Genomic DNA, 123,428 nt, shown 5'->3' with positions numbered 1-123,428 from the left:
TTCACCTCCTACCTCCTCACCTGTGTCTTATTTACTCATCAGCCACTCTGCGGATTTAGCAGACGTCACCTTCCCACCAGAACACTTCTGCCTGTGTTGGACTTAGTGGCAAAAGTTCAAAACAACACTCTGCATCATGAGTGCCATAAGAGAAAATGTGAGTAAAACAAATGAGTATGTGCTTAAATCAAAGGCAGTTGGACTGAACAGGGATCCTTACACCATACAAAATAACTAGTTGTCAGTGGATATTGACGTGTGGCCAGGAATGGGGTTTCCTGACATTTATATGTTCCTGATTACGACGCAGGGGAAATCCACAAAGCAAAGCCTGAAGTCTACAAAACCCTTGATGGCTCAACTACTCCAAGGCAGGATTTGTCTGTGATATTAAAGTGACAGGGCATAATTAATATTTTGGTTGTTTTATTACACCTTTTCATTTAAAGAATTGTACACTAGCTTAAATGTAGCCAAAGATTTAACATAGGCCTACCTGACGTAAAATTGCATCTGCAAATCCACATTTTGCTGACTGGATCACAGTTGTTTTTGCAGATTTTATTAATCCATTTAAATCAGTTGTCTTTAGCCTTCGACAGTCTATTTGTATAATCGAATGCAGAACAGATCTTTCCCTTTTTTTTTTTTTTTTTAGATGTATTTTTACAACATTCAAACTGAACTGCAATCACTTCCGCATACGGTGAAGTGACTTGCGTACGCTCGATGAATGAGGTGTTTTGTTACCTGTTTTTCTAGTCACTGTCCAACCTTCTTCCTGTTTGAACCTTGGCCACCTGTAAGCTTTACTTTGTATTATGCCTTCAGTAATCTTGCTCCAACATCGTGTTGTATTTTGAATGTGATTCGGTACAGTAGCAACCTTGGCCATGTCACTCTTTATTGATTTTACGTCTCAATGGGATTTCCTGGTAAAATAAATTGCACACATTCTCCTTTTTGAAGGGTAACTATTCATCTCTTCTGCTGTTAGTGTGGGTGTGGGAGGTGTGTGTATGGCTTCATACACACATAATCTTCATTTTGGGTACTGAAACATGCATCCATTTCTTCTCAGTATCACCTGTGCTGTACTATGTGCTGTATGTGGGTTATATCTGCTGCATTTAGCTGGCATACGAAGGCATCGAGTTTGTCGTTACGCAATCCTGTCCTTTCTTTAGTGGTGCTATAGTGATTGTTACCAAGGACGCGTCTGAAGCCTGCAGACTACTTTGGTAGTTTGTTACATAACAATGTTTTGTTTTTTTTCTTTGGTAGATTTCTCTTGTTGCCTGCTGAGCTTGAAGGTGTGTGACATCTTTTGATTTTGCATGACAATGGTGTTATACAAGGTATATATGCAACCAGGGTTAGCCTAGGGTTAACCCTAAAGTTAGGACGAATCTAATGGCCCGTGACTGACAGGGGCCCAAACATTTTAGAACGTTAAGAAAAAAATGTTTAAGTAACCAATGTGATTATCTTTTCATGGGGCCCATAATTCCTGGTGGCGCCCCTGTATGCAACAAACTATATTGCATAGACTAATGGTGATCATGCAGCAGTTTCTTTATTGCAACCTGCAATGTTCTCTGGGTAATATAGATATTACATAAGGGTTCATATTTAGCAGTCAGATGAGAGTGGCATCAATCTTCTCATCTTGCTCTCTGCCAGAAATCAGAAAGCATATTCCCCAACATTTCAAACTATAACTTTAGATTCACTTTTAAACTTCATGCTTCATGTTCATCACGCATAACTCTCACCCAGGCTGTCTTGATGTCGCTCTAAGTTCAGCGCAGTCGGAGAAGTTAAATTGAGCATTTGACAGTTCAGCAGTCTCAATATAGCTCATGTCTGTTTGCTGGTTGTCAGAGTAACACAAACAGAGAGAATAAGGTGCAGGGAAGCTCATTACTGCCAGGAAAAGTAAAAAAATAATATTAAAACATGGAAAAAATAAGTATCTCAAAGTAAGTTTGCCTTTATAGGCCAATTCCAAGTCATTACTTTGAGAAACTATATCATTATTTAAGAAGTTTCTTATTGTCTTGAAAATGTAGTTAATATTTTGAGTCATTTATTATTCTAAAAAGGTTCCAAGTGTTTGGGGATATTTAGTCATTATTTTGACAAAGCTTCCCTTTTTTATTTTCAAGACTTGAAATCATTATTTTGAAAAGATTTCTCAGTCATTTGCGACATTGCTCCAATATTTTGGGGTAGTTTATCATTACAATGACTTACAGGATATTTTTTTAAATCTTTAGATCTTTCATATGCATCAGAGTGAACAGAGGAGTCATATTTTCAGTTTCTCTGAGTCTTTTTAGCAGAGATGTCCTGTGGTCAGGATGTTGGCAGCGGGCGGAGGTCAGCTGCAGGACTGACAACATCTGGATTTGAATCCCTTTAATGCTGCGGCTGTGGATTCACACACAGCTGGAAGAAAGCATTAGAGTGAAAGATAAGAGGGTGGGAGCAGGTGCACACAGCGCTGCAGGAGGATGCTGGATGGCTGACAGCAGGATCAAAGTGTGGATGTTGTTGTAGAGATTATCATGACGAGGAGGAGGCAGGACGGTTGATGTGACTCAGCTCTCAGAGCCACTTCCTTTGGCATCTTCAGGATGGACAGATGAAAGGAGAAGAGAGAGCGACTCAATTTGTGGTCATCTGACTCACCATATAGGAACGGATACTGGGAAAGGAAGCTGGGTGATGGGTGGGGGCGTGGCCTATGTATACATGTATATGAGTGCTCTATGCCTTTGGTGTTTGACAGAGGCTCAATTATTCAATTTCCTGTCACACCGGAGGAATGCAGGGTGAGATTCCTGCTCTGTGAGTCGTGCCCTCTCACCTACCATCACCATACGGATACTATTTTATCCTTCCCTTTCCCCCCTCGGCCGGGAAATTCCCCAGTTTGTGTGCTTTTACTCATGGAGGAAGTTACAGGGCTTGTTTTAAACCTGTTAAACCCCGAGCCTGTTTTTTAGGTTTCAGGCTCGAAAATGACCATATCTTCCCTTCTAAAAGGGTTAAATTAATAATCTTTTTTCTCAAAGTAATGATAAACCTGTGAGTTGGATGTAGAAAAGTCAGATTCAATATAGATGTTTTTATTTTAAAGAATATTCAGATTGAACATGGTAAAAAACTGTGAATTATAGTGTCCGTCCAAAATATGTTGTACTTATAGTGAAAACTAACCTTGGATGATGGGTTAGTAGACTAAAAGCTTTAGGAATCCAAAGTACAACATATAATAAGTACCCTGTATCAAGATTGATGCAAAACAAGTGATATTTGACCTTTTTAGACAGATTTAGCACAAAAAAAACTCATCTCGGGCCATTTGGGTGGCTTTTCCATATCTCTGGCCCCCCTTGCTGGATTTTGACATGTGACATCTCTTTCTGACCGTCAGAGCCAATGGAATCGTGGGGAACTCCCACATAGTCCTTATTTGGTCGTGTGTGTGGCAGGCAGGCAGGCAGGCAGGCAGGCAGGCAGGCAGGCACTCTGGTGGCTACCATTAGCAGCTAACATTTGCTCTCCGATTTTTACATAAATATGGATTATAAATTAAATCATTTTTTTATACAGAGACGTTAAAAACCTATGGATTAACCGATTCAGCAGAGTTTTTTCTGGTTGTAATGCCATTGAACACGTCTTTTGATCAGATTGACAGCTACGGTGAGACGATCTCCCTAGAAGCTCCGTAAAGGTACGTGTTGTGATGTCTGTATTTGCTTCCCCTGTCGCGAGTCCGGATCACTCAGTGATGATACTATATACCTAAATAATCTGTGGAACCTCAGCTTTAATCGGATATCTTGTATGTGCAGCTACGATAAGTAATAAGGGTACTTTTATCTTGAGTTCTGTGCCAATGTCCGTTAGCATTTTTCGCTAAGGGGTCATTTAGATGTTTCTTATGAGACTTGTGTTTTGTTTTGGTAAAAATGGTTTATATCGTCAGTTAGCTGAGAATATTTCCGTTAATCTGGTATAACACATTAATAGGTTCTTAAATATTAAGATCCCCTGAGACACAGTGTCGTGAAAAAAACAAACAGGGTCCCCGCCGATGGGGACCTTGGGGTTTAACAGGTTTTAAGCTGTGTTGTTCTGGCAATCATTGGATGCAAGTTGCGGCTTGGTTTAACAATATGTTCCTGTTTTCTCTACACACTTGATTCAGCTCACTTGAAGGAGGTCAGGAGTTTAATCCAGTCATAGAATAACTGGAAACAAGGACAAATACAGAACATGTGGGGCTGATCGCTTACAAGCATGGAGAAAATAAAGCATGAGGATCATGTGGATTAAGTGGGTACATGGAGTAAATTGCATGTTTGCGTTGCTGAGAGAAGTGTGTGTGTGTGTGTGTGTGTGTGTGTGTGTGTGTGTGTGTGTGTGTGTGTGTGTGTGTGTGTGTGTGTGTGTGTGTGTGTGTGTGTGTGTGTGTGTGTGTGTGTGTGTGTGTGTGTGTGGGTGTGTGTGTGTGTGTGTGTGTGTGTGTGTGTGTGTGTGTGTGTGTGTGTGTGTGTGTGTGTGTGTGTGTGTGTGTGTGTGTGTGTGTGTGTGTGTGTGTGTGTGTGTGTGTGTGTGTGTGTGTGTGTGTGTGTGTGTGTGTGTGTGTGTGTGTGTGTGTGTGTGTGAAGAGAGGAGAGGGGGCTGTGCTCTCGCTGGCATCTCCATAACTCCTCTGACGCTCAGTGTGTTCAGACAGTCACACTCACACAGAAATACACACGCAGCCTGAAGTCAACCCACCCTGAGGACTACAGCACCTGTACAGTTCCGGATAAAATACTTCAGTCGGAGCAGTGTGTGTGAGAACGTCGCAAAGGAGAAAATAATGAATCGTGTGGTAAGTGAAGGATAATTTGCAACAGGTTAGTGTTTGTGTTTATTACTGTGATCATGTGTATGCTCATTTATTTTTCTTTGTTTTAATTACTCTTTTGTCGTTTCACTGTTTGTATATAATTGTATGAGGTGTGTTACTCAAAGTGACGTAGCATTTTCAGTCTATTTTTGAACCACTGTCAGTCACCTGTAGCTATGCAGACTGACTGCTTTGTCTTGAAAACTTGTTTGGCTTTAAATAAATTTTTCTTGAGGACCATTAGCTGGAAAACAACTGCCAAAATCGGTGGGAGGGAATTAATCAGCTGGCTTACCAGGAGAAGAAACACCAAGGAGGTTTCTTTCTGGGTAAACGTTTAAATTCAACAACAAAGTATAAGAGTCCTTCTCTCGGTCACACTGTCTGCATTGAAAATGTGATGCTAGTACGATGTATTTCCAACGATCAACATCTTTCTTTATACTGAAGTATCTTATATGCATTCGTACTCCTTTTTTATTTTGCTCTCATTTGGAAGTATTATATATGTGAGTGCCAGAGCATCTGGATCCTGTCTGACGATAGTTTGGGTGTATGTATATATAGTTACAGTACATATTCTCTGCAAACCTCATTCTGTCATTTAAATCCTGCTTGTGGTGAAGTGTTTCTTTGCCACTGCTCTCAGGCAAGGCGATAAAGGTCCAGACTAATTAACGGCAGACTGGCAGGCCTCTAAAATCCCCTTGTGGTTACTCATCCTCCAGCATCAAATAAGGTGACATGTTTTTCCATATTTTTTGACATAAGTGATTCAGTTTTAGCTTTAACACAAGTTTAGGAAGCGGAGCTGTTGTGTTGGCACATGAAGCACAAGTCAGTTTATCAAGTGTTGACATCATAGACTGACTTATCCACGCAGTGTCATAAAGTTAAAGAGATTTGTGTTGGGTTTCAAAAGCTTGTTGTTTGATCCTGTAGATTCTGTAATGAAGCAACAGAGATTTATGGATGTGTTCTCTGCTTTTTGAGGATTTTATGAGAAGATTTATAGGCCTACCACTGTCTGTTCAATATAAACCCAGTTAGCTTAGCATCAAACTGGAAACGGTTTGAAAAAACTAGCTTGGCCCTGTACAAAAAAACACAAGACGGCACGTCTAAAGTTTACTAAAACCTCAAGTTTGAGGTTTTAAAACCCCCCTTCCTTCGTAAGCATCAATCAAACTAGATATAAGATGTTCTTTTTTTAAATGGAGCAAGGCTAACCGTTTCCCACTGTTTTCTGTCTTTATAGAAAGCTAAGCCCACTAGATGCTAGCCATACTGTAGTTTCAGAAAGACATATTTTATAGATACAGTATCTCTTTGCAAGACAGAGAATGACTTTAATTGACTGAATGTTGAACTGCTTTTCTAATGGTAATGAACCGTGATGCTAATATGAGCACGCAGAAAGAAAAAAACATTTCATTGGGAGTAGATAATCATCAGAGCTATCCACCAGTAATCTTTTTGTTTTGTTGCTGTCTTCAATGGTAAATACTTTAAATATTTGAGGCACCCAAAGGTGTTGCTGTTTTTCGTTCCCCTTCTGGAACCTCAATGTCAATTCAGCTTTACTCGGGTCAACAAGCCTCCGTGTCATGATGAATAGGAAACCTTTCCTCTAGATTCAATACATCCTCCCCCTTCCTCATCTGTCTTCCTCACGAGCACATGATTGCACATATTCATCGGGTTATACCTTCTGCCATTAAGGATACTTGCTCTGCCTGCCCTGTCCTAAGCATGCTGGAGAGCAGCAGTGCAATATGAACATCGAGCTGCAACCAGAGACGCACCAAGCCTCCAAGAAGAGCGCCAGTAGAGGAGGCGCAAATGCATAATGGGAGAGCTGTATGTAATATTGTTAAAGTAAAGTAAGCCTATATCCATTAAATATGTAGTTCATTTAAATCAATGTAACCCTTCATAATATACAAAGCTGTGCATTCTTTTTAAGGAATGGGACAACTAGCCACATGTTTATAGCTAACGCATACAATATAAACAGGATTGTCAACTCTACTGATTTATTTAAATTAGATAATTGGTTACATTCACTGTGAAATAAGAAATCAAAGTATACTAGTGACTGATTCTATATAGCTGGAGTGAGGAGGGGCACTTTCATAGCTCATCTGATCTGAGCAATGCAGAAAGGCTGAGTCTTTGCAGCATTGGCTCCTGGTTCAAAACTGACTTCTGGCTCTATGCATGTCAACCCGTCCCTCTCCCTTTCTCTCTACGACTGTTTTATCAATTAAAGACACAAATCATGGCCAATATGCCGCAAGGACATTAAAAGGATTTCTGAAATTATGGATTTTAGTTTTAGTGTGCCAATGAAAAAATATAACTATAATATCACACATCAAGTCTGCCTCCATGAGACTCCACTAAGTTCAGCTCTTCATATCCAACTGACTCACTCCTGATCTGAATTATTGGATGCTTAATGACTGCAGACATAAATATAAATGTGATGATGAGAGATAGATTGATGACTAAAGTCTCAATGGATGCCTACTGGGCGCAGTAAGCTGCGGCTCAGTCATCATTCTGGTTTGGTGATGCATAGCATTTCCCATCAAACCCAGAGGAGGGTGACATTTTATTTCCTTTCACTTAACTCCTTCAGGACCGTTTTGTTTGTCTAATGTGGCAAAGATGGCACGAGAACAAACCTTCTCCTTGACTGGAAACATGATTTATCCTGCATCTTTTTGTCTCTGCCTGTCGTTTTAAATGTATTTAGGTGGCCCATGTGGTACAGTAGGAAGGGGAAGCGGAGGTGTGATGAACAGTGTGTCATATAAACCTTCACCCCCTCCAACTCCTGTTCAAATAAAGCCATCTGGGAACAAACATGAGTCATAGCATTATTTATTAGCCCTGCTGGACCTGATACCTTTATGCTGCACATTTAATGCCAACAATATCTCGATCATAATGCATGATATTTTTCCCACATGTCTCTTCTTTTCCTGCTGTTGGGTCTTTGTAATCATGTTTTGTTAAAAAAATATTAAGACAGTAAATGTTACACCTTTTATTTTAACAGTGTTTACCTAAATGGTGCGTGTGCCCTTGTACGGTTATGATTGAAACACTGCCCTGACATGACAGGTGCGTCATTGAGGTGTCAATCCTGCTTCTCCATTAACCGCATTTTACTTTTATTCAAGCACCTTCTAATAATTTGACCTTTCGGGAAACGCACTTGTTTCCTAAAATGTCTAGCAGTTTCCTTAAAAACGGTGTTCTCATCCTTATGTACATGTCTCAAACTTGATTGTTTTTACTGCATTGATTGTTTTTGTGTGTGATGAGTTTGGTCTCTTTAGGTGGAGTACTGGAAGACCTTGAATAAATATCCCTTTGAACTTTAATTTACTCTTCCACTGACTTCCTGGTTTGGCTCTGTCTTTCAATGTAACCACACCCTCTACTGTTCACTTTAGGCCATCGTGCAGCGAGAGGAGCAAACACAGGACAGCCTCCCTCTTCAAACAACAGATACTTTTGACCCACATCTGCACCCAGTTACCAGCACAGGTCCATGTTACAAAACATCATGATCTCTTTTCTGTATATCCAACACGTCTCAAGAACAAAGCACTGAGTGTCTATACAACCAGAAAACTGCACTCAGAAACTGATTTCATTTGGTGACGTAGATGTTTGTACCCAGTCTCTAGCACCATATGAAATCAGAGTTCTGGGAGGTGGATGATCAGCATGTGCGGGCGCTGTACATGAATAAACTGAAATGAGATGCCACAAAGTAGGTCATATTTGTATAATTTACTGCTCTGTCCCGCTTCATTCACAAACTGGTCCCAGCTGCTGCTCTGCTTTTTGTTGAATGTTGTGTTCTCTCCGATTGGCTCAAATATACTTTCATCATGAATCCAGTTTCATTGATACATTTTATATATATATATATATACTGTTATTTTGAAGATCAGGATTTGCTCCACACACTATGTATAAAATACTGAAATTAGCTTGTATTTTGTGCTAATAAATTGTACAATAAGCCTTAATTTGTTTGTTGTTTCTTTAATAAACCTCAAAGCAACTGTCACATACTACCTCAATCCCAATAAAGCTTTTCATTGCAGCTATGGTACATTTACACTCATCTGTACTCAACGGAAGGTAACTGCTTTGCTTCTTTATTAGTGCTCGAGGTTTTCTGGCTTCAGCTGAAATCAATTGAAATGACTGAATGGAATCCATTGGCCTCATTTAACGTCGAAAATATGTTACAAGACAAAGGTTGAAAGAGCCCTACCACCCCCCTTTGATGGATTGTATCAAAAAACATGCAAGTTGAAAGTATAGAAGTTCTTCTTGACATTGAAAAATCTATTTAGTAGCTGCTTTTGGTATGAGCTTGCCCATGTCAGAGAATTGTTGAAATCGCTGCACTTTTCTTCTGGTTACAAGGTTAGATTCATTGTGTTTGATTACAATGCTCCAGAACACCCACTGAATGGCCCTTGTAAGTCTAAACAGGCAAGGAGTGCTGGAAACAATATTTCAAAGCAAGAAGAATGTTGGATACACTTTAAACCTCAAGGTGAGATTGTTTTGTCAAATATATCCATCTGTTTGTGTTTGATCTCATCCAACTATAAATGCACACTTTTATATATGGTATGGATGCACCCCACCCCTGACTTTATGAAGACACTATGGCAGTGACATCAGGCGTAATATCTCATGTGACTGACGGGTATGTTGATTAAAGTGGAACGGATGGCTGTACTGAAGTGATGATGTTCTCCTGAAGGACAGAGCTGCAGTATCTCACCCTGTCCTGTTGACTGATGGTCAGGTCGTCTATAGGGGACGGTCTAATGGGCTTTCAGAGTGTATATAAAATCTGATCATATTTTAGTCAGTGATGTCTATTAAGTTCCTTCTTAAAACATACATATAGGAGAGCCTTTCCTGATTTTGTTTTAATTTATTTTTAATTCCATGGTTTTTAAAGCTGTTTTCTTTTTAAGGGAATATATATTATGCTTTGTTTAGGTTTATGTTTCTATTTTGTGTTATGCATTCCTAATCAAATGTAGATGAAGTTAAACTGAGGTAAACAAATGCAGAATATTAGCTGATACAAGCGAGTATGTAAATAAATAAATATATGTATTAAACCACACTTGGACAACCACATAGAGCAGCTATACACAGTTCAAATCGTTACTGCTTACATAAGGTTGTGGTCCGGTTGTTACTGTATTGCAGACGTCAAGTAATGAAAGCGTGCATGAGTGTATGACTACTGCAATACATATTATGAGAAGGCAATAAATTAACCTATATTCAGATGTGGTATGTGCATTAATTGATGTACAGAGTTTATATAGCAAAGGATGTGACCTACGAAGTGTCTTGTGCTCTTCCTTAAGAAGTTAATATGTAATATGACACTAAGAGTAGAATATATTCAAATATTAAATGTGAAACTTCCCTGTTGCATGGCCATTAGCACTTCTATTTGTGTGCTTGTTATCGAAAATAGATGGGGCAAGAAAACATGATCAATAAATGTAATTCATTTAAATTGCATGAATCTGATAGTATAGGTTGGAGAGAATGTTTTTATGCAACATGCTGCGGTGTGTTATGATTTAATTAGTATTCATAAATTATACCATGTTTCACGGTTGGTTTGTTTCCCATCATACGCCGCTGTTAAAAACAGGATTTTGCTACATTCAAGGTCCTATTCGTCTCACTGGCCCCTCCCACCATATAGTATCCTAGCAGCCGATCTCTGAGGCCTCTCCTGATTGGTCCGTTTCACCGAATCCGCCATATTCAAACTTCCGCCGTAGTGTGTGTTCTGTTGTCATCGACCCTCCGCTTCCTTTGTACACATCGGGCCAGTTTTCATACGTCTGGAATTTTCTTTTTTAGTTTGCTTGATCAATAACCACGTCTCGGTATAGGTGACTCCTACAAAATGGAAGAAAATGAAGAAGTTGGTGTGAGGGTGGTGGGAAACAAAAAACCGAAACTTCGCAGGATGTCATCGAGGACTTCAACGACATCAGTTATCAGCGCCGCTTCTCCACACACACTGCGGAGAAACAACTCAAAAAAGTGAGTCAAAAATACGTGATATTATATTAACGTTATGCATTTATTTTATATTTGAAAGCTCAGTTTGTTCTGTACAACGACTTTAGCACATTTCGATCTAACGTTATCTTGTTGGACTACGGTGACGTACAGGCTGTTATTGTAACTGGCAAATGCTGCATTCAAGTGCACCTCGTAAGACGTATTGTCGGATTGTGTCACCACGATTTGCCATGCTTTAAATCTTTTGTAATCTAGTTTGATAAAGGAAAAATGTCACACATTTCTTCTGATGGGTCTGTAGTCTTGAAATATTGTGTGGGCATGATCTGGTTAAGTATCTAACAGTATAGCTTTGATATTTTGAGATCACATGAAAAATGCACAACAGAAACTCATTAATGTCATAAACGTCTATTTTGTAGCTTTTATTTTTTTTAAAGATGAAATGATTTAATACAATTTTTTAAAAACTAGGAGTCAACAAAAAGGCAATTAATTCAGAATCTGATTTTAATTTGTATTATTGATTCATAATACCAATACTAATAAAGTATTTGAAGTTAAAATTATGAAAAGCCACAAACCATCCCAATGTAAAAGCTGGAACAAAAATGACTATTGCCTTATACATTTAAATAGCATATCAGTCACTTCTGTAGAGTGAAAAATGAATTGAATAATATTTTCAGCAGATGCAGATTAATGTTTGCCAATACTGGATTGTTTCTATAATTCTGATAATGGGCTGTATTTTCTGTATTTTCAATGTTTCTCTTCAATAGCAACACAGACTGTAAGAGACACTCAACGGCATGTCTGAAAAGTTAAACCTGTACTGCACCTGTGTTTGTTTTTTCAAGCTGCAGATAGGGTTGTGAAAGTACTGCAATATTTGTGTTGGCTTCATATCGCTGCATTCCTACAGTATACGTATCATTAGAAAGGGCCAAAAACTCAAATATTTTACCGTTATAACCTCACCTTTATTATCTTGTTATTAAGGTTCTATAACACTGACATATTGACATGCTCCTCCTTAAAACAACAGATAAAGCCAGAAATCTAGGTGTAGTCATGGACTCTGACCTAAGTTTCAACAGTCACATTAAAACAGTTACTAAATCAGCCTACTATCACCTAAAGAATATATCTAGGATTAAAAGACTAATGTCACAGCAGGATTTGGAAAAACTTGTCCATGCTTTTATCTTCAGTAGACTCGACTACTGCAATGGTGTCTTCACAGGTCTCACTAAAAAATCTATTAGAAAGCTGCAGCTGATTCAAAACGCCGCTGCTCGAGTCCTCACTAACACTAAGAAAGTGGATCACATCACTCCTGTTCTGAAGTCTGTACACTGGCTTCCTGTGTGTCAAAGAATAGATTTCAAAATACTGCTGCTGGTTTATAAAGCACTGAATGGTTTAGGCCCAAAATACATTTCTGACCTCCTGCTAAATTATGCACCATCCAGATCTCTCAGGTCTTCAGGGACTGATCAGCTTTCTGTCCCCAGAGTCAGAACTAAACATGGTAAAGCAGCGTTCAGTTATTATGCTCCAAATATCTGGAACAAACTCCCAGAAACCTGCAGGTCCGCTGCAACTCTTACTACTTTTAAATCCAGGCTGAAGACTTTTCTTTTTGTCGCTGCTTTTAATTGAACCATTCACATCTTAAACTGCACTGTAACTTTTATCCATGTATTTTTTCTTTTAATGTTTCTTTTATTAGCTTTTATTTTTAATGACTGATTTTAAATGCCATTTTCTTAATGTCTTTCGTTTTTTGTAAAGCACTTTGAATTGCCTTGTGTTGAAAAGTGCTATATAAATAAACTTGCCTTGCCTTACTATTAAAATTAAATGTTGTTATTCCTCATCACTTACTCTTATTTCACTTACCCTCCATTCATAATTTGGTTATTTCCAACGTAACTTGAAGGCAGGATAACAAGCAGTGTGTTCACCTGACATCAACCTCAGCGAGTGTTTGACACAGAAGGACATTGTTTCTCTCTGTAGCTGCAGGGTTTTGTCAGAACATAACTGACTTTTTTCAAGAAGCAAAAAGCGGTTCAGTTCCTTGTATGGTTCAAATATTAACGTCCCGCAGGCGTCATCCACAGTGTTGGACACATTTGAAACATAACAGCTAGTGTAGCAAAAGAGGCATACAAAACGCATCCATCATAAAAACAGAGCTGAAACTGATTCCCTATAAACAATGCTTCTCTTAAGCTGTGTTTGTGTGAGGACTGTGTATATATTATTTGTTATCGTCATTACAATGTAGACTTGTACCATATACACATGGTACAAGACGGCCATATTTCACTCGGGTATTTTTTAGGTTAATTTAAAGAATATCAGTGAGTATCGGTACAAAACTGCACTTTAAAATGAAACTGTCATCTCTCAACAAGCTATAAGCATTATGACTAAAAGCATCAGAACTCATTAATATCTATTTATTTATCGTTTTTGTTAGCATGATATTCAAAAACATGATCAAATATGTTCTTCATTGTGCAGCGCTAGTTCGTATACTTTGACTGCTATTAGTGGTGCTTTTTAGCTGCCAGCGTTTGCACATATCAGATTCTGTACATCTTTAATCAATAAAAAGAGACATCGTCAACGGAGAAGCAGGCAGTCACACTCTAATGTTGATGTGAACCTGTTGTCATTGTGCTTGATCGTTGCTTTTTGTCTCCTTTCCTGTAGACCTCCACTGCAGAGAGGAAGCTCCTTCACCTTTCTCACGCCTGGGACCCCGTGGGACTTCAGTCTCGTAAGTTAATTAATTCTTCAACATGTATCACAAATACGTGGAAGTATTTTCAAATGGGATGTGAAAGTAACATATTTGTATTCTTCCTCTCTGCTGCAGAAGAGAAAACGCAAAGAGAAGGAAGATGACACAGTCAGTCTGTCCAGCTTCGACCTGAAGGTGAGAGTCAGGGCAGCTTCCCGTCTGTCCGTTTGTTGTGAGATCTCTGACTATTTCATTCATGCTAAAGAACACAGAGCAGACATGATGTGTATTTGTGGCTGTGACGTTACCGTATGTCCCACTGTGTGCCATCATGGGTAAAACCGCCATGTGACACCCGTGAATAAATGTGTGCTTCAAAAACGGATATGAAACTGGCTTCTGTCATGGCCGGCCAGTTCAGAGGTTTCGTTGCATATTTACACCAAACAACAGCAATGCTTTATCATATACTAAACTGTTTTATAAGTAAAATTAGGACATGTCTTATTTTTCATCAGCATTTCTATCCGGTGTTAAACAATATAAGTTGGTAAAAGTTTTATTCTAAATATGAGCCTTTTATCAAACAGTACCGTTTTAATCAAGGTAGTGTTACACCACTACAGTTGGAAATAAATACGTTTCTCCCCCCCTTTATTCCCAGGAACCCAGTAACAAGCGAGTCCGACCTCTAGCCAAAGTTTCGTCCCTCGTAAACTTGATTTCTCCTTCAAAGAATGGCGCTGTGCGGCGCTTTGGACAGACCATCCAGGTGAATGCCATACTCTTGTCCCACCCACTCTAAAAACATACATTGTATATGTATAAATAGAAAACTGTGTTTGACTGTTATATACTCTTTCTTTCCCCCCCCAAAAGTCTATGTCAATGCGTGCTGATAGTAAGTCACCAGGGATGCTCCTCAGAGGCGGCAGCAAGCTGGCAGGTCCGACTCCAACAAAACGCAGGAACAGCACGCTGTGGTCCGAGACGCTCGACGTCCATCAGAAGAGCACGTTCTCCACCAAAGAGATCAAGAGACAGGAGGTTAGGCAGTTCAGGCTTTTTAAAGTTAAATAATAAATACAGAGAGCATAACAATAATATCTTCTCCTGCTGTGTGTGTTTTTTTTCTTCAGGCGATTCATGAGCTTTACAGGGGAGAACAGGATCTCATAGAAGATCTCCAACTCGCACGAAAGGTTCGAAAATCTTTATTTAAAACCATACAAAGTAATCAATACATTTATCCTGCAGTTTAAAGAAAAAGGTGTGCTGACTGCTGCTTTTTCTCACATCTAGGCATACCATGATCCGATGCTAAAACTCTCCATCATGACATGGGAGGAACTGGCTCAAATATTTGGGGACCTGGACTCATACATCCCCCTACACGAGGGTAGATTACCATTACCCATTCTTTGCTTTGAGTGCTTCAATTGATGCATGGAGTGATTCTTATGTTAGCCATCAAAGCTCAATGCTATGCACATTTAAGAAAATGCATACGAATAGACTAGATACTAGCAAATGAGAAAACACCAGTTTGACGGGAATGCACATCATTTAGACAAATCACTACTTTAAGCTCACAGCATGTTGGAAACTGGTTCCAAGGGACACTAAAAGTTGATAACAGGGCCGTCCTAGTGGTTGCCATGATTTCTGGTTAATGCATTTTTTGACACCGGTTATCCACTGATGTGATTGCATTAAGATTGCAGTAATATCGCTAAATGTTGTAATCACAAAGTGAAAATAACATAATAAATCTTAAATGTAAGTATTTAAAAAAACACTGACAGATAGCTAGCTGCCTTTAACAATTCATGATCCGCAAACGGCAACAGCAAGTACTGTGTTTCTCAGCCGTGTGCATCACTTTTACTTTGGATAATAGTTACAGGTGTGTTGTGAACTTCTTGCAGTAGTTGGTTTAGATGATGTGCCTTCTCGTCAAAATATGTTTTGTATATTAGCATGGGTTTTAATTTGCAGTGTGTCAAGCTCTAGGAGCCACCATAACTTTTGACTGTGTGTGATTTTTGTATTTTTTTGTATTTGCAGACTTATTGATGAAACTGACAGAGGGAACTGGCCCTGATGGAACAATATCTCAGATTGGACAGATGGTTATAGACTGGGTATGTGTATAGGTTTTGTACCCACATCTTCAAATGTGACACATTTCAGCGTGTAAAAAGGTTGTAACTGTCACTGTGTTTTCTCAGCTGCCTGGTCTGAATGGTTACAAAGAGTACTGCAGCAACCAGCTGGCAGCCAAAGCCCTGCTGGACCAGAAGAAGCAGGACAGGCGGGTCCAGGACTTCCTGCAGCGCTGCCTGGAGTCGCCTTTCAGCAGGAAGCTGGACCTCTGGAGCTTCCTAGACATCCCGCGCTCACGCCTGGTGAAATACCCACTGCTGCTGCGAGAGATCCTGAAACACACTGCTCCTGATCACCCGGACGTACCCAGTCTGGAGAGAGCTGTACGTTATCCTCATGACAGATAGTGCTGTTGCTTTTATTTAGCTGTTGAATCTAAAATTAAAAAATTGGCTTTTATTTCACAAATGATTTAGTTGTGTGTTTTTCCATACTAATGAGTCTTTCCTTGATTACCCAGATCACTATTATCCAGGGGATTCTGTCAGATATCAACGTGAGAAAAGGGGAGTCTGAGTGCCAGTACTATATAGACAAACTGGAGTATTTGGATGATAAGCAGCGAGACCCTCTCATAGATAACTGTAAGACCCTGCTCTGTCACGGCGAGCTGCGGAACAAGAGTGGCTCGGTGAGGATTACTTCCCTTATTATTACCCTCTGCATACATGTTATTGTCCTGTATTATAATAGGTTTAATGTTTTAATAATGTGTCTCTTCACAGAGGCTGCATGTGTTCCTCTTCTGTGAGCTCCTGATCATGACCCGGCCGGTGACCCGTAACGACCGGAGCTGCTTCCAGGTTTACCGACAGCCCATCCCGGTTCGGGACTTGGCTCTAGAGGACCTGCAGGACGGAGAGATCCGCATGGGGGGGTCCTTCAGAGGGGCTTTCACCAACGGAGAGAAAAGTGAGTTCAGTTGATTTTCACTCCATCTGCTGGCGAAGTGTGGCTGAGGCAATTTTTGTCACCCATTATTTTTACAAACATTGTGCTTGATTGTTTAATTTATCCAGAAATGATACTCTTTAATGTTGAAAATGTAATATATTTGAATACATCAACATAACAATTATTTACAAATTAATTTATGATAAAAACCCTATTTTGCTTCAAAGTCAAAGTAGGCCATCATCGTTTTCATAAACTCTGTGAATTTTCAGGGTTTTGAAGGGGTGCTTGATACATCCTTAGCCTCTGAACAAGGCACTGCTGGATGGGGCAGGTCTTAGTTTTTCACAGTCAAATAAAGCTTGACTTGGATCTTACATAAGCTGAAACGTTAGATTTGTTGTTGAACAATAGTTTGGTCTAGAGTTCCACAGTTTGACGCCAACCACAAAAATAATACTCTATACATAGTTATTAATGTCTGTTGTAAGTTATAATAGTCCTGACCTAATACAGAATTTGCTGACTTCTGTGTCCCTCTAGCTAAGAACGTTTTCCGTGTGCGCTCTCTGGATCCCTCCCATGGCCAGTCTCACACTCTGCATGTGAACGACGTCTACCACAAGCAGCAGTGGCTCAACTGTCTGCGCAACGCAATGTCTCAACAACAGGAAGTGGCACCTAGTGTTCAGCAGACAGAGGTTACCAGGGTCAAGCGTCGCTCCTCCACCGTCTCAGCCAGCATCTCTGACGAGGAGACGGACGAGAACTGTCCACCTGTCTCAGGCCCTAAACTCAGGCCTCAGACTCTCTCCAAAACCAGACTGGACCAGAAGTTACAAGGCTCGCTAAAGAGGAAGGAGACTGGAGTGTAGACTTTGAACCCGAAACAAGGGATCCTCTCAGACAGACACATGTACCCAACACAAGTCCTGTTAAGTCACATGTCTGTCGGTGAATTTTCAAACGACCACTGTTTTTATGCTCTTGCTTTTGTCCTTGTCTGTAGCTGCACTGAAAAGACCATTTCAATCTTCTCCGTCCAAATGTTTTGTCCAATTCTAGTCGTGTAATTAGTTTACAAGAAACATATGTATGTGACTGAGATTTATGTTTACACCTGCTAAATGTGTGTGGTTTTATGTGGTTACCTATCTATGTTTAAACAGCTTTATACTACTTCTAGCTCAAGCTTTGTTTAAACATTCATTCCAGTATTTTTCTGCTGCACTCAAAATGTATTTATATTAGGCTATAGTGTAGGCAATGTGTGTGCTGTTGTCAGTTATTTTGAGTGTTATCTGTACCAAGAAAAGGGACCAAGATACTGAGAAACTGTGAGACCATAAATGTTTAAGATTAGATCAAAGATAATGAGGAAATGTTGAGCAACAACACTAACCATGAATATCATAAGGTTATCACATTTCTTGGAAGAAAAAAAATCTAGATTTGTTCAGTGAAATATTGTAAAATAGCAAATGATAAAACATTTTGTATGTTAAGAGTCCCAAGTGTGGTTGTTTGAGATTGTATGTTACGGCACACCACTCCTCCTGGTTGTACTTTGACCTCCTCAGTCGTTTCCGCTTGCTGTTGACATAGCTGTCCAACAGTCTGTCGCAACATTTACCGCAACCACCTAGTATGTAGAAATCCTACATACCCTTTTTGTAGTTTTGTTAATTTTTCAGTCCAGAATGGAACAGTTAATTTTTAAGGCCATTTAAGATTAAGACAAAAACATTTAAAACCAATGGAAAGAAAACAATACTTTTTTTCAGTTCAGGAGCCCAATTACTGCAGTTTGCTACATTCAGTCCAGTGTTTTTATGCTGCACTCAAAATGCATTTATATTAGGCAGTTGTCAGTTATTATGAGTGTTATCTGTGCCAAGAAAAGGGATAAAGATACTGAGAAACTTCCTCTAGTTCTTACAATGATGGGTGCTTGTTATATTTGTACATGATTCCCACGAGTAGAAAAACATTTGAAATGAACCTTGATCTGTGTCTCAAAGTTTGCCTTGTTATGTCTTTGAATTAGAAGGAATTAGGCACTCCTTTAGTTTCATGTTAAAGAAGGCGTGGGAACCCTGTTTACATGTAAGTATACTACAGATAAATATCTGTGTTAATGCTTGAGTTTGTCCTTGTGGTAAAGCCGCGATGACATCAACATTTTCAGTTTCAGAGTGACTTCCTAGTTAGTACTTCAGATATGAAAAGGAAATGTACTTTATCAAGCTTGATTTGAGAAGACTTAATAACGCAAAAATTAAAAATACTACATTTATGTCTTAAATTCATACAGACAACCACATAAATAAGAACAGTTAAGCTTTTGACTGCTGAGGAGCGACATTTTTGAAATAATTCTGTCCTGGCGCTCAAACGGGGTGCGGGTGCTTGGGTCTTAAAGGGGACATATCATGCTATATTTGAACAATATATTGTCGGGCCATATCTATATAAAGTATATAAATATATATATTTTTTCAAAATACCAAACAGATCCTGCATTTTAGCCATGCCTCATTTCGCACCATTTGCTCTTTCCAGCCTGTTTTTGCAGGGGGCTGATTCTGTGAGCTGCAACTGACCCCTGCAGGAGAGGGGAGCGTGCTTTGAGATCAGCTGCTGGGCTGTCAGAAGAGGGGGACAAAAAGAGATCTCCGTCCTCCGTGTTCTATTTCGTCCCTACTGACCGCCAGAGGCGGTGCTTTAGCACTAGATATGTCCATCGCGCGCATGCGCAGCTCGAGTACCAATAACAACAAAGTCACCTGTGACCCACGTGACACCGGCTATATCAGCCGGTATTGTCAGAGGATCTGTTCCTTTTCATCTTCTCGCTGCGCGAGGGTACCGTGGCTACGTTTTCGTAGCCTACAGCGTTCAGGTTTGAACGTTTGATCTGAGGGATTTCTCTGCAAACAGCTGGCCGCGTGAAGCTTCGCGACTGACAGTCGGGGCTACGGGTCGTTAGACGCGTCCTCCAGGAGCTGCGCCGGCTGTGCAGAGCCTCGACAGACAGGTTTGTGTCAGCTTGTTGCTGGTGATGGCTGTGTTTCCACACCCGCTCCCAGCCAAGTTGTCCTGATTACCGTCTTATTGTTTGTGGCTTAGACTTTCTGGTGACGACAGTGTTCCCGCTTCCTCTCCCATAAAGTTGCCCTTATGCTCTTTTGAAAGTTCTGCTTGTGGCGTTGTGCCCGAGCTATCATTAGCATTTGAGTCCCAGCTTTGGCTGCGTCCCTCATTCAATTTAGTATGGAAAGCCAAGAGTGTCATACTTTAAACCCGTTTTTCGTTTAGATGCAGAAAGTAAGGTAAGTACTTTCTATTTTCTAGAAGCTATTATCTGGTCTTAACATTTGTGTTCTGACTTGGTCGCTTGATTGTTAGCAGCAGCCGCTTGGCTAACACCTTGCTGTTGAGCTTAACTATTAACTCAGGGCGGTGCTCCCGCTCCCTGTAGCATAGGGTTTGATTGCAGTAGCGCTAGTTCGTTGTATTACTGCTCCTAGTACTAGACTCCTAGCACTAGGATGATATGCAGAGAACATCTTCACGGCGGGTGCTGTGTGCTCGGCATGTGCGGTTACTACTGTAACCAGACACGGTTCTATGCGGGCTGTTCTCTTTCTTAGAAGCTAATTATCTGGTCTTAACATTGTGTTCTGACTTGGTTGCTTGATTGTTAGCAGCAGCCGCTTGGCTAACACCTTGCATGTACGGTTAAGCTTCATTATTTAACTCAGCCGGTGAGGGCAGTGCTCTCGCTGCTGCTCCCGGTAAACGCATGGTATGGTTGCAGTAGCGCTATATCGTGGTATTTACTGCTCCTAGTACTAGACTCCTAGCACTAGGACGATATGCAGAGAACAATCTTCACTGTGTGTGCCGTGTGCTCTGCATGTATGGCCATTAAGGAGGATTTCATCCTCCCAATATTATATTGTCTAGTGGGCAGCCGTTGGCTGACACTTTTAGGCACCGGCCACAGTTACTATTGTAACTAAGGTTCTAAGCCGTAAGTACTGGCCATAATTACTACTGTAACTACGGTTCCAAGCTGTATAAGTACTGGCCATAGTTAATACTGTAACTACGGGGTTAAGCCGTAAGTACTGGCCATAGTTACTACTGTAACTACGGTTCCAAGCCGTGCACGTACTGGCCATAGGCAATACCGTAACTACGGCTCTATGCCGTGTAAGTACTGGCCATAGTTACTACTGTAACTACGGTTCTAAACCATGTAAGTACTGGCCATAGTTACTACTGTAACTACGGTTCCAAGCCGTGCAAGTACTGGCCAGAGTTACTACTGTAACTACAGCTCTATGCTGTGTAAGTATCCAAGCCGTGCAAGTACTGGCCAGAGTTACGACTGTAACTACGGTTCTAAGCCGTGTAAGTACTGGCCATAGTTACTACTGTAACTACGGTTAGATGCCGTGTGAGCCCTGGCCATGGTTACTGCTGTAACTACGGCTCTGTGCTATTCTATTCTTTAGAAGCTAGTTATCTGGTCTTAAACATGTGTGTTATTTGACTTGATCTCGCTTGATCGTTAGCAGCAGCCGCTCGGCTAACGTATTGCGTATACTGTTAGCTTCTTTATTTTACCCAGCTAGGTGAAGGCAGTGCTCTCGCTCCCGCTCCCTCTACCGGTAATGCGGATGTAGCTACATCCCTTTTTCTGTTCGGCGAGTAGTAGCACCGCTCTACTCTTCCCGTTCAGCAGGTAGCCGGTGAAGGCTGTGTTCCCGCACCCGCTCCCGGTTACACTGCATCTGGCGTTCGACTCTAACTTAACCAGTGAAGGCAGTTCTCGCCCCCACTCCTGGTAGACGCCAAACAGCCTCGTTTTTCCGTTAAGCAGGTAGCCGGTGAAGGCTGTGTTCCCGCACCCGCTCCTGGTTACACTGCATCTGGCATTCGTCTCTAACTCAACCAGTGAAGGCAGTTCTCGCCCCCGCTCCTGGTAGACGCCAAACCGCCTTGTTTTTTCTGTTAAGCAGGTAGCTGGTGAAGGCTGTGTTCCCGCTCCCGGTTACGCTGCATCTGGCATTTGTCTCTAACTCGACCAGTGAAGGCAGTGTTCTCGCCCCCGCTCCTGGTAGACGCGGAACTGCCTTGTTTCTCCGTTAAGCAGGTAGCCGGTGAAGGCTGTGTTCCCGCACCCGCTCCCGGTTACACTGCATCTGGCATTCGTCTCTAACTCAACCAGTGAAGGCAGTTCTCGCCCCCGCTCCTGGTAGACGCCAAACTGCCTTGTTTTTCTGTTAAGCAGGTAGCTGGTGAAGGCTGTGTTCCCGCACCCGCTCCCGGTTACACTGCATCTGGCATTTGTCTCTAACTCAACCAGTGAAGGCAGTTCTCGCCCCCGCTCCTGGTAGACGCCAAACTGCCTTGTTTTTCTGTTAAGCAGGTAGCTGGTGAAGGCTGTGTTCCCGCACCCGCTCCCGGTTACGCTGCATCTGGCATTCGTCTTAATTTAACCAGTGAAGGCAGTGTTCTCGCCCCCGCTCCTGGTAGACGCTAAACTGCCTGGTTCCGTTAAGCAGGTAGCTGGTGAAGGCTGTGTTCCCGCACCCGCTCCCGGTTACGCTGCATCTGGCACTCGCCTCTAGCTCAGCCAGTGAAGGCAGTGTTTTCGCCCCCGCTCTTGGTAAACTGCCTTATTTACTAATCCAGCTAGGTGAAGGCAGTGATCTCGCTCCCGCTCCCTCTGCCGTAACGTGGGTGTAATTACATCCCTCTTTCTGTTCGGCGAGTAGCAGCAACGCTCTACTCTTTCCATTAAGCAGGTAGCTGGTGAAGGCTGTGTTCCCGCACCCGCTCCCGGCTACGCTGCATCTGGCTACCTACAGAATGGTTCATTCATGTAGCGCCTGTAGGGTTTCTCTTGAGCCCGATGACGGCCACGACCGCTGCCCCTCCTGCCTCGGCCGCTTCTGGCGGTCAGTGGGGACGAAATTCGAGCATCTGAGGGAGGTTCTCACGGTAAACGCCTGCATGAGCTGTAGCTGCATGCCTCCGGTGCTCAGAGTGGCTCGAATCACTGAGGTGGAACGTCTGGCAGCAGCCAACAGACACCTCTCCTTGTCACGTACTCCTCCAGATCAATTCGGCCGTTCCCGGCGACTTGAGGGAGCGATGGCTTTGTCCCCCCCCCTCCCCAATAGAAGGACTAGAAATAGGCTGTCCTCTAAAGTGGATCGGCTAGCTGCCGATAGGGGCATGATGAAGTCGCCACTTGGCCCTTCAGCCTGGGCCCGGTGTAGGGGCTGCTAGCGGGCCCCTCCTTCGGCTGACGCACCTCCTCCGGTTGACGGAGAGTCCTCCGTCGCGTACCAATCGAGCCAGGGGAGCTGTTTAGATCAGCTGCCCTGGAGGCACTGGAGTGTGCCGCCCAAGCTAGGCAGACCAGGCAGCAGCACTCGGGTCCTCGCAGACCTGTGCCCCCTTCCAGCAGGCCCAGGGGCCGCTCTAGCAGCCGCACTCAGCCGCTGGATTACAGGGGTGGTCTGCAGAGGTCTTAGCGGCCCACTCAACCGCCTCCCAATGACTTTCGTGCCCCATGTCGCCCGCCTTCCAGGCGGCCTCGTGCCCCAGAGCCTTACCGGAACCCCCCCAAGAGGCTCCAGGGTCCGGGGGGCTGGGCTCTGAAATCCCGGGGGTGGTCGGCGGCTGCTTTCCCAGCAGCAGCTCAGTTTCTGGGCAGCCTGTACTTCCGTCCCTTGGGTGGTTTTCACCTTAACCCAGGGGTACGGACCGCAGCTCCGGCCCCTAGCCTTCGGCTGGGTCTAATTGACAGTCGTCAGCGATCCGGCAGGGGCCCTACCTCTGGGCCAAGAGTTGTCCGTCCTTTTGTCCAAGGACGCAATCAACCCAGTAAGACCCTCTGCTTAGCCAGGGGGTTCTACTCGGCATACTTTCTCGTGAGCAAGAAAGTCGGCGGATTTCGCCCGATCTTGGACCTCAGAGGAATCAACAGATTCCTGAAGGTGCTGCCATTCTATATGCTGACTACTGCATACGCATAGGTGGAGTGGTTCCCAACCGAGGGATGCCTACTTCCACGTGGGCCGGGCAAGAGGGTGCCTTATATTCAGTTCCTCCGGCCCTTGGGCAGACTGGCAGCTGCCTCGGCCGCTGGGCCCTTAGGCCCGCTGTCGTTGCGCCCCATGCAGATGTGGCTGAACAGCCTTCACTTGGACGCCAAGTGGCACAGGCACAGTGAAGTCAGGGTGTCGCAGCATTGCTCCACTCTCCGTCACGCTGGAGGGGCAGGGCCTATCTCTGGTAGGCGTGCCCATGGGCGCCATCCTATCCCGCCAGGAGACCATCACCATAGGTGCATGTCTCTCAGGGTGGGGTGCAGTGCGGCAGGGCAGGACTGTTCAGGGTCAGTGGTCTGCCCAGCAGAGTGCGCGCCGGGTCAACGTGCTAGAGCTTCGGGCCGTGCAGCTTGCACTCACGCACTTTCTACCCCAACTGGGGGGCAAGAATGTGCGTGTTCCTTGGGGACAGCATGTACATTGTTGCTTAGACAACAGTCCCTTCTAGATAGTGGACGTTCTCACTCCACTGCTGCGATTCTGCCCAACATGTTCGGGTCGACGGCGCCACGGCGGGGTGCCACAGGTCGGTGTCCCTCTTTATGAGAGGGGCTTTACGGCAGCGTCCCCCTTGCACCCGAGGGCTCCGGCTTGGGACCTGCCCTTGCTGCCGGATGCCCTATCACCTCCTCCCTTCGAGCCCCTGGCCCAGGTGGGGCTTAGGTGGCTGCCCACAAAGGCAGCATTACTGCTTGCCATAGCCTCAGGGAAGTGAGTCGGGGAGTTGCATGTCCTCTCCATAAACAATACATGCCCGAGGTGAGACTCTCAGGCGTTGCCCTTTGGGCAAATGTGGCATTCCCGCCCGGGGTCCTTCCACAAACTCACTTCAATCAGCCTGCCCAGCTGGCATGCTTTGACATTCAGGAGTACGGCACATCGAAGTTGCTGTGCCCGGGGGGTGCCCAAAGGGCGTATATCAAGGCTACTGCCTGTATACGGCAGGAGGAGCAACTCTTGAGTTTGCCCTGGCGGCACTAAAGGAGATTAGACCCTCTAACCAGTGGCTTCCCCACTGGGTTGTCGATACCATCTCACAGGCTTACGGGGCCAGTGGCCGCCCCCTGCCACCAGGCTGAGATGCCACTCTACAAGGAGCATCTCAACATATTGGGCTGCCCTGAGAGGGGTGCCCCTGGAGACCATCTGCGACGCGGTGTCGTGGGTGTCTTCTGGCACATTCTCCAGTTGTCATCAGGTCAATGTCGCCACTCCCCATTCTTTGGGCGTGGTCCTTTTGCCGAGCTCCGCTGCTTCCAGTGGTAAGCAAGGGCTTGGATTCTTCATGACATTGTTGGTATAGGTCATCCAGTGCTAAAGCACCGCCTCTGGCGGTCAGTAGGGACGAAATAGAACGATAGTTACGGCTGTAACTACGGTTCTATGAGTCCCGGATGACCGCCAGAGTTCCCTGTCACTCAGAATTCTTGTGTGCTCGCGAGAAGATTCGGGGAACAGATCCTCTGACAATACCGGCTGATATAGCCGGTGTCACGTGGGTCACAGGTGACTTTGTTGTTATTGGTACTCGAGCTGCGCATGCGCGCGATGGACATATCCAGTGCTAAAGCACCGCCTCTGGCGGTCATCCGGGACTCATAGAACCGTAGTTACAGCCGTAACTATCGTTTTATTCTTATAGAAGTAAGAAGAGAAGTAATGGGGCAGAAACCCTCCTTTGTACGCAGCGGTCCAAACATAGACATCAGACGGCGACACATATTCAGTTGCCAGTTACTTTGGCTTTAGGGCAGGGATATCTAGATAATGTGACGTGAATGCGCCTGCATGGGCACTGATTAACTGAACTGAAACAGGTGTGTTAATCAGCGGAGGAACTCACAGCTGAGAAACTGACAGCGGAGAAAAAAGGCAGTGGATAACTGTGAATGGAGGTTGGAGGACGCTACATGTGACTCGGCACTCTTTTGGGTGGGAGGGTGTCGTTCGCAGCGGATAGAGCTGCCGGCGACGAAGACAGCCAGACAGGAAAGACATTTTCATCGCGGGCCACATTAGCATTATGGTTGCACTCAAAGGGCCGGTTCTACTACATATATAAATATATATATATATATAAAATAATATAGCTAACGGTTAGAGTGTCAGGATCGGGAGGCCTGTTACCTCCTATAGATAGTCAGGGCCGGGGTTTTAGTGAGTGCGAGCCGCGATCCCTCCTTACGCATGGCGGTGCCCAAGCAATATGGACACCAGCTGTAGTGATTCAGTTCACGTCGTCCAGCGAAGCCGATCCCCGGGGGGTTGGACGGCGTCCCAAGCGTAGACCCCGGGGGAGGGTCTCGCCAACTGGCGATCTACGTACACCCATTTATATTGTTGTATGTCTGATTTTAGAAGTATTTTACAGTGTATGGAAGGAGAGCAGCAGGGGAGAGGCTACCACAAATTGGAGCTCTCGCCCTAAATTGTTGGTTGGGTCATTGCAGTGTGTGTGTGTGCTGTGTGTGTTCATTTTGCCTAGTTGTGTGCCTCCGGCAGAGGGTGTTTGCATGCCGTGTTCTTGGTGTGGTGTGCCACGTTAAACGCTAGTAAAACTAGCCCTGCTGAAGTGTATTTCAAAGTGGACTCCACAGTCTAGTGGGGGTTTCTGGTGCCCCGTGGACTCGCTTCCTCTTGTTCTCTCCTCATCTTACCAATGAACTGTGTTGTTAAAATAAAGATTGTCCTATATTTTGTACAAAGCTGCCTCTGTATTTATTGGAAGGTTCTGACAAAGTGGTAGTGTTTCCTGCCACACCTGAGCGAATCCAACATATATTACAATACTTTCCAAGGTTTGACATAATGAATTCTGCTACTTTTAAAGCAAGCAACGATGTTTTCAAATCTGTAATCAAAAAGCTCCTCAAAAACGCTATCGAAGCAGTTCCTGCCTACGTTAGTTCAAACAGTAACAACGGACTATTTTTCTTTGCGGATGCATGTCAATTTAAATCAATACAACTATTTTTTAAATCAATAAAATAATTTTCTAAATCCATAAAAGCATTTAAATTAGTATTGGGAGTCATATCGTTACTTTGTTGTGAATGTGGCCATGTAATAAACGGGATAATGTGCAGCGATGTGGTCATTATGGGGAAAAGAACACCGACAGGCCGATCAGGAGCCCCACGCGAAGCGGAGGGATCTAGATCGGCATTGTCCCTTACATATGATTATATAGTCATTATTCATTTGTTTTAAAGCAGGAGGCGCAAACGCTTGCCTCGGGGAGGGAGAAAAAGAGCCACAGCGGAGAATAAACAGAAGGGCAACCATGCGCTTTTCTGGCAGACTACAGCGCCACTTACAGGCCTGGCATATGTACAACAGTGTCTCCAGCGCTTTCGAGCGGCAATGGCCGGCCGTGGCCCAACCTCTCATTCCCCTGATAGGTGGAGCACTAAGCGGAGCACCCCTTTTGTGACGAAGAAAATAATTCAAATCTTGATCAGTCTGTATCAGATCCGTTACAGCTCTTTTTTTTTTTATTTGGGTATAGAGGAAAAGAGAGAGGGTTGTGTTTTCTGACACTTGGTGAGCTCCCTGACACACCGGGGACACATATTCATGTATAAAAGACGTACAAGAGTGCATTTTGCATGATAGGTCCCCTTTAAAGTTAAACCAACAAGTGCTATACTTTACAAAGTCTCTATATGAACAAGTTGCATGACCGCTCCCTTTTCCTACTTTCTCCTGATGCCTGCTAGTACAACCATGACCATAGCTGTCTGCAAGCTGTCAGCAGCTGAACCTGCAGTATTTATAGCTCATGGTAAACCACAAATACCAACTGCTTCTCAACAACCTAGCTGATACCCTCTTCCTCAAAATATTTTTTTCTGCTGAAGAAAGAAGCTGTGGAAGTCTTTATTTTATAGCCGTTACTTCCTGGGAAACCACCTGACATTTGGTTCAATTCACCAGTGCCCCTGATTATTCTTATTGTCAAGTATTAGCTCAATGTTGCTCCAAGATAAATTGGAAAAATCCCCTGCAATCCCCGATACCCTTCTCCAATAAACATTAACACCTGCTTTTCTAGAGGTGATCAGTGAAGACAGCTGACAGAGCCGCTGTGGTTCATGGAGGATCAAATGACAAGCTCAGGGAAGTGAAAATATTTTAGATTTTCCACACCTTCACCAGCTTTCTTTTTAACCATCAATCCCTGCCCTTCAACAATATACATTCCCAACTTGTGTAAACATGTTGAAGTTTTTAGCAGGAACTAATTTTACAGGTTGCTGTAGCCGGTTAACGTTCTTATTATACATCCATGGGTTAAACAGGAAGTAGCAACAGGCTAGGACTATTAGCTGCAGGCTAGGCTTGAAGCCAAAGACAGGATCGGTATAAGTCTACCCAAAATGCCCCACCCATTTGAACTTTAAGATAAAGTTTTAAATGTTATGTTTGTTCAGCTGTATGTTTTTGTGTATCTTAATTTCAATATTAAGAGTTTTCGGAACATCACACTCCTCATCTGCCTGAACACACCAAGCTGACTGAGTCTAAAATCATTTTGAAACAGAAATGTTGTATTGTATTTGAGTCAATATCACTATAAAGTAACTTTGGTGTCCCCATCAGAATCACTCAGTCATCATGAAAATGTAGCAGAATAATGAAACTCTGAGATCTTATTATAAATGGCCAAACATTTACACACATATCAGTACAATGATAAGTCTCTTGAAATGTGTTTCCTTAATTTTATACTGTATTTTTTCATTGGATGTAGGCCTACGTGATTTTGGCATGTCCCACACACTGCTCAGTTAACTACAGTGTTAGTAGAGGAACAAACCCCCAAAAAAGGCTTTAGTTATCGAGATACCCCTACCCGAGGTAGAACAAAGCACAACCATGTTTTTTCATTACTTTAATATCTGTAATATATGAAACGGATTGTTGTATACAAATACTAGAACAAATGTTGAGTCATTTTGTAACTGTATATAATTGATGATTCATTAAGGTTTGAATGTATGATTCATTTTTGATTTTTCCATTCATTGTGCCGAAATCTCTACTTTAAATGTTAAACGCTGTTTAATGTGCTTGCATTAGTGTAATGTAATTTCTGTCTCATTCTATGATATCTCTCCTTTTCTGTAGGATTTATGTTTATGTATATATTTAACATTGATGTATGTTAATGTTAAGGCAAATTTTAGGAATGATAAAAAGTAGTCTAAATCCTATAGGCTAAATGTCTTTCCCTGATATACCTGGTTTAAATGTAAGAACAACTATACAATTATACAATACAATAATAGACTTTATAAAGCAAATTTGACTAAATGCGGTGTGCTGTATGTATTTTGAATTTATGGTTTAATTTTAACTAATGTTTGATTTGTTCAGTCAAAAATGTTCATTTATGTCATGAAAATGCTGTCATGCAAGCCTGTTGGCTCACAGTAGGCCTATCGCCATGTTAATTAAAAGATTAACTAAATATAAAGATAAATGCATTAAGAATGATAAAGATGGGTTTATTATTATATATATTATATAAAAATAATTACATTAAATCTTGTCATGGCCATTTCCACTGATCATAATTCCATTGTTGTGGTCTACTAGAATATATTTATACTGTGCAATTTTCCAAACTCACATTGGTTTCGCATACAGCATCTCTGTAAAGTATGTGTATTCACTCTCTCCACTAAACGGCTCGTTGCAGCTCTTGCCCCCCCCTCCTCCCTGTGAGCCCAGTGTGCTCCGATTGGTCGGGACCAGTCGGGACGTTGTGAATCGTGCTGAGCTCCGTGGAGGTGTGATTTCCTTGTTTAGCGATACACAGCAAAACACAGCCAAACTCACCCTGAGCACACACAAAGTCACAGCCGAAGTAAAAACAATAAGTGTGGCTTGATATTGAGAAAGAAAAAGGTTGATAAACGCTGTGAGAATGGGTCTGCACTGCAGAGAGAATTTCGCCGCGATCCCAACTGTCTGTTATCAGCCTGCAGCCAGGGAGGAGAGATCAGCAGAGCTGCCTGCACTGAGTGTGTGAGGAAGTCCGTGGATTGGTCAATTTGGACCAATCAGCGGGGGCTTAACGTAACGGCTGCGCGGACGTAACGGCTCCGCGGACGTAACGGCTCCGCGGACGTAACGTAACGGCTCCACGGATTGGTCCATTTCGTTCCGGGGACGACATGACATCATGATGTCCCCGGAAGAATCAAATGGACAGTGACGTATCTCCAACGAGGCGTTTTGGGGAGGTATTTTCTGTTTTAGAGTTTTACTCCCTACATGGTGTACTTTGAGAGTTTTGACTCTGCACACCGTTTACATGCATAAAAACCTTCATAACACACAAGGGGACGGGTAATAACCGGAAAAGCATGACATGTCACCTTTAATCTATGGTCTGTGTCCTTTCGTTCATCCATTTACACCTATAGGGCCCATTCTATTTGTCAGTTTGAAGACCTTGCTGCACTAGCAACCTGTTAGGGGCTGGTGACAGAAGAGGTTACCAGCCCCTAATAGTCAAATAACCAACTTTTATCATAAGATAACACTCTTTGGTACATATAAATAAGTTTTTTTGGGGATTGGTCTCCTAACTTTAATAATGACAGAAAAGTATAAACATACCTTTTGGATTTTTCCTTTCAAATTTCATTTCCGCCTAAATTGTATCAGTGTTTGATTGTATATTTTACAAAGATGGACAAAGGTATTGGTACAAAATGAGCTTTAGTGTATGCTTTGCCTCACCTTGAACATATAAACCAAAGTTGGTGACATTCTGATCCTTATTTCCAGATATACACGTGATAAGGTTGACATGGCCCCCTTCAGAGGAGCCAACATTTTCACTATTTTCGGTTATGGGAAGGTTCCATACATCAACCATATTTTTTTATTTTGCAGTAAAATATTTTTATATAACAATCCGTTTCATATATTACAGATATTAAAGTAATGAAAAAACATGGTTGTGCTTTGTTCTACCTCGGGTAGGGGTATCTCGATAACTAAAGCCTTTTTGGGGGGTTTGTTCCTCTACTATGTGTGTAATTAAATGATAATTAGGGAAGAAGGGGGTAAGTTGAGCCAGTGGGTAAATTGAACCACCCCCTGTAACCAGGCAACGCCTTATAGTTGTAATCACGTGACCAGAAATTATGCAAGCTCCTCCCATTTCTCATTTCTCAACTCTGATTGTGGGTGTCTCTGCTGTAAGAGATGTAAAAGGTCTGTTTAGTAAGAACAACACCAAAGTACTCTGTTTTCCCAAGGATGTGATCTCTGACTTGGCTGAGAAGATCCTGCATATTGGGGCTGAAAATCCGACTGTGAAGAATGTGGTACTGCACATTGGAACAAATGATGTTGTGAAACAACAGTCAGAAGTGCTGAAAGAAGACTTTAAATGTTTGTTGGAAACTGTCAGCTCTCTAAATGCGGAGGTGTTCATCAGTGGCCCTCTACCGCCAGTCAGAAGAGGAGTGGAGAGATTCAACAGATTGTTTGCACTGAACCCCTGGCTTTCAACTGCCTGTACTGACCATTCTGTCCATTTTATTGACAATTTTAACTTTTTCTGGGACCGCAGACATCTTTATAAGGCAAATGGAGTTTGCCTGAACAAGTCAGGAGTGAAATTGTTTATCTCTAACATATTCAACTGCCTGCGTCATCAATCTGTTCCCTCTGCCAAGGACAAGCGGCAAGAGGAATCAAAACAGGAGAAAGACACAACACATCGCGCAGAAAACCCTGAAGAAGTATCACTGCACCCGCCTGAGGAATGTTCTGATTATGGGAGACCTATGAGACAAATGGATGAGTCTCCACTGCCCGTCACCCCCCCTGTCAACGCCTTTGAGGATACTCTTCATTCATCCCCCAGCTCTCTCTACTCACCCTTTCACCCTCGCCCACCCCCCTGGAGTTTGATGACCGCATGAAGGCAATACGCAGGGTTGGCAGCATGTCCTTTACCCCCGCCCCTCAACGACGCCCTCCAAAATCACCAAAGCAGAGACGCGCACCATCTCCCCCGGCTTCATCACCATGCCTACCACAATCATCAAGGAAGATGGAAGCAGATTTCTAAACCCCCCTTGCTACAGTGTAGCCCTCACCCTGCCCTCCTATGATGAGAGGAGCAGGGTGGTGGGTCCTCCCTCCCCTTCAAAGCCTGATAGGGATGTGTGTGTTCAAAACGCTGCAAACTGATATCTGCTGGGTCCAGGCTCAAGGGCGTATGACACTCAACTCTTTCCAGGACATGCCGGGGCCCTGCCTGCCTGTAGCTTTGTCGATATCTGTGTTGATAGGTAATAGATTGAGAGCAGTGAATCATCTTAGAAACAGGAAGCGCTCAAGCGTTTGTGTGAGTTTATCAAATTTAGCAGTGATTCCATGTCAGCCACAGCTTGTTACAAAAAACCTGACTGATAGTGTGTTTAACAAACTTAAACTAGCTTTATTTCAGGTCTTTGGCAGGAAAAAAATTTTTAATCAATGATTTTATCACTGAGCACAATCTCGATTTTATGTTTTTAACAGAAACTTGGATTGAACAAAATAACAGTGCAGCTGTTCTTATCGAATCAACCCCTCCCAACTTTAGTTTTATGAGTCAGGAAAGAATGCATAAGAAAAGAGGTGCAGTTGCTATTCTGTTCAATGATTCCCTTCAATGCAGGAAGACATCTTATGGGAACGTTGCTTCTTTTGAATATGTGGCCCTTCAGCTGAAATGCTCCTCTCGAGCTCTGTTCCTAAATATCTATAGACCACCCAAATACTGTGCAAGCTTTTTTGATGACTTTACTGAAGTGCTGTCAATAGTGTGTATTGACTTTGACCGTCTAGTCATTGTTGGTGATTTTAACATCCATGTTGACAACCCCCAGGACAGAGGGGCTAAATAACTGTTTTGTGTTCTTGATAACTATGGACTGACTCGGCATGTGACGGAGCCCACGCACAATAAGTGGCACACTCTGGACTTAATTATCTCAAAGGGTCTGAATATCTCTAAGGTTGTGGTGACTGATGTTGCACTCTCTGATCATTCCTGTGTTTTCTTTGAGAGCTCTATTTCTGTTCACAAAAATGTTCAAAAAGAGGTAACCACAAAGCGATATTTAACTGAAAACACTAGGGAAAGGTTTACTCAGAATTTTTCTTCCACACTTGCCCCTGCTAACATCTCAGTAAATGAGCTAGTAGATCATTTTAATTCAAAAATTAAAAATGTTATAGATGCCATTGCTCCAACTAAGGTAAAGGAAGTGTCTGGCAAGAAAATATTTCCATAGAGAAAGGCCATGACCGTGAAAACAGAAAAAAGAGAATGTCGAAAAGCTGAACGCAGGTGGCGAAAAACAAATCTCCAGGTTCACTTTGAAATCTATAAAGAGAGACTTGGCCTTTATAATTTGGAATTGAAAAACGCACGACAATCGTTCTTCTCTGACATCATTACCAAAAACAACGCACATGCCTTGTTTGCTACCGTCGACAGACTAACTAACCCCCCAGTGTCAGTAGCCTCTGAATTTCTATCCACCAGGGCGTGCAATGATTTTGCCTCCTTTTTCACTGACAAAATTCAGAAAATCAGACAGCAAATGTGTTGTCTCTGTGTCCACTTAAAATCAATTCAAACACCATGACACAATTCCATCAGATTAATGATAAAAACCTAGAGGACATTATACAACTTCTGAAATCCTCCTCCTGCTGCCTTGATATTATTCCAACAGGATTTTTCAAAGATGTTTTGCCTTGCATGGCCTCAGATCTACTTCATATAGTAAACAAATCTCTTCACTCAGGTATTTTTCCACAGGCCCTGAAAACTGCAGTCATTAAACCGCTCTTAAAAAAGAATAATCTAGACGCTTCAGTAATGAACAATTACAGGCCCATATCAAACCTCCCATTTCTAGGTAAAATCATTGAAAAAGTTGTTTTTCAACAGTTGAGTAATTTCTTGCATTTAAATAACTGTTTCGATGTGTTCCAGACAGGCTTTCGTCCAAACCACAGCACTGAAACTGCTCATGTAAAGGTCTTCAATGATATCCACTTAAACACAGACAGTGGCAGAACTTCAGTGTTAGTATTATTAGATCTCAGTGCTGAGTTTGACCCTGTTGACCACAGCATATTACTGGACCGACTGGAAAACTGGGTGGGACTTTCGGAAACAGTTCTAAATTGGTTTGAATCCTACTTAAAGGACAGAAACAACTTTGTTGTCTGAGTTGACAAATATGACATGTGGGGTTCCTCAAGGCTCCATCTTGGGGCCTTAACATCTACATGCTACCACTGGCTCAGATAATGAAGAACAACAAAAAAAGTTACCATAGCTATGCAGATGACACACAAATTTACGTAGCAATTTCACCAGGAGACTATGCTCAAATTCAAACACTGAGTAAGTGCATTGAACAAATCAATGACTGGATGTGTCAGAACTTTCTCCAATTAAACAAGGATAAAACTGAGGTAATGGTTTTTGGAGCCAAGGTAGAACGTTTAAAAGTTAGCGCTGAGCTTCAATCTGCAATGTTCAAAACAACAGATAAAGCCAGAAATCTAGGTGTAGTCATGGACTCTGACCTGAGTTTCAACAGTCACATTAAAACAGTTACTAAATCAGCCTACTATCACCTAAAGAATATATCTAGGATTAAAAGACTAATGTCACAGCAGGATTTGGAAAAACGTGTCCATGCTTTTATCTTCAGTAGACTCGACTACTGTAATGGTGTATTTACAGGTCTCACTAAAAAATCTATTAGAAAGCTGCAGCTGATTCAGAACGCCGCTGCTCGAGTCCTCACTAACACTAAGAAAGTGGATCACATCACTCCTGTTCTGAAGTCTTTACACTGGTTTCCTGTGTGTCAAAGAATAGATTTCAAAATACTGCTGCTGGTTTATAAAGCTTTGAATGGTTTAGGCCCTAAATACATTTCTGACCTCCTGCTAAATTATGAACCATCCAGATCTCTCTTCAGGGACTGGTCAGCTCTCTGTCCCCAGAGTCAGAACTAAACATGGTAAAGCAGCATTCAGTTATTATGCTCCAAATATCTGGAACAAACTCCCAGAAACCTGCAGGTCCGCTGCAACTCATATTACTTTTAAATCCAGGCTGAATACTTTTCTTGTTGTCACTGCTTTTAATTGAACTATTCATATCTTAGACTGCACTGTAACTTTTATCCATGTATTTTTTCTTTTAATGTGTCTTTTATTAGCTTTTCTTTTTAATGACTGATTTTAAATGCCATTTTCTTAATGTCTTTCATTTTTTGTAAAGCACTTTCAATTGCCTTGTGTTCAAAAGTGCTATATAAATAAACTTGCCTTGTCTTGCCTTGCCTGTGAAAGAGAGATGCTCATTGTGGTCTGGTAAGTAAACATTTTTACAAAAAACGTTTTTTGCTTGTCAAAGTAAATGTTCTAGATGTCAGCTATATCGGCTGCCATGTCAAAAAAAAATTATCCAGGTTTAAACACATATTGTATATGTTGATGTGTTGGCAGCTTATTAAACCATGTGATGACTCTGAATTGTAATGCTAGGCTATTTTTTCTAAAATGGTGGCTATGGGGTAAAGTGAAGCATGGGCCATGGGGTAAGTTGAGCCAGTTTTTCAATGGAGAAATTAATGAAAGTAGGCCAAGTTGATAATAAGAGCTCATTGTAGGCTACATTTAAAGTTGAATTTACCCTGTGTTTGATTGGTAAGATGTATGAAATTATATCACCATTTGTATGATTACTTTTCCTTTTTACATGTTAAAAAAAAAAATCAATCAATTCAATCGAAATTTATATTAAAAATATTTGAAAAACTAAAGTTGTATTTGGTTTGTTATTTATTGTTTAAAGTTACCTCTAAGATTTTGTGTAGGTATACCCAGGTTTGAACAGGTATGCCCAGGTTTGAACAGTGGTTCAATTTACCCCCTGACCTGGATCAATTTACCCCTAACCCGGGGCAAGTTGAGCCACAAGACCACTTTTTAAAAATATTTTCACTGCCCTTGATCAAATATTAATTCCTATCACTGCCATTGATAGGAGACATCCTGAATTATAGGTGTGTGCTTTCATTTTACTATGTGTCATTTCTCCTTGCTTAGAGGACAGCATAACAAAAAAATTGCTCAATTTACCCCACTCTCCCCTATAGAGTGGCGAAGTCAAGCCCATCTACTTCCGGTCCATGGGACCTTATTTCGAAAAAATAATGTCTTGAAGTCAATGGAGAGAGAAAACTTTGAATTGTGCCATGAATTACACATATGATGTTTGTCAATCTTAACAAATAATTTCCATGTTAAAAAAGTCACAGTTTGTCGTAAAACTGTTGAAATATAAGACTATGAAAAATACGCAACTAGAAAGACTACAAATCCCAGAGTCGCGTAAGTGATGTCACAATTGTTTTCCTCCACTAAAAGATAGCTAAAATCAGCGCCATATAGATATAATCTATCTATATGGCGCTGGCTAAGATAAGATAACTTTAACAAGATGCCTGTGTGCTTAGTACCAGGTTGTTATCATACCAGCAATGGGTCTTGCTTGTTCTTTCGCTTCCTGTCTGATGAAAGGACCAGGAGTGGCTGGATCAAGTTAGCTACCTAGCTAGTAGCTAGCACGTTAGTTAGCATTACAGCCTTGTCATTTTTATTAGCCTTAATATGAAGTAACATTAAGTAACCCAAAATGTTAAACAGTAAGAGTAGTAGTCATATTTCGTGAACCCTTTGAAGAGTACTGTCACCGGTGTGATCATTCTATAATACATAATTTAAGCCCGGGGGAGAAATGCTAACGCTAGCATCGGCGATCGCCGATCTTTTCTACTTCATGCTATCTGCACAAATGGTTGACATTAAACATTAAGAAGACCATGCAGTTCAGAGAGAATCAAAGAAAGGCAGGCAGGCAGCTTTGCATGACATTCTTCTGGACGTGTTTCATTGTGGTGATAGTGATAGGACCCTGGACAAATCCCAGACTCAGCCATGGGGCATTTTGAGTCTGTGACCGAACTGAGTCTCATTGGAATATAAACGTGCTCTCTTTATGTTATTTATATATTTATTCATTGTGTTTTATGTGTATTATTAATGTAACTTGTGTATATCATGTACTGCCTAAATAATATAAAATAAAGTTTTCTAGAAAAAAAAAAGTGATAGTGAGGGTAGTCAATCGTTTTGTTGACAAGACAGTAGTGACGGCCATCTTGGTGACGTGTGTTGTTCTGCGAGACCAGAGATGTAGTTCATTGAGCGTTTCACACAAACAAATGTGTTACTTCACAGTTTTACGACACATTTTTTCTTTTTGACTTGCAAAATTATCTTTTAAATTGACAAACATATATGTGTAATTCGTGGCACTTAGGGGATGCCCCTTCAAACGCCCCCCAGGGGCATCCCCTAAGCACCCCCCAAGAAATGTGTTGTTGAGAGATGTATCCATAGATCTCTTAATGTTGCTCTCAAAGTGCACCAGATTGATGCTTTTAACTTCAATATTTTAAAATAATCGCTAGACTTTTTCACTGCCCGTCGTTTTGATGGACAGGATCGTAAAATTTCCGTAAAAATGCAGTATTACCCGTCGGCCTTTACACTCTTGGGGGGGGGGGGGAGAGAGAGAACTGTCAACCGGGGGGGGGGGGGGGGAGCACGGTCGTGAACTGTCAACAGGGGTGTGGGGGGGGGGGGAGAGCACAGTCGTGAACTGTCAACGGGGGGCGGGGCGCATGCTCGTGAACCGTTAGTGCCGTGTTATACATGCCCACTGCACCTAGCGGGAGTGCGCACAGCGTAAAGCCAAAACTCACAGACATTTCAATGATTTGTACGGCAAAGTTGGGTTTGGAAACGGTATCATTTCCTTTTTGGCAGGCATGCTTAACACCGGAGCCTCGCTGCGGGGAAACTTTGGTGCTGTTCCGAGTTTGTTCTAATCTGTCAAAATGACGGACTTCTTTCAGATTTTTCCGTCATTGTTAAAAAAAATCCATCATAGACGGAAAATATTCGGTTGACGCGACCTCTGGGTCCACCCCCCACTTGTAAAAATAGCACTTTACCCCTGCTTACAGCTATATGCCGTGAGCTGATTATCGAGCCTTCATTGTAACAGTCAGAAAATTGAACTGTTGTGCTGGTGCATTAATGGGAAACCCTTAATGTTTGAGCACCCTCTATGAAACGTCAAGCTACCCCACAGCACCCCCTAGAGAAAATCTCTGGCGCCGCCACTGGCTGAGACATTGGCTAGTTGCAGAGTAAGTATTTAAACTTATATTTCGTAATTGTAATCATATTATGTGTGTAGTTGGATGTTGTCAAGCTTAACATGTCCACTCTGTCATAGTGAAATGTCAATTAAAGGTGGGGTAGGTAATTTTAGAGAAACCAGCTCGAGTGCGCTAAAATTTGACAATACACAGCCGGAAGAAATCTGCTACTTCCTTACAGAGCCCCTCCTCCAACACACACATGACCAATGAGGGCACGAGATAAGTTTGTGCACAGATGGAAGGCTGACAGGCAGGTAGGCCATCCAGTTATTTTAGCCGGGCCGGCTAAAATGATTGGTCGTGCTTTTTACAGTACTACGGCTTCCACAGATTACATTTTTTTATGGATTCTTTGTCAAAGCATTTAAGATATTCATTGCTATCGGGATGTTAAGAGCATTCCATGGAATATAACAAAAAGTGTATCTTGAGCCGGTTTCTCAAACTTACCTACCCCACCTTTTAATAAAAAACCTTTCAGAAATTCGAAATCTATTTATATATATAACAGTACACATTCACCTTGCTAACTGAATCATGTTGCTAACCAAAAGTCCACCATGCGCTCATTAAATGCTAATATTAGCGAAAAATGTCCACCCTGTCAGCAAGCCTTCCATGACAGGGTACAAATAGTTTGCATGACAGGGTACAAATAGTTTGCCATAATTTCATTATTATCCAAATACTTTTTCCATTAACTGAAATATATTGTTGAGAAAGGGACTAAATAGCTTTCTGAAAATGTACATTTTATAATCACTATGTAATTCCAATGTATTTACTCTACTTTGAATTTGTCCCATACAGGGTGGACACATTTTTCTGTTTGCATGTGTGGAGTCTATTTTTATATAACATTACAAGATTCTTATGATTGCATTATTTGCTTATTGTGCTCATTTTATGTTGCTGTGATTTAGGAATAAATGGACTCAAACACCCCCCCCCCCCCCAAGTTTTGATGGGGAGGATAGGAACGAAGGGAAAAGTCACATGAGAAAGTGTTTAGCTTGCAATATTCAAAGTAGCAAGGTCAGGTGCAGAGACTGAGAGAATACGAAGAGTTAGTCAGAACAGCACATCGCACCGGCCTTGAATTGTATGGGAGCTGCGCTCCCACGCAAAGCTAGGGAGCAACATTATGGTTTTCCACTATATCTGAAGAAACATTAGCGAAAACATATTACGTATATGATCGAGACAGAGTAGGGAGGGATTTCGCCAGCTGGCCGAATGATGATTGGAGGATTGTGTTGCCAAGAGACTCTTGTCTGAGTCTGTGCACGTACCAAAGAGAACCAAGTCTAAACTGCGGTATCTCTTCATCTAGTCTTGACCAATCATAAATGTACGGGCAACGCCCTGTGTAATAAAATGTATTGGCGCACGAGGTTCGAGGCTCTTTACGGATATGGTGGTTACAGATTATAGCTTTGCTGCCTGTGATTTCCAAGACGTGACGAGTTTTTGGCCAAGTGAAAATATATCTTTTGCTCTCTTTACAATAAATAGTTAAACTTAGAAGTTGTCTGTCTTTTCTGGAATTCTGAACCCAACACATGTACATTGTCTGCCTGCAATTAATTTATAAAAAGTGTGGGAGCTTGACCAACATCCATTTCTAACAGCATAACATATACTTAATACAATGAATATGAAGTTCAATGGAAAATCTCATCTTTTTTTTTGGAAATGGGGAAGTCTCAAATGCACCGTATGATGATATTGACTCATTTGTAGAATGGAAACTCCCCCAAGTTGCGTAAACCATTAAATCCCCAAAGTATTTCCGCATGAAGAAATATATAATCTATGAGGTCACAGTAACAGTTAAAACACAGTTTCTGTTCATTAAAATAACCGCAGTCATTGTACTGATTCAATGTTAAAGGGCCCATGTCATGCTTTTCCGGTTATTACCCGTCCCCTTGTGTGTTATGAAGGTTTTTATGCATGTAAACGGTCTGCAGAGTCAAAAACCCTCAAAGTACACCCTGTAAGGAGTAAAACTCTAACACAGAAAATACCTCCCCAAAACGCCTCGTTGGAGATTTCTCATTTTCCAATGTTGTCTTCCTGGGTATCGTGACGTGCCCTTACCCAAATGAACAACCAATGACCGGATTGGTCCAAATGGACCAATCCGCGCAGCACCTCACACACCAGGATCCCTTGGCGTCACTATCTCGTCTACTACTTGCAGGTCTCCCTTGAAAAAGAGATCTATGATCTCAATGGGACCAATCTGGTTAAATAAAGGTTTGAAATGAAATGACTACAGGGAGTCCCATTGACTTGCATAGAGCTCCCTGAACGCTGGTAATAGACGAGTTGGAGATCGCAGAGAAATGCTCTCCGCAGATCCATTCTCACAGCGTTATAAACCTTTTTCTTACTCAATATCAAGCCACAGTTATTGTTTTTACTTCGGCTGTGACTGTTTGTGTGTGCTCAGGATGAGTTTCGCTGTGTCTCGCTGTATCGCCCACCCGGAAACCACACCGCCAGCGAGCTCACACTGCAGCAGTGAGCCTCGCAACGTCCCGACCAATCAGAGCACACTGGACGCACAGGGAGGGGGGGGGCAGGAGCTCCAACAAGCCGTTTAGGACAGAGAGTGAATACACATACTATACAGAGATGCTGTATGAGAAACCAATGTGATTTTGGAAAATTGCACAATTTAAATATATTCTAGACCTCAACAATGGAATTGTGATCAGTAGAAATGGCCATGACATGGGACCTTTAAGTGAATAACCGATTGGGCAACAACAGACCTTATTCAGATTCTGATGACTTCAAAACACTTTACACCTGATACCTGTCAGCCTCTATAGCAGCGGTGCAAGTTCAGACATGTTTTTTGTACAGTGAGTGAATGCAGTCTGACTAGCGTGTGTGCCACTTATTTCACTCGTTTTCATTTCGTGTTGTGCCTCGTCTTATCTTCAGTAGGTTCCTCTCTAACTCACCAACCTGATAGCTGCATTGGTGTGACCTTGATAAGGTATTTTATTTGGTGGTAACTAATCTTTGCCTGCTAACTCTCAGGACAGGATTCTTGTCCAGACAGATATCTACATACACGAGTTTTTACAAACCAAAGGGTTTTGGAGAAGTCAAAGTACATTTACTGTAAAGTTCGAGGCCCTAGTTCCTCTATTGAGAGTACAGCAGAAACTCTCACACAAGTCATTGTCAATGATCTAAGTTACATTGATTTAGTTGCATGCTCTGTACTTTACAAATACAAGAGTATTTGCTAAAAAAGTACTATTAAAAACACTTTTTTAAAGGTACTTTTTTTGCAGCATTAAATGCATTTGAGAAGTAGTGAGTATACAACATATTTGTGTAAAAATGTGTTTTGATATTGTCTTCCTGTTTGTTTTTTTCATGCAGGTTGGTTTGGAAATTAAGAATAATTTTCCTCAACAATAATCACAAAATGACAACACAATTCGTTTTGACAAACAGCACTTTTGAATAAATATTTCCCCACAAAAATATCTATCAATGTTGATGTTTGTTGTTCAGTTACAAAAGAAAACACAACACTGGAGAATTATTTTTAAAATACTGAAGTGGTCTGTTAACTTAGACACATTTAATCGAGGTAGAACTATCTGTATTATTTACACATTAACATTAAAAATAAATACTTTCATGTTATATACAAATAAATACAGTGATATAACCCTAGTTATAAAACTACTTCATGTTCCCTCTGTGTTTAGTTAAATATTACAGGATCTATAATAAAGTCACACTTACTTGATCATATTGAGCAAGCCAAGTTCACGTTTATATATTTTATATTATATAATCTCCAAAAAGCCATTGATTAGATAAAGCTTCTGGGATTCATTGTTTGGGCCGTACATGCCCGTATGGAAGTGGCTAATCAGGAATGTGCTCAGGGTAAAGGTGGATTAAGCTCTGCTGGAGGTAATGTAATGCCATTAGAATCGTTATAGTAATAAAGATAACAGTTGTTGCCGTAACAAATGCAAAGGGCTAAAAGGAGAATATGTGGGTCTGTCAAAAATCATAAACTAAAATACTATTCATGCTGATATGACGCAATAATTCGTATATTTATGTTCCAACTGCATCGTTTGTGTATTTTGTTTAAGTGAGAAACACCATGATGTTTTCTAGAATAACAAGAATTTCTGAGTAAGAGAAGTTAGGTTACTTAACTGTTAAGTATAAGAGTATGTTAAGCCTTAACATACTCAACTGACGCACAGTGCATGGCGGCTCCTCGGACGGTACAATGGTGTGGTGCACTGCACAAAAATGAACGGTTACAATAACTAATTATGAATACAGCTGAGTGAAAGCATGGGAACACATAGGTTATCAAATAAGACATATTACTTGAGTTAACTTGAGTGTGAACAGTCTTTTGGTCATGGCCTTATTAATTGTTAATTTAGTAGGCAGTATAGAGTACATACAGATTGACTTTGTGGCACTATGCAGTAAGTTTGTATATTGTTTCGAACACAGCCCAGGCCTCATCTCTCTTAACCCTTAAAAGCATTTGGTTTTCCTGCAAACAAGATAATGACAAACAGCAGAGTTGAGTTTGAGTAAAGTAATGGTTAGTGGGGAGCCAGAAGATAAAACTAGAGTTGAATGCAAGTAAATATTGGACTTAAAATTAATGTGTTTTTTTAAACATGACTTATTGCTGTGTGTTTGCTGGGTGTGTAACCAGGCAGTTGTTTGATGACAGGAAAGCCAGAACTTCTCGATCAGTTTGTGGTACATAAATCAAAGTTGCCTATTTTTCTTTGGTAAACATTCTGATTATTGATGTTGTGAAAACTCTCTGCACCAAGCTAGTCATCTGTGATGCACTTCTGCCAACTTCAACATCCTGTCAGACTTTCTGAGTTCTGCAGGGTCAGCAGACATATTCGGTCTGGATTTTTCTGGAAGCTGAATCTTGGGTGTCTCATTGTTGTCTAGATCTCAATAACTGGAGGTGGCATGTAAGAAAGAAAACGTATGATGCGATTGGGCAGATCCAGCTTGGAAACAACTTCACATGCTCTTATGCCGAGAGCCCCTCTCACAGCCACTCTGCTGATCTGCTGTAGACTGAGAGGGGTATCTATGGAAGAGAAAGCCAAAGAGGTAACATTTTATTTGTGCTCTTAGATCATTTATATTTTTAGCAGTGACAGGAGGCACACTTCAAACTTACTCTCATAGAACTCAAGGGAGAGATACGAGGGAGATCCCAGACTGGTGTAGTGGATGGGCTTTTTTTTCAGATTATCTCTCACGTACACGTTCACCCCAAACTCCACAAGTAGATCGATCAAGTCGACGCTCTTAGTTTTGGCTGCGTGATGAAGAGTTGTCTCATGTAACGTTGCAGCATTCACATTTGCCCCTTTGGGAAAGAAAGACACGCAAAACTGTATGAGAAAGAAAACACTTTTCTTGTCTATACAAACTGTGTATTTACAAAATGTATACTGCCATGACATCCAGTTAGAATATAATAGCCGTAAGCATAACAAACCGATACAAGACACACTATAGGCGAGGTGCACACAGTTTTGTGGTTGCTTATCAACAGACAAGGACATTTTAGGAAAATGTGTAAATCTCAATTAACTTGAGTAAATAAGGTGTTTTACAAAATAAATCCTTATATATATATATATACTGTATCTTACAGAGATATTAATATAGTAACATGATTTATTTATGATACAAACTTCAGCAATATCGGGATGTAATTGGAAAATTATTCTTAAAGTTGCCTTGAAATACATAATATATTACAAAAGCACAGAGAGCAACAATCATTAAAGGTCCCATGTCATGCTTTTCCGGTTATTACCCGTCCCCTTCTGTGTTATGAAGGTTTTTATCCATGTAAATGGTCTGCAGAGTCAAAAACCATCAAAGTACACCCTGTAGGGAGTAAAACTCTAACACAAAACTCCCCAAAACGCCTCGTTGGAGATTTCTCATTTTCCAATGTTTGCTTCCTGGGTATTGTTACGTAGGGATACCCAGTAGCCACGCCCAGTGCTATGGCCGCACCCTCTGCCAGCCGAACATATACAGAGGGGCAAAAAAGTATTTAGTCAGCCACCAATTGTGCAAGTTCTCCCACTTAAAAAGATGAGAGGCCTGTAATTGTCATCCTAGGTACACTTCAACTATGAGAGACAGAATGGGGGGAAAGAATCCAGGAAATCACATTGTAGGATTTTTAATGAATTAATTGGTAAATTCCTCAGTAAAATAAGTATTTGGTCACATACAAACAAACAAGATTTCTGGCTCTCACAGACCTGTAACTTCTTCTTTAAGAGCCTCCTCTGTCCTCCACTTGTTAACTGTATTAATGGCACCTGTTTGAACTCGTTATCAGTATAAAAGACACCTGTCCACAACCTCAAACAGTCACACTCCAAACTCCACTATGGCCAAGACCAAAGAGCTGTCAAAGGACACCAGAAACAAAATTGTAGACCTGCACCAGGCTGGGAAGACTGAATCTGCAATAGGTAAGCAGCTTGGTGTGAAGAAATAAACTATGGGAGCAATTATTAGAAAATGGAAGACATACAAGACCACTGATAATCTCCCTCGATCTGGGGCTCCACGCAAGATCTCACCCCGTGGGGTCAAAATGATCACAAGAACGGTGAGCAAAAATCCCAGAACCACACGGGGGGACCTAGTCAATGACCTGCAGAGAGCTGGGACCAAAGTAACAAAGGCTACCATCAGTAACACACTACGTCGCCAGAGACTCAAATCCTGCTGTGCCAGACGTGTCCCCCTGCTTAAACCAGTACATGTCCAGGCCCGTCTGAAGTTTGCTAGAGAGCATTTAGATGATCCAGAAGAGGATTGGGAGAATGTCATATGGTCAGATGAAACCAAAATATAACTTTTTGGTAAAAACTCAACTAGACGTGTTTGGAGGAGAAAGAATGCTGAGTTGCATCCAAAGAACACCATACCTACTGTGAAACATAGGGGTGGAAACATCATGCTTTGGGGCTGTTTTTCTGCAAAGGGACCAGGACGACTGATCCGTGTAAAGGAAAGAATGAATGGGGCCATGTATCGTGAGATTTTGAGTGACAACCTCCTTCCATCAGTAAGGGCATTGAAGATGAAACGTGGCTGGGTCTTTCAGCATGACAATGATCCCAAACACACCGCCCGGGCAACGAAGGAGTGGCTTCGTAAGAAGCATTTCAAGGTCCTGGAGTGGCCTAGCCAGTCTCCAGATCTCAACCCCATAGAAAATCTTTGGAGGGAGTTGAAAGTCTGTGTTGCCCAGCTACAGCCCCAAAACATCACTGCTCTAGAGGAGATCTGCATGGAGGAATGGGCCAAAATACCAGCAACAGTGTGTGAAAACCTTTTGAAGATTTACAGAAAACGTTTGACCTCTGTCATTGCCAACAAAGGGTATATAACAAAGTATTGAGATGAACTTTTGTTATTGACGAAATACTTATTTTCCACCATAATTTGCAAATAAATTCTTTAAAGATCAGAGAATGTGATTTTCTGGATTTTTTTCTCATTTTGTCTCTCATAGTTGAGGTATACCTAGGATGAAAATTACAGGCCTCTCTCATCTTTTTAAGTGGGAGAACTTGCACAATTGGTGGCTGACTAAATACTTTTTTGCCCCACTGTATACTGTTGGAAGCTCAGGTTCAGTTCAAAACTGTATCCAGTCATGTGAGGGGACATCTTCAATGTATGCCTTACCGAGGGCAGAACCACGACGAAGTCAGTGGTTGACATTACTTGTTAACACTGTTCCTTCAGATGTTCGAGCTGGTATTGTACTGTGTGCGCGGCATTTCACGGACCAAAGCTTCGCAAACATTGCAGCGATTCATGCCGGATATGCACAGCGTAGGACACTGAAGGACGATGCTGTTCCTACTTTGTTTGGACCAGCGGGAGATTCGGGTACACAACCTGTAAGTACGCATTGTTGTTTGTGTATTTATGGTGTTTAAAACAAACAAGGTGTCTACCACGACTTTTTAAATGGGTAAACGTTTTTGGGGCTGCTAAGCCATTGACACAGTGCTAACTGGGCTAACTAAGTTGCTAGCGTTTCCATATATCAACTCCAATGTGAGCAGATGGCTTTACATGTATCTCATAACAGGAGAATGTCTGCATTCACACGAAATACTCATAATAATATTAATAATAGATTTAATTTGTTAGCGCTTTTACAGGTGCTCAAAGACGCTTTACAGATATAGTGAAGAGAAAAGAAAAGGAAGGAACAACAAATAAATATATAGTTAAAGTTAAAGTCAAATAATAAAAAAAACAATCACACATTAAAAGCCAGATTGAAGAGGTGAGTTTTTTTGAAGGTGGTGAGGTCAGTGCAGTCTCTGATGGGTTGTGGGAGTGAGTTCCAGAGGGAGGGGGCAGCGACGGAGAAGGATCTGTCCCCCCAGGTCCGGTGATTGGTGCGGGTGGGGATGGATAGGAGGTTGGCTTCTGATGAGCGGAGGCAGCGGGAAGGGGCGTGGTGGTGCGGCGTGGTGGTGCAGCAGGTCTGTGAGGTAGGGGGGGGGGGGCTGATTGTTGAGGGCTTTGTGAGTAATGAAGAGGACTTTGAAGTTGATTCTTTGACGGACGGGGAGCCAGTGGAGGTTCTGGAGGACGGGAGTGATGTGGTCTCGGGAGCGGGTGTGGGTGAGGAGGCGGGCAGCAGAGTTCTGGATATGTTGGAGTTTATTGAGGAGGTTGGATGGTATGCCGTAGAGGATGCTATTGCAGTAGTCGAGTCGTGATGTGATGAATGCATGAATCAGGGTTTCAGCAGCAGAGGAGGAGAGTAATGGGCGGAGACGGGCAATGTTTTTGAGGTGGAAAAAGGCGGTCCTGGTGATGTGATTTACGTGGTGGTCGAAGATGACTGAGGTTGCGGATGTGAGGGGGGAGATAGAGTGGGGCTGTCAATGGTGAAGTTGAAATTCTGGATGTCTTTGATACGGGATGGGGGGCCGATGATGATGATGTCTGATTTGGCACTGTTCAGTTGGAGATAGTTTGTTTGCATCCATGCTTTTATTTCTGAGAGACAGTTGGTGAGAGTGGAGTGTGTTGTGGGGGTGATGGTTGTGTTGAGATATAAAGTTGGATGTCATCGGCGTAGCAGTGAAATTGAAGGTTGTGGCGACGAATTATTTTGCCAAGGGGGAGCATGTAGAGGATGAAGAGGAGGGGACCAAGCACCGAACCCTGGGGGACGCCTTGGGACAGAGGAGCAGTGGAGGAGGTGCAGTTGTTGATGTTGATAAACTGATGTCTGTCGGTGAGGTAGGATTTCAGCCAGGAGAGTGCAGTGTCGGTGATGTTGAGTGATGATTCGAGGAGGGACAGCAGGAAGGCGTGGTTGATGGTGTCGAATTCTGCGGTGAGTTCGAGGAGGTTCAGGATGTTCAGGTTGCCGGAGTCAGAGGAGAGGAGGAGGTCGTTTGTGATTTCCAGAAGAGCTGTTTCGGTGCTGTGTTTTGATCGGAAACCGGATTGAAATGGCTCAAAGAGGTCATTGGAGCTGAGGTGGGATTTTAGTTGTGAGGCAATGACACGTTCAAGTATTTTTGACAGAAAGGGGAGATTTGAGATGGGCCGGAAGTTGGACATGATGTCAGGTGAGTCCAGGTCTTTTGAGAATGGGTGTGACAGCAGCCAGTTTGAGAGAGTGCGTAACTGATCCAGATCTGAGGGAGGAGTTAATGATGGTGGCGATGAGTTGGGAGATGGCAGGGAGTCTCTCTTTAACAAATTTGGAGGGCATTGGGTCAAGTGTGCAGGTGGAGTTAATTCCAGTCATGAAGTCGGACAGTTGCATGGGGGTCACAGGGGAGAAGTGGGACAGGGGCTGTGAGGTGAAGGGGGGGGAGACAGACATCTTGCAGGTAATGGAGGCAGTGATTGCTGAAGGTGAGATGGATTTGAGATTTCTGTAGGTTATTGTGCGTTTTTGCTTTTGGGCGGGGATGGGATGGGGATGTTGATGTCCATGATGATGGCCAGGTGATCAGAGATGTGGAGATTGAGGCTGGACAGATGATGGATGGTGAGACCAGTGGAACAGACCAAGTCCAGGATGTGACCACAGCTGTGTGTTGGGAAGTTGATGTGTTGAGAGAAGTTGCAGTAGTGAAGGGTTTCCTTAAATTCAGAGGCATATTTGCAGGTCGGGTCGTCAACATGAATGTTAAAATCACCTAAGAGGAGAACAGATGGGGATATGGCAGAAAGCTGAGTGAGAATGTCAGAGAGAAAGGAGGGGTTTGGCTTCGGGAGACGGTAGATGATGGCTGTGACCAGGGGAGTGGGACCAGAGAGTTTAAAGATCAGGTGTTCAAATTAAGAAACATCAGGGATGGGGATTATGGTAGCTTTTATTTCCTTTCTGATAATAGCAGCTTTAGCTCATAGACAGTATACTCCGGGTGATTTACCGTACGGTCAGTCGTGAAACTTAATTACATTATAGTTGAGTTCCTAGCGTGTATGCAGTAGCGTTTTTATATGTACAAAAGTGGTTGGGCACAAAAAACGTAGATGTCTATAGCTTCTGCAGTGAGGTTCATGGCTGGTGAGGCACTGGCACTGACTCTTCAGGTTTACAAATATTATATTTTGACCTAAATCAAAATATAATATTATTTTCAAAAGCTTTTTTTGTCTGAAGCTTCAATTAATTTTAAACAGACAGTTCAACAAAAGGATACCCAAAAAATTTAATTTTATCATTTAAATATTTAATTGTTCCATTTTCAATAAAATTGCAGTCTTACCTTGACTTGAAGATTAAGTCCATTTGCCTATCCTTCTGGACAAAAATCTCTATTACTTTTTTGTAAAAGTCCTCCTTATGTTCTTGTAGTTTCAAAAGTCTATCATAAATCTAATCTAATCAATAGATTTATGATTCGAAAATTATAAAAGTAGGGTAGACATGTGGATATTATCCGGCTGAACAAAACGTGCATTTATCTAACAGCTACGTTTCCCACAGACCTTATTTGGAGCTATTTTCTAAAATCCTATGGAGAAATCTCATTGCTTTTTTGTCGAGGGAAGCCATGCGCAGCTTACTTCCGGGTTTTAGGACGCCTCACTGCAGCTCTCTCGTCTCCTCTTCACACACCACACTTTTCGCGGCACACGTACTTACAGCCAATCAGCTCTGAATGATGTGAGATGACGTATGGTGGGGATGGCAGCACTATGCCCCTATGGTCATTATTTTTTTGCCACACACATTAAATAGGAAAATATTCTGAGCATGCGCAGTGTCGTTTTTACAGTCACCGTTCACTTAGACAGAGATAGGGAAGGGCAGGATCGGGTTTTGTCCCACATGGCTCTAAACAGCTCAATAGGCACACACTGTAGACACTAATTAGAAGAACACAGACTAAAACAGCAATGTACAGGCGAATCAGAGGATTAAACATGATCTTAAAATATATTTTATAATTAATTTTTTGCATTTTGTTGTAATCATTATTTTTAATACTTTCTGCTGGCGCTAATGACCAGTCGCCACTGCATGTATGCTACCGAGCTAAACAAGAAGGCTACTAAGAGCTAGACATGCTAGGGAAAACATTGTTTTTATGCCAGCTACAATGAATGACCGAACATAGCAGACTACCCGTATAAGATTGCAATTGTAAACATGTTCTTGCTAGCTTAATATGAACCACTAGCTGTTGTTCATAGTAGGTTGGCATATTACACTGAACAACTAGCAAACGTAGGTTAGCATATTAATCTAGCTGGCAAGCTAACGAACCTAAAACAACTAAGTTTCTCTAATATTTTGTGATTTGCATTTGATTTCGTCCAGCCAGATCAGGAAACTCCTGGCGTATCCGGCGGACAACACATGACGGGATGACCACTCTGATGCCTCGTCCTACAAAACCACAGCACCAACTTACAAAGCTGCGATAGGCAAGATGCCGAAAACGCCTATAAGGGGAGGAATGGATGATATACATATTATACAGTGTATATATGTATATTTTAGAGCCGGGACTCGATTAAAAAAATTAATCTAATTAATTAGAGGCTTTGTAATTAATTAATCGAAATTAATCGCATTTTTAAAAATCGCATTTTTAAGCTTAGATGGCCCTGTGATGAACCACCACAATATTATATTGTACAATTTCAATTTTATTCTTCATTTCACTTGTTTGTTTGTTCTTGTTTGTGTTTTCTCGCTTGCATGCCCTGCATAGCTTTAAGAAATACTTAAGTTGTTGGTCAAAACACTTTCCATCTGATGAAGGCAAATGCCTTCCCAGATGGAAAAAAGTAGAAAATATTACATTCAGTTATAACTGCCAAAACAAACATTATTTACACTATTATGGCCCCTGTTAAAAATGTTTGTAATGTTATCTACTGTAAGTTGGTCGAACGAATGCCTCCTCATCCGGAAGCTGACCGAGCAGACCCGAGCAGCAGCCGAGAGGAGCCGAGCGCATCCGCGAAGCACACGTCAGAGTTCCCGTTAGCCGGCAAATCTAAATATCTTCGGTCAAAATTATTTCCCTTTAGAGCAATACCGCTACAGTTGCGCCACTTATGTGACAGACAAGAAGAGTATGTGACAGACAAGAATAGTCAACTCTAATGTCTAACACTTAATGTGGAGAAAGAGATGTCCTGGATGGGTTGATTGTGCGTTGATCTGTTGGTAATGCCTCGGGGTTCCGGTGGGCATGTAAACAAATGCATAATGCTGCTCTATACTTTGTGGCCTCATCCAGTTGCATAGCGACACTTATTGTGTAGTTGTCTTTTAATAAGCAGGTAGTCATATCATTAGCTAGAACTAGCTGGATCTGATCGATATGGACATAAACGCGAGTGAAGTCTAATCTGACGGGAGAGAGAGATCAGCTGCTGCTGACGAGTCGAGACTCGACACGCAGCTCTGCATAAGCACATGCAGCGGTGAGCGGAACAAAACACACACTTCAGGTTAGAATATCACACGTAGCTATTTTAATTACCTCTCAAACTACCTAAACTAGTTATAGATATGTTTAGTTTTACTGTCGGGTCACTCATTACTGGATCCGCGAGCTGCATCATACTGGCATAATAGATTGCCCGATCGGGCAACCAGCAGGTGAGGCTTCCCCGAGCTAAATACTAGATGGCCCCGGGACAATCCAGTGAGCCAGGGAGCTGGTTATTTTCTCAGACGTGGACTTACTTATCCTGGCCCTGAAACCAGTCATCTGGTTGAGTGTGGGTTGGGTCAGGGTGTGGTTCCTTGCACTCGGAGTCGGGCTAACGTCCACGCTAGCTGCTACATGCTTTGCATTTAGGTGATACTTTAGGCTTGATGTGCTGCGGTGATATGCAAATTCGTTTTTGCATAATTTGCACACAGCCGTGCTCTTATCGACGCTTCCATCCGTCCGTTTTTTAAAAACAAAATGTCCCATCCACGGGGCCGACCAAGCGGTCTCATCAGCTTGTTTGTTCATGTTTGACTATTGTTCACCGTGGTTTGTTGTTGTTTGAAGTCCCATGCTGAAGTCATGAACGTTAGTTGGTGCTCCAGTATAATCGGTACGCCTGAAACTCATCCAGTGAGAAACGTTCCGCTGTGCAAAAATAAGTGCGATTAAAATACGTTAATTTTTTTAACGCGTTAATTTTTGTGTAATTAATTAATCTTAATTAACGCGTTAAAGTCCCGGCCCTAGTATATTTACACATGTTCATTTTGTACATTTCTAAAAATAAAGTTTGATGGAAATACTTAGTAGTCTTTCTTCCCTGAATTATTTGCTCCTATAACATATCATTCATATATATCAAACCATGATTTGATTTTTCATGAAACACAGTAGTAGTTTATTACAGGTAAAAATAACGTACTCTTCTTCCGTTCTACGCCTCAAAGGTCTATAATCAAATCTGTACATGTTATGGAGGTTCTGCAGGGTGTGGGGTATGTATCTTGGCATATAATGTTGTGTGCTACTGTTGGTGTTTTCAGCTAGCTGGCTAAATAATTAGAGCCCGAGCACGGAGCGAGGACCCAACGGCGTCCTAGCACGAAGTGCGAGGAACCTATTGTTCTTCGTGGTATTATTTTTCTGCTGGCGTTTCCTGTTTTTGAGGCCTTTAGGACGCTTCAAAAGTTGTATAATTTTGCACGGACACCAGGACTAGTGAAAAATACAATATTCTGGAGTCAATGGGTTAAATATTCCAACCTGCTCACTAGCACCCTCTATCAACAGCCCATTTCGGAATAAATGTACAAAGTCGCACTGTAACTCCAAATGACCTGACATTTTGCACACATATCCGGGTGGACCTGCTCTACAAATAATCCTCTTGAAACCCTAAGCTCCGCCTACATTTCTTTTTTTTTTAATTAGCATAATGTTCAAAACAGTGAACACTTAAAATTAACACTTAAATGTTCCGTTTTTCAACACCAAACTTCGTATACAGCATTGGTGGAGGGTCAGACACATTACCGTAGAAAATGAGCATGTTAAGACGATAAATGTATGAATCATGAATCATGATTCAAAAAGGCGGGGCTTAGAAAGAAACGCTCATAACTCATCAACAATGTATCCATATATCACAGATTTTGGTGGATAGGTTCAGTCTGTCTTGGGGAATAGGAACACCAAAGCATTTACATTTTGGAATATAGGGGGCGCCAAAAACACCACCAATTTATAACTCAAGAGCGGATGGACTAATTTAATTTAATTTGTTTTAGACATACTCTGGGGGTGACTACAAACTGAGATTTTAAGTGTCGCAACAAATGCAGAATGTGGGCGTGGCCTATAAAAAATGTTTTTATTGCGATAGCATAAAATGAGCTTCGGACGCAAAACTTGGGACACACATCAGAGCCCACGACCTTTTGCATTTTTCCAAAAAACTGCTCACTAGCGCCCCCTATTGTGTGGTAGTCACATATAGTTTCTTAGAACTTCATTAATTTTGGCACAAACATTCCTCATGGAATTCCGGACATATTTGTAAATAGCTTCTATTAGCCCCGCCCCCAGGAAGTCGGCCATTTTGAAAAATGTGTGTTTTTCATGCATTTTAAGCACATTCTTGTGAACTCCTCCTAGGGGAAAGATCGGAAAAATTCCAGTCCAGGACAAGTTCAGCCCATATACAATGTGATGCTAAATTGCGGAGGAATAGTTGATCGCTCAAACGATGAGCTCGTAAGCGAATGGAGAATTTTCAATTTTTGACGATTTACATGTCACAAGTTACTCCAAACTACTCGCATATAGTTTTTCCGATATTCACGAAACGCTGTATACAAATTTCTCTTATGATTGCGGACATATTTCAAATTTGCTTTTATTAGCCCCGCCCCCCAGGAAGTTGGCCATATTCAACAATGTACGTTTTTCATGCATTTTAAGCACATTCTTGCGAACTCCTCATAGGGAAATTATGGAAAAAAATCCTGGACAAATTCAGCCCATATCCAATGTGATGCTAAATTGCGAAGAAAATAGTTGCCAGCTCTATTGGGGAGGTCGTAAGCTAACAGTGAATACACAATTTTTGACGATTTAAATGCCACAAATTACTCCAAACTACTCGCATATAGGTTTTCCAATATTCACGAAACGCGGTATACACATTGCTCTTATGAATCTGGACATATTTCAAATTGTTTTCCATTAGCCCCCACCCCCCAAAAAAGTCCTCCTAGGGAAAAATTCCAATCCAGGACATGCTACATTGAGAAGGAATAGTGCTTCGCTCAAACGGGGAGCTCGTAGGCTAACGTAGAATGTACAATTTGTTACCAATTATATGTCAGATAAGCTACTGAGACCTGCCTGTCTGCCTGGCACATCAACTCTCTCTCACACACACACACAAACACACGCACCTACTGTTAGTCCAACAACGCCCTTTGCTGGCGGCATATTACAACACTCCCTAACCCTACTGTTTATTTGTAGATATCTCCTAAAGCCTACAAATAAAGTGTGAAATGTAGGCCCGTTGCATATATTATTGAGCGATATATATTATACACACTGTTCTGCTTTCTACACTGACCTCAGCAGCTGTTCTCACTGTAAACATTGCCTCACAATGAAAGCAGATGTATTAAAAAACAAATAGCCTAACATCCAGGGGAGATGTGATTAGTGAGTAAACAAACGGTAAAGGGCAGAAAGTCTGATGCACATTTGATCATCTTAAATAACTTATAATCACAACAGGAACAGTTTGCAGAGCTGTGCTTCGTTGACATAAGTCCAGCCATGCGTCACACCTCTTTTAAACATCACTGTTGGCTGAAATCGTCTCCGGAGAATACTTCAGTGTACCCTCGGTTATAGCTCCTCCAGAGAGACTCCTCTCTCGTCTATATCTATGTACCCTCGGTTATAGCTCCTCCAGAGAGACTCCTCTCTCCTTTCTCCTCTAAAATCAGTGTATCCTCGGTTACGGTTCCTCGATAATCGATCCTCGACGAGCCTTTAGAGAAATTAGTTTTCCTTCGAGACGGCGCGCCGACATCCGTTTCCGGGTCGCTACCAGAGGACCTGGGTATGAGGGGCCGTGTAGGCCAAAATTCAAACTCACCTCGCATACACACTACTGAAAACATCTGGCCTTGCTAAAGTAACGTGTTATAGCAGAAAGTTTAATACAGCGTATTTCTGGTATATTCATTTTATTATGTCACCTGATATATAAGAAGTGTGTTGAATTATGTTATCACTAATATATGTGTGTTTTTATATATTCTTGTGTGTACTTAATTACTTTGTATTAAATAGTAGCAGTCTGTATAACAAGAAGCTAGAAATATGAGAAGTGAAACATTTGTATTGAGAGTAGTGGAGATGTGAGAGATGAGATATCCTTATTTGGACACCGCGTGGCAAACATCTGGAAGGCAGCAGAGTAAGAGGGGTGTGTGTTCATTGCAGTGGCTATATGCTGTACAATTACTGCTCAACTATACCTGTGTTTGTGTTTTATTGATTTCTCTCTGTTTTATTCTTTCATGTTGTGAATTGCCACAACATTGTGAAGTAGTTGGCTTAAATGTGCTTAATTACTCTGTATGAAGTAGGGATGGGAATTTGAAAGCAAATGTATATTCGAATATTCGACCCCCCAAAAAACGGTTAACCGGTTAACCGAAATGTACATATCCAATATAAAAAAAAAATAGGGTAACATTTTTTTTTGTAACAATTTTTTTTTACTTTTTTTTTTTAACAATTTGTTTTCAATAATTTTTGGAAATAAATACATACATGTTCAAATAAGTGTAGAAACCAAGTCGAATTTGTCAAATGTATTGAACTGGTGATCCCAGTTTGACAGCTATAGGCTTTCATGTGTGGAGGCGATTCACAATCAGGCCAGCTGTAGAGAAGACCCTCTCAGGAACGGAGGTTGCGGGTATAGCAAGGTATAGCAAGTTTAATTTGGCATAGTTTGACCTCTATACCGCACTCACTAACCTGGTCGAAATATTTCCACACATTACTCCTTTTTGACGCCATGTCTGTTGTGTAGGACTCTTCTTGGAGTGTAAATAATTACCGGACTATGACTGGTAAAAGACGTTGAATACCGGAAAAACTAAATCTCTCCAGTCAAAATGTCTATGTACTTTGCCGCCACACACGGTTGCCAAGCAGCGCTTATTGTTGTTTAGGCTGGCCACTCATGTGTCGCGAGTGTTGACGGGGCGGGGGAGCACGCTCATGAACTGTTAGCGCCGGAACCTCGCAACGGCTGCGGAGCTCATTTGCGCCACATTTGGGCCTAAGATGAGGTTTGAGTCTGCGTGATCTGCGTGTAGGGAGGGGCAACAGCCATATCATTGGCTAGAACTAGCTAGATCTGATGGATTTGGACATAAACGCGAGTGAAGTATAACCGGACACGAGAGAGAGAGAGATCAGCACCTACAGCCCTGCCCGCTGTGAGGGACCGGTGAGCGGAGCAAAACACACCTTTAGACGTCACCTAACACATTTAGGTATGGCACTGTCGTATACATTGAATTATTCAATTTGATAATATGTAATCAATTTAGGCATCCCTCCCAAAAAGAAAATGTATAATTTTTTTTTTTAAATAAAAATATTCATAACTCATATTCGAATACATGAATAATTATTCGAATACCTGAATAATTTCGAATATTCGATTAATCGTTCCCATCCCTAGTATGAAGTAGGAGCAGTTTTGCATGACAGGAGAATAGAGACATCCTTATTTAGACACAGCAGGTCAAGTATCTGGAAGGCTACATGTCTAAAATAGGTGTGTGATCTAAAGTAACTGATATGTATTACTTGTATTGGCCAACTATAAACAGCTAGGTCATAAACATATCTTTAAGATACCAAAAGTATGTGAAACTGTGTGTGTATTGAACTGATGGGGGAGGGGGCCGGAGAGAGGGAAGTCTATGCAGAAAATGTGTGTGTATGCAGGGTGCAAGAATGCGAGACAACGGACACCAGATGTGTTTGTTTTTGCCTCAAACTGAAGAGACTCTTGTTTCCGGGCTGCCTCCTGGCTGGATCGCGCTGATTCGCTGCGACAGGCTATCGTTTTTATATCTCCCAATAGATGGGCCCTATGGGAGGAGCATCCTACACAACTCCTCCCCGTTGTTCTTACATGTATCCTGTTGTGTGCTTTGTCCGGTGTCTTTTTTCCTCCTGCTGCCAAGATAGTAAGATCTAACAGCACTCGGACCAGAGCAGGTGTACCCCTTTAACTTGTATTGTTGTTCTTTTACCATTAAAACAGATTATTGTTTAACCTTTATCCTGGTGCTTTTAATTCCTTCTTTTATAATTTGACTAGCTCATCAAAGGACACGCGGAGCCGAGGTGGGTTTCAGACCACTCATTGCTCCAACATTGCACACACACTACTGAAATACTCTCACATTCACTACTGAACACCGCACACACACACACACACACACACACACACACACACACACACACACACACACACACACACACACACACACACACACACACACACACACACACACACACACACACACACACACACACACACACACACACACACACACACACACACACACACACACACACACACACACACACACACACACACACACACACACACACACACACACACACACACACACACACACACACACACACACACACACACACACACACACACACACACACACACACACACACTACTGAAAACATCTGGCCTTGCACACTGAAACTGAAAATCAAGCCTCACACATATTACTGAAAATTAACCTCACACACAACTGAAAATTAACCTCACACACACACACACTACTGAACACATCTGGCCTTGCACACACACTACTGAAATACTCTCACATTCACTACTGAACAACTCACACACACAACTGAAAATTAAGTCTCACACACACACTATTGAAATCCTCTCACATTCACTACTGAACACCTCACACACACACTACTGAAAACATCTGGCCTCACACACACACACACACTACTGAAATACTCTCACATTCACTACTGAAAACATCTGGCCTCACACACACACACTACTGAAATACTCTCACATTCACTACTGAACACCACACACACACACACACACACACACACACACACACACACACACACACACACACACACACACACACACACACACACACACACACACACACACACACACACACACACACACACACACACACACACACACACACACACACACACACACACACACACACACACACACACACACACACACACACACACACACACACACACACACACACACACACACACACACACACACACACACACACACACACACACACACACACGAAAATTAACCTCACACACACGCAACTGAAAACATTTTACTGAAAGGTTCTTAGTAGGGAATGTGCATGTGTTTCACCTATGTGTGTGAGGGGGATTCTTGCTGTAACGGAAGTCATTGTAATGAAACGGAAGTCATTGTAATGAAACGGAACTAACAAAGAACAATGCTGCAGTGATACAGTAGGTGGCGATAATGCTCGTCAGGTTGCAAGTTAAAGAAGAACGAAACAGAAGGTTCAATTCAGCATGGATTTATAGAGAAACGGCACCGCAGCCGAGCGGTCTACAAACTGAGACGGTCTGGTCTATGTAGTTGTTCTTGTTTACATCACCTGGCGCAGCTCGTGAGGTGGCCTAGCAACCCGCTAGCAACATGCACAGCTGCAATAAGCTAACAAGCTAACTAAGCCGAAATTGAGCTAGAACCTTTCCTTTTTTTGTTTACCATTTATTGAAGTGATTGATATTTCAGGCTGAGAGGATAATGGCCTGTTAAATATGGTTGATTAAGCTGTGTACTTCTAGCCGACAGTTATGTTAGCATTAGTTAGTTAACAGTAAGTAAATATAAGACTAACCAATGTACACTGAACAAAAATATAAATGCAACACTTTTGTTTTTGCTCCCATTTTTCATGAGCTGAACTCAAAGATCTAAAACATTTTCTATATACACAAAATAACCATTTCTCTCAAATATTGTTCACAAATCTGAAAAAATCTGTGATAGTGAGCACTTCTCCTTTGCCGAGATAATCCATCCCACCTCACAGGTGTGGCATATCAAGATGCTGATTAGACAGCATGATTATTGCACAGGTGTGCCTTAGGCTGGCCACAATAAAAGGCCACTCTGAAACGTGCAGTTTTGCTTTATTGGGGGGGTCTGGGGGGGTCCGAAAACCAGTCAGTATCTGGTGTGACCACCATTTGCCTCACGCAGTGCAACACATCTCCTTCGCATAGAGTTGATCAGGTTGTTGATTGTGGCCTGTGGAATGTTGGTCCACTCCTCTTCAATGGCTGTGCGAAGTTGCTTGATATTGGCAGGAACTGGAACACGCTGTCGTATACGCCGATCCAGAGCATCCCAAACATGCTCAATGGGTGACATGTCCGGTGAGTATGCTGGCCATGCAAGAACTGGGATGTTTTCAGCCTCCAGGAATTGTGTACAGATCCTTGCAACATGGGGCAGTGCATTATCATGCTGCAACATGAGGGGATGGTCGTGGATGAATGGCACAACAAGGGGCCTCAGGATCTCGTCACGGTATCATTCACAATGCCATCAATAAAATGCACCTGTGTTCGTCGTCCATAACAGACGCTTGCCCATACCATAACCCCACCACCACGGGCCACTCGATTCACAACATTGACATCAGAAAACCGCTCACCCACACGACGCCTCGCACGCTGTCTGCCATCTTCCCTGAACTGTGAAAACCGGGATTAATCGGTGAAGAGAACACCTCTTCAACGTGCCAGACACCATCGAATGTGAGCATTTGCCCACTCAAGTCGGTTACGACGACGAACCGGAGTCAGGTCGAGACCCCGATGAGGACGACGAGCATGCAGATGAGCTTCCCTGAGACGGTTTCTGACATTTTGTGCAGAAATTCTATGGTTATGCAAACCGATTGTTGCAGCAGCTGTCCGAGTGGCTGGTCTCAGACGATCTTGGAGGTGAACATGCTGGATGTGGAGGTCCTGGGCTGGTGTGGTTACACGTGGTCTGCGGTTGTGAGGCCGGTTGGATGTACTGCCAAATTCTCTGAAACGCCTTTGGAGACGGCTTATAGTAGAGAAATGTACATTCAATTCACGGGCAACAGCTCTGGTGGACATTCCTGCTGTCAGCATGCCAATTGCACGCTCCCTCAAAACTTGCGACATCTGTGGCATTGTGCTGTGTGATAAAACTGAACATTTTAGAGTGGCCTTTTATTGTGGCCAGCCTAAGGCACACCTGTGCAATAATCATGCTGTCTAATCAGCATCTTGATATGTCACACCTGTGAGGTGGGATGGATTATCTCGGCAAAGGTGAAGTGCTCACTATCACAGATTTTTTCAGATTTGTGAACAATATTTGAGATAAATGGTTATTTTGTGTATATAGAAAATGTTTTAGATCTTTGAGTTCATCTCATGAAAAATGGGAGCAAAACAAAAGTGTTGCATTTATATTTTTGTTCAGTGTATGTACTCCAGCTAGCCGGCTAACCTACATCTGTTGCTCCCGGTCTTTTACGTTGCTTAAGGTAAGTGAACATGAAACTATTCAGCAAAACTTTCTATAATAATCTAAGGTATTGAGTTTTGGGATATTACTTGCATACAAATCTATAAATGCCTTCAGGTTTCTAAAATATACAACATGTGGTAAATGCAACAGTGGATCCAGCAAAGATTCACATTTTTGCATGATTTTAGTTATTGATTTGTTGCTGTTACTTAAATTATACTTTTAATAAATTCAAGTCAAGCTTAGTTACATGTGATGGTAGCTAGTTAGTGCTCTTACCTGTGTGCCTCCTCCACAACCAGACTGTATACAAAGCACCAGTTATTTCTACTTTACTTTAAACAATTAAAAAGACTGGAGAGGACTGAGGTGGAGGGGTCTTTCTCTGGGAGGAGGACCAGGCCTGATGGAGGAGGACCAGGCCTGATGAAGAAACCACCTAACTGCATCTGTGAGCCCATACTGGGCTCAGCTGTCACAAAAAAATGATGGTCCTGTTTGACTTTGTGTTCACAATAAAAGAGTAGTTTCTTAGTGAATGTCCTGTATTGGTCTTTAATCTGAAATAAGCTTCTCATTTTCTTCTTCTTCTTTCTGAGGCAGTTGTGTCCTTCAGGTATGTCCTTTCCTAACAGAAATGACAAGAAACATATGACATTATTGCAGAGCAAGTGTGTTATTTATGAAAGAGGTTTGTTTATTTAGCGGCTGTATAAATAATGTATTTTTATTTTAATGTGTTTTTTAAAGTCATCACTTTGTACTACAAAGATAATCAGATTATGAATGAACAGTCTGCAGTTAATCAACATTAAAATATCTTATTATTAAATAATATTCAACTGCTCGGTTGTCTCACTGCAAGAACCACTTTTACCACGTCTTTTACAGACAATATGTAGAGACAAATGGTAGTAATTCTCACAATGTAAAATAATAATTGCCTTAAATACATAGAAATGTGAAAGCTGATTATAGTTGTTACTTTATCTATTTAAACCAGAACGTTTCTCGATTCTTTGTACAGTATGAAAGGAGTCTTTGTACCTTTGAGTCCATGCTGAAGTTCACTGATGTTAGAAATAGGTCGTGGTCAGCATCCTCTGGTCTGTCTGCATCACCTGGAAACTTTAAACAAACATATATACATATGTAAAGTAACAATGTGTTGGTCACAGACTTTTTTTTTTACATGCAAATGTCATGTGATAATCTTTTTGTTATCCTTAAAAAAAGTGCTGGATATCACAGCCCTTACTGTATCTTATCAGTTGGATTGTGTATTATTGTCTAGTTGGGGTTCTTTTTATTTTACTGTTATTTTGGAATTGTTTTTCATGAGACAGTCAATTTAAATATTTGTCCTATGCCATATTCACATTCATTTGTAACACACACGTAAGGGTAAAAGACAAACATTTTCAACAAGTGTAATGCAATGAATAAGCATAATTGTCACAGTAGCACACATAATATAATCTAATATTTAAACAAATAATTTCCTTGTCCCTAAAGCATTGACTACGCTATCGTCCTTAAATGCAGGCATTAAGTTACATGTTCACGTTCTGCTGCCACAATAAGTCGGTTTCTCCAGTGCAATGATAATAAAATGCTTAGTAAGTATTGGTAAAAATATTAATAAAAACAACAACGTTTGGGTTCGTTCGTTTAATATGATGAACGTTAACCAGTAAGCTTCAATAATCAACTCCAGCTCAACAAACCATATTACAATATCTACGTTAACGTTATTTCTGGAAACAACTGGAAATATGAGATTCATATTTTTAAGATACACAGATCTTATAGTGAGTTTAATCTCATACAGTACTCTGCTCTTCGACACTAATGTGACGCTAGCTGTCTGCATCGTCGAGCATAGCTATTTTAAATTAACAATAACAATGCATACAGTTACCTAACTAGCAAACTAACTAATGTACAAGCATGACCTTATTTTACCAACCTCACAAGAAGCCTTTTGTTCTACACTATAATCCTTCTTAATGTTTTACACTTCTCTCTATTATGTTTGAACCTGTATGCTACGGATAGCATCGTTAGCACAGATATAGCTTCGTCTCGCTCGTTAGCTGAATAAAAAGACAAGTAAGAAATAAAGTGCTTCAATTTCACTTACCGAATAAACTGCATTCATGGACGGTCTGTTTGAACCGCAGAGCCATAAGATAAGTGCGATATTTCAATGAAGAATACTCCACCAGGCATCAACACAATAAATACGTCCGAGTAGCAGCCTGGAGCTAATGAAACTCACGGGGCTAGCAAAGAGACCACTAGCAGAGCAGTTTGGTACTTCCGTTTCATTACAATGACTTCCGTTTCATTACAATGACTTCCATTTCATTACAATGACTTCCGTTACAGCAAGAATTCCCTCACACACACATAGGTGAAACACATGCACATTCCCTACTGAGAACCTTTCAGTAAAAAAAATGTCAGGAGTGTGTGTGTGTGTGTGTGGTTTTCAGTAGTGAATGTGAGAGTATTTCAGTAGTATGTGTGTGAGGTTAATTTATAGTTGCATGTGTGAGGTTTAATTTTAAGTTGTGTATGCGAGGTGTTCACTAGTGAATGTGAAAGTATTTCAATAGTGTGTGTGTGAGGTTAATTTTCAGTAGTGTGTGTGCAAGGCCAGATGTTTTCAGTAGTGTGTGTGTGCGAGGTGAGTTTGAATTTTGGCCTACACGGCCCTTCATACCTGGGACGCGAAAATTTGAGAAATGACAAACGACTCATTTCCGAGGACTCGCGCGCGTCTGCTTGACACGGGACGACCGGCGGCCCTCCCCGACAGGCGCACGGACGCGAGGGCCCGCTCATCACTGCGCGCACATGTGCGACCGCAGTTTTAATGTTGTAACTGTCAGCTAGGCCAGGGGTTCCCAACCCGGGCCGCGGAGGTGTTACTGCCGGGCCGCGAAATAGCTGTGAGTTTATCGTAATATTTGCAGAATTATAAATATGTTATCATAATATTTTTTTTAAAGTGTTTAATTTTTGCACCCATACCAGTCATATTATTTCATCCAGTAGCCTAGTTAATCTTTCACCAGAAAACCGTTAAAAATGGCTTTTATGATGTTCCGAGGGATTCGGCGGCTCAGGGTCTCAGCCTCTCGTGCGCACGAGAAAGTTACCGGTGCGCCAAGTAGGAAGAGGAGCGCACAGGAGACAACCGTTTAATTGCAGACTGTTATGTTTATGTGGGGAAATGGTAGTGCATACATTATTTGAGATATATTTCAAACTCGGACTTCATTTAAAGGACATGTCGGCCAGGGGTGTAGAACTATTTGTTTAAGCACCGGATTGGCAAAACAGGAGAGTAAACCAGTCTGCCTTGATCTATGAATTCATGTCCGGGACTCTCACGGTATCTGCTGCCCGCAGCTGTTTTATAGAAGGAAAACCTCCTTCACTTCATGAAATGGCTGCAGCATCAGGAGGCAGCGGGACGTATACTCCGCCTCTGAGAAGTGCAGCACCAGCGCGCCGAGAGCTGTTCCATTTTTACACACCGCCTTTGCTCTGTTTTCCTTCTTCAGAACAGCTTAAGAGTGACTGCCGGCTGCTACGTGAGATGTCCAGTAACCAAGGCGCATGATGTGTGTGTGTGTGTGTGTGTGTGCTCTGCGTGTTTGTGTCTGTCCGACACCGGCATTTGTTTTCAAATGACCATGAACCATAGGTAGCCTATATGCGGGTGTTCCCAAAATAAATGAGTGTAATCTTAATCTCGATGTAGTGCTAAATGCTGTCGGACGTGCACCAGAACAAACGTCACTATCATAATATCTTCTGAAAACAAATCTCACACACACACACACACACACACACACACACACACACACACACACACACACACACACACACACACACACACACACACACACACACACACACACACACACACACACACACACACACACACACACACACACACACACACACACACACACACACACACACACACACACACACACACACACACACACACACACACACACACACACACCGTTTTCCCTTCACTGGATTATCCGTAAATCATACAAAAAAAAACCCGTTGATTTATCGGTTTTCCCGTTTTTGTTTCAAAACTGAATAACGCTTTTTTTTTGGTTTTCCGTTTTTTCCGAAAAACCAAAAAACGACACCGGTTCTTTTTTAAACGTTGTTAATATGTTTTGGATGCATATTGTTCTAGTATTTGTTCAGGCTGTTACAATTAGCCTCTGTTGCTACCTGCTGGTGGTGAGTAAATATTAAAATCAGTTCAAATTAACAACCGGTCAATTATTTTTTAATGTATCTGCCGGTCCTTGGCACAATAAAGGTTGGGAACCCCTGAGCTAGGCCACCTTTCTAATTTCTTTGCAACAGACGTTTGCACAGTATAAATCTATTTTAGTATACCTCAACAATGGAATTATGATCAGTAGAAATGGCCATGACATGGGACCTTTAAAATGGCAAATTGTCTTCATCCAGGTTTTGATTCAGAAATACTGTGACACTGACCCAGCTCTGGTGTGCAGAAGACAGACTCACCTGCATTGAGGAGAACTTTGGCGCAGTCGTAATGTTGCGTTCCACAGGCGACATGAAGCGGTGTCCCATAGTGGCAGTCGTGCGCCTCGATGTCAGCTCCTTGATCAATCATGAGCTGGACACACTCAGAATTACCTATTGTGACAGACAGGAACAATTATGTCTCAGAATCCCAGAAGGAAGGGTATCACATAAGTACATTTGAGAAGTTGATAAAGATACATTGCTCCACACCAAGTATTTTAAGTATATAACAATAAGTTCCCATAGGCTTTAAAAAGGTGTATGTTCCTTTTGTTTAGTTTCATCCTACACAGGGAACTGAAGCTGTTGCTCAGCATGAATTGATTTTGGCTGGATCCTTTTTCTTGCTGTTTTTAAATCAATACAGCAATCAACTGCATGTGTTCTATACTTTAAATGCTTTGACAATAAATACATTAAAAAAATTCATCCGTGGAAGCCGTGGCGCTGTAAAAAGCACGACCAATCATCTGAGCCGGCCCGGCTAAAATAACTGGATGGCCTACCTGCCTGTCAGCCTTCCATCTCGTGCACAAACTTATCTCGTGCCCTCATTGGTCATGTGCACGTTCGTGTGTTGGAGGAGGGGCTCTGTAAAGGAAGTCTGAAGGAAGGGGCAGATTTTTTTTGGTTGTGTACTTTCAAATTCTAGCGCACTCGAGCTGGTTTCTCCATTCTTACCTACCCTACCTTTAAAGCCTGCCTATATAATTAAATCATTCACTATTAGTTATTTCACTAGCATTTCAACAATGTGGAATCAGGTATGGCAATGCAAGACAAAGACATATTAATGGGTAGATTGATACTTGGCTCAACCTGCAGTACATACATTCCTATGTGATGTTGTATATAACAACACGCACCTCCCATGCAAGCTTCATGAAGCGGTGTGAAGGTAAACATTGGAGGATTAACTGTTGCTCCGTACTCCAACAGCAGCTTGACACATTCAAGGCTGCCGGCTGCACAGGCATCACACAGCGGGGTGCTGCCGTCGATGTTCCGAGCATCTACCTACGGTAACACAAAGAGCCGTAATGTAGTCAAAGCGAAAGTCAATAATGCTCTGATGAAAGGAGATATCAGCCTCACATATACCATCTCACCTGTGCACCAGCATCCAGCAGCAGTCTAACACATTTGGTGTGTCCCCGTATACATGCCTCATGCAGGGGGGTAATGGAGCTTACTGCCACGATGTTAACGGTTGCCCCCCCCAGGATCAGCTGCTGCAGCTGGAGCGCCCTGCCCTGTGAAGCAGCTTCATGCACGGCTGACCGGTCCGTCCAGAAGCCAAGACCTTGAGCTGTAAATAATGTGAAACCAAAAAAGACTGAACTGTCACACTCAAGTTGTTTTGAAGTATCTGCATGTTGACTCATGATGATTAATAAACGCTTCATTTCAAGTTAAACCTTACTTATCGAGTGAAGAGGCCCTGTTGCATATAGTGTTATGCAGTATGCATGCATTATGATATTTTCCCCCTATTTTTAAAATGACCTTATGTTTTTATTAAGCTTAAAAAGTATACGTTATATGCTGACCACAAGATCATTTAGGTATTAACTGCCTAATTTTTTGGTCAATTATCGAATTTGAATGCCTTTGTTCATGGTAAAAAACATATTATTCTAATTACTTTTGTTTATTTATTTGTTGTATTCATCATAGAACATACAAATACATCGAAAACGACATGACATATAGGTTATTTATCCTGTAATAAATGTACTTTACCTTAAAGTTTGGAAACTTTGCCTGTTTATGACAATTGATGGCAATTTGCACATAAGGAGGCATAATACAATCAGTCATGTAACCTACATCATGCTAAACAAAAGTATTAGATATAGAAAAAGTAGGCTATATTTGTTTGTATTACATTGTAAACTGTGTGTTATTGGGCCAAATGACCTGCACATTCAAACAGTGCACATGTTGTGTTAAATCTTTAAGTATGTCACATTTGCTGCGACAGAGCAAAGCTAGGTGCATGTAGTGCCTGCTGGCCTCACTAACGAGCTTACAGCCTGCTGTCATTATCTTGAACATCCACTTAGAAAATATGCTAGCTAACGTTGACCTAGCTATAACTCTGACCGACACTTAAGAGAGATTAATTAAATGAAATCTGAAGAAAGCTTGACATAGCAGCAACCAGCTTTATCAGGTCAACCTGTTGTCCTGGGTTACTGCTGGTCACCACCGGTTAGCTACTTACCGATTTCTCCATACAAGGACGGTCTGGTCCGAGTCATCTCCATTTCATGATACCGTTTTCTCCTCCGTTAACTGCGTTTATTTAATCAAACCTGTTATCCATCTTAGAAGTAAATGAATAAAGACTGTAATGACTGCATTGCTTTAAAACGCAATGGGGCATCATGCTGCGCATTGAGTGATGGCAGCGGAGGACCAGTCAGTCAACATAAACAAAGGCATGGAACTCTGGGATATGTAGGCGAGGAACCTACCAATCACAGTAGTCACATGTACATTTGTTTCCTACATTCAAGCAGAGGTGGGATGTATTTATTACATTAACTCAAGTACTGCACTTAAAGGTGGGGTAGGTAATTCACTTCAGAAACACTTTTTGTTATATTCCATGGAATGCTCTTAACATCCCGATAGCAATGAATACATTAACTGATTTGTCAATAAATACATTACAAAAAATCTGTGGAAGCCGTGGCACTGTAAAAAGCACGACCAATTACTTTAGCCGGTCCGGCTAAAATAACTGGATGGCATACCCATAGATATATATATATATATATAAAAACATCATCGTGTTTATATATATCTACTATGGGCCTGTCAGCTTTCCATCTCTTGCACAAACTTATCTCATGCCCTCATTGGTCATGCGCGTTCGTGTGTGTTGGAGGAGGGGCTCTGTAAGGAAGTCTATAGAGGCTTCTCAATTCTTAAATTTCCCCTCCTCGACTCCCCTCCTCGAGACTTAGTCCCGCCCACAGGAGATGCGAGCGGAGGACCGAGGAGGGTGTCACCATAGATATATAAACACTAGATGGCTCATGGGAGATTTTCCAGCGTAGCTGACCGGCCGCCATCTTGCTACAGTTAACAGTTTCTCTGATTCGCGTTATGGTAGCTGTTGTAAGCTGAGTGATCTGCACAAAAATACTCTTAACTCACTGAAATCTTGACTGATTTACAAACGGTTTGGTTTATTATAAACATGATTAGCATGGCTATGATACAGGATGCTTGGACATGTTGAAATTGCAGCTTTTCTTTGTGTATGTGGTTGTATTTATTAGCTGGCTAATAACAAGAGGCTGTCAGTGAGACCTAGGTCACAAAGTGGACCCAGCAACTTTACACCAGTGGGAGAGGCAGAACTGCTCTTTCTTTTCAACACAACTTAAGTTACACATGATTTCTTCCAAGTGGTTTGGCTTGTTAAAAACATCTTGCATTATGATACAGGAATTTGCTGGCTTTGTGTTTACAGAAGTGCCTACGGATGGTCTAATCACCGCAGTCTGTCTGCAGTCTATATGAAGATCTCATGTCAAAAATAATTGTGATAAATTAGACAGAACTGGCCTGTCTGTGAGCACATTTTATGTTTGTTTGGTTCTTCTGATAAAGGTGTGAATATCTAAATAATATACCAACATATGCTATTGTCATTAGTTGTGTCCCTGTTCTTAAAGCTAAGGCATTGCTAAATTAACAACTCTTGGCTTACAGAGTGGTAACATGAGACCGATTTTTATATATAAAATATAAATGTATTTTAATTTTATAATTTATTTTAAATATTAACAATTTAATAAAATAAATGGAAATATATTCACCGGCAAATATTTAATATAAATACCTTGTGTGTGTGTGTATAGCTATTGCTTTATCTGATTAATGTTATTTTCATATGAAAGTCCATGATTATAAGTATGCAGTATCATAACTACATCTTTGATGTTTATAAAAAACCAAACTGTTTGAAAATTGGTTGAAAATTGAGCAAGCTATAGTTATTTGAATAGTAAACCATAATGTTATGAATGAGAGAACTCCCTGTAGCAAGATGGCGGCCAAGTGGCAACGTCGGTCTCCATTGGCCAGCAGCGCAGGTGAGTCATCTAGTGTTTATATATATCTATGGGTGTTGTCACCATAGATATATATAAACACTAGATGGCTCATGGGAGATTTTCCAGCGTAGCTGACTGGCCGCCATCTTGCTACAGTCAACAGTTACTCTGATTCGCGTTATGGTAGCTGTTGTAAGGTGAGTGATCTGCACAAAAATACTCTTAACTCGCTGAAATCTTGACTCATTTACAAACGGTTTGGTTATTATAAACATTATTAGCATGGCTATGAAACAGGATGCTTGGACATGTTGAAATTGCAGCTTTTCTTTGTGTATGTGGTTGTATTTATTAGCTGGCTAATAACAAGAGGCTGTCAGTGAGACCTAGTATTACAAAGTTCACCCAGCAACTTTACACCAGTGGGAGAGGCAGAACTGCTCTTTCTTTTCAACATAACTTAAGTTACACATGATTTCTTCCAAGTGGTTTGGCTTGTTAAAAACATCTTGCATTATGATACAGGAATTTGCTGGCTTTGTGTTTACAGAAGTACCTGACTATGCCGGACTTTTGTGCAGCCTACGGATGTCCAATCGCCGCTGTCTGCAAACAAGAACCCGTGGGATCACCACATATGTTTATGTTTGCTCAGTCTAATAAACCCATAACATGGTTGTGAAAGAATACCAAAGCTGAGGCTGGACGATGATTGATTGTTAGTGTGCCGTGTGTCACTGTGTGTCTTATTGGTTTTGTGGTATACTGTATTTTATTTTATTGTGTGCAAGACACATTTAAAACAAATAACCTTGAACCATGAAGCCCCATCTCTCCCCACCTGCTCCTGCTTCCTACATCCCCTCCACACCACACCAAGTTGTTCTTCTTAATAATAATAATACATTTATGTTGGGGGGCCGCCTTTCATAACACCCAAGGACACCTTACAGGGGCATAGGGGCAATATAGGGAACAATTTAAACAGTGGATTTTGTGATATATCAGCCGGGGTGAGTCAAGACAAACCACAAATGGACTACAAAAGGACACATGGTACAGTTTATATTATTCTTGGTCTTTTTTCAATAACATATTTCAAAGGTTCTGGATTTGTTTACAAATCTAGAAACTAAATACAAAACTAGGATGATATGAAGATCTCATGTAAAAAATAATTGTGATAAATTAGACAGAACTGGCCTGTCTGTGAGCACATTTTATGTTGGTTTGGTTCTTCTGATAAAGGTGTGAATATCTAAATAATATACCAACATATGCTATTGTCATTAGTTGTGTCCCTGTTCTTCAAGCTAAGGCATTGCTCAATTAACAACTCTTGGTTTACAGAGTGGTAACATGAGACCGATTTTTATATATAAAATATAAATGTATTTTAATTTTATAATTTATTTATAATTTATTTTAAATATTGACAATATAATAAAAATAAATGGAAATATATACACCGGCAAATATGTGTGTGTGTGTGTATAGCTATTGCTTTATCTGATTAATGTTATTTTCATATGAAAGTCCATGATTATAAGTATGCAGTATCATAACTACATCTGTGATGTTTATAAAAAACCAAACCGTTTGAAAATCGGTTGAAAATTGAGCAAGCTATGGTTATTTAAATAGTAAACCATAATGTTATGAATGAGAGCACTGCCTGTAGCAAGATGGCGGCCAAGTGGCAACGTCGGTCTCCATTGGCCAGCAGCGCGTGTGAGCCATCTAGTGTTTATATATATCTATGGTTGTCACTACCCGATCCGTCACCCTACCCGATCGGTTCTGCGCATGTGCGAGATGGTCCGGAAGTCCGGACGGCAACCCAAGATGGACACTTGACACAGTGGCTTTTAGCAAAGCTCAAAAAGAAAAACCGAGAGAGATGAGTTATTGTTAATACAACGTGACTTCACTATTATTTAACAACTCTTTTTATTGGGTTCTTTTATTTGGGGTTCACTACATTGTCAGAATAAGTGAGAAATGAATTTAACTTCTGTTAGACAGCCATATGCCATACATTTTTGTATACATTCACAGTAAATATGTATTCAGTATGATAGCTGTCTAACAGAAGTTAAATTCATTTCTCACTTATTCTGACAATTTACTACACGAACTACACATATGATGTTTGTGAATCTTAAACAATAATTTCCATGTCAAAAAAGTCACATTTTGTCGTAAAACTGTTGAAATATAAGACTATGAAAAATATGCGACTACAAAGACTACAAATCCCAAACCCCATTATGGGTCGCGTAAGTGATGTCACAGGCGATAATGCTCCAAGTGGTTGCGACTCGTAATTAAAGCGAAGAAGATCTCATAACTGATTTATTCCCTCTAATAAATAAGACATTGCTAAAAATAAATTCACTTTTACAAGATGCCTGTGTGCTTTGTACCAGGTTGTAATCACAAAAGTGATCATACCACTTGCTCGTTCTATCGATTCCCGTCTGATGAAAGGACCAGGAGTCGCTGGATCAGACATATCAGGTAATATCATAGGTAATATACATGTTGTGCATGGAACATAGTCAAGTTAGCTACCTAGCTAGTAGCGACGAGTAGCGAGCACGTTAGTTAGCATTACATTACTTAGCCTTGTCATTTTTAGTAGCCTTACCATGAAGTTATTATTTTATTACATGAAGTAAACCAACATTTTAAACAGTAAGAGTAGTCACGATGGTAAGTATTTCGTGAAACATTTGAAGAGTAGCCTACTGCGCCATCCACCGGGTGCTAAGGAAGCAGTCAGGGACAGTCGAAGGCAGGCAGGGAGCTTTGCATGACATTCTTCTGGACGTGTTTCATTGTGATGACAGTAAGGGTGAGTCAATCTGTTTATTGGAAAGACAGTAGTTGTGTGCTTACTGAGAGAAAATTATTAGAAGAGATAATTATTCAAAGTGTTGTTACTTTAAAGTGTTGTTACTGACCTTTTTCTCTTTTATTTTCTTTACCTCACCTGTAACTGCTGAGACGTTGAGGAACATGCACACTGGACTGACCTGGCAACCTGATTTCCACTGTACGTAATAGTATTTGGTTATGGTATATTATTTATATACATCAAAGGCACATTGTACCCCCCAGAGACACACATGTATTGAGTGTGATATTTTGCATAGGTCAAGTGAAATCATCTTTACATACTAAAAAACTGTAGGAGCGGCAACTTGTTTTGAAAATTGAATTTTTAATATCCGATAATAAAGTTGATCTGTTTTCTTTATTCTTCTCTCTTCCCAGCTCCATCCATCACCGTTCTCTGTTCCTGCTTGCTAATTAATGCTTTATTTTTTTTACACAATTACAAATAAAGTCAATGTATTGTATGACATGAAGTTGTGCTTCATTCTGAGTCAATAATAAATTAATTCTGCCTTCAACTGCAAAATGATTGTGGACTGCACCGACATCCATGTAGCTGCCCCCCAGTAAGATGAACCAAGCAAAGTTGACATAGTCAACATACAGCTGTGCTCTTAAGTTGACATGAAGAATTTGTGAAATATTGGTAATTATTTGGAAAAAAATTACTGACGATGCAGAAAACCTTTTTTATTTAGTAACAGTGGTCAGGTGAAGCATTTATCCCTACATATGTGTCACACTTAAAAGGCCAAACACACTGTTTGGCCTTAAGAGCTCTGTCTTACTTCCTCACTCTTGGTCCTCTTCTACCTGGAAATAAAGACAACTAAAACACATACAAGCTGAATGTTACAAGTGCTTCACAAGATAAATAGAAGAGTGCAGACTGTTTAAACTATGGGTAGGGGGGCTATTTGGCAGGTTTGAATGATTGTTAGTAATGAATTATATAATTTTCTCATTGTAGACGAGCAGACAGGGAGCCAGATGAGAAAAGCAGAATATGCAGCTGCCATTTTCCTCATGGAAAAGAGAAAGGGCCAACTGTATTTGAGTGGACCAAAGAGAAAGGGAGCTCAGCGGTTAATCAGTCCAGCGACCACAGCTACAGCAAAGGGCCAGAGTCTGCAGAAACTGACCCCAAATTCTCCAGCGTGCAGTCCGCAGACACCGAACCTGGACCCTCCAGTGTGCAGTCCAGTTGTTCCGCAGACACCAGTTCCGGCACGGTGACAATGGCCTGATGTTGAGGCTGCGGCTCTGGCTCAGGTGATAAAAGCCATGCCATGCCACACTGTGTGCCCCTCAGTGCAGACCTGAACCAGTCTACATCCTGAGTGGCGATGTCTCTGGCCAGTGGGTTGTATGTCTCCTCTTGCTGTTGATAGAGTTGAGACACCGGCTGGACTACTTTGGAAGTGCCAGGCTTTCTCCACTGGCACTCAACATCTGTGGAGCTGATCTGCCACATGGCAAATATTGCCAATGCTGCAGCGTGGCTGCATTTGTACATCCCCCGTGCACAATCACAGACAACGCTCTGCATCGCGCCATCGTCTCTCATGTAGATCTGTACAAATAAAGTAAGTACCATTTGTAAGCATGCTATAATAGATTGAATGAGCAATACAAGGATGGTCAGGATCTGGGGGTGGGAGGGTTTATTTTTCCATAGTTTTGTCCTCTTGTCTGATTGTTGTTATTGTTTGATTTTTCTGTATTACCTATGAGGTTGTTGTGTTTAATATTCATGAGAATATTTGTCATTGTTCAAATGATAATAAACATTTGCATAAAGCATATTTGTCCACTCATATGTTGATAAGAGTATTAAAAACGTGAAAAATATTCCTCTAAGGTACATTTAGAACAGATAAAAAATGTGCGATTAATTTCCGATTAATCGCGATTAACTATTTTAATCGACGACAGCCCTAATTCTTTTAAATGTGTATGAATACATTTTTGAAAAACATTTGATCAACAAAAAAAAAGGATTTGATTAGGATCTAGACTCAGTGTATAGTTTATTAATTAATCAATGCTCTCTACATTAGGAAAACACATACCAGTGTATCAGAGGGAGTCACACACAGCTGTGCCTAGATAACCAAACAAATTGACAAGATAACCAAAATCCTTGAATCTACACACAGCAAATAAACTCAAATGACACAACGAGATGTAAAAGGAGATCACACATACAGTATAGTCGATATAAAACTGGCCGCTTCAATCTGAAGAGCAACTAAAACAAAACACGGGAGTGTACCTTGTTCTTGTGAACACTAATGTTATCCACAGCATACACAGAGACCACGAAGTTCTTAAGGAGAAAACTAGTTGCTAAAACAAAACACGTTAGTCTACCTTGTTAGCTAATGTTAGCTAGCTGACATTAACGTTACACATTGCACTCATATTACTCACCGAAACCTTGTAAAGCCGGTCCTCTTACAGAACCGACTAACTCCCCTTTCATATATGTACAGCTCTCAACGTGCCCAGACTTGTAGTGATTTTCACCTTGTTTTATACTTTTATTCTCATTCTGAAAGAATGAGGTGAAATGTGCCAACGTGACGGACATCTTTATGTTGGTGACACGTATTGTGCGAGACCAGAGACCTGTAGTTCACTGAGCGGTTTCACACAAAAAAATGTGTAACTTCACAGTTTTACGACACATTTTTATTTTTTTGACTTTCAAAATGTTCTTTTAAATTGACAAACATCATATGTGTCATTCGTGGCACAATTCAAACGGGATCAAAAGATAACCTTTCTCTCTCCATTGACTTCAATGTATAATTTTCCGCTTCCGGGGTCCCATGGAGGCTCCCGGAAGGGGAGGGACTTCGCAATTTTGCTATTATTAGTATAAGGTTTACACTAGGCTATATATTTCACTATGGGGTGTGTTAAGACCCAGAATGATATTTGGCTATTTCTGTGTAAATTTCACTTTGAACAGAGTCAAGATAAGGGCAGCAACTTGAGTTGACTGCTAAAGTTTCAAATGTCGCATAAGACTCATCCAGATCCTGAATGTTTTCCTATCTGACCATGGCTGTCCTCTGTCTCCTGTTATCTGTATATTTTGCGCAGTCTATCTCTGCTCACGCTGTTGCGTCGGCGTGTTCTCCTGCGTGTTGGCCATGTGTTGCACTGGAACCAGACACCGCAAAGATTTCAGCCGAGCACGTACGAACTGCGCATGCGTGAGTGGCAATAACTCTCCTTACCAGCAGGCGGCGGTAGTGTGTATTCATCATTCAAAACAGGCAACAACCGGAAAACAGAGAAGAAGGACAGACTAAGTGATATAAACAAACAACAAATAGCTGTGCGTTAGCTTCACCGCATGTGTTCTTTGCAGGTGTTTGTTGAGGCTTGATTATGACTGATTTTAGTAAGTAACGAAGTAACGCGTGTCGAGGCAATGTTAGTAACTGTAGTGTGATTACTGAATTATAAAAGTAGCGCGTTACACTACTCCGTTACCGACAAAAGTAATATTATTACAGTAACGCGTTACTCCCAACTCTGAACATAAGTATGATTAAAACGAGCTATGCCATTACCCTCTCAACAACAAATAAATTAGTATTATTAACAGACAGAACAGACGTGACTAGGAACTCTCAAGTAAACACGTGTTTAGTTTAAATAAAGCCTCTCATTTTTGGTATAGAGCTTTGAAATAGGGCTTTGAATTTGAAACATTAAGGCTTCTACACAATTTCTGAACACACGATGGCAACAGTTAATGCAGAAAAAAAAGAAAAGGCACAGTAAAGCTGAGTCATTCACATCCCTAGAATGCGTTGGGGGCGGGGTTCATAACCCTTTAGGAAACGCCCCCTATAGGAAACGCCCCCTGTCTGCGGTCTGCATTCAGACCAGTCTATGATCCAGACCCATCTCCTAATGTTAGCAAGCACAATCAGTAGGCCTACTAGCTAACATGGTCACATTTCCCCCTTTAAAAGAAAGCTTTTTAATAAAGCTAAATCAAAATGATACATCCCTATATTGATGATGTTTCCAAGTGCAAAGGTTGGAATCTTTTTTGTGTGCGTGGTTGGACCATACAGTCAATGGGTTGAACTAGCTAACATCGCTAACTCCAGCAAGTGTTACACTAATGCTAATCCTTGATGTGTTGGACTTAAATTTGCTTTTGTTTTACCAAATGCAGCAACTGCATTAATTTTATGTCGAGGAGGTGTAGTTCTTTACATTTTAAATGTGAATGTGATTAGATTTAAATGGGAGAAAAATGATAGCATGGACAGTTACTCGTCAAAAAAGCTCAATAAGTTGTGCAATCATTTTATGCATGTTTTCAAAACTCTACAGTAAATAAATAATACTTTATAAATATTTCTATACAACCTAGATTACTCAATTGCCAGTACCCTATAGTATTAATTTGCGGTAGAATCTAACCAAATATTTTTTCTTAGATGAGGCAATAGAGTCATAATTAAATAATATACATTTAAAATATTTTTTGGTGACATTATTTAGAAGGTAGCCTGTAATAAGAGGTCATAGAGCTGGTGAATGAGATACATCATTTTGAATGACCTAGAAGGGCTTGCTGTAGGCCTACGTAATAAAATATAATGAAATCTATTTGTCACATCCAAAAAAGAACACCAGAGATGGCCTCAATATGGTGGAAAAAAGAAAAATAATACCCTGGGATCGGAAAAGTGATACAAAATGTCAAAACAATTTTTAATGGATGTCTATGGGGAAATATTGTTCTTCCGGTCCTGAGTGTCTGTATTTTGGCTACAAAGTTGATCAATCGATCAATCAACGTTTATTTATATAGCCCTATATCCCACATTTTACATTTTACAAAAGCTCCAAACTTGGACTGAGATTTCCAATATTTTTTTTACCAAACTATTATTCTTGAAAATAATAAGAATATGAACTGATTGCATCCCTAGTTTATAAATACTTCACATTGAATTATATAACTAGCAAAGATAAAACCGGGAACTAAGTCTTGGTGCTGCTTTCAATGTGAGTGTGTGCTAAACTGTGTAAAAGTGAAATATGTGTTAGCAATGACTCCCAACTTCCCCTGCAGTCTGTAGTTACACTCAACTATGTTCATTGAGCCTCCATGTATTGTAGAAACCACACTATAACCTCCAAACACGGCCAGGTTTATCGTGTTCAGGGTCGAAACGTAGTCATTTTTCAGTGTTAGTACGTTTTACAGTTAGCAATCATTAATGTTTCTCGCGACAAATAGGAACACATATGGGAGGGGTAGGGAGCCGCAAGCGCAGACTGGCTCCACAACCAGCACCTCAGTTTGGTCTAGTACAGTTTCAAGATGGATGCTTTCGCCCTCGATAGGTTTCTGTTTCTTTTTCGTGACGAACTCGTTCGGTTCGATCCTCCAGCGTGAATAACTGAAGACCTTTCTCAATAACGCGGATTTACTGATCTACGGAACTGTTAAAAAGTGGATTTGAGAGGATATCTTTGTGTCTACGTGTCCGGATTGTCGCTTATTTTGTAACTTCCTGGTTGTGTCGCATACATAGCCTATGTCTATCGGAGCTGCGGCGACAGCTCAAGTTACTTCGAAATCTTTACTGGTCACAGGATACACGGGACTTTATATTTCTGTTGATAGGTTTAAAACGAGAGACAACTGTCGTGAACGAAGGGAAAAGGGAGAAAGACAGATTTCATAAGTGCTCAGCAATGGAAAGTGGGAATGGTGGTGCCTCGAGTAAAGGTGACGATCTTCTTCAGTTTTTTCCCCTCATGTGACTTTCACTTTTAGGATTAACAATATATTTAGATCGGATATTTATTTCCTGATAGACATACACTCATTGTGGATTATTATACCAAAAAAAGGACGTAGAAAAAGGTCTCATAGTACAAATAGTTATCGGAAACTTTTGTTGTTGTTGTAGAAAAAATAATATTTGGTTTGATTTTCGCATTGTCGCTTGGATTTGATACTCATGTGTTTTTCTTCTTCTCTCTTCTAGGCCTTTTAGTACCCGTCTCAGAAAGTTCTCTCGTCTTTCAAAACAATATTCTGACTCCAATTAAAAGTGCGTACTTGTATGAGGAGTCAAAGCAGTCTTTTAGGTACAAGTCCGCTGCCTTGGTAAAAAATCCAGCACTGGAAGAAAAGGTCAGTCAAAATCTTATTTTTCATGTCCCAGCTATAAATGTCATTAAATATTAAACCACACGTAATTCTTAATCTTACACCCGTTTACATTTATTAAAAGCTGCACAGGGCTTGAAGCCTTTAAATATGCATATTTTATAAAAAATATAGGCCTACCCTTATTAATACTGTATCCTTTTAACATTATCTTTAACTAGGATACTTAATGTGTATATATCCTTCTATGTAAGAAATATAAGGTCAAAGAATACAATTAATGCGTCAACACAGAAACTGCCCTTTAATAATTACAGGAACCTCAAACATGAAATCTTAATGACTTTGACCAAATATTTTGTATTCTTTCACAACAGTATTATGCTTTCCGAGCAAAGAGAAGAGAAGTAGGATATTCAGAGGAGGATCTGAAAGAATCCTATGGGTTTTTGCTGTTCGACAATGTCAACAAGGTAATACACTTGAAATGTTGTCACGCCTGAGAAAAACATGCTCCAACAAATCTTCTAGATCTTTCCCGTAACTGATATTTGTATTTATTTAAAGGCTAATGATCTTGGAGAAACTGGCATGCTCACAGGAAACAGCACATGCACAACTCTGGGAGATCCTTCCAAAGGTAAAATATAATTATTTAGCATTTTCCCCTCTCTCATACTGCCACTGTTAACCAGCAGTGAGATCACAGTGACATTTCAGTATGGTCAGCCCAACCAGAACAAACAAACAAACAAGAGGTTGTACTACTAATCAGAAAAGACAGAGTTGAAATTTGTACACAACAATTTCTGTAACATATAACATAGATATACTTACTGGTTATTTGGTAAACATGCAAAGAATGACATAAATCCTTTCTTATTTTGTTAAAGTATATATCCCAAGGTTTTATCTTTCCAGCTTTGCCCATTACATTGCATGTGGCCTATTCAAAGTATTTGTAGTGCAGATCATGCTCCAAGAAAAAATATGTGTGTGGGTGCTCCCTTGCCTTTTGAAAGTGAAAGCAAGTTAAAACTGTACAATGTATACAAATGAAAGTGGAAGCATTTCTTTAGTGAAACAGAAACTGTAAATTAGTGCACAGCTGTACAGGATATTAATTGTTTCTTAAGCAGTTAGACAATGAATTCAGCATTTTTATTTCCTGTTACTTTTATTCCTGCAATATGGAAATGTTTCCTCAGAGATATTGTCTGTTAACCTTCCACCCTCTCTTTTCTTTGATAAGTGACTTGCGGAAGACAACATGTTTAGATATTGGTCAAAGTCCCAGTTCTTCTGTAAACGTTACAATGAAACCACACTGTATTAGCACATGAAATCAAGAGCTCCACTGTCTCACATGCCATTGCATGTAGCAGTGTTGCAAGGGGTCATAATCTGTGTTATACTTCACACCCGTGCGTGTTTCAATCTGTGTAGTTACGTTTTTTTTCACATCAAAACAGACACAAGCATTCCTTAATGGCAGAAAGAGACATTTGGAAAGCTCATGAAGTTAGTCTTTTTCTAATATGTCATAATTTATCTCACTTTTTCTGAACATTGCTGGTTGAGGAGTATAAACCTACCAGACCTATTGGCCCTTTGTTCAGAATTTCAAACTGAGAAAAGTTCACTAACTGTCCCTTATTGTCAAGTGTCTTATAATGTCAGTCCATTGAAATCATTGAATTATATATTTTTATATTTTAATAACATTTGAATACCTTACGTACCTTATTAAAGATAATGCATTATTTTTGCCAGACATGAACACTCCTTCACAAAAGTGGCTTTGTGTGAAGAAGCATCAACACCTGCCCCTATACTTCAACCAGCTAATGTCGGACTTATGTCCATAAGATTGAACTAAATCCTTACTAAAATACATTAGAAGTAGTGAAAGTAACTAGTAGAATATAAACATTCGAGGTTATTCCTGCTGAGGGAGGAGGAAACTTGTTTTTAGTAAATGTAGAGTAATTCATGTTTTATGGTCTAGAAAGAACATTCTGTACAATACAACATTGTTCAGCTGCAGTGGGTGAGGTTGTTCAGATAGTTGTCAATCCTGTTGTGTGACCTTGAACGCCCACAAGCTTCAAGGTGTGGCCTCGCTGCTGTAGGAGTGTCAGTTGTTGGGATCAGTCACTTTGAAGTTAATTATTGTAGTTGCTTATGATGTCCTCAAATATTGATAAGAAACCCTTCCTTCACTTATTTTTAACTGCACACATATTAAGTTAATCTCTCTGTGTTTTTACTCAGGTGTTTACATATCAATGTACTCTGACTGTTTGGATCTGAATCGCTGGTATCATGGGAAATCTGGATACATTGCCATCATCAGGCTGACAAAGGTATTCAAATAATTGTCTCAAATAGGCCCTATTATTCTTTTTAGGGTTTCACCCTTTCCAGTAGTGTATCTGTATATGTTTTTGTGCATGTAAAAGGTCTGCAAAGGCTAAAATCCCAAAGTTCACAACAGAGGGAGTTTCTCTCCCAAACCCCCCCTCTCCCCCTGTAACATAATGACATTGCTATGTAACACTTGCGCGTCTATTGGCTGGCACTCCAACACATTGTACTTGATAGGCTTAGGGGCGGGACACCTCTAAGTGGTTGACCAATCACAACAGAGCCGACCAGCTAACCAATCAGAGCAGACTGGGCTCTGGTTTCAGACAAAGGGTGAACAGATGTGCTGCAGCACAGGCAGTATGAGAAAAGACCTTTTTTTAACATTAAAGCATGTACGACACACTAGTGCAACAAAATACAAATAAGAACCTGGAAATTAGCCTAATAGGTCCCCCTGCTCCTTTTTCCATTCAAAGAAAACATGTAATGAACAACATCACTGTGCTTTCTTTTACCACAGGGTAGAGTCAAAAACGTTTCAGAGAACTACACGCAGAATCTCACTGCACCCACTGCAGGGTTCGACTGTCATGTGTCGGAGCAGTTGCCTTCAGTATCTGCTAAAACAAGCTCCTTTCTCGCCTTTGAGAGAACCCAGGTAAGAATGTGACATGAAAATCATCAGTGAGGATAATATGTGTATTTCTTGTTTTTCTGTGTAGATGAACCCTTTGAACCTATTGGGGAGTAGACAACAGGCATTTCAAGTCTGTCTATTTTTGTCTTTGCAGTATTACATGTATGAGATGCTAAATGATGAAAGCAATGGTACAGCCCAATCTCCCAGTGCTGCCTGTCCTTTTGCAATTGTATCATTCTCATATACGGATACCAAAGCAACACCTGTAGCATCCCCAGAGAAAAGGTACTGTATCATTACAACAAAGCATGACTCAACCCTGGGTAATAAACTATACCAATTCTTACAAATTGAGAATCTTTAAGCCAAATCAATTAATTGTTTGCCTGATTTATCTTTCTTTAGAGTGGAGAGAAAACTTGGTAAGTAATATATTTTAAATATAACATTTGCGATTGGATTAATTAACTAGATGATAGAATTCTGTAAACTGCTTAGAAACCCCCCCATTGTATATGAATGGATTTGTTAATGCCCCCAAATCAACTAAGCCAACATTTTGCCCAACTTTTGCTCCTGACAAGATAGCAGGACATGTTTGTTACAAATGTATCCCTTAGATTTATTTTGGTTTTGATGTTTCCCACTTTACCAGTGTCTTCACTTTAGCCTTTAAAGTGAGCCTACTAAAGCCTATGATGAATGGTAGCTGATTCTGTAAACGATCGCTTGGATTGTAATTGTAATGTCATGAATATCCTCCCTTTTCAAAAAACATTTTTAATAGTTTTTTCTTACTCCAGTTCCTCATTACCTTCCATGGAGGGGTCAGCTTGAACTAGGGGCCCAGTTATATGATGTTGGGCTAAGGACTACGACCGGGGCCTTGATTCCTGCAGAACTGTAAGTTAAAATGTGAAGCATTTAAAAATACTGACTTTTAATACTTAAATATCTTTGAAAAGTTTGATTATATAATCACTTTTTTTGTGTTTTTGTTTTATCTTTTCCATTTAAGGCCACCAGTGGTAAAAATTGACCAAGCAATATCCATGTCAGATCTGAGACAGCTGTTGCCAAAAGCCGTCTTTGAAACCGGCTTCTCTGGTGAAGGTGTGCTTTTAGAATATACTAGAAAAAAAAACATCTTTTTGTGCAGAGTTTCTGAACATTTCATTGATGCATTATGTTTTTTGTATGTCTCTCAGTCTTTCTAGATGGCTTGTACTGCACTCTGTGTGAGTTTGTTCCCTGTGGGGCAGGAGAAACCCAGTCACTTGCTCTGCTTCTGCAGGAGGTCAAAGAAAAAGATCTAGTGAGTTTCTGTTTTGTTATCATTCTTTGAGAGATAGTGAGTTTTTGAATTAAAACATAAAAAATGATTACAATGTCAATTAAAGTTTATCAGTGCCAAAAGTGGTATTTAATTCGGGTTGACTAAAAATCAGAAACCTAAAGTAATAATACTACAACCAAGCAAACACTTACATTTGTACAATCGTTACCAGTGACTGACTGATCATTTTGTATCATAAAATGTCTTAATAACCTAATCGATCAATAATTAATGGTCTAGTGAATTGTTATTTTAGCACTGGAAATGTCCTTGAAACAGTTTTTGTTGAATTGTACTTGCTACACAAAATTCAAAACGTTTATCTGACAAACTTGCTTATTTATTCACAGGCTCTCACTTTTCAGCTGCATGATGGTGGTTTTCTTATCCTGTTGCACTCTTCTCATTTCCTCACATATGATGGTAAGATATGAAATTGATGACAAAGTTTTCAATCCCACACCAAAAGATCTTTGTTCGTAATTCAACTTCACATCAGCCACATACAGTATCTGCGTTTATTTCCCCAGATACTGGGTCCAATGAAACTGATGTCCTGCAAGGCATATTTGTGTTTCCAGTGTCACAAATTATACGGAGAGGTAATTACAGCATATGTTTAACAGTTTATATTTTCATTTGATATGTTGAAATAGTCATGAATACAAAGAAGATATCAAACTATTATTCTTTCTTGAATTTCCACAGACACAAAACTTGTTCAGCGAAAGCCTGCCATCTCAACTGACATCCTTCAGGTTCTACCAGTGCTAAGTTATGCAGAGTGTGAAGTTGAGAAAACCCCAATTGACCCAGGCGAAGAGCTGTGTGAAGTCTTGGCGCAGCATATGCAGAGTTACGCAGCACTAATAAATCCTGGGTTTGCATCAATTCCATCTAGGGAAGTCAGCATCTTTCCAGATCAGTATGATGTACCGGATGCCCACAAGCACTTCTACTTATCCCCGGAGTGGACTAACAGGGCATGGCAGAGCTTCAGGACTTACCTCAGCAAACCTCTCTCCTTTCAACTGCCAGTGTCCAAGGCTTCAGAAATCCTTGCGACTGGACGAGAGGATCGAATGGAATACCTTGATGATGATGATGATGTCTACATATTTTACTCATCTCCTGAAGAGGCACCAGCTAATTCTGTTAGCATGGAGTCAGAGGATCAGTTGACAGGACAGAGATCTCCTGTAAACATTAAAAATGCTGCAGCACAAGTTGACTCTACAGATGTCTCTCAAAATGTTCTAGCAAATGATTTGCAAGCTGCAGATGTTTCCCAAGACACTGGCAAATTTGATCTGACTGTGCTGATCAAAGCTGATGAGATGGCGTCAAAAAGTATTTTGACTCCTTCTAAATCAGATGACCTTCCTGCAGAGCTTATTGTCAGCATCACTTCTGCTGAGGGAACTGTCACTGATGAGGGTTTAAGTATAATCGGTACTGTATCTGCAACAAATCACAATGACTTTCATTTGTCTGGTTTTACAACAGACAAATTACAAACGGCAGGAGTGAACTCTCTGAATGATAAGACGGTTACAACCAAAAACATTTTGGATTGCCCAGAGGTCCCCAATCTCTCAAAAACTCAACGGAAGAAACTACGCAAGGTACATTCCAAAGGTCGGGGAAAAAAAGTATCCAAAGCTTGTGTTGACCCTCCCAGTTTACAAGTACCAGAAGTGGATGACAACTTAAAGAGTCAGAAGGAAGGCCAGGCCAAGGAATCTTCAGACCACCCACAGTTGGGTAATCCTTCAAAAATTGATAGGAGGAAGGGTCGGCAAAAGGGCACATTAAAAAAACTGTCAGCAAAAAATGAGAAGGTTATATCTGCTTCTGTTGGATTAACAGTACCAGAGGAGAAAAAGATAGACCCTGGACAGCAGACCTTGGGAAGCAACATTTTAATGGAACTTGAAGCTTTACCTTTGAGAAGAAAAACCGAGCGCTGGGACTTAAAGCCAGTCATCAGTGAATGTGGAAGAATCCTGGTTCCTCATGGCTCTGTTGATTTTGCCGATCAGATAAGGTCTTTAAAAGATAAACTTCAATGTGATAAAGATGAACTCATACCTGAAAAAGTGTTGGCTGATGCCTCTGTGAATGCTCATGAGGCAGTCGAATCAGTGGGCGGAACAGAGGCCTCAACATCCAAAGATGGAGGGAACACCCTTCAAAACGCTGTTGACAATGAGGTCAATCCTGAACACAATATGTTAGGAGCATCAGATGATGGCAATGGTTTATTGACTCTGAATCGAGAGATTAGTGACCATTCTTCAAAAACTGATGGCAAAGCAACCCCTCCCTCAGAAGTTGTTAAAAGAAAATACTTTCATACCCTTTCTCCAAAAAGGATTGCCACAAAGGGTGCATCTCTGTTGAGTAAATTAAAATCAGTTCTTCTAAGAGGAAAGCGAAAAACAGCTCTTCTATTGCCAGAGGAAACGACTGCAGATACTGCAGAAACAAGTGAGCCCTGTCTCAAGAATGGAAAATTTGACACAAGCATTACAAGTGTCCAGGAAACCATTATGCATGTCGGGGAAGCTTCAAAGAGGCTGTCAGTTGACCCTCTTTTTGCATATGCCCTAGGCCTGACCCCTAAAGAGACACCAGATAATATAAAGAAGACACAGGATCAGGAAAACCAACAAAGGAAAGAATCATCAGGGACACAAGTACAAACCATTTTGGACAACCAACCTCAAATCCTACAAAAGCCTCCATCAATCTTTCCGAGAAGGGGAAGGATTAAAATGCTCAAAAAGCACCAAGGCATCCCTACAGAGTGTGTTAAAAAGAAATGTAAGTCTTATTTCAAAATTATAAAAATGGAATGTTTGTTTTTTGTGCATGATGGATGGGTGACATCTCTACAGTAATCTTAATGACATTTAAATTGACTCTTTTCTTGGATCTTTAAGGTTTGCATCTGTCCTCGGCATGCTTTCGCTGCCCTTTGCTACTTCTTTTTTGCTTATGCTTTTCTCTTGTTTGTGCTTCATTTTTGCCTATTCATCTGCACCCAAATGTGGTGGTGTTGGCCAAATAAACAAATACCTTTTTGTTTTAAATAATGACCTAGTTTACAAGTTGGTGGCAGGTTCTCAATAGATATACATTGGTATATTTCAAATGCTTTCAATGTGCTACTTTTTATTTTCATGCTCTTTTTTCTCCTCTGTTTTGTCTTCACAGGGTGGTTGCATTTTCAAACCCCAGCTTGTTATGCCAGTGAGAAACTCAAATACAAAGACAATACTAGAGATAAATCTGTCAGGAAGACTGTTAAGGAAAAAAAGAACAGTACTTGCTCATCTACAGATGCTTTGAACTTACTTGCTGACTTGGCACTCAGTGTCAGTAATGAAAAGGTTCCACCACAACCAGATCCAGCTCTTGAGAGAAAACCTGAGACAAGTTTGAAGAAGTGTGACCTTACAAAAGATGTTACCAGTGCTGAACAAGAGTCAGTTCTTCATGCTCTGCTTAGACAGCCTGCTGCTAGACCCATGCAACCTCTTGAGTGTCCTTCTCCAAGCCATCCTGTGGGATGCAGTGAATTGGTTGATTTGATATCTAAAGAACATGCTTACTCATTGCCCCCGTCTTCCTCTCTACTGTTGGGTCTGTCAGGTACACCCTTCCAGGTTTCTCCTTTAAGTGGTTCTACCAGACTGCTGCAACATCACCAGAAAATGTTTGGCGATGGAATTAATACACTACACCCTACTGCCAAGAAATTAAGGACAGAACAAAACCACAGGAGTCCTGACTACCTGAAAGTAAACAAGGTGTGCAGAATAAAATTCAGAAACTCTCGTACCTTTGCTAACAAGGATGGATCTATCCAAGTCACAAAGCATTGGAAAGAAAACTATGACTTTGATCTGGACAGCAAGTTCACAAATGACTCAAAGGATAGAACTATCATCCGAGCCTTGCATGGGTATGTACATTGTGTTCAAAATATCCACACAACATTTGTAATGAATCTCTTCACATAGTTCAATTGCTTGTATTGTTTGTATCTTGCTAACAAATGTGGGCTATATACTTTAAAGTTTACTTTTAGTTCAGATTGCATGATAATCAGTTATTCAACTGAAAGTATTAATATTTGTACATTTACATCTTCGATAGCCCATGGGATTTCTCCATTGAAGACACCAGTGAAGAGGTGCGACTGATCGTCCACATGTGGATCGGTCTGTTCTACAGCCGGTCAACAGACAGGTTCTTTAATATTGACCTATGTCCAGAAAAGAGTGATTCTTTGGAAATGTCCTGTGGAATGGTGTCCGCAACAGCTCAGCCTGAGCTCAAGGTCAACTCATTGGTTCCTCTCACAAGTGTAACAAAGACTGCAGACCCATTGATTCCCAATGCTATGGACCTCAGCAAGAAGGATGATTCTGTGTTACGGCAAGGATCTGTGATTTTGGACTTGTCAATGAGAAACTCCAGTGCAGAGATAGTCACTTCTGATTCACAAAACAGAATGAAAATTTTTGTATCCAGTAATCGGCAATACACCATTGACACCTTAAACCCTCTCAAGTCATCTGCGGGACAACAGAAGACCATCACAACTCGGGTATGGTTCTAATTTGATTGTTTCTGCAATCTATCCTGCATTTTATGTTTTTGTCATGATTTATTGGTGTTCTTTAAAATAATGAAACGTTATAAGATCTGATTTGAGTGCTTGTCATGTTATCATAGACATGCAAACATAGAAGTTGGAAGAGACAATCTACAGTTTTTTTTTCCAGCAGAATGCATCTTAATGAGAGTCACAAGCTTTCTTAAATTTCCCTCAGACCTTTTGGCCACAACTCCAAATAGTAATAATTGTGGACAGGGCCAACATGGCTAGTGGAGCCTCGCAGCGGCGAAACCGTGCCGCGCCACACTAATTGCAGCGCATAGGTGCGCCGCATTTTCGGCTCAGTTGAGGCTCCCTCCTCAAGGTGAGGCCCAACGCAGTCTGCATGATCGGCCTGTAGGGAGGCACGGCCCTGATTATGGACTTTGGACAGACCTCATGTCTCAAGCCTCCTAGGATGCTGAGAGTATCAGCTCTTAAAGAATTAAAATCATTGTCTTGCTTCTACTAGGGAAAAATAATCCATGCTGGTATCAACAGTTTAAACATAATTTAAATTGACGGCAGCACCGATTGAGGTTTTGTTGCCTTGTAAACGAGACATTTTATTTTCCATTAGCCAGTCTTTAAACACTGCCCTTACCGTGTTCCTGTTGAGTGGTTACTTACTGTCCGTCTTCTTTACTGGGGACAGTTTAGCAATCATGAATCCAAAGTTTTGTGCTCTCCACAAAAAAAAATTGTATCTCCAACAAAGCACAATGACTTTCATCGGTCTGGTTTGTCTGGTCAAAAATTATGGAGAGCTTGGCTTTTGAAGGAAGTCCCAATTTTGTTATGGTTCAGATAACGTTATATATCTCCTGTTTGGCCTTCCTATGGGGGAGAGCCATGGACCCATTTGCAATGGGAGACCTTACCAAGAACCATTGTACCTAACAACCCAGCTCCCATGCAAACCCTTCACATATTGATGCATACTCCTGGTACAATAGAAATAGATTATCCCTTTCAACCGTCACTATTGGGGAAAAGAGTATAAATCCATCACAGGTTCCTAAAGATAATGTAATTTCTTATTATGTTTTCTTATATTTGCAGTGTTACAAAAAGATGGTCCAGTCCACAATGATTGTCAATGAGATGAATGATTTCCGAAGCACTCATGAAAATATGACGACTTCTACACCTTTGCAAAAAGATGGAACCCTGGAGCACAATGTTCTACACATTTTTCAAGGTGATGGAACATACATTCCTGCACAAGAGATGAAACTAATATTCTTTCAGCCAGAAAATGATGACAATGCTCCACGAATTGGCCACTTGTTATTTGGATGCAAAAACGATAAGTCCAAAATGATAGATGGCATCTGCAATTCAGAGGCTACAGGGATAAGTTTGATTGAAAAACATGGAAAGGATTTCTACAAATCTGTGAGAGGTATAGAGGTGGACCTAAACAAAAAAGCATGTGATGTGGTTCCTGAAGTTGAGCATGATGAAATTAAAGCCATACAAAGAAAGAAAGAAACGCCATGCCAAGAAAGCAATGAAGAACCTTCTCCAAAAGTAATTCATACGAATTATGATTCTACAAAGAAAGAATCGGGTATAGTCTGCAATGGAAATCTTGTAGAAAATGAGAAGCCGTTATCTAGGAAGGAAGCTGTATCAGTCTCACCAGGCAAGGATGAAATTGTTAAAGAAGATCTGGATTGTTCTACAGTACACAAAGGTGAAGTAATCGAAGATGCCTCTGGAAAAGGAATTGGACTTAATCAGAAAGACAGTTGCGTTTCAGCTGTGGTCTCGTTAAAGCTGGATTGCATCGAAGAGTGTCGTCACAAACCACCATTGGTTGAGCAACAACCTGAGGCAAACCACGAAAATGACAGTGCATTGTCAGGTGAAAATGCGATGTCAGAAAATACAGAAAAAGCTCAATTAGAAATTAAGTCTATTTCTAAAGATCTTGCAGTTGAAGACAATTCAGAAATTGATATCAGTTTGGCAGATAAGGTGCATTATCAGATGGCACTATCACCCAGATCTGATGAGAAGAACTCTATTGTGGATGGCTCTAATGCAGATGGGTCTATTCCCCTGACAAAAGACCAATGTAAAAACGGAAGCAATAACAGAGTATTGGCAAACTTGACTCCGAGTAGTCACAATCATAAAGACCAGGATACCAACTCAATTGAGGCAGAGCAAAAGGTTGTTGACGCAACTCAAAAAGAACTATTTCCTCATCAGTCTCAATCCCCTCGGCGTGAAGCTGAAGTGGCACTGATAAAGGGAACAGATGTCAATCAGATCTTCAAACCAAATGAGGGATTGGAAAAGATCTACAAGGGAATTGTCATTCCATTTATTGGAATCGACACCTCCCAAGAGGATGCAGAACAACCACACAATTCAAGCTCATTAGGCAATATTAAAGAAGTTGTCAAGGAAGGAGTACCAATGATCTGTGTTAGTACCTGCCCTGAAACTGTCCTTCCCACTGGGGTATGCAGTACATCTAAAATAAACGGTAAAAAGGCAGAACTGTATGCTGAAAAAGTTTCTGGAAGTGAATCTGACGACCGGTGCCCTACCCCAACTATGGATGAGACACCATATCAGCACCCAACTGGCTCTGGCCCTAGAAGTAGTAGTGTAACGATTTTTTGTGGCAGTGAAACCTCCAAAAACATGACTCCGAAATGTCATAGCAGAGGCTTAACATCCCTACAGAATGAGATGCCTAACAGGTCTACAGTTCACAGTGATGCCAACCCACATAATGATCTTGACCCTGATGTGGAACTAAGAACTCTTAGAGTTTTAAAAAGTATACACAAGTACTTCTCAAAATCAAACCATGTTGACACATCCAGCCAGATTCAAACCGCTGATAAACACTCTCCGGATAAAACCCCTAACCTCAGAAGCAAGTACATCCCCTCTGGCATAATGCCAAGCCACACATCATCTGACTTTGAGGACAAGAAAATGAGCAATACAACGTCGACAATGACGTCAGCCTCTACCTCACAAGAACTGCACAAAGAATCAACAGCTCACATCCTTATAGCGCCTTTCAAAAGCAAACTAGAGGAAGTACTTGGAGTAAAGTTGCAGCTACAGGAAACTGAATCATCAGTTCATCAACTCCTCGAAAAAACTGATACATTACAAGAAACCTCCATTGGGCCAGATATGTGTCATCCCTCAAGATCTGTTCCCTCCACTGAGAGTTTGCAAGACATTAATCAAAATACTGACCAAGATGAACATAACACAACATCCAAGACCAATTTAAGTCAGGAACCACGTTCATACAGTCAGCGTCCTATCATGGCAGTGAAACCTTCCAAGAGTGATGAAAGTAAAGGAGATTTCATTTCTAAAGACAAGCAAATTGAAAACAATGTAATGTCACATTTTTCGAAAAATGCAAAGACAAAATCCGCAGAAGTCGCAATCAATACAATCCTTACCATCATGTTGGAGAAAAAGACAGAAAGCCTCAAGAGAACTTCTGAAGGACTTGATTATAAGCAAGGGGCTAGTGAGCTTCCTCCAAAGAGAAGTTTGTTATCAAGTGTTGGTGACAGTGAGCCCAAATCAGATAAAGATGAATTTATACTTCTAGATTCCTTCGGTCAGCACCAAGGAAGTGACATAACACAATTCAACAGGATTCCTTCACCATCTCTACCTGTGCACTCTTGTGATTCTGAACAAAATTCTTCTGGACTTGTTGATGGAAACCAAGGATTCATGACAAATGTTGAGAAAATTGGGCAAGCAACTAAACAGAGCATTGAGATGTATCAGAAAAACTGCTCAAATGCATCGACTTCAGATGCAGATTACAAACAATGTGGCATAATAGATGACAGTCTTTCAATGGGACCTAACAGCTCACTCATGTGCACGGTCCATAATTCTAGCCAGGAGAGATCTCCTTCTTTTCTGGAGCAGGTTTCTCAGAGGTGCATTCAAGATGACCCTACTGAGGCGTCAATGGAGAAGGAGTGCCTAATCTTCTCAGAACAAATGAAACTGCTTTTAAAAAGGAAGAACAGGGAACCCATCTGCCAACAGGACACGCATGATAAAGTGAATTTGTCATGCGTCAGTCCCATGACTGTGCACTTTAGCAGTCTAGAGGAGCAGGATGATTCTTTGGATCCATTGGCACATTTGGATGCACCGTCATTTATTGGACATAAAATCAAGGTAGACCTGTCTGAGAGGAAAGATCTTGCAGTCTCTGCTAAAGAAGGAAGTACTTTGCATCCTCAGAAATTATCCCAAGAAACAGATAACCCAATGAAACATCCTGGAATTTCTGGTTTGAAATCTGAGTATGCCAGACTGTACAAGGCAATGATGAATGAAGTCTGCGATGCCAACAAGGTCTCATCTAGACCAAAGCACTTCCGAATGGATAGAGGTTACTCAAAGACTGAACCAAGTAACCATTTTGACTTCTGTGATCAAATGAAGAGAGAGATGGATGAGAGTTTTCGCAGCAATCTGAATTCAGTTGTGAAGAAATCCTGTAAAACAAAATACAGATTCTACATCCTGGTGACGTCAGAGGATGACTTCTTTGAAGAAACCAAGGTAAGACTAATTTAAAAAAACTTCAAATTGTGTATTTCTATAAAGCTTCTATTAACTATATTGTTTTGCTAACTAAAGTTGTATGCTACCCAAACATATTTTTTGACAATGTAAAACTCGTCCCTTGTTTAGAAAATGACCGTAAAACATATTTTGAGATTAGAGGTTTGGTCAGATGAAAATGAAATATCTATACAAAATATAACGGTCTACTATTCTTCTGAGTCCTCACTACCCCAGGACTATGATCTGTCCTACTGCACTGTGACCAGCCCAATGCCACTCTATTGTACTATCACACATTGTGTGAAAGTAGATTTAACAAACACTAATTAAGGTGGTAATTTGTTTGAATTACTAGTTATACCGGTGAGTCAACATCCTGTAGTGTTTTGGACACATTATTTGACTTTTGGCTGTCTCCCAGTACTGAACCTCAACACTAATGGAATGCCTTGCTACTATTTTTCCCAGCAATCCTTCTGTTGCATTGAGACCCTTGTGTTTCTTTGTTGTTCATTTGCTACAATAAAACAAATTGTTTGTAAAGCCACTGTTAATAGTAATTTAACACGACAGTAAAAATAATGTGGCAATTATAAGAATTTATTTCAAAACTACCTAAATGTGAAAAATATCATCAAGGTAAGCTACGTTATGATGATCTAACTTAATAACACACCGGAGATCAAAATAAAAATGTCTCAACAATACTTTTTTTAAAGCAATGTCTTAAAGGTGGGGTAGGTAAGTTTCAGAAACCGGCTCGAGATACACTTTTTGTTATATTCCATGGAATGCTCTTAACATCCCGATAGCAATGAATATCTTAAGTGCTTTGACAAAAAATCCATAAAAAAATGTCATCTGTCGAAGCCGTAATACTGTAAAAAGTACAATGGCCTACCTGCCTGTCAGCCTTCCATCAGGGCACAAACTTATCTCGTGCCCTCATTGGTCATGTGCGCGTTCGTGTGTGTTTGAGGAGGGGCTCTATAAGGAAGTGGCACATTTTCTCCGGTTGAGTATTTTCAAATTCTAGCGATCTCGAGCCGGTTTCTCAAACGTACCTACCCCATCTTTAAGCCATTATTGTGTGAATCACTTCAATACATGTGAGTCATATGCATGCAGGCGAGGCTGGGGACATTTCCATGTAATACCTTTTTACACCATAAACATATTTTCACAGAAATCTGTCATGTCCACTAGTAACTTCTAATTTTAACGTAAGGAAGTATCATTGTGAAACGTTTTTTACATTCTTTTTATCAAGCCTACGGTTATGACTGTTTCAAAATGAAAAAATACATTTTGGGTGGAGTAACCTTTAAAAAAATTCCGAGATGGTTTTTAAAAGGATTTTTTTAGCATTTCATGTTTTGTTTTATGTAGTGTTTCAATACATTTATTTGACCAGTTAAGGTTGTTTGTCATTTTGTAAATGAAAATAATTTAACAACCTCATATTGCCCTTGAATATCCCCCTGTACACTTACAGTGGGGCAAAAAAGTATTTAGTCAGCCACCAATTGTGCAAGTTCTCCCACTTAAAAAGATCAGAGGCCTGTAATTTTCATCCTAGGTACACTTCAACTATGAGAGACAGAATGGGGGGAAAGAATCCAGGAAATCACATTGTAGGATTTTTAATGAATTAATTGGTAAATTCCTCGGTAAAATAAGTATTTGGTCACCTACAAATAAACAAGATTTCTAGCTCTCACAGACCTGTAACTTCTTCTTTAAGAGCCTCCTCTGTCCTCCACTTCTTAACTGTATTAATGGCACCTGTTTGAACTCGTTATCAGTATAAAAGACACCTGTCCACAACCTCAAACAGTCACACTCCAAACTCCACTATGGCCAAGACCAAAAAGCTGTCAAAGGACACCAGAAACAAAATTGTTGACCTGCACCAGGCTGGGAAGACTGAATCTGCAATAGGTAAGCAGCTTGGTGTGAAGAAATCAACTGTGGGAGCAATTATTAGAAAATGGAAGACATACAAGACCACTGATAATCTCCCTCGATCTGGGGCTCCACGCAAGATCTCACCCCGTGGGGTCAAAATGATCACAAGAACGGTGAGCAAAAATCCCAGAACCACACGGGGGGACCTAGTCAATGACCTGCAGAGAGCTGGGACCAAAGTAACAAAGGCTACCATCAGTAACACACTACACCGCCAGGGACTCAAATCCTGCAGTGCCAGACGTGTCCCCCTGCTTAAGCCAGTACATGTCCAGGGCCAGGCCCGTCTGAAGTTTGCTAGAGAGCATTTAGATGATCCAGAAGAGGATTGGGAGAATGTCATATGGTCAGATGAAACCAAAATAGAACTTTTTGGTAAAAATTCAACTAGACGTGTTTGGAGGAGAAAGAATGCTGAGTTGCATCCAAAGAACACCACACCTACTGAGAAACATGGGGGTGGAAACATCATGCTTTGAGCTGTTTTTCCGCAAAGGGACCAGGACGACTGATCCGTGTAAAGCAGGGGTGGGGAACCTCCGGCCTCCGGGCCGTATACGGCCCGCGAGACAATTTTGTACGGCCCTCGAGGTAATTTATAAACACACGCAAAAAATGAAAGAAATCTAGACCGCAAAAAAATTAAGCAAGCGAGTGCCTGTTTTTCCTGGCCACGGTCAGGGTCCTTGAACACAACACGTGCCTAACGTGTCATCACGTGGTATATGTCTCGACTGACAGGGGTGCAGTTCTGACGGAGAGCACCAGAACGCCACTCCAGCACTTCAGAAATTGCAGTACCGATAAGTCCATACACATGCCGCAGTTTCTGCGTGTCTGTGTCTTTAGTTGAAAGCCCAGTGGCGATCTGCTCATCTGTCATAGTCAATAACTTTGTCGTTATCATTAGCATCTGGTTAGCTAGCTATGCTAACGAATATAAGAAGCTTTGTCTACAACCAGTGAGGTAAAAGCACATCTTTTATATGATCATTATAAAAAAATAAGAGAATAAAGTAAACAGGTATAAAATACTATATGACAGTTATTAATAAAGAAGAAGAAAGGGGAATGATTTGTCAAATATCCATAAATTAAAAGAAAATCTGCTTACAGTTGTGTTTGGGTGTTGAGAGATGTGTCCATAGATCTCCTAATATTGCTCTCAAAGTGCACCAGATTGATGCTTTTAACTTCAACATTTAAAAAAAAATCTTCCCAGGGGAGCATGCCCCCCGGACCCCCCTAGAGGAAGTTAGGTCCCCCCCCCACTTAAATCATGTTCACATGGATAGGAAACTAAATACATTTGCACACATCTTGTGTCCATATCTTTCTGTTTTGGTGGTCACGCCACACCCTGCACGTGCATGCATACGCGAGTCATGGTGAGATATCTGGATTAAGAGGTTGCTTTTTCTTTGCACAGAATTAAATGAATGGGCTGTGATTTTAGTTTTTTTAAGCAGAGGTCAATAACTTGTACGGCCCTCTGAGGATATTGTAAAAATTGAAATGGCCCTTGAGAGGAAAAAGGTTCCCCACCCCTGGTGTAAAGGAAAGAATGAATGGGGCCATGTATCGTGAGATTTTGAGTGACAACCTCCTTGCATCAGCAAGGGCATTGAAGATGAAACGTGGCTGGGTCTTTCAGCATGACAATGATCCCAAACACACCGCCCGGGCAACGAAGGAGTAGCTTCGTAAGAAGCATTTCAAGGTCCTGGAGTGGCCTAGCCAGTCTCCAGATCTCAACCCTATAGAAAATCTTTGGAAGGAGTTGAAAGTCCGTGTTGCCCAGCGACAGCCCCAAAACATCACTGCTCTAGAGGAGATCTGCATGGAGGAATGGGCCAAAATACCAGCAACAGTGTGTGAAAACCTTGTGAAGACTTACAGAAAACGTTTGACCTCTGTCATTGCCAACAAAGGGTATATAACAAAGTATTGAGATGAACTTTTGTTATTGACCAAATACTTATTACAGCCCTCTCTCTTCTTTTTAAATGGGAGAACTTGCACAATTGGTGGCTGACTAAATACTTTTTTGCCCCACTGTATATGCTTTCACAAAATACATTAGAGCAAGCAGTGCAAGATTTGCTAATGAAAAATTGATTTAAAAGTTTGATTGATTTCTCCTTGATTTTCAAAAGGTACAATTGGAGTCAGAGGGTCACACTGCTGTACAGCCAACCGAGTTCTTCCTTGGTGAGGATTGTCATTCATCTCTACTCATCATCCTCAGGAATGAAGACATTGCAGAGCACATTTGTGAGGTAATTGTTCTGCTTGAGACAAAGATTATGACAGGACTTTTTCAATAAGTATTCACGCATTAATGACTCTGATATTTCAGGTCCCGCATTTGCTTGAGCTCAGGAAGTCCCCAGTTGTGCAGTTCACTGGAATTGACGAACCAGATGATGTTGTGAATCTAACCCATCAGGAGCTTTTCACAAGGGGTGGCTTTATAATGTTCGACAGAGCAGGCCTGGAGCACCTGAACCTTTGTAGGTGCACTTTTCTCTGAAAAAACTAATTATTGTTATTTCATATTGTGTCAATTAAGCAGACAATTGTACTCATTATATAAACTTTGTATTAATTTTAAGGCAACATCAAAAAAACGTCAGAGGTTTTGCAAGAGCTAAGCAAAATGGGGAAGTGGAAATGGATGTTGCACTACAGAGACAGCCGTTGGCTAAAAGAAAATGCAAGGTAGGGGTTAACTTTTTTGAAAAAATGTCTACAAAAAACCTCCCTATATAGCAATACACCGATGTTCAAACTTATTTGGGATCATTTATACTATATTTCTGACCTGGCACTAACCGTGGTTTTCCATAAATTGAGATATTTAAATTGAGATATTTTTCACAGATTTTCCTAATATTTTCAGATACCATAGTGTCATCATTTTATGAAAGAATAATGCCGAATGCAAAGTTTAAAACCTACTCTCATATGCAGGTTGAGTTTGGAGGGAAAGGAGAAGCAGAACTTCCTGAACTGTTGCCAAGAAGCTGGAATATTGGAGGTCTTGCCTTATCATGAGTGCGACCTCATGTCAAGAGATGGGCCAGACTACCTTGCTTGTTTGGTCCGTTTGCAGGTCCAGAATATATCGGCACGTTACCCTGTGTTTATAACCGGTGAGACACTAATCTACAAATACATTATCTGTACCTTTTACATTCAATGAGACTCACGATACTGTCGTTTAATTTTGAAGATGCCGTTTGCAAGAACTCTACAATTAACATCCCAGTAATTGCTTTCAATGCTTCATTTGATTGGGCTTTAAAAAGATCCTCAAAAGTCAACCTGTAGAGGTTTTAGTCATTGTACAGTGCAAAAAAATGACATGTTTTTCTTATTCTTACAGACACAACGGCAGAAAACGCATTTGGAAAGAAAGGAATATTAACAATGACTTTCGATTCTTTCCTGATGTATTCTCCAAGCTTAGCACGTACAACCTGAACTGGAAAAAGTCAGATGATGTATCTTAAGTTGTGCTATTCAAGAACACAACAATAACAAAAACTCACTCGATGGGAAGGAGAACCCGTAATTTACCTTGTTATGGTGATTTCAAACCTACTACATTTTATTATTTATTTTTCGATGAGGCCTTCAGCAGTTAATCTCTTTTGTATGAAGCAATAAATATTGATTTGTTATTTGACATTATTTTTCTAGAATTGTTTGCAAGTTATCGTTCAGTTAATGGATAGAGCTACACACATAAAGGCAGGTATAGTGTATATACTGTATGCATTTTGTAAATTTGTATTTTTACAGTGTATACTAAGTTGTGTTGTGTTAAATGTTGACTTCATTCAAGGAGGTGATACTGAACGTTCAGTTTGCTTTGGTTAGGCAGGGTTTTTGTACGAGCATGGCTCAAAGAAGAACCAACAGATACAGCCATGACATTAGTGTGTCAGGCGGTTTCAAATATTTTATATTATTTAAGTATTCTGACAGTGATTCTTAATTATTGACTTTTAAATAGTTGAAGCAAAGCAATTTATAATTTTGACTATGCACTTATTGTGTTAATATTTCATGACTGTATAGAGATATTTTACTGAGAATAAAGTGATTTGTTTGTTTTGCTTTAAGGAAAAAAAAAATGTTTCAATAACAATGTAAGCTTTGGGGGAAGACTCAGGTTCTAAGTTACTTTCAGTCCATTCACACATTGGCAATACAAAGCCTTTTGTAAATGAAAAATATTACATTTCAATATCAGTAGACAAAATTGGGATGTGCAAATCTATCCAAAGTGCTTTTACCCAATCCTTAGCATGTTATGCTATTTGTGGAGTTTAAGTCTAAAATTAGGTCTTCTGAAGATGTAATCAAATTAAGTTATGGAATAATACTGCATAATAATGACGGAGGAATTCTGAGGTGAGGGATGTGTGAATGTAATGTAAAAAAAGAAAATGTCTGACTGCACATTATGGCACATGCCTGAGTTCTGCTGATTTATTCTCCAGCTCATCCATTCAAGCCCCAGGAAGTGCGCCGGACTCTGATGAAAATATTCATGTGTCCAAACGGCGGTACTACAATTTCCGTATCAGTCCGTGACGTCGCTGGGCCCAGAAAGACTTTTCCCCATTGACTAAAATGGGGAAAGAGACGTCTGTAAATCAGCGGATACTTTTTAAAAAACTAATTAAACTACCCAGTATGAACTATTGTATAGCCCTTATTAGAATAATTATGTCCTTAAAGTTGTAAAATGCACTAAAAGCCGAATCTAGATTTATGTTCTGCCTCCATTCATTCTACTGTGAGCGTACATACCATATACGGGTGCTTCTGCTCTGACGGCTAGGCATGATGGGTAATCTGTGACGTTTCGCTCTCTGAAAATGTGGGCCATTTTGTCCTCATGCGCCAAGGAGCAGCTGTCATAGGAAAGAACGAGACCCCGCCTCCGACGCTGCATCCAACTCTGTTCCCTTCTCTTTCTGACTCTTTTGGAGGTGGGGATTCACCGGGCCGTAACGCTGCCTGATAAAGCTTGTTCTGCCAGTTTGTCTGTATTTTTCAAGCTGTTTGCAACCTCACTCGGTGTGTCCCCTCCTTTTTTAGCTGATCAATGTGCTTCTTAGAAACTTATTTTTGTGCTTACACCCTTTTTTTTTTCTCTTGGTCCATCTGTAACTAATCATCCGTGACTTGTTGATGAAGCAGCCAGGAGCTTCAACAAAAGTATTTTGGATCTAGATGAGTACTTTAGTCCCCCCCCCCCCCTTAGAAAAGAAGAAGGCAAAAGGTGTCTACATCGCTGGACTATGTAACAGAACAACACAGCATAAATAGTAACACACAGTAAATCAATGGAATTAAAATAAAGTATGTGAGTGTGACTAAGCAAGACAGTTTCAGTGTCATAAAATCCGGAAATGAAATTGAACGGACTCTCCTTAAAAAACATGTATATCCGTAGGCTAGTATCTTCCGAGCACTCCTTCACAACATTCATCCTAAAATAAAGCTGAAGTCAACAGTTTATACATTAATGCGGATGCAGGAAAAAGCGCTGTCGGTGTTTTCTCCAAATTTAGCATGACACAGCGGATGTGAAGTAAAAACCGAAACTGACCGTCGGTGTGCAACGTTAAAACCTCCCACTTAAATCGCTTGTAAATCGTTTTGATCCAGTTCCGTTCAGCCACATCTAAAGTAATTCATTAACCAATCCAACAGATGACCTGCCCCAGTTTGTAATTCAGATCATGAACAACATTTATTGGACTAACGCATGGATGTATAAAGTGAACTGGATACTGCGTCGGATTCGGAAGCAGAGCACCGTACATTCCTAAAAATTGCTCGGTGTCGCATGAAGCTCAAAATGTAGCGACTGATTCAGAAAGTACCCGGATCATCCGGGGCCTTTTACTTATGGAGCATGCGCATTTGCGTTTTCCTTAAGCCCCGCCTCCGATATCTTGCTCTCGGCTCAGTCAAATTAATGGAGATGAATGATTTAAACAAGGGCTAAATAAGGGTTCGTGCTGGGTCGTTTATTTCGCAAAAAAATACGTATTCGCTGATTTACAGACGTCTCTTTCCCAATGTTAGTCATTGGGAAAATGGTCTTAGGGGAAATGGTTGAACTAAAGTCAAGGACGCTGTCATGACAGTTGCACTGTTTGGCCACTACGGCCATTCAAAAAATCCGCTTCAGAAGCTGTCGCACTTCCTTGGGTTTGGATTATGACAAACGAAGTCGTTGCTGCGCAACTTCAGCTGTTGGTGAGCCGCTCGAACACAGCGGAGCCGTGGAGGCGGACGCTGATTTCTGCGCATGCCCAGTCTGAATTTCGGGGATGGGTCTATCGATGGAATCAAGATGGCGACTCTGGCGAAAGCGCCAATATATTTACTGAAGTAGATGTTCAAAATCAACCGCAGTAGCGTGTTTTCTCAAGCCCCCGAGGGGTTCCGTGAAACATGAAGACTGGGAACATGTTTTGGGAGAGGAACTGACCGGGATTAATACCGTAACAAAGTCAGCGAGATGTGTGAGAGCTATGCCCGCTCGCTGCTGCGTGTTTCGGTGGCGCAGATCTGCCAGGCTCTGGGCTGGGATGCGGTTCAGCTCACTGCATGCGATCAGCTGTCCGATGTGCTGCATCGATACATCCAGCAGCTGGCCAAAGTCTGCCACCGGTACTCTGAACTCTGTAAGTGCTCGGTTTAGACCCTAGATTACTTTTAGTAACCCGTAAACCTGAAGAAGTCGATCACGTTGTTGTTGACTGGTTCTGTGGCTGGCGCCCCGTAGCAAAGGTTGATGTGTCAAAAAGTACAGTAGCTACAGAGCTAAATAGCCTTCATGTGTTGTTGTTGTTGTTGTTGTTGTTGTTGTTGTTGTTGTTATTATTATGACTATGATGCCCTTCAGCTGTGTTCCACAATGTGTTAGTCGATTAGTTACCTAAGTATATTGTACCTATCTGTAAAATGATTCACTCCTCTAACCTGTTGAGTGTTTGGCTACTTCTTGCTTCAAAGATTCAAGATTCAAAGGTTGTATTGTCATATTCACAGTAGTTACAGTGTAATTATGGCAATTCAACTCTTAAGTCCCAGGTACCTCCAACAAAGCAAAAATAAATCATATATACAAAACATAAAACACATTTTAAATACACAATACAAACAGTGCAAGAAGAAACAGATTAGAAATAGAATAGGGTAAGACCAATGTGCAAGTAATGCAGAAGAAGTACACTTCATACATGTCAAATGAAATACAGTAAGTTACATGTTGTAAGTGACCAATTAAATGCAGGAGTCTATATACATGCAAATAGAATAAGATAAACAAGAACAGCATGTCAAATGAAATACTGTGCTGTGAAATTAATACGGCTTATTGTAGTATGTAGATGTAAACAGTTGAATGCTATATGTTGAATGTTGTTATATGTTGAATGTCAACATCACTCAGGGCACCTCGTTCTATGTGCAGCACAATCACTTGTATATAATCAATCTTTTGTCCAAGGCTATCATCAACCCTTACAGAATAGTTAAGTGAACAAGATGCATTTAGAGTGTGTTTGCAGTGGTTTAATGTCTTGTTGTGCTGCTGCATTTCAGATGGAAGAACAGATCCTGTCCTGGATGATGTCAGCCAGGCCTTCAGACTGCTGGGGGTGAGTCTGAGTGAACTGGAGGACTACGTCCACAACCTGGAGCCTGTGGCCTTCGCCCAACAAACGCCACTCTTTCCTATCAGCAAAAACAACGTCTTGCAGTTTCCCCAGCCTGGAGCCCGAGATGCTGAGGAAAGGAAGGAATACATTCCAGATCACATGCCACCCCTGGTCTCCTTAGAAGATGGTCAGTTTATATAATGACAATACAAATGTGCACATCTGTGATTGTTTTAATGGCTATTTTTGGCTGTTCTATTAATTGTTTTCAATATTTGATTCACTTAATTTCTATCAATAATTGTGGACTCAATATTCTGTAAACTCTGCGCATAACATTTTGCAAAAGCATAAAACTACATCCTCTAAATGATTCCTCTAAGATCTTTAGTAATAGCTAAATATACCAAGGTTATAAAATGACAATCATACATTTTATTTTCTTGGTTGCAGAGAACGGAATAATAATTGTAGTAAACATCAACAGCATCAACATCAAAAGCTAAACCATGCAAAATTATATATTTTTTAACTACTATCACTAGTATTATATATTTATATATAAATCAAGAAGAAAGAGCGGCTGGTACAGTTTTATTGGTACATTATTATCCAGTGTATAAAACCATATTTTTGGTCAAATCAGTTCGGATTTGTCTTTAACATATCCTGTACATGGCTGTGTTAGTGAGAATCCTTGGACTTAAAATTGAAAAAGCTCAACTCTTTTTTTGTCCTTTTCCTCTCCAGAAGAGGAGGAGGAGGAGGTCCTTCCTGACATGGGCACCTCAGCCGAAGCTATGCAGGTGGCACTGGAAGAGGACGACGAGGAAATAGACGAAGATGAGACGGTCAACGATGAGAACCACCCACTGAAGAGGCACCGGGACCTGGACAGTCCGGATGCAGCTTTGGGCATGATGCCTACTAAGAGACCCCGCATGTACCCCGGCCTCAGCCCAGAATGGGGGGTTGAGCCCAGGGAGCCTCTTACCTCTCTCAACCCTCAACGTGTTCCCCCAGGCATGCTGCCTTCTCATGATAGCCTTGACCCCATGTCTCCTGAAACACCTTCTGGAGCCCTGCCTTCCTTCAGACCTCAGCCAGTAGTACCAAAACACTCTGATCAAAAGGGCCTCACCACTCCAGGAAGAAAGCCTAAGGTCTCGTCACCTGGCAGACAACGGACTAAGTCCCCAAAAGGGGTCCTTCCTGTTCCGGTGGGAGGTAGTCCCCTCCATTCACCTAAAACGTCTAAGGAAAGAAAGAAATCCCCGGGGAGAACGAAGAGTCCTAAAAGCCCCAAGAGCCCAAAGACGGCTTCAGCCAAAGCATCCCAACCCCAGAGCAAGTCGGATGTTGTGCACAAGCTCCCGATGTCTGCGCTGAGCGAGAGGATGGGCAAGGAGAACATCCATATGCGTCAAAATATAGAGGACAGGGAGTTAGATGAGGGCCCCTTCAAGACACTAGAGCCTGAAAGTGCAGACATCGAGGACTCCATCGATGCTGTGATTGCAAGAGCGTGTGCTGAGCGGGAGCCGGATCCTTTTGCTTTCTCCTCGGGCTCTGATTCGGATAGCAATGGAATCTCCAGTCCAAGGAGGCTGACCATCATGGAGCCAACTATGCCTAAACTCCAGATTGGGATCTCTGCGAAAGACACATCAACACCGCTTCACCTACAGGCACACGCAGGACCCGGAAAATGGACTATGGATGATTCGATCAATGAGGTGATCCGAAAGGTCAACCAGGGGGGTCCTTCTGCACCCCAACAAAGCCAAGGGGAGTACGTCTCGTCGGGATCAGCTTCACCGCCTACACCTGAACCTTTACTCAAGGTGTTTGAGGAGAAGAACAAGATGGTGCCATCAGTAGACGTGAAGAAAAAGCTGAAAAAGGAGCTCAAGACTAAAATGAAGAAGAAGGAGAAGGACAAGCCGAAAGACAAAGATCGGGAAAAGGATAAGGGCAAGCTGAAAGAGAAGAACAAGGATAAGAACCGGGATAAAAACAAGGACTTTTTCAAGGATGGAAAGATGCCCTGGAAGGAGTTTGGAATGAAGGATGACGAGCACTTCCTTCAGCGAGACTTCACTCTTCCTGAGGGCTCCATCAAGATAAAAACCAGAGATGTAGATGTCCCTAAGAAGGAGAAGGAGAAACACAAAGACAAAAAGAAGGATAAAGAAAAGAGTAAAAAGGACAAAGATAAGAGGGACAAGGGTAAAGACAGGAACAAGGAGGACCGGCAGAAACAGTCTGCGTTAGCACCCTTTGCTCTGGGTGAAATCCCCCAACTGTTCAGCGCCGCTTCCTGCCTGCGCATCCCCTCTATGCTCCCTCCTCTGGCCCCGATCCTCCAGGATAAGGAGATAAAGAGCAAGGAGAAGGACAAGAAGAAGGACAAGAAGGAGAAGAAGAAAAAGAAAGACAAGGAGAAGGATAAGGAGCGAGAGAAGGCCAAAGAAAAGGAGAGAGAGAAAGAGGAGAAGAGGAAAGAAAAGGAGAGGGAAAAAGAAAAGCGGGAAAAGGAGAAGGAGAAGGAAAAAGAGAGAATTCGGTTGGAGAAGGTAATTTTATTTGTTTGATATGTCATGATGTGTTTGTTTTAGAGCAGGGGTGTCAAACTCAAGGCCCGGGGACCAAATCCGGCCCGCGACTTCATTTTATGTGGCCCCACAAGTAGGGCTGCTCGATTATGGCAAAAATCATAATCTCGATTATTTGGGTCAATAATTGATATCACGATTATTAAAAACGATTATCCATTTACTTTGAAAACATCCATTTATTAAACAAATAAATTCAAAAATTGAACAGTATGTTTTTAACAGTTTATTACCCTGAACTTTAAGTATAATTCAACTGAATTTTTTTTTTTTTAAATAATAGTTTTATTTTGATTATGTTGTTTTCATAAGCGTTGCAAGCCACAATCGTAATTGCGATTAAAATATGATTAATTGAGCAGCCCTACCCACAAGAGCTTGCAAAGAATATAATATGTTTGTTATACAGTTACATGACGATTTACAGAAGCACGCCCATAAACTACATATCCCACAATGCATCTCTCATTTGACCTTTTTCTCAGATTTGACTTTTTTTCTTCTAAATATGCCTTTTTTCTCAGAATTGACTTTTTCAAAATGTTGCTTTTTTTCAAAATGTTACTTTTTTTTTGTTGCTTTTCTTTTAAAATCATTTTTTGATTTTCACAGAAAATACTTGCAATTATTTGCCCTAGACGTCTGCTTTCAGACCGAGTTAATTGTGAAGTGATTACCCTATCCAAGAATAATCCAATGCAGAGGCAATGATGTAATATAATACATTATTTTATATATATTAAATATTTATATATGTAGTTTTATATAGTCTTAAAGTTACAACCGGCCCTTTGAGTGCAACCATAATGCGAATGTGGCCCATGATGAAATTGAGTTTGACCCCCCTGTTTTCGAGTGTCATTGATGTTTACCACGTCTTTCATGTTTCCTCAGGTGAAAGTAGAGACTCCAGTAGTTCTGCCTTCTCCAGTGATCCCCAGACTGACGCTCAGGGTGGGAGCAGGCCAGGACAAAATGTAAGCACTCAATGAATGTTCCTGTAGATATTTCTGATCATGTTTCTTCCATCACCTCTTTTCATGTATCGTGATCTCCTCTCTTCTTCTTTTTTTTGTTTTTAAATGTAAATTGTGTTTATCTGCAGCAGTATAATTATGACATATTTTATTAGTATTATTTATTATTCCAATTTTACAAAGTTTCCTTAAAGTGCCTTTTCATTTTCAGAAGTTTAAATACAAATACTACATGTTTCATTGCCTTTGTGCTTCAAATGACACATTTAGTTATATCATTATCATCATTTGTCTTTCTAGATTTTCTTGACTGTAACATCTCATTTCAGACTAGAATGTAAAATGTTCGTTTGGGTTTCCAATATTCAGTACAGTATGCCATTTACATTTGGTATAATGATCTTGGATTCATGTAATCCTGACATGAATGTTTTTCATTTATCTTCAAAAAAACTATACAGCTCTACACAGTGACTCTCAATAGACCGCAAAAAACACACACTTTTTTTTTATTTGACTGAAACAAAAGTTATGCTCATCAGGAAAAGTAGATTTTCACCAAAATAAAAGCCCAATAAATACTAAAAAGTGAAATCTTTTAAATCTCACCTTTTAACTTTTCCTCACTATTATTATAAATTGATCTTTAATTTGTGTATGTGTGATTTTGCAAGACACATGGCCTTAAAATGGGGTTAAATTGTACAGCTTACACAGAGAGAGAAGTCTCATAATATCATATATATCTAGCCGTATAATCATGACATACTTTATTATTAATATTAAAGTTATTATTTATTATTCCAGTATTGGCATTTTCCTTAAAATGCCTCTTCAGATTCATAGTCTTTTTTTATTCTTTTCATACAGTACTTCCTTACTTTTCAAAATGTTGTTGTTAAAAGGATCAGGAAAAAAACATCAGTCGTCAATAATCCAATAAAAACAAAGAAATTCATGAAAAATAGGTGTTATTACTACGTGCTACATTGCCTTTGTAGTTCAAATAATTCTGACATTGAGTTATATTCTTTAAATTGTACAACTTACACAGAGTAAAGTCTCCTAATATTATTAATAATTACATATTATTATACTATTATTACCTCTTCTAAATACTAGAATTATTATCCTTGTGCTAACTAGTATTTATCTCTCAATGGGTTTCCAGTGTCATCAGCAAGGTGGTTCCGAACTCGGAGCCCAGGACGCCGGTACCCAGGACCCCCGCCTCCAAGTCTGGACCAGGGAACCGTCCTCGGACGCCGCCTCCAGTCCTCGTGCCGGTCATCCCCATCCTGCCTCCAGCGCCCTCTCCTCTTCCACCAGCTCCTGCCACTTCATCGCTGCTCTCCGCGGCCCCGATGCTCTCCCCCGCCGCATCCTTCAAGACGCCGGTCCGGAGCGTAGTAACAGAGACGGTCAGTACATACGTGGTGAGTGCTTGTACGTTATTGTTAATTGTGCATAGTATAACAGTCTATGCATATGAAACACGACTACATGCATTTCCTATCATCACTTTTCTTGACTCTTAAGGTGGGCAGTAAATTAAAACACCTAAGAGATGCTAACTATATGGTTATTCAAGATTTATTCTACTATTGTGTCATGGAGCAGTGTGTTACTTTTGTTTTCTATTGTTTGCATTTCCGGTAGATACGAGATGAATGGGGAAACCAGATCTGGATTTGTCCTGGATGCAACAAAGCTGATGATGGCAGTCCCATGATAGGATGTGATGACTGTGATGAATGGTATCATTGGTAAGAGACCTACTTCAGTTTTATCTTCAGGCCTTAAGACTCCCTTCATTGTGTTTTGAAATAACATCGTTCTGCATAGTTGACAATTAGGCTTGACTTTAACCAATTACAGATTTATAATTCACTGATTTGCACAATTGGGTGGTACCGATACACACACATAGTGGGATGATATGTTTTCAGTACAACAGAAAACATTTTGGTGTAAAATGATGACTCATTGGCAATTACAGCGCTGGAAAAAGGTTAGTAGCAAAAAGTGAAACATATGTCAGTAATCCACTATTACATTACACTATAAACACTAAACATGTACACTTGGGCTGCACAATATTGGAAAAAACTGATATTGCGATATATATCTTTTTTTCCTCCCTGCGATATATATATATATATATTGCGATATGAACAAAAACCATCCTTTCTTGAACTTTAATGCTATACAATTGGTATTTTTTGATCTATAATTAACCGGATGAAGGATTTTAGTCACGGACGTCTGGATCTTAAGTTATCAGAGCAACAAGCTGAGCTAGCTCGGTTAGCAGCGCCGAACTGCCCTGGAGAAACACATGGAACTACTTTATTCAGTGTTTTTACCTTTAATCACCGGGTCCGTTTGCTTTGGAGATTTGATTGTGATTGGTGGTTTGCTGTGCATGCAGAGCCTGCTTGTCACTCACTCAAGTACCCCTGACATGAGAGCCGCGCAAGTTTTCCTTTTGTAGCAAGCAGCAAAAGAATTGTAACATGACGTGTTTGAGTTAATTTGCCTACTTAAAGGTGGGGTAGGTACGTTTGAGAAACCGGCTCGAGATACACTTTTTTCTATATTCCATGGAATGTCCTTCACATCCCGATAGCAATGAATATCTTAAGTGCTTTGACAAAAAATACATACAAAAATGTCATCTTTGGAAGCCGTAGTACTGTAAAAAGTACAACTGCTGACAGACAGGGCGGCAATCCAATCCGTTTAGTACCGGCTAAACGGATTCGATTGCCGCCCTGTCTGTCAGCCTTCCATCTCGTGCATGCACAAATGTATCTCGTGCCCTCATTGGGTGTGCCCTCATTGGGCGTGCATTGCAGCAGTACTTCAATGACTCGCCAGCAACAGACGGCCACTTTCACCAGTCTGCTGACGTCATGTGCGCGTTCATGTGTGTTGGAGGAGGTGCTCTGTAAGGAAGTCTGAAGGAAGGGGCGGATTCTTTTCGGCTGTGTACTTTCAAATGTTGGTGCACTCGAGCCGGTTTCTGAAACTTACCTACCCCACCTTTAATATTGCACGTCGTAAAAAAAATGTACGTCCTGCGATGTGAATATCGCGATTATCGTCACAACACGATATATCGTGCAGCCCTAATGTGCACATTTATTAGCAATGTCCTCTTTACATATTTACGTAGAAATATCTGATGTTCGTTTTACTTTAGATGTATGTATCTATAGCAAAACTAACAACATGTTTGGAAAAGATTCACTTTTCTTTTGAACTCAACAACAATGCTGTTCATCATGTGTAGGCTTAGCTTTATGTGTATTACTGAAACTGATCAACAGACATTTGTTTAGCCTGCTTACTTTTTGTGGTTGTAAATTGAAATTTCCGCCCTAATTGTATTCCCCCCCCCCCCCCTTATTGTAGCAATTCACAGCGAGGAGGACGTCAGGGACACTCAGCGAGAGAAAGAGACAGAGACAGTCAGAAAGAAAGAAAGTGAAAGAGAGAGATGACACAGCATAAAGTTCATACAGTTCAGAAATTAAACAAATATTTAATGTTCAGTTCAGTTCTCTTGTGAATAAATGTATTCTCTGAAACAGTGGCCTTATGTGGTTGTTTTTCAGCCTTTCTATCTCCAACATGTTACTGCAACTTGTTCTACATGTTGATTCATTCACACACGCTGAGGACATTATACAGGAGTTATTTTCACATTTTATTTACAATATTATGATATTCAAATCATAACTAGGAAGAGACAAAGCAAATATGTGACCCGCTCTATCGAAATCAGTCGGAAGTCGCAACGGGTAATTTCACAATAAACGTGGATTTGCAAAAAAAATTTTTTTCGGGGTTTGGGTGTTTTGTTTGATTTTAAACAAACAAAGTCTTGGCTTTCAGAATATGAAACTTTTATTTCCAAACTCACACGATAAATACATTCTTTAAGCTTGTAAAGGGAAGATGACAGGCAATCTGCTCTTCTGCAGCGCCGCCGCCCCCCCTCCCTCCGGCTGACATTATGAATGTCAGCGTAGAGTAATCATAAATAACACGGCAGGGTCCGTTACAGTTTGTTTTCATCTGATTTCAATTAAACAAAGTCTTGGCTTTCAGAATATTAAACTTTTTTCAGTAAATTCAGATGATAAATACAACTTTGAAGCTTGTAACGGCACAATTACAAGCGGAGAACGGTGTAACTTAACGTCACAGCAGGCATAACAACAGCCGGTGTTTCTCGTGAGGGTTTTCCCCGGGAAACAAACACAATACACACAAACGCAAAATTACACAAACACACACACACACGTATACACACACACACACGTATACACACACACACACACTCGCAAGCTTCCCCCAGACCAGTAATCCAAACGAAAATATCTTCCCTCCGTAGTATTTTGATCATTTGCTCCACTAATAATCAATCAGATCGATGGATTCCAGAGAAGAGAAAACTTTGAAGGCCTTTTTCTCAAAATGATGACTCGGTGACAGTCATTATATAATGGGACATATTTTGCTTAATATTTGGAGTACAACAACAATCCTGATATCATTAGAAAGCTAGGAATATCCTCTTTCCAGCAGGGTATACAACTCAAAATGTGTCTTCGGGTCAATGCGACTGATTTCGATAGAGCAGGTCACATATTTGTAAAATCAACACTCAGTAGCCACATATATACATGTAGTAGAGGAATACATGGTGTTGCCAACCCTTTAGTTTGTTTTGAGTTTGCAGAGACATAACGTCACCAAACATTAACAGGATGCCACACAGCTTTCATCCTTTCTACTCTTTGTCCAGTTGAATTATGTATGTTCATGCTATTCAAACTATGAACAGCAACTTACACATTGAAGAATGTTTAGCTAGTGCCTCGTTTCTTTATTCAATAGAAAACATCACTATACTCAAAGACTCTACCCACTAGTAGTGATCGACATATTTGTCCTTTTTCATCAATTGTCCTGCTGTCAAAGCTTTAATCATTCGGGGAATATCTGCATTTAGTCGCATGTGTTAGCCTTTCCTGGCTAGACAACTTCATGGACTCTTCAGACGTTGATGAACAGTTGGTCTGTCCGTTTTTTCTATTTAAGAGCAAGTGTTATAGGGATTGTTTGCATTTTTGAAGTGGGGTTGCATGAGGTGCCTTTCCATATTTCCATAGTCAGCGCCTAACTTTAACAAAAGTGGTTGGCAGCACAGCCCCATTTAAGGTTCTGAGCTATGCAATGTACTGCTGTGGAAGGGGGAACTATATTACAAACTATATTTTAGCTACGCCTAAAAGCAATATCAACTTAATTGTTCACTTCATTTAGAGAATTTACACGCTTTACCTTGCCGTCATTCTGCCTTTTCCGTTGGAGAAATCCAGCTGTTATCTATGTTCTGCCACAAGTCTATATTTAACACAAACAGTCATTTTGGCCTCCAGAGCATGGAGTTTCTGGTCTACAGCTGCCTCGATCAGCTAGTTTGTGTTATTGCGTGACTTTGGGGAATCCAAACTTATATTCTTATCTTATATACCCTTAATCGTCCCACAGAGGGGACATTTACATTCTGCATTTGACCCATCCTAGTGTTAGGAGCAGTGGGCTGCCATTGTGTACAGCGCCGGGGAGAAACCAAACTAACCAATGTCACACAATAACAAACAAAGCAGCAGATTCTTCCAAGGAAATTGCTTCAATTCTGTGCACACATTCCTGTCTGTCATCTACTTTCAGTAATGCATTCCCCATTGGTACCTCATACAACACACTACACTTAAAGAAATATCCCTTTTAAGCTTATGTAACAGTTATTATTCAGTTTACTGGGTATATCCAAACTCAATAACCGTTGGGGACTATTGCTCTTCCTTTTAAATCCCTGCTAGAGAAATATGTGTTTCATTCATTAACCTGACCCCTCTTCTATTTTTTTCTGCTCAGGCCTTGTGTTGGGATCCTTACCGCTCCTCCTGAGGACCAGCAGTGGTTCTGTGTTAAATGTTCCAGCAAAAAGAAGGACAAAAAACACAAGAAAAGGAAACACAAACTGCATTGAGACTATGCAAAAAGCACATTTTTGAACTTTTTTGGACTTGAAGCCATCACTGAACACTCGTGGCACTGCTGTAAAATAAAAAAAGAAAGTTTAAAATTGAGGCTGTTACTAACATCTGATGATTTTTAATAATGATGTCAGCCATGATGCGTTGTAAGTTCGAAGGAAGAAAAAAGGCTTTAACCAGCACATATCCAGCCTTAGTTCTCGTGTGGACTCCGTGGGTTTCTCTTTTCACCTGTACACTGTTTGCTTGTTGTTTTGGTTATCCAGTCGTAGGAGATCCTGACAATTACGTCCGTATAAGGTGACCATGACAATTTGATGAGAGCTCAGAAAACCAGAGAACAACTTAACATCATCGTCTTTTTTTCTGTTTCCTTTGTCGCCACAAAATGAATGACCACCAAGTCAGACCTTTCCCCAGTGTCCTGCAGTATCATTGACCTGTCATGTATATAATGATGATGGAATCAGGTGTGTATAAATGTGTCTACCAACTTCCAAGCAAAGTGCATTTTGTTCTTAGAATTTCTGACTTGTTAAATCCATTTTCAGATATTGGTTTTTAACTTGAGTGATTTTCTGTAATTTCTGTACATTTTTTAAATTTAAAGTTTGTATTTTTATTATTTCTTCACATGGATATGTCCTGGAGTTAATACTGTAGCTGTGCTTGTAATGTAATTCATTTAGCTGATATTTCAATATTAAAGTTGATCGGTCTGTGTACTCACAGACTTTACGATGTAAATCTCAATACAATCAAAAGTGTATGCTAAATTTCCTTTCAACCACTTCTGTGTATCCTTGTTTAATTACATTTTAAACAACACTGCACTGAATATACTTTCCAGTAGCTGATTGTTTGAATTTGCTTGGAAAATATATCAGATAGGAAATCTTTTAACAAACTACATTTCAGATGTTGAATTTATTTCCTACTAATTTTAGACTTTATAACAAAACTATTTGTGTCAGCAGTCAAATCTTTGATCCTGACTTGCAGCAGTCTGTGCAGCGGATTTAGGGCTTTTTTTGTCTAGTTGTCATCTTGCACTTAGCCTACATAAGATATTTAAAAGAGTGCTTGGCAGTCACATTGCACAGGGTGGCGTTACAAGATATGTTGTGGATTGTAAGCAAATATTTTCTTATGTCTTTAGAAGTCTGTCTGATGATGCCTCCTGTTCAGTTAATATGCAGCAGAGCACTTTTTGCTTTCCCCTCAATGGCCACATGGTGGCATTCTTTATACATGCACACTAGCATGCGGCTCATGACATGTACAGACTCCACAGCAGGCTCACACAGAAAAGGACCTCACAAACCACTTTATGAATGTAAGAAATGTGACAGGTGTCTCTAAGTTGATGCATGTGGAATCCTTATCTCACAAGTAAAACCAGCTCCAGGAGGGCCCTCCCTCACTAGAGTACCTATAGCTGATTGCAAACAGGATTTACGGCCTCATAAATATAGAGATATATATATAAGAGACTGAGATAGTTGTGTCTTTCGGTGTTATCATTTTTTACAAGGCACGTTTTGCATTCGGGTCAAAAGTACCAGTGAACGATTTGCAACTGTTATGTCTATTGTAGAAGGTTGTATAACCACTGAAGTATAACTTCACGTACTGAACTCTGAAAGGTTAAGATGTTTATCAGACTCTGTGCTTCTATTTCTGGCAACAATCAGCAGACAGATGCTGTCTGGAACTACTATAGCATAACTTTATCTTGGTGGAAAACTATTTAATGATTTATAAACTGTAGCAGTACTTTAAAATCAATTAGTTGACAGAGTGGTGTGATGTGCAGAGCAGCATTGACCTGAATAAGATGTCAGAGAGCTCTTAGGAAAACCTGAGGAAAGCACATTAAAGTCGTTCAACCTACAAAAGGGTAAAAGCATGGCTTACTCTAATTCAATCTTGTTCAGTTAATTATGTTCTAATGCTGTTTTGTTTTTTTGGGTGATAGGCACATTTTTGTCTGTATTGTTATTAAAAAACGTGTTCTTAATCATGACTTAACCCGAATGTCTTTCAGTCTTTCTACCAAGGAAATGGTGGCACACCCACTCACTGACTTTTTTGGTGAGTTCAGTCACATGTAGGACACTACACCACAGTTTAGTAATATAAAGGACTTAAACTCCATCGAAGGCCTTCATTATATATATGAATGCTTTACATGATCTGCAGCTGAGAAGTACACCTGACTCACTCATTCCCTTCTTGAAATTGAACTTTTACTCTTACTTATTCATCTATTTCTCTCATTTGGTGTGACGCTCCCATAGATGGCGTTGACGTAAATCTGCTCAGTGTCTTCCGATAACACTAAATCAAAGAGGAAGTGGAAAAAATGATGTCTGACTGAAGAGAAATGAGGAAGTTAAATGAATTCTGCCCATGCAAAACAAGCAGACACTTCAGTGTGGTGTTGCTTTTTATCATATGAGATGCATTCACTCGTGCAAGCACACATGAGCAGTCATTTTACACACAATTAATTCACCAAAAGGTTACAGATGAGGCATTGTATGAATTAAAATGTCAAGAAGTTCATAGATAGCAGTCTCCTCTAATGCTAAAAGTCTCTCATGCTGTCTGCCCCTCTCTTCAGTCACACATGCTGGTGTCAGGTCTCGTACAGTCGAAGCTTGTTGCTAGCATCTGTTGGCTCATACATTTTACCTCCTGCCGGTAAAGATAGAGCTCTGCCATGTCTGACATTAAAAGGATTAAGTCTTTATTTCTGACTAAGTACAACATGTTTTCACCTTGTCCAGATGCATCTTAACTCCCCCATAAACAGGATATAAATATGATGTAAAAGCATAGTATTCATTCTTCAATGTTAAAACACACGTGTGCAGCACTGCGCATTGGTACAAGCTCCAGGACACGGTGTGCACCGAGCTGTAATAGTTTCAGTGTTAATCCACCAAAACACAGACATTATTTGTTTGTGCAATCAGGTGGTAAATGTGGCAAAAAGGGAAAGCTGATGGTTGCTTTCAGTCATCACGAGGCCACCTGCAGTGCTGTAAATATGTGCTGCTATATAACTTGAGTGTGTTTTTGTCACGCACTAAGACACACTAAGGCACCAGCTTTCTCTTCACTGTAGATGTGAACAGGATGTGGTGGGTTTCTCTTAGTGATGATGCATCGTTGCCGCATTTACTTGCAGCTTTCACAAGATGCTTTTAATGTCATATTCCTACGCCATTTTGTGTTGTGTTATTTTTCTTCTTCAACCTCTTTTGAATGAGGTTTCAACTGGAAAGCATTGAGCACACACTATTATCATACTGAGCGTTTTCTGGTGCACTTACATGTTGGTAGATCATAGCTCTGTAAGATTATGTGCTCTACATGACACCCGTGGCACTGACAGTCATACTAAGCTGCAACACATCATACAGAACTGGATTTCAGCATCAGTGTTTAAATATTCATATCAGCAAAAAAGAGCAGGGCTGGAATGAAGAAGGTTTTGTGCCATGATCAGAGGAAGTGGAGCCCTTTCATGCTGATCTACTCAGTTAGATACCAGCACACCGACATGACCCTGTTTCAGATGACTTTCCTACTTAATGTCACGTTCTACTAACAGAACACAACACCTACGGGAGAATGAGACCTAGATTTTATATCTCCTGGGTTTTGCGTAAAGAATATTGTGACAAATTGCTTTCAAATGTTTAATCTAGTGGCAAAGTGAGAGCAAAACATGATTAAAGTGTGTTTGTTACGAATATGTGTACTGCAGCTTTAAAAACTGCTCTGCTTTCAACATATGTTCAGTGTATGGCTCAGAACAGTGGTTCCCAACCTGGGGGGGCGCCAAAGATCATAGGGGGGGGGGGCGCCAGGCCTCAGATGATTTGAGGCCAAATATCATATTTAGACTTTTTGTTTCTTCTGCCCGTAAAGTGTCCAAACCAGGCTTTTCTGGATAAGCGCATTTTTAAAACATAGTCATTGTCCATGCCGGTTTCAGTTGGATTATTTGTCACAGTTGCTCCGATCAGATCGGTCTCCTCCATTTTGTAGATTATTTACGATTTTTTAATCCACATAAACACATCGGCAAAATCCGGTTTACTTTGATTATGTGTTTTAAACAGTTTAATCCCTTTGTGAATTGTTTCCACTTGCGCTGTCTTTAATTTCTTCATACAGCGGGAATCCAAATTAATTAATCCTGAGTCCAATAACCATCAAAGTCACTCCAATAGTGCTCCTTAATTACACTTTCATCCTCCTTTAACAAAATACTTCACAATCATCCAGTTTGTGACAGTAGTTGTAGCATTTTTGAGACTTTTAAACTTTAATTACCGCTGTTGCGCCCCCGCCCCCTGCCCCCCCCCTTGTGTGTGTGTGTGTGTGGGGCTCTTGGGAAAAAAGGTTGGGAACCCCTAGCTCAGAACACAGTCAAATGAGCTTGACCCAATGCAAGGTAACCCAGCACCACCCAGTTGATGGTAAGGGCTTTTAGTAGTTAGATTTTAATGTGAAGAAACATTTTCTATCGTAGATCTTTTTACAGAAATACATGCATCCAGGTCGATTTCATGAGTACAATATGTTGTGTCCCGTCAATTATGTTAGTTTGTTATGTATTTGTCACGTTCCTGTTTGTTTTGTTGTTTCACTTCCTGTTTTATTTTGTACTCCTTGTCTCATTCCAGGTGCCTTTACTTCCTTGGTTCTTGTTTCCCGCCATCATCAGCGTCTGCCCCGCCCCTGATTGTTTCCACCTGTTCCCACTTACCTCTTGTATATATTGTCCTGTCTCCCCTTGTCTGTTGTCAGTTCGTCTTGTTCGTCATGCCAAGAAGTCAGATCCAAGCAGCCATAGAGAGACCAAGTACCATTTTTGATATCCTCCATGAGAGCGTTTTGTTTTGTGACCGTTTTGTCACTCCCTCTGTAAAGAGTGTTTCTTTGTTTTTGATCCATTAAAGTTTATTTTTCTTCAAACCTTTTTGTCTCCGGGTTGTGCAATTGAGTCCTCATATCAGTGAGTCACGGTTCCTAACAGAACGAACTGACCAAAATATGGACTCAGCCAACCCCAAGACGCTGCAGACCGCCCTGTCCGTACAGGGTAACGTCATCCATCAACACCAGGAGCAGCTAAAGAATATTAGCCAAGGAGTCAAGGAGCTTTCAGATCGCCAGGAGGGTTTCCAGACCTCGGTCACTTCACAGGTGAACCATCTGGCAACACAGCTCCACGGGCTTCTCTCTCATCTGGAGGCAGCTCCCACAGCTCCGATTCCTGCTACTCCACCTGATGCCAATCCTGCTGTGAATCATGCCTCTCCTGTTCCACTGCGGTTGGCAGCACCGGAGAAATACTCAGGAGAATCGAGCAACTGCAGAGCCTTCTTAGTCCAGTGTGATTTCAATCAATCAATCAATCAATGTTTATTTATATAGCCCAATATCACAAATGTTACATTTGTCTCAGTGGTCTTCACAGTGTGTACAGAATATCAGTATGACAATACGACACCCTCTGTCCTTAGACCCTCACATCGTACAAGGAAAAACTTCCGAAGAAAACCCACAGTTTAAAGAGGAGAAACCTCAGGGAGAGCAACAGAGGAGGGATCCCTCTCCCAGGACGGACAGACGTGCAATAGATGCCGTGTGTAAATTGAAAAGATAATACATTTGCAACATAGATTTACATTACCAACTTAATCCAGCAGCTTTTGTATCTGATGAGGCTAAAATAGCGTTTATGGTCTCCCACTTAATCGGCAGAGCTGCCGCATGGGCCACTGCGGAGTGGTCTAGAAATTACAATATCTGTAGATCCTTCATAGCGTTCAAAGACACTATGAGCCGCATATTTGATATTACCTCACCTACCGGTGACGCCACTCGGGCTCTTATGCAGCTCAAACAGCACTCAAGGCCCGTAGTAGATTATGCCATAGAGTTCCGTACCTTAGCCATAGACAGTGGCTGGAACACTCCAGCATTAATAGATGCCTTCCACAATGGACTCTCAGAGACGATTAAAGATCACCTGAGTTGCCACAAGACCTCGAATCACTCATTTCCACGTCTCTCCGAATTGACAATCGCATCAGGGAAAGAGAGAGAGAGGCACCGGAGGAACCTATTCAGCTCGGGAGAACGAGGATTTCTCCAGAGGAACGACGGCGCCGCCTGCAGGATGGATGCTGCTTCTACTGTGGTCACATGGGACACCAGCAGGCGACATGTCCGGGAAAAGGGCATGCCCACCAACCATGAGGAGGGTGTTGGTGAGCAAAATTTCATCTGATTATCCTCCTCGCACACTCAACCAGGTCGATTTCACTGCCAATAGTCAGACACACACTATGGGGGCCTTAATTGACTCTGGGACTGATGAAAGTCTCATAGACTGGGGTCTAGCGAAACGTCTTAATATTAAGACTGTTCCGCTCAAACATCCCGTCAATGTCAGTGCCCTAGACGGCAGACTTATGTGTAGAGTCACTGACTGTACAGAACCCATGCAAGTGACTATTGACAATAATCATGTGGAAATGATGCAATTTCATCTGTTCGATTCTGCACAGCATCCGCTGATTTTGGGGTTTCCCTGGTTAAAAACGCACAACCCACATATAGACTGGTGTTCAGGACAAATTAAGGGATGGGGAGAGAATTGTGAACATTCATGTAAAGCTCCACGTACTGTTGCAGTGGCTGATAGTAGCTCAGACTTTCCTGACCTTTCCAAGGTGCCCTCTTGCTACAATGACATTAAAGAGGTTTTTAACAAAACCAAAGCACTATCATTGCCTCCTCATCGTCCGTTTGACTGTGCCATCGACCTGTTACCTGGCGCACCCATCCCTAGGGCACGCTTATATTCTATCTCAGGACCAGAGCGGGCGGCCATGGATGACTACATCTCCTCCTCACTGAAAGCGGGGATAATCCGTCCCTCTTCTTCACCTGCAGGCGCAGGATTCTTCTTTGCGGGGAAGAAGGATGGGTCTCTAAGACCATGCATTGACTACAGCCCATTAAATGACATTACGGTGAAAAACCGCCACCCACTCCCGCTGATGTCTTCAGCTTTTGAACTACTTCAGTCAGCTAAGGTGTTCACCAAGCTCGATCTGAGAAATGCCTACCACCTGATCAGGATTAGAGAGGGTGACGAGTGGAAAACGGGGTACAACACACCTAGCGGACATTACGAATACAGGGTTATACCTTTTGGACTATGCAATGCTCCTGCTGTTTTTCAAACTATGGTCAATGACATTTTGAGAGAATTTTTGAATGTGTCTGTTTTCGTGTATTTGGACGATATTCAGATTTTCTCTCCAGATATTCAGTCTCATGTCAGGCATGTCCGCCAAGTCCTCCAGAAGCTTCTGGAGAATCAGTTGTATGTGAAAGCTGAGAAGTGCGATTTCCATGCAACCACTGTCTCTTTCCTGGGCTACATTATCACCGCCAATCAGTTCCAGATGGTCAGTGCGGTGACCGACTGGCCTACTCCAGATAGCCGCAAGAGAGTCCAACAGTTCCTGGGGTTTGCCAACTTTTACCGAAAGTTTATACGCAACTTCAGTTCTGTAGCCGCTTCTCTACATGCTCTCACCTCTTCTAAAGTTTCCTTTCAGTGGACCCCCCAGGCCGAGTCTGCTTTCCAGTGCCTCAAGAAAGGATTCACCACGGCTCCCGTACTCACTGTTCCGGATCCCCAGAGACAGTTTATGGTTGAGGTCGACGCGACGAGGGCATAGGGGCTGTGTTGTCCCAGAGGTCCTCCAAGGATAACCGGATGCACCCCTGCGCTTATCTATCGCACAAGTTGACCTCAGCTGAAAAGCACTATGATGTGGGGAACAAGGAGTTACTAGCTGTCAAAGCAGCTTTGGAGGAGTGGAGACACTGGCTCGAAGGGGCGGAGCAACCGTTTGTTGTGTGGACAGACCACAAGAACTTAGAGTATGTCAGAAAAGCCAAGAGACTCAATTCACGTCAGTGGACTCTGTTCTTTAGTAGGTTTAACTTTACGTTATCCTTTAGACCCGGTACGCAAAACCGTAAGCCAGTCTCGTCTCTTTGAGCCTGTCCCTAATGCCAAGAAACCTGAATCAATCCTTCCACTAAACTGTGTGGTTGGGTCGGTAACTTGGCATGATAGAAACAGATGTGAAGCAGGCTAATGTTGTGAGCCTGGCACCTAGTGAGTGTCCAGACAACCGTTTGTTTGTCCCTGTGTGTGGCGAAGGTGGCTTCGTCACTATGGACTGACGGCTTCAGGCCGGGTGATATGGCACTTTGTTGGCGTGATTGCACAGTATAGGTTGTCTGTGGCTGATGATTGTGTGCACCTGGTGTCCTGTGGTGTCTCCTCCCCCCTCACCTGTGTCTTGTTGTGATGATTGGAGTGTGGGTATTTAGGCTCTGTTGCCCTGTTTGTTGAGAGGGCTGGGTGTGTGTGTGAGATCCTTGTGGCTGCAGGATGGGTGAAAGGAGAACCGCAGATTGAGGCGGTGAACTTTGTGCCCATGTTTTTAATAAATCCCCACGCCGGGTTATATTTTTGGACGTTCTGCCTCTGCCTCCTTGCTTGGTCGGGCCGCTCAATTGTCAGTCTCACAATTGGTGTCAGAAGTGGGATTTGACCAAGTGAGGAGGTGAACATTGCGATAGGGAAGAGGAGGGACCAAGGAGAGGAACCGCGGCTGGGGTGGCTGTGCCTGGAATGGACCAGGGGGCCACGGCTGTTGGGGCAGCAGGAGACGAGAGACGAGCAGCAGGAGACGTGAGACCAGCAGGAGGAGCAGCGTTTGCGGGTCGAGGAGGCGGACCCGGACCCACGAGACTGTAGAGACACTGTGCTTCCGGGTGAGAGGGGGAAGGAAATGTGGCGAAGGTGGCTTCGTCACTATGGACTGACGGCTTCAGGCCGGGTGATATGGCACTTTGTTGGCGTGATTGCACAGTATAGGTTGTCTGTGGCTGATGATTGTGTGCACCTGGTGTCCTGTGGTGTCTCCTCCCCCCTCACCTGTGTCTTGTTGTGATGATTGGAGTGTGGGTATTTAGGCTCTGTTGTCAGTCTCACACTGTCTCTTTACGCTCTCAGGTAATCCACTGGGCTCACACGTCCAAGCTCACATGCCATCCGGGGGTCCGGCGAACTATGTTTGCCATAAAGCAGCGGTTCTGGTAGCTGGCCATGAGAAAAGAGGTCTCTCAATATTTGGCGGCCTGTCCAGGGTGCGCCCGGAATAAGACTTCTTCCCAGGCCCAGGTGGGCCTGCTCCAGCCCCTCCCAGTGCCTCAACGACCATGGTCGCATATCTCCATGGACTTTGTGACTGGATTCCCACCTTCCAAAGGTAACACTACCGTCCTTACAGTGGTGGATCGGTTCTCAAAGATGGTACATTTCATTCCTCTGCTCAAACTTCCCTCTGCCAAGAAAACGGCAGAGGTCATGCTTACTCATGTGTTCAGAATTCATGGTTTTCCCAGCGACATAGTTTCAGACAGAGGTCCTCAGTTCACTTCCATCTTCTGGAAGGAGTTTTGCCAGCTCCTCGGCGCCACCGTCAGCTTGTCCTCCAGTTATCACCCGCAGTCCAACGGTCAGACAGAACGCTTGAATCAGGACCTCGAAACCTGCCTCAGGTGTCTCGTGTCCCAGAAGCAATCCACTTGGAGCGATCATCTGACCTGGGTAGAGTACGCTCACAACACTCTTCTATCGGCTGCCACTGGTCTCTCCCGTTCCAGTGCGCGAACGGATATCAGCCCCCTCTCTTCCCTGCCAATGAAGAAGAAGTCAAGGTGCCATCCGCGCACGCTATGGTTCGACGCTGTCAGCGGGTCTGGGCCGGTGCTCGGCAGGCGCTACTCCGGACCTCGACCCGGATGAAGTCAGCGGCGGATCGTCACAGACGTGCGGCCCACCTCTACAGAAAGGGACAGAAAGTCTGGCTCTCTACCAAGGACCTACCTCTTTATGTTCATTCCAAGAAGTTGGCACCAAGGTTTGTGGGTCCTTTCCCAGTCTCAAAATTCATTAACCCTGTCTCTGTGCGCCTCAAACCCCCCAGGTCCTTGAAGGTTCATCCTACGTTCCATGTCAGCAAACTCAAGCCAGTTCAAGAGAGCACTCTGGTTCCCCCCTCCAAACCCCCCCCTCCACCCCGGATCGTTGATGGTGGCCCGGTGTACACGGTCAGGAAACTTCTGTCGGTCCGCAAACGGGGCCGAGGATGCCAATTCTTGGTCGATTGGGAGGGATACGGGCCTGAGGAACGTTGCTGGGTCTCCTCGACTTTCGTGGTGGATAAAACACTCATAAATGACTTCTATGATCGCCACCCTGAGCAGCATGGGCCGTCGGGGGACGGCCCTAGAAGGGGGGGAACTGTTGTGTCCCGTGAATTATGTTAGTTTGTTATGTATTTGTCACGTTCCTGTTTGTTTTGTTTGTTTCACTTCCTGTTTTATTTTGTACTCCTTGTCTCATTCCAGGTGCCTTTACTTCCTTGGTTCTTGTTTCCCGCCATCGTCAGCGTCTGCCCCTGATTGTTTCCACCTGTTCCCACTTACCTCTTGTATATATTGTCCTGTCTCCCCTTGTCTGTTGTCAGTTCATCTTGTTCGTCATGCCAAGAAGTCAGATCCAAGCAGCCATAGAGAGACCAAGTACCTTTTTTGATATCCTCCATGAGAGCGTTTTGTTTTGTGACCGTTTTGTCACTCCCTCTGTAAAGAGTGTTTCTTTGTTTTTGATACATTAAAGTTTATTTTTCTTCAAACCTTTTTGTCTCCGGGTTGTGCAATTGAGTCCTCATATCAGTGAGTCGCGGTTCCTAACACAATATTGTGGTGACCACCTATTTATACACTGGGTTCATGATTCATACATGGAACTACAGTTGGGGGTATTGTTCCCACAGGGACATGTTATGTGTTTTTACTATACTATGTTGTGTGCCCTCCTCTCTTCACTCTCTTCTTCCCGACTGCAACCGGACAACATGACCTGAGCTGCTCTCAAATAAAGTTCCCTTTTGCTCCTTCATTGCACCGCCTCTGACTCCCTATCTCTCGGCACTACACTGGTGACCCCGACAACGTCTCGAGGAGTCTCCGGGACGGGCCTGAACACGGCAAAAGAAACTCAGGTTTTTTTCTCGAAATCGCGGGGATTTTTGGTATCGTCCGTGGCTGCCACCGGCACGGGGACTGAGGCTCGGTGCGCGCCCCGCAGAAGAGCTGGGGACGTTGCTCGCTATTCCCGCATCGGCCTTCCAACCAACAAGGAGACGATGCACGACCTGCTGGGTAGGGATGAACCTGATTGCTACCTCGTGGGGTTGTTTCTGTCCCAGCTGCGCTAGCTGACTACGACTAGCGGCTAACCACGTTGAATAACGACGGCTACCAGCTACCGTTGTCTGCCGGTTAGCTGCTAACGGCAAGCTGCTAACGGCTGTCGACATTCGTCGGTTAACATCTGACTGTTAACCATTTTTTTCTGGTGCCGGAGAGGAGGTTCGACCAGCCGGTTGACCTCGTGTGGACACTCACTTTTTCACCACCTCGACGGCGGTTCCAGACGCCACTCACGTTTTCATCGGCGCCTGGGTGGCACACTCCTGGACCCCGCCTTGCCTCGACAGTTTCGGACGTTGCCCATGCTGCCATCGGCCCGTGGGTGGTGCACTCTGGAACCTGTCTGGCCTCTCATCTGTCCACGGCTTCTTCCTCCCGGGGATACCTCAACACCTGTCTGCCTGCGGCCAGGTTGCACTCCTTCCTAACGGGGAGACTGCTCCTTCCTCCCGGGGATACCTCAACCCCTGCTGAGGACTTCGTGCCCGCCGCCACTGTGCGTCTGCCTGCGGCCGGGTTGTGCTCCTTCCTCCCGGGGTGACTGCTCCTTCCTCCCTGGGATACCACTCCGTCCTTCCGGAGATTTCATGCCCGCCGCCGCCGTGCCTTCACCTGCGGCCGGGCAGCGCTCTTTCCTGCTGGGTTCGCCACGACACCTACTGCGGGCCCTGTCCGGCCCGCCCCCGGTGGGGGTGCCCTCGCCCTCGTTAGGGCCCCTACCCTCTCCTGCGGCCCCCTTTCGTTGGCCCGTTCCATGGCCCGTTCCATGGCCCGGCCCTCACCTGCGACCCCACCGTCCTCAGCCCCTGTGGTGCTTCCTCCTCAGACGCG

At 41.5% G+C, this 123,428-nt stretch overlaps 4 protein-coding genes and 1 long non-coding RNA gene across 8 annotated transcripts; 3 read left to right on the top strand and 2 right to left on the bottom strand.

Annotated features, from left to right (window-relative positions):
* The first annotated feature begins 10,603 nt into the window (after positions 1 to 10,603).
* LOC117448231 (neuroepithelial cell-transforming gene 1 protein-like) lies at positions 10,604 to 18,748 on the top strand. Its single transcript, XM_034085427.2, has 12 exons — positions 10,604 to 11,038; positions 13,748 to 13,814; positions 13,914 to 13,973; positions 14,443 to 14,550; positions 14,658 to 14,825; positions 14,918 to 14,980; positions 15,081 to 15,177; positions 15,846 to 15,922; positions 16,010 to 16,267; positions 16,405 to 16,575; positions 16,670 to 16,856; positions 17,382 to 18,748. The coding sequence occupies exons 1-12, from the start codon at positions 10,899 to 10,901 to the stop codon at positions 17,711 to 17,713; spliced, it is 1,728 nt and encodes a 575-aa protein (XP_033941318.1). The 5' UTR covers positions 10,604 to 10,898; the 3' UTR covers positions 17,714 to 18,748.
* A 23,192-nt stretch (positions 18,749 to 41,940) lies between these two features.
* asb13b (ankyrin repeat and SOCS box containing 13b) lies at positions 41,941 to 67,537 on the bottom strand. Its single transcript, XM_034085545.1, has 6 exons — positions 67,352 to 67,537; positions 66,234 to 66,433; positions 65,991 to 66,141; positions 65,101 to 65,235; positions 43,541 to 43,732; positions 41,941 to 43,447 (listed from the first exon to the last, which is right to left on the bottom strand). Exons 1-6 carry the CDS (start codon positions 67,392 to 67,394, stop codon positions 43,299 to 43,301), a joined length of 870 nt encoding a protein of 289 aa, XP_033941436.1. The 5' UTR covers positions 67,395 to 67,537; the 3' UTR covers positions 41,941 to 43,298.
* A 5,236-nt stretch (positions 67,538 to 72,773) lies between these two features.
* On the bottom strand, positions 72,774 to 79,266 carry LOC139434060 (uncharacterized). The gene is made up of 2 exons (XR_011643469.1): positions 79,099 to 79,266; positions 72,774 to 73,671 (listed from the first exon to the last, which is right to left on the bottom strand). It is a non-coding gene; the product is annotated as an uncharacterized lncRNA (long non-coding RNA).
* tasor2 (transcription activation suppressor family member 2) lies at positions 77,434 to 97,632 on the top strand. Of its 2 annotated transcripts, none has more exons than XM_034084323.1 (22): positions 77,434 to 77,874; positions 78,137 to 78,285; positions 78,639 to 78,734; positions 78,829 to 78,901; positions 80,536 to 80,627; positions 81,152 to 81,289; positions 81,423 to 81,556; positions 81,677 to 81,693; positions 82,075 to 82,174; positions 82,290 to 82,384; positions 82,480 to 82,586; positions 82,958 to 83,030; positions 83,138 to 83,209; positions 83,316 to 85,433; positions 86,265 to 86,577; positions 86,772 to 87,225; positions 88,339 to 91,860; positions 95,991 to 96,113; positions 96,194 to 96,347; positions 96,450 to 96,555; positions 96,808 to 96,989; positions 97,223 to 97,632. In XM_034084323.1, exons 1-22 carry the CDS (start codon positions 77,841 to 77,843, stop codon positions 97,318 to 97,320), a joined length of 8,250 nt encoding a protein of 2,749 aa, XP_033940214.1. In that variant the 5' UTR covers positions 77,434 to 77,840; the 3' UTR covers positions 97,321 to 97,632. The 2 variants fall into 2 exon arrangements, with proteins under 2 accessions (XP_033940214.1, XP_033940213.1); XM_034084322.1 differs by having other exon boundaries at positions 85,827 to 86,577.
* Positions 97,633 to 100,138: 2,506 nt separating this feature from the next.
* Positions 100,139 to 113,223, top strand: taf3 (TAF3 RNA polymerase II, TATA box binding protein (TBP)-associated facto). 3 transcript variants are annotated; one of them, XM_034085203.2, is made up of 7 exons: positions 100,139 to 100,550; positions 101,473 to 101,715; positions 102,279 to 104,104; positions 105,038 to 105,120; positions 106,292 to 106,556; positions 106,780 to 106,886; positions 108,538 to 108,647. In XM_034085203.2, the coding sequence occupies exons 1-7, from the start codon at positions 100,385 to 100,387 to the stop codon at positions 108,611 to 108,613; spliced, it is 2,766 nt and encodes a 921-aa protein (XP_033941094.1). In that variant the 5' UTR covers positions 100,139 to 100,384; the 3' UTR covers positions 108,614 to 108,647. The 3 variants fall into 3 exon arrangements, with proteins under 3 accessions (XP_033941094.1, XP_033941092.1, XP_033941093.1); XM_034085201.2 differs by lacking the exon at positions 108,538 to 108,647 and adding an exon at positions 111,076 to 113,223 and having other exon boundaries at positions 100,143 to 100,550; XM_034085202.2 differs by lacking the exon at positions 108,538 to 108,647 and adding an exon at positions 111,076 to 113,223 and having other exon boundaries at positions 100,145 to 100,550; positions 106,292 to 106,541.
* Positions 113,224 to 123,428: the final 10,205 nt, after the last annotated feature.

Source organism: Pseudochaenichthys georgianus, chromosome 6, assembly GCF_902827115.2.
Source record: "Pseudochaenichthys georgianus chromosome 6, fPseGeo1.2, whole genome shotgun sequence".
Lineage (NCBI taxonomy): Eukaryota > Metazoa > Chordata > Actinopteri > Perciformes > Channichthyidae > Pseudochaenichthys > Pseudochaenichthys georgianus.
This window is presented reverse-complemented; position numbering and strand designations above follow the sequence as displayed.

Excerpts from the sequence above, each read along its gene's own strand:
- taf3 (XM_034085201.2), top strand. The coding sequence starts at position 100,385 with ATGTGTGAGAGCTATGCCCGCTCGCTGCTGCGTGTTTCGGTGGCGCAG. Across the intron at positions 100,551-101,472 it reads CCACCGGTACTCTGAACTCT|ATGGAAGAACAGATCCTGTC; the intron begins GTAAGTGCTCGG and ends GCTGCATTTCAG. Across the intron at positions 105,121-106,291 it reads GGAGCAGGCCAGGACAAAAT|TGTCATCAGCAAGGTGGTTC; the intron begins GTAAGCACTCAA and ends ATGGGTTTCCAG.
- tasor2 (XM_034084322.1), top strand. The coding sequence starts at position 77,841 with ATGGAAAGTGGGAATGGTGGTGCCTCGAGTAAAG. Across the intron at positions 82,385-82,479 it reads AACCGGCTTCTCTGGTGAAG|TCTTTCTAGATGGCTTGTAC; the intron begins GTGTGCTTTTAG and ends TATGTCTCTCAG. Across the intron at positions 91,861-95,990 it reads ACTTCTTTGAAGAAACCAAG|GTACAATTGGAGTCAGAGGG; the intron begins GTAAGACTAATT and ends GATTTTCAAAAG.
- asb13b (XM_034085545.1), bottom strand. The coding sequence starts at position 67,394 with ATGGAGATGACTCGGACCAGACCGTCCTTGTATGGAGAAATCG. Across the intron at positions 66,142-66,233 it reads TGCTGGATGCTGGTGCACAG|GTAGATGCTCGGAACATCGA; the intron begins GTGAGATGGTAT and ends GTGTTACCGTAG. Across the intron at positions 43,733-65,100 it reads CAAAGTTCTCCTCAATGCAG|GGGCAAATGTGAATGCTGCA; the intron begins GTGAGTCTGTCT and ends TCTTTCCCAAAG.
- LOC117448231 (XM_034085427.2), top strand. The coding sequence starts at position 10,899 with ATGGAAGAAAATGAAGAAGTTGGTGTGAGGGTGGTGGGAAACAAAAAA. Across the intron at positions 13,974-14,442 it reads TGTCCAGCTTCGACCTGAAG|GAACCCAGTAACAAGCGAGT; the intron begins GTGAGAGTCAGG and ends CTTTATTCCCAG. Across the intron at positions 16,857-17,381 it reads TTTCACCAACGGAGAGAAAA|CTAAGAACGTTTTCCGTGTG; the intron begins GTGAGTTCAGTT and ends GTGTCCCTCTAG.